Source organism: Pipra filicauda, unplaced genomic scaffold (genome assembly GCF_003945595.2).
Source record: "Pipra filicauda isolate LSUMZ 115617 unplaced genomic scaffold, ASM394559v2 scaffold20_size4479445_pilon, whole genome shotgun sequence".
Taxonomy (NCBI): Eukaryota; Metazoa; Chordata; class Aves; order Passeriformes; family Pipridae; genus Pipra; species Pipra filicauda.
Genome location: NW_024104321.1, coordinates 2,983,787 through 3,105,682, shown reverse-complemented (window position 1 = coordinate 3,105,682; position 121,896 = coordinate 2,983,787). Strand labels below are relative to the sequence as shown.

At 39.7% G+C, this 121,896-nt stretch overlaps 3 protein-coding genes across 6 annotated transcripts; all 3 read left to right on the top strand.

Annotated features, from left to right (window-relative positions):
- Positions 1–9,606: 9,606 nt before the first annotated feature.
- LOC113995953 (carbonic anhydrase 3-like) lies at positions 9,607–23,183 on the top strand. The gene is made up of 7 exons (XM_027736527.2): positions 9,607–9,730; positions 9,825–10,022; positions 13,363–13,481; positions 15,368–15,460; positions 17,314–17,379; positions 19,838–19,993; positions 20,941–23,183. Exons 1-7 carry the CDS (start codon positions 9,694–9,696, stop codon positions 21,058–21,060), a joined length of 789 nt encoding a protein of 262 aa, XP_027592328.1. The 5' UTR covers positions 9,607–9,693; the 3' UTR covers positions 21,061–23,183.
- A 14,667-nt stretch (positions 23,184–37,850) lies between these two features.
- LOC113995947 (carbonic anhydrase 3-like) lies at positions 37,851–53,428 on the top strand. Of its 3 annotated transcripts, XM_027736522.2 has the most exons (8): positions 37,851–38,086; positions 39,022–39,219; positions 40,222–40,429; positions 45,504–45,636; positions 46,456–46,548; positions 47,452–47,517; positions 48,382–48,537; positions 52,248–53,428. In XM_027736522.2, exons 1-8 carry the CDS (start codon positions 38,041–38,043, stop codon positions 52,365–52,367), a joined length of 1,020 nt encoding a protein of 339 aa, XP_027592323.1. In that variant the 5' UTR covers positions 37,851–38,040; the 3' UTR covers positions 52,368–53,428. The 3 variants fall into 3 exon arrangements, with proteins under 3 accessions (XP_027592323.1, XP_027592324.1, XP_027592322.2); XM_027736523.2 differs by lacking the exon at positions 40,222–40,429 and having other exon boundaries at positions 45,518–45,636; XM_027736521.2 differs by lacking the exon at positions 37,851–38,086 and having other exon boundaries at positions 39,117–39,219; positions 40,227–40,429.
- A 46,133-nt stretch (positions 53,429–99,561) lies between these two features.
- Positions 99,562–117,640, top strand: LOC113995931 (carbonic anhydrase 2). Of its 2 annotated transcripts, XM_027736497.2 has the most exons (7): positions 99,562–99,795; positions 100,313–100,510; positions 110,911–111,029; positions 112,401–112,493; positions 113,244–113,306; positions 114,344–114,499; positions 116,787–117,640. In XM_027736497.2, the coding sequence occupies exons 1-7, from the start codon at positions 99,762–99,764 to the stop codon at positions 116,904–116,906; spliced, it is 783 nt and encodes a 260-aa protein (XP_027592298.1). In that variant the 5' UTR covers positions 99,562–99,761; the 3' UTR covers positions 116,907–117,640. The 2 variants fall into 2 exon arrangements, with proteins under 2 accessions (XP_027592298.1, XP_027592300.1); XM_027736499.2 differs by lacking the exons at positions 99,562–99,795; positions 100,313–100,510 and adding an exon at positions 107,875–108,698.
- Positions 117,641–121,896: the final 4,256 nt, after the last annotated feature.

Sequence of the window (121,896 nt, the reverse complement as noted above, 5' to 3'; positions counted from 1 at the left end):
TACTAGATGATAAATATATCATATATCTGTGATCCATAAGGAGTTTTTTTCTCCACAGGGAAGATGTCTTGCCTTCATTGAGGCACTGGAGCTATAGTGGTGACTGCTGAAGGAGAAACATCAGTTTCTAATGCATCTTCTTTCTGAAAACCAGCAAAACTCTCGTAATACCAAATGATTCATGATCAGCATCGCTCCTGCAATTGGGTTCTGCATATAAGCATGACTGACTACTAAAACATAAACCTTTTGAGGAAAAACACCTTGCTACAAATATAAGCCTTTTATGGAAAAGCACATCCATAATGTCCGTTTTCCAGTATTTCAGGATGCTTAGTAACCAGTGTTATTAGTCTGTAGACTACCACTCAGAAAAGGAAAGTCAAATAATAATGCCAAAAGCAAAAGAGTGCTGTCAGAGTGGATAAATTCATCAGAGTTAATGAAGGTGTTGTCCTGCACATGATGAAACAAAGAGACTTAACGTAACCTTTTAAAAAAACATTTGGGATTAGAGCATTGCTACTCCATATGAGATAGCTTAAGGTCTCAGAAATCGTGTTTGGTAAGGATTACTTGACTTCATGGACTATACATCCAGTTATTGAAATGAAATTTTTTTATTTGCTTGTGGTTTGGGTAGATTATCTGTTATTTTACCATACAAAATAATTGTTGGGCTTTTTTTACAAGATTACAATTTATTATTTTATTATATTCAAAGATATTGTCAAACAAAGACCTTTAATAAACTCAGAGAAGTAGAAATGCAATGCATTCAGCATCTCTGAATTTATAGCTAAACAAATGCTACTGGTCCTTGAATACACAGATGAAAATTGTTGGCCTGTTGCCCAATTGTGTGTGTAAGACCTATAATTGAAACACTAGGTTCACTGCCTCTCTCAAAAAGGATATAGTGATGCAAGGTTAGAAAAATATTTTCCATGTCTAATGCCTTAAAATACTTTGCTATAATTTTTATAGAGAACCTTTGCAAAAAGCACGTGGTTAAATCTGGAGCACCTGCCAGAAGCACATGGAAGAAGACTAAATAGCTGAATAGTGAAACTAGCTTTACAAACACTGATGTTTAGAGACACAAACTCAGAAACACTAACATGAATTTCAGGTTGCTGTGGGTGCTCAATATGCTGTTCATTCCACCCAGTATGCTGCTTGCAGACTATAACTTTGCAAGAAAATAATGAATTGGTGATGCTCTGAGAGGATACCCAGTAGAGATCAGATTTACCCCTTTGGTAAAGGTGTTCCTGTAATTAGCATTTGTGTGTCTGTTTTGACAAACAACAGAGTTTGCAGCAAGCATACTATTCATCTTTAACAAAATCTTGTGAGGTGGAGAACGGGGTACTACTCTCCGCACAACTACAACAATGTGATCTCTGGCCAGGGAGTGACACCCACAGCTCCTCTGAGGACATCAGTGTTAAAGATAGGACTAGGTTTAATGGCTTCTCATTTTTTGTCATATCCCTTTCATTACACCTGGGCTGTCCTGGTAGAATTTGTTTTGTGACTAGATGAGAAATCTTGTCTGTGTCAATGTGGAATGTCCAAGAAACTGGTACATACTGATTGATTATATAAGCTACCAGTATGGATTTGCTTGAGACTTCTCATAGGCATTTACTGATCTATGATTCCTCATTATCATATATTTAATCCTCATTTCTCCATTTAAGCCCAGTATATCTCTAAAACTAATCCATAAGATCTTCTAAGGAATTAGGTCAGTTATATTTTGTATCCAAGTTGTGCAGTAGTGAACGGGTTCATTATTCATGTCCTCTGAGAGTGCATCTGTGTGAATCCTGATCACAAAGGTTTCATTGATCTTAACTCTGAACAAACCAAAAGCATTTCACAAGTCTAGAATGATTGGTTGACTATGCAGAGAGTTTCTTGACATTACTAGAATTGAGGGAAATGCATCAGCTTCACACCAACCAAATGTGAAGAATCAAAGGGAATTTTTGGTATTCTCAACCACTTTCCACAGTCAAAAATGTGTTGTCTTCCAATTACAGTGACTAGGATATGTGCCTGTGACGAGCTGGGGAGGACATACAATCACTGCTATTGGGAGGGCCAGAGTCTGTAGTTCCAGATGGTGCCTGTGGCTTCCAGCATGCTCAGGATTAGGGGTCCCAAGGTAGGATAATAAAAAGCACTGGGCTGTTCACTATTACAGATCTCTTTATGTGTTGATTATAAGCCGTGACCATTAATGTAGTAGCAGAAATAGCAAATACCAGAGGGCACCTCTCTGTGTCACTCCTTGATATGATGCTGCTATTGCTTCCATAAAAGCCTGAAGTGCAGCACCATGCAGAAGTAGGCACTGTATTCATTGCAAGCATGAAGCATAACTTCCTTATTTACCTCTAGCTTGTCATATCAAGACCCTTACTAATCTTGTTTGCAGACAAGTTAGGAAGATCTGGAGTGTTTGTATCAGAAAATATTCTGTCCTTGTCTAGGAAGAACAATTCCACAATGACGTAAAGGGTTTAATAATAAAAAACCCCTCAATTAAAATATCTAAAAGTTACCTATTATATGGATACCCTTTACTGCTTTTATAGAAAGCTCTGAAGCATCCTTAAGGTCAAGAGTAAAGAACTTAGTTCCGAAAGGGTCTGAGTATTTTGGCTCCATACTTCAAACATATTTCTGTACCTTAGCACTACTCTGGGTATGTAAGTTCACTGAAATGATTATGAGACTTGAATGACAGAGTTTGACTGGATCACATAAAATATGTCTAGCATCTATCATTATACCAACCATGAATCTTGGCATGCGTTTAGGAGGAAAAAAAAGAGTAGGGTTCTGGGTTTCTTTTCAAAATACATAATGTAAACATGCATTGAGCAACCAACATATTTGTAGAGAATGGAGAGTAATAACACAGAGAAAGTCAAAGAAATTTGAAAAAAGAGACTGAGGAACAGAAAGACACAGGAAGGTAGGAATGGGGAGAGACAAACTAGCGAAATCTTTTGTGCTGGACAAACCACTGTGCTGAATCATCCTGAACTGTCAGAGCAACAGCATTTCTGTTAGTTGTACTGGCAACTTTATAGTGCAGATGAGGTTTAGAATCCATAGCCCAAGCCTGTATGTGGTCATGCTAGAGAAAGCTGAACATAGCATAGGAGCTCATTGAGATGTATCAGTATAAATTCAGCTAAATGAGATTTAGAATGCACAGGATAGAATCTGAGGATTTTGTTCATAAGACTGCAATTTATTACTGACTGTAAAGTGAAGTGCTGCTCTATTACTGTATCATCAGATAGATTTTTAAAGATTGCATCTTAGAATCACTGCATATCTTTTTTTAGTCTACTTCTGTGGGATTTAAAAATGCTTTTGATAGACAGTAAATTTCTTAAACTCTTTTGAGAAGATCATTTACATTTCCATCCTATATAATTTCTAAGTTAGTGAAGGCTTTTTGTTATGGTTTTGTCCTCCCTTTCTTCTAGTAAGACCTGCTCTTCAATATGTGCATGGGATTCCTTATACTGACTCCCTTTTTATTACATACTACTTACACTTCAATGCACATATAAATGTCCATATTTCCACATGTCCAGTTACCTTTTTGTTATCTACAGATGATTCTTTCAAAGATGCTTTGTTGTCTCCGGGTGAAATCTTGACTCCATCGAAGAGAAGCGCAAATGTTGATAGAAATGGGATGCTATGTTCTGACCTTTCGAAGTGCACAAATGGTACAGATTCATAAGCACTGACTCTCTTGGGAACAACAGATCCCAAGGGATTTCTGGAAGATGTTTATGAGACAAAAACTGTTCTGCCTGCAGAGAGCATATTTCAAGGGCTGGAAACACATCCAATGATTTTGTCATAACATTCTCTTTCAGGGGGATGTATCTCACTGGAAAATATGCATGAAATATTTCCAATTTGCTGCATCATTAATTATGTGGTATATTTCATTGAGATGCTGTTTGTAAAACCCTTAGGAACTCCTCCAGCCATGTTAGCATTTCCATAGTCTGGTTAGGACTGTTCCCAGGTAGATGCTACTGCCAGAGTATCATGCAAGATGAAGGTCATACATAAAACTCTGCCTTGATATAGAAGAGTTGCCAATCTGCTAGAATTTCCAAATGGGCACGTACAGATCTTATAAAAGCAAACAGTACAGGTCAAATTCTCATACTTGGATTATTTCAAGTCAGACTGTGCCAGTGTATATAAAAGTAGACAGCCCAGCTCAGATTTGGATTTCAGTGTGAGTGCCGTACAAGCAAATCCCTATGGTAAAAAAGAGGAGAGTCATCTTCCTGCAGAGTTTATCAGTTTATTTTTTCAGCTCTGGAAGACATATCTGAAATAGGCAGGCTTGTTTTTTCGTTTGTTTGTTTTTTGTTTGGTTGGTTTTTTTGGTTTTGGGTTGGTTTGTTTGGTTTTTTATCAGATCTGTATGTGACAAATAATAAATTTATTTTTTTTAAATTCTTTTTTCTGCTACTGCTATTCCTTCAAGTCTATGCTCATTTTAATATATTGCCAGAAGGAAAATTGTTCATCTCTTAGCCTGGCTTATTATTTCCATGTTTGTTGTATTTCATTGACTGAATATTAAGTTCTGGAAACAGTAATGTATGTTCTGAGCCACAACAGGAGAATGATGGGATTTTGCAAGCAGGGTCCTAGAGTCCAAACTGCAGACTGCTGAGTTACATGCCTTCTGAAATGGAAAGATGCATTAAAAGTCTGTCTAATGTTCATCTAGATGTGCTACACAAATAAAGTGAATGTAGCTAAAAAACTCACTGTGTATAAAACAAAAAAATTGACCCAATATGCTTCTCATTTTCCTTTGGCACATCTCCCAACATGATCTGGCTGTCAGTGGGGGTTTCCATTCATTCCTACAATGTTTTCCATAGCATGGCATCTCGGCAAAGTGGAAGGCATATGACAATTTGGCTTTTTGGCTATGGCATGCCACCATGGCATTCCTCAATCAAAAGCACTGAGTGACATGCCTTTCTTGCACTGCCTGGCATGCAACGTGCAATATGTCAAAAAACACTGCTGCCCCTTCCATATTATGTATTATCAGATTCCTTTCTGTTGTATTGTGTTCTTCCACGAGCTATTAAATATAGTGGAAGACATTTTATATTTAGATTGGCCACAGGCACTGAGTAAATGCTTTTGCTCATTTAACAATGTGCCCAATGTGGGCACATTCCGCACTCCGGTAAAGCCCTTTGCATGCAATCACCCATGGGAAATATCCCTGATCATGGTGGAACCTGGAAAACTTAGCATCAAGCAGGGGGATTCTTGAATTACATCCTGCTGGCATATTTACCTCTATGTGTCCCCTCATAGTCAGCCATTCCCAGCTATCATGCTGGCTCCTGGACACAGCTGCTGAGATGAAGCAGCATTTTGATTGTTCTAGTTATGTCAAGGTATTGGCCAAGCTAGTCATAGCTGGCAGATCTCAAAGCCACTGCAAGTCACTTTTCCATGCATCATTCTTGTGTGTGTTTTGTGTGCTCTGGGTAAAGCCATGGATCTGAGCCATTTTCCAGTCTGCTTAGTCCTGCTTTCCATTCTCAAGAAATAAAGTCTCTATGATTTAAAGTAAGGTATTTTCTTAAGAGAGATCAGAATGATTATGCCTTTTGTTTGTTTAGCAGAACTAAATTCTGCATCTGAACTGTAAGTCCAAGAGAAGACAGTATTCCAGAGCTACTGCATGTTATTTACTACTGGTCCTCCTGTTTTGATCTTTCATTAAAGTGACAAATGTACAAAACCCTCTTTTGGATTAAGAGAATCTTATTGGTTAGGTATCCAACAGGACCACCATGTTTTATTTATTCTGATAAGCTTTTGAAATAAACTGTTGTCACCAGGTGCCCAGCTGTGATCCTGTGACTGGGTACCAGTTTCAGACAAGAGCAAGTCTCAACTGCTGTGTAGGTTAAAACCTCTCACTTTTGGTCTTATTTCATCCCACTGCATTTCTCTTCAGTTACATGGGTGGTTTAATTACCGCAGTGGAGAAGTAGTTTAGCACAGAGCTTGATGGTCTATATCTGCTGAGATTGGAGTATTCTGCTTTTTTGATATTATATTTTTACAGGTACAGCAGGGGTAGAAAGCTATGTGGTAGGCATCTTTCAAAATGGAAGGTCAGCTGCTTTCTTTAACGACATCACTTTCCGTGTTACATCACTTGCTTTTTACTGAAGTCCTTTCATTATAATTCCTGTATTATTTGATAATTCTAAAAGTCTGAGAGAAGCCAAGTTTCGTATTTATTCAGCCTGTACTTCACCTAGCAATCTCCAGTTGTTGCTCAGATCACTTCTGAACAACACTTCCTTCTAGCTTTAAGGACAAAATCAGAACACTGAATGGATGAACAGCATTCCTTTTGCAACTAATACTTTTCAGCTCCAGCCATTAATGATGCTGCTGAAATCTACCATTTGCTTTGGTCAGTTTAATGCCTGGATTTTCCTTTTACCTTTCTTTCCCTGATTTCTCAAACCTTATCTTCCTGATGAAACAGATGTCAACTTGCTGTGTCTTACAGTGCTACTGAGTATTACTGAATACAGATACAATCTTGAGCAAGCGTGAACTGATTAAAGCATAGAGTAAGGAAGGTTGAAGTGTATTCCCTGCTGTTTTGCAGTCTTCTCATGTACTCAGAGGTAAGCAAATTCAGCCAGGATTTTTTAAATTGTAGGACAACTTTTATGAAAGGCATCCTTAAAAATATTGTACCTCATTTCTCCACCTGAACAATGGATATAAACATAATTTCTTTTCAGAAGATATTGTGAAGATGCTTTCACTAGTGGCATACTGTGGTACTGTGGGTAAAAGTACTGCAGCTGGGCTCTCAGAAATCTTGAAATTTTTTATGAATGGTATAGCTTAATCTTGTTATGCTCTTGCCTTTGCTACTTCAGATGGCTGTTGGCTTTTAAAACTTGTCTAAGGCTTACAAAATAGAAACAAATCACTGTAATGAAGTTGTGGGTGCACTAGGTAACACTGCTCTTTTTCAACATTTAAAGCTGTGACCTTTTCTTAGTTATAACAGCACTTCCATGACAGAAGTATTTACTTCCTAGAGAAAGCAATGTTATACAAGTTAGATGATAATTAGTTTCTGAGCCAATATCAGAAGAAAAGGATAAATGTGAAAGTAAGTCCTAAGGGATGCAAAAAAAATGTTATTCTGATTATCTCATTGCAGACAAAGCTACTATACCTTTGATGAGGAAAGCAACAGGAAAAGAACACATTCAGTGAGACACTGTGACATGACTCAGTACCTAGGGTTGACTCCAAGTACCTACACCGTCAACCTGAGCATTTCTCGCTTACATGTAAGTCACTGCCTGGAAGCCATAATATGCACAAGCTGACAAAGTGCTGTTCCTCTGGGTGCAACAGGACCAGCTCCCTGGAAAGTTAAAATATAAAGACTTTTGCTGTTGGATGGGCCTCCCTATTTATATATTAGAGAAGATTGTATAAATTGTCACATAGAGCAATGAATTTAAATACTAGGGGAAGAATTGACTTTTTCTGTGTAACACAAATTATGTCCCTTACCTAAATGGCTCCAATAAACATTCCTTGTATATATGAAGCTGATTAAAGTCTCTCTCAGACTTCCATGAACAAGGCCACTAAAGCTGTCTGTTTATACAGACAGAAAATGAGCTGTTCCAATTAGAATTTCATGAGCTCACAAATGTTTCTCTCCAGACAGATGAGATAGAAACCAATTCAAAAGGATTAATATCTAAGCTTTCTGAATTAAAATTGCAACAGGTGTCAACTTTACATGCCTGCCCTTGCAACAAATATGACATTATCCAATTGATTGATGACAGAGTAAAAAAGTGTATTTTCTTTTGTCTCAGAGTTCTCTTTTGAAAATGAAAGATGTAATTTTTCATAACATTGTACCTAAATCATCTCCTAGTATTTTCTTAATAGAATTCTGCCAAAAGAAGATATGAGAAACTACTTATTTTGAAGGAAACTTTGTTAATGAACACATCTTTGTATCCTTAAAGATGACAAGAGGATGCTTCTAAAATACTGTGTAAGTTGCTGAGGTTTAGTGAGTTTCAGTTTGACATATCTTCTCTATGTAAACATACGATACACCTTGCTACATAAATTTTCTCAGATACAGATTCCTAAGTGACAGATCTTGTCCTACCTTTCTCTCAAAGGGATCAGGATGCCTACTTACAACTAAATTCAGAGCGAGAAGAATTTACTAAACAAGTTCAGTGAAATAATTTTAGTTATTCTAAACAAAGTCCCTCTTTATTAGCCTAGCTACATACATAAACGAGAAGAGGAACCTTCACCTTTACCTTCCAGGTGGCTTTGGGACATGAAATAAGACAAAACTAATCTTAGGCTCTGCATATTGCAGCTTCTCGGCCTTTTTTCTGTACTTCACTAATACAAAGGGTTTATAACCTCTCAAAACTGCATGTTTATTTCCATGCTGCATTCCAGTGCTGATGGGTACAAGGATTTAAACAAGTTCACTGCAACTATGTTGGAAATCTCCATGGTTTGTGATGCTTCTTGGCTGACTCCCAAATATTTATCTTGGAATGGTATTTAACTAGAGTTGCGTAGTTTGAGGTAGTATTTAGCTCAAGGTAGATACAGTGGCAGCAGTGTTAACGTGGACTGACAAAGCCAAGGGAGACCGCGGCAAAGCTGGCATTTGAGAAAAAAGCTCTGAGCATTCAACGTAGACGTGCAGACAAAGCCAACTAACACAACCATACTGATTGCTCACTCCCCATCATCTGAAAAACAAATGCCTTCCTGATCGAAATACCCACTGCTAAGTTGCCTAACATGAGAAATGGACTCGGTGTAAAGCTCCCTGCATGAAGGAGAACTGACTGGACAACACAAAAAACCCGGATTTGAGCCAATGGTCAGGAATGTCCTCCTTGAGGGCTGGTAGTCTACCTTTGCACAAAAGCATGGTTTTGCAGGCTATGATATATGTCTGCCTTTCAGACATAGGGCGTTTCGGAGCTATTGATGAGAGTATTTGTGAAATCCGGGAAGCGGGACTGCTGAAGTTTGCCCGCCCTGGGAGCTCGTCCAGACTCCCTGGTAGGCTTCTTGCCCGTGGCACTGCCCGCAGAGGGGAGAACTGCGTTCCCTGGTGCCGGCTCCCCGCTCTGGTACAGCCAGTGAGCGCTCCACGCTCTCAGCTCCCCATCGCCGCGGGGCTGCGGGGAGCGGCACCAGCACCTGCCCGCCCGCGCCGTCAGACCGTCTGTCCCCGGGCTGAGCCGTGCCTGAGGCAGCGGGATGAAGGGAGCCGCGGCGTCTCGCCGGCATCCCCCTGCCTTCTCTGGAGGGGAGTATACGCGTCTGCCCGCCCCCTCGGCTCCCACCACCCCGCACCGCCCCCAGCCCTGCCCGCCCCGCAGCCTCCCGCCGCCGCCCTCCCCTGCCCTCCCTCCGGGGAGGACGCGAAGCCCCGACGGTCTATAAAAAGCCCCCCGGGGCGGGAGGGAAGGAGGGAGGGAAGGAAGGGACCACCGCGCCAGCGGAGTCGCAGCGGAGGGAGCGGGACAGGGCGCGGGTAGCGGCACCATGGCCCAGTCTGTGTGGGGGTACGACAGCGACAATGGTGAGCGGGGCTCAGGGCCGTCGGGCGGGACGGGGCTGAGCCCGGCTGAGCCCGGCTGAGCCGGGGAGACGTCTCCTTTGCCTTTGTACCTCAGGACCCGAGCGCTGGCACGAAAACTACCCCCTTGCCAAGGGAGACAAGCAGTCGCCCATTGAGATCAACAGCAAGGACGTGCAGCACGACAGCTCTCTTCCCGCTTGGCACGCGAGTTACGATCCCGGGGCAGCGAAAACCATCCTGAACAACGGGCGCACCTGCCGCGTCGTCTTCGACGACACCTTTGATCGATCAGGTCAGTTTCTGGTTCGGTTTTCTGGCCTTGCTAGGAATCGAGGTTTGCAAAGCGCCGAGCATCAAAAAGCATCCCCTAGTATCCAGCTTGCGCAGGCCAGCAGAGAAAAGTCACTTGGGAATGTAAAAGGATGCTCCTGGGGTTTATTCTGGTGAATCTGTAGGTGGGACAGGGAGACTGTAGCTGCAGGGTCACCCCTGAAATACAGACTCAGCTGGAAGGTGGACTTCTCTCTATGTCATCTCCTTCAACAAAGACACCATATCCTCAGGTTTTGTGTAAGGGAAAAGAGTGGTGCCCAGAGAGATTTAGAATGCTCTGAGGCACCCTGTAAACAAAAAACTTGTACATATATTTCCACTGACCGTGATCTTGATTTCTTCTGTATGGGAATTCTTCAGGTACTCCATAGGCTAAAAAACCTATTAAAATATCATTTATGAAAACAGCATTTCATAGTTTCTTGAAAGCTATGGCATGGCATTGCTATAGAACTGAGAGCGAGCAGTCTCATATCTTTAAGCTAAATTTTTCAAACCTTGATTCCAGAACTATATCTGTGTAGCTCTGGATGCAGACACGCAACAACTGTCAAAATGAATAATAAATTGACAACATAATATAATGCAAAGACATCTCAAGAGCATGCAGTATTGACTGCAATCAAATTATCAAGCAATCTAACTAATGGAAAACAGTTACTTTCCTTTGTATTTTTCTCCTTCTGCTTTGATGGCATTTGTATTGGGATTTTGTTCTTAGTAAACTATATAATTAATGAAATACATCCATATTACATTGAAAGATCACTATCACTTGTGTTTATCTTGATGAGATCATTGTTTCCTTGGATTTCTTTATTTACCATTACAGCTACCTGCTATTTTTCCATATGTCTCAGATGGAATCTAAACTATTTAGGACCAGGACCATGTCTAAGTTGTGTATTTGTATGGTCCTTTAGTATTTATTACCACAATTTCTACACAGTGGTCTCAACATAAACTGCACTTTTATTATCATAGAATCACCAAATGGTCTGGGTTGAAAGATCATCAAGTTCCAACTACACCACCACCACTTTCCACTAGACAAGGTTGCTCAAAGCCCCATCTAACCTGACCATGAACACTGCCAGGCATGGGGCACCCACAACTTCTTCAACCAATCTATTCCAATGCCTCACCATCCTCACAGCAAAGAATTTCTTCCTAATATCCAATGTAATCATACTCTTTCAATTTGAAGATGTACCCCCTTGTCTTATCACTACCTGCCCTTGTAACAAGGCCCTTTTATAAACTGGAATGCTCTTCCACAAGCACTGCATAAAATTCATGCCATGACTGAAAGCATGAAAAGTAAATTGATAAAGAACTTTTTCATGTGGGGGTTCTACTCTGTCTTCTTTGCAGCTTCCTAAAGGCTGAAATGTTTAGACAGGCTGCTGAAGAAGATGTCTGCCCAAGGAACTGTGTTGGAGAAAGATTTGACAAGCAAAGTACAGCCCTTGGTGCAGCTCTTCCTCTAAATCATCTTCCCTCTGTTCCCTCCCTGCCTCTCCCCTTCCCATCATCTCTGTTGTTCTTTGAGCATCAAGTGTGTACATTCACTCCTGGCTGCCCTGACTTTCTGCAGGCTGCTGGACAGTAATTTAGGACTCAAACATTTCACAGGAACGTGTCTGATCAGAATAAAATACAATGTTTGACAGCTCTGAAAGACCACATGAGAAGGAATTTCATAGCCATTTTATTATCTTCATTTGTTGGCTTCTACAGTGGCAAGAGATAAGTAGTAGTCACAGATCTTATTTTAATTGGAAAAAAAAAATAGCTTAAAGATAGCCTTTATTTTCCAATTATATGGAAAATTTTGAATTTTAAAAAGATTTGTTTTCATGCTATAGAGATTTATGTCCTGTTATGAAGTGCTATTTTCAAGTGCTTCACAGTATTTGAGCTCTGGAAAGGGCCACCTTTAAGAAACGACTGCTAAATGAGTCTCCAACTCTGATACTGATTCAGCTTTTAAGTGTCGGTAAATCACATAAATTCAGCTCCTGAAAGTCCCTGCCTCCCATTGATTCCGGCTTGAAATGGCAAGCAAATACTTGTGAGGAGTTGAACCTTAGAGTCTATGCTTTATTTGTCTTATATTCAAAAGTGAAATAAGAATAACAGTGATTATACTAATATGAAATATTTCCCATTGAAGGCCTCTACAGAAGGTTTACTCAATAACATATTGACTTAGGATAATTTATTGATGTACGTACAAACTCAAAAAATAAGAGGAACTGCATGCCTAAAACTCAACAAGGCTTTTTTTCCATCCCTCCCCTTGATGGTTGTGACACCTACCAACTAAAAAGAGAAACTGCAAAGTTAAACCTCTTGCTCTGTGTAGGTATTCCAACACATATGATATCAAGAATTCATTTGAGACCATTGGGCAAAAGAGGATTTATTATTTCAATGTTAACTTTGAACTTCAAAGCTATTGGTAGAAGTTCAAACTTGAATGCTATTTAAACAAGGTCTTCTGGCACTGCAGTTGTGAACTACATTATCAGCTTTCTGTGTAAGGAAACACGACTCATTCCAACCTTAGGTAATGAATGAAAAATACATTTGAGAGCTTATCCTCTAAGCAGTCCCTGCTCAAAAGAATCTCCAGGCTGAAAGAGCAGGTGTGATTTTTTGAAAGTCAGAGTTGATGTCAACTGTCAGACTGATGCATGATCAGCATTATTTGGCTAAAGACAGCAGAAGTAACAGCTTCTTAATTTATTTCATTGGTGGCTTGAGAACAATTTAAACTTTATTTTCTTCCCTGACTTTCTAGAAATAGATGTCTTTTTTTTTTTTTTAATTTTTACTTTTTTTAGAAGCAGCAAACTATGCTGTAACCATTGTTTAGTTGTCTGAACTGTAAAAGGTATGCCAGTAATGGACTAGAGGTACTCTTCGAAGCATCTCTGGGTTAATTTAACAGCCCTAACCCCAATCTTTCTACGACAGACCCTTTCTTGACAAGAACCATCTGTGAAAATCTTCCTTCTCTCTCCACATCATAAACTATAGTGTGTCCACTTGCCAAGAGAAAAAGGGCTTGTTGGCCAGGTGGGGTTTGACTCACAGCAGTTTCCACAGTTTTCACATCAAACAGAACTCCTGAGTGATAACAGAATTTAGACCCAACCACGTGAACTGGTGAGTGTTGTGACCCCCCACTGCAATCTGCTGGATTTAAAGGAGGTGCTCCGGTGGGTCCCCGCTCAGAGACCGCGTGTGGCAGGGTTTTGTCGGCTGGTGCTGACGCAGATTGTCCCTTGCAGTGTTGAGAGGGGGCCCGCTCACCGGCGCCTACAGGCTGCGGCAGCTGCACTTGCACTGGGGTTCCTCTGATGACCACGGCTCTGAGCATGTTATAGATGGGGTGAAATATGCAGCAGAGGTAGGACTGATTTTTAATAGTAGTATTCAGTGTTAACTGGAATTTGACTGATTTTGCATCTGAGCAGATTAACCGTTCTCCCTTTTTCTAGTATTTAGCCATTAATTTTTCTCTGCCTGTGGAACTTGTGAATATTGGTTAGCATGCAGTGGGATAAGTTACATGGCAATAAATGTGTCTTTGCAAGTATATACTAACACAGACTTCTTTTCTTCAAGCAAGAGTTTTTATGGTATTTTAGAATGTTTTAAAAATATTTTTCATAAACCAATTGGTTACTTTCAAATAGGAAGATCTGTTTTCTGCTGCTGTTTTTTAGCTTTTAGCCATTTCTGGTATAGCTTGGGTTACCAAGTTAGTTTCAGAAAGCATTATGAGTTAATAGAAAAGCTTAGTAAAAGCACATTTGATAAACTGACATCCAAAATTAGATCCACCTCGAAACTGATTCAGAGTAGATTTTAGTTTCTGGACATCTCTGCTTTAAAATAACTGGGTTTATTTTCATGAACCCTGGAAAATAGATTTTTTGTTTCATTTTCGTTTTTTTTTTTAATGTAACCTACTGAAGGACTGTTGTCCAAATTTTCTAAAATTAATGCCTTTTTTAGGCCCTGAAGACTTCTTCCGGTCATAAATATAAGAAAATTTGCTATTGATGCTAGTGAATTACTAGCAAATGTTGCCTTCTTCATCTTATTTGAAAGTAGTCTCAAAATATCTATCTATGCCCACAAAAATCCTGCAGTAGTGTTTTCCTGCCTTACAACTATACCCTCAAGGTACAGAGCTTAGAGAGGCTTTGCCCACCAGTCACAGGACAAAACTGAGGCAGGTATTTTCGGGATCAGCATGCACAAACCTTGCAGAGATGACTGTGGGAGATGGCTTGGAAATTTTCTTCCTGTTCCTTAACCGCAGCCAAACCTTGCTAGTGCTCTACTTTCTGCGGCCAACTAAACAGAAGAATTCTGCTTCCTCAAACCATTTCTTGGTTAGCTCAAGCACAGACTTTTTATGTTACTTTTGTTAGTAGTACTTGTGTATTTATTGACAGGAGAAGAAAGTCTGGAATGTATGAAATTTTCCTACATTGCAACCAAAGATATATAGTTGCTCCAACTTTATCCTTAGCAATAAAATCCTTATCCTCAAGAGAAAAGAAACAGAGAACAATACATTAATTATATTCAGGGCAAACTACTTTGTTGTCAATTTAAATGAACTTTAAGAAAAAGACTTTTTTCCTGTATAACACTGAGTTGCAGATGCTACTTAGTCTGAGATTCCATACCGCTGCTTGCAGCATTTGTAGCTATATGCATGAGCTACAGATTTTCTGGACAGAGATGTAAAAATTTGAACTATATCCTGAAAATACATTATTGTTGAAAGTAGACATGAGAAATGTCATATTACTATCCCCACTCCTGTCCAGTACAATGTGCCAAGAGTCATAAGAGACACAAAACAATAATGCATGCACTACGTACAACCCAGTGTAAATCCTTGAGCTGATATCTGCATAACCAGAAGATCTAAAAATGTACTTGAGATGAAGTGCATGTCAGTAGGTGTTTTATGCACCGAATGTGTTCATGTCATGTGCTTGGGTTAAACTACTTATAGTTGCATTGTCTGATTACTGCGTAGGAAACTTCATTTTCTTTCTCATGCTTCAATTCAATGCGAAGCAATGTTTTATAGAAAGTGTGAGCATATAGAAGCATGGAAACAGCAGTTAGAAATATTTACATAGAGGTTTCGTTTTCATGTCCATTCTTTTACTTACTGTGTACTGGACACTTTTCTTTATTGAACTTAAAGTGAAGATTGTGCTGCTGGCAATTTCTTGTACTTATAACTGAAATTTTATTGATTTTTAGTTACATATGGTGCACTGGAATCCAAAACATGGTAATTTTGCTGGAGCTTTGAAACAACCTGATGGTGTGGCTGTTGTGGGCATTTTTCTGAAAGTAAGTGGCAAATATTCAGTCTTTATAATTTCTGTGTTTTTCATCCTCCTCTAGTACCAGGGGAAAATGTTCCCATTGTTTTATCACGCACTGCATCGTTTTGCAGGAAAACATTCAAAGCAGTTGACTTCAGTACTTCTGGACTTGGGCACTCCAGATTCCATGCACTAACCCATTCAGACTTCTGACACCATTTGTGATACCAGTGGCATGATGGGTATTGAACAAGAGATCCATAACTTCAAGCCTGGGACATTTGCTAACTTTGTCCCTGATAGCTGAGCAGCCCTTTACTGTGCTGTGCATTGAGTGGGGAGGACACTGCACCGTATAAGTGTTTCCTCTTGCCTGTTGTCTGCTAGTAGGTGTTGCACCTGCCTCTCAGCAAGGTTATGTTGACTGATTCCCTTCCCTGGTCTCTGGTTGATTCCCACATAAGCTGGGAATCAAAAGGAGTTCAATGAACCTACTCCAAAAAGAAGTAATTCATGGTAAAAGAATTTCACTGAACATTCTAACCTTGAAATACAGCAGCTCCGTAACAAAATAATTTTGTACCAGTATTTCCTAATTGATTTTTTTAAAAACTTAACAGAAAGAAAGCAATCCTAGTATCAAATCTGTACATGGTCTAGGACATTGAGAAACACTAACAGGCACACAGCCTAATAGCGATAAATTATGCAAACTTCAGATATGTGGCTGTCCTTTTACCTGCAGGTGGGCATATCAGCTTGAACACACCATCAGAGAATAGGTTTCCTCTTATTGTTTTATCACCTGTAAGTGGCATTTGCGCAAGCAATAGCAAGTGGATGTAATTAATTTTGCCACAGTGCCCCTGGACAGACTAGATACAATGTCATTTTAATTCTGTATACTGTGAGCCAGCCTGACCTTTTCTCTTGTGGTTAGTTTAAACTGAAGGTCAGCACCTGTCCAGATTCTCCCCTATGATTACATCCTTGGATTATTCTTACTTGGTCATTTCTTTTGGTCTATTTTAGACTAAAGCACTGTCTTGTAAAACACAGATTACAAAGCATTACACTGTGTTCTTAATAATCATATTAAGGTCAGATAAAAGGTCTAGAAAAGTGGTATCACTATATCTTCTCTGGCCTTCTTTCCCTCTTTCCTTCTTGCTCTTTGGTAAAGGAGCCACTGTTTTTCACTGAGTTTGTCATGTTCTATTACTGGTGTTTGGAATACTGCTAAAACAGGATTGAATTATCTCCTGAAGAGTTGAATTTCATCTCTTTTGAAAAAAAATGGCAATTACAGCACATCTTAGGCATACTGTCTTTACTCTTCTGGGATGCAGAGCCATGTCAAAGCTTTTGGAAGTGCTAAATATCAGGAACACAAGTAATAAAGTGACCCCACAGCTTGAGGATATCGAGACATGAATCTCATCATATGTCTTATGTCAAAGTCTGATCTGACTGCATATGTGCTGCAGAACATTTGAAGTATCTGCAGGAACTCCAGCTCTTCAGACCATCAACACTTTGCTGAGTGCTCATATGTCTCACAGAGGTTGTGGGTTGCTTTCAAAGAAGAGCCAAGGGCAAGGCCCTGGAGAGTGTAGATCACACTGTCTGAGTGTGTAGTTCATTCCTCAGGCAGTCGGTGATGCCTTGTAGAGTCCTTCCGCACACGTTCCAATTGCAAAGCCAGTTACTGCAATCTGCTATTTTGGATGCTCTTTTAACACATGTCATTTTCTGTCAGTCTCTACTGGATGCTCTGAGAGTGCTGCTGCCTAATGTGACAGATGGGATATGCTGAAATTCTTTCAAATACTGTGGAACATGATGAAAAAGATACAGTACTTGTGCTTTGCCTTACAGGTTGGAAAAACTCCCAAACCAGAGATGAAGAGAATTCTTGAAGAAATTGATAACATTAAGACTAAGGTATCAAAAGAATTTTGGTGATATAATGTAGCTGAAAAGCAGCAGAAGTAGAAATCAGAAGTTCAGATTCATTTTTTGGCATCATCTTGGTGCCTAAGAGTAGCACTAGAGGTGATACATTGGAATGTAGGGCAGGATACTTTCTTTTACTTATTTAAACAGATAACTCCTCACTTCTGCAAGTATTCTTGTTGTAGAGGATTTTTTTATCAATCCTTGCATACACCACTGATAGTCTTATTGGTACTGCTCTGTAAAAATAGGCTAGTGTGCAAATAGCAAGAAGAAATGAAAAGGTTTTTGAATCTGAGGACAGCAGTGGCCAAAACATATGCATATAAAGGAGTCAGAAACTTAGTTAGCCTGAAATGAGAAGAAACTCATAGGAATGATGGGTGAGGCTCCCAGTCTATGTAGAGGAGATTAAAAATGTTATTAGTTTTAAGATGGAACTGTGTTTATTTATAAAAGGGATTACATGGTGCACCAGTCCTCTCTTCCTATGATACTAACACAAATGGCATTGCAAACATATTCTAAATTATTTTCTAGTTTAATTAATGATCTAAGGCTCACAGCCCTTACCAATTGCATAGATACCACTGCAGAAGGGAGTTATTTGCAGAGAATTGAGATATTGCATCTACTGGTATTTAGCATTATTGTTGAATATAAACATAATCTCTGGGTATACTTTAGCAATTCTACTTCATGATAAACTTTATACTTCTAATGATGCTGAAAATCCCTTTTTGTATTTGACCTTGAATATATCACCAAAACACCAGGGCTAAATTTTACAAATCTATAAGCATTTTCTTGCAAATTTAGCAGAATTTTTTGCATTTGATTTATGTATGTGTGTACTGTCATTGACCTAAGTAAGAAATCTGTTCTCTCCTAACTAAGAGTCATAATAATTTTATTTTTTCAACCTTTTCTTAGTTTTCAAATGCAATTCTGTTCTTTCTTTTGAGGGAACTGAAGGTTATTTTTTTTTCACTCTACCTATTGCTCCCCTACTGTGTCAATGGTATCTGTCTTGATACAGATTTGGCTTTCTCTCATAATCTCTACAGCATTTTTTGGCCGTTTGCATGCAGAAGAGCTTTGCCAATTAAAAAATTGATCAATCATCCTATGAAACTCCGTGTCATACAATGATGACAAGATGGCAGTGATATCCACTCCACTGCATTCTATCTGAGACTATCTAACTGGAGATTTTATAACTTCTAGCAGAAAAAAAAATAGAAGTCTGATTTCCTACATACAGATATTCTCTGTAGTGGTTCTGGAAAAAGCAACAGCTGAGGAAAACCAGAGCAATATAGGTGCATATGAAAATGACAGCTTGTATTTTCTCTCTTATTTTATTTTCTTTCCTGTCATCACATACACTTTACCAAGATTACTTATTTTTCACGAAACAGTAATGGATGACATCACTGGTGCATTTATTGCACATGCAATTTCAATTGCTCTGATGCATTACAGGCAGAGGAGTTTTTGGACACTCTTTTTATTGAAAAATCACAATTTCTTTCGTGAAGTTATCTTCAAACTCATATTGAACTTACAGAACAATTTTTCCTGGAAGATATACTTGAAGACTTGATGTTATTCTTTCTACTCTGTTTGTGCAAGGATGTATGGCCTACCATTGCACTTTTTCTCTGTTCCAGTCTGGAGCAGATTCTCCATGTTAGGAGAAGGATATAGGAATAAGAGATTTCACTTTCCAGAACTGCATCCTAAATACCAGTAGAGAAGTGAACTGGATTTCCTTGGTTAATTTTTATTGTCCAGAGGGAACAAGGAAGACTCATCACAGTCCTCCTTTCCAAAGTGGAGATGCTATCCTATTCAGTGGCAAACTTCTCAGGAAATGTTGTTTGGTGTCTGCTGTTCTCCCTTGTCTGATTGTAGTCACCTTTAGTCGTAAGTTATTTACGACACAGTACTCTTACAGGAAATATTTAAATTTTTTTACATTAAACGGAAAAGTCCCAACAAAAAGGTTGAGAGTGTCACCATAACAATGTAATTAGAGTACAGTCTTGGGAGGAGACTGTCCTTCAGACAGAACACTGTAACGAATCTGGGATAAATGCCTGGCCACTATTCTGTTGGATAAAATGGGGTACCTGCAGTGCCACAGCCTTTAACTTTTATCCCAACTGACCAAAAATAAAACACAATTTTGATAGTTCCAGAATAGAAAAATGTAAAAGTGAATATCTTTGGTCCCACACAATTCAGGTTGTAATTTCTTTTAATTTATTTATGTAATCACAATGTCAGTTATTATTAATTGCCAGGAAAATGCTTGAGAAAGAGGGGATTGATTTCTTGCATGAATCTTGGTATTTAATTACTCCCTTTATAACAGCATAGATACTGATGTCTTTTAAGATGCATATCCCTGGATTTACTGCAGAATTTTTTTTCCTCTAAGGGGAAAGAGGCTCCTTTTCAGCATTTTGATCCTTCAATTCTTTTCCCCAAATCTCGGGACTACTGGACCTACCACGGTTCATTCACTACACCCCCCTGTGAGGAGTGTATCACTTGGATTCTCCTGAGGGAGCCAATTGAAGTCAGCTCAGATCAGGTAAACTCTACCTAGTTCTGCTACTCTTTTACCAGTTCTCAGCAGTGTCTCAGTATGTCAGATTTGTGAGCTCTTGTGTAACCTTACCCTTTTTGATAGGGAAAGCTTTAGCTGAGGACTGTGAGAAATTGCCTGCAGATTGGATGGTTTAAATGGACTGTAAAACTGACCTTGAGAATCAGGCCCTCTTGCTAGACACCTCCTGGAATAGCTTCAGCAGGAGTGTTCGTGGGATCCTGAAAACATGCTAAGGTGGAAGAGCCCCCGAGCCACAAAATTCAGTCATCACAGTGTCCTCAGTTCATTCTGTGTATTTCACCATTAAGTGGCAAGTGAGACTAACATTTCACTGGTTTCTCAGTTTAGGGAATTGCTGGTGCAGATCTTGACTTCCTAAAAGCTTTCAGTGAGAAGGATCAAATTACTTACAACCTGCGAACCTGAATGTTAACAAAAAGTAATGCACTAATTGTATTCGTATAGCTCAAATGTGCATTTACACAGAGAAAAAAAAAAAAAGAAAAAAAAGAGAACCAGTCTGGATAAGGTGACCTTTTTAGTGCTTCAGCAATTCGAATCAGGGTATATCCTTTTTACTGATTTCACTGTTTTCAGAATGGATTTATGGATGAAAGGTTAACAATTAACAAAGCAACACTGAATTTAAGAACAACAGCTAAGTGATGAATTCATGATTGAATTTAATAATCCAGTTGGCATACGCTTCTCTGCCTTACAGAACAAAATACAAACTTCTGCACCAGCTTTTTCCATCAGACTACCTTGCATAAATGTAGATGTGCATCCTCCTTCATATACAGCCAATTGTCATTGCCGTTGTGTGCCTGTCATTATATAAGAAAATTCCTTCTCCATCTCAGAGTTTGTTCTAGGCATTAAGAACCACAGTGCTTCCACATGGACACTTTAGTTTTTCTTCTTTGCAGATGGCAAAGCTCCGTAGCCTTTCCAAGAATGGTGAGAACGAACCCGTGAACCCACTTGTTGATAACTGGCGCCCACCTCAGCCTGTGAAGGGCAGAATAGTGAGAGCCTCATTCAAGTGAAGTCTCAAGTCTCGCTCTGCTGAACCTGAGTGAGAAAATCCCTGCATCACAAAGTATAGTTAGTTTTTGCTGTCTACTGCTTTTCCTCTGGATCCAGGTCTGTGTTTCTCAGCTTGAAATTCTGAGTGGCAAACTGAATCTGATTTTGAAAACAGAAAAAATACTGTATGCAAATACTAAGCTTAATAAGGAATTGTGAGATATACATGATTCTTGATCACAAAGCCTCAGTATTTATGATAGTGTCACTTCTCTGCCAAGTGGTCTTGGAAGAAAAATGGGCTCAGTTTCAATATGTAAAAGTCATTTCAAAGAAAATATAGTAAAGGTAGAAAAATGAACCAATAGCTCAGGAAAGCAGGAGATGGACAGGAGGCAAAACGTCTATTCCTACAGAGTCTCTAGTGATCTTCCTCAGATATCCCACCAACAGTGTTGACAACCAAAGAATTAACAACCCTTTAACATGCCAGATTTTCCCTTCCCTCTCTTGTTCATAGTTTGTTATCCAACATTGGATTAGTATTCTGGGGATATAATCAGGCATACTCAATTTCTGTGTGTGAAGAAAAAAAGATATCTTGCTGTTATTTCAGCATTTACTGTCTTTGCCATGTCCTGCTGCTGCCATTGTTGATCTTTTCTTCTTTCACTGCTGCTGCTACTTCTCCCATCCAGTGTAGAATACTGCTGGTATCATGTCACCTTGTATATAGTACAGCAGCTTTAGTATTGCTGAGTGGGAACTGCCTTTTTTCTCCTGCTCTATGTTACCTATGTCACCTCGCAGAATGATGAATTTTTAGTTTTGATGCTCTGCCTGCTTTTTATTTTTGACATCTTAGCCTGCATAGCAATGGTTTCAACTGTGAGGGATTTTGTTTCATACGGAAAGTATCTTTGTGAATGATTCATATGTGTCACTTGTCATTCCCACTACTGAAAAATCCAGGTTAAGTCACCTAAGGGTTTTTTGATTGTGACTCTGTGTAGTTGGAGACTATAAGTGGACTCTGTTTGGCCCTGTTCCTTTCTGGGGAGACACATCAGCTTGCACATATGATCCAAGCAAGGAATCACTGGCACACAGAAACTTTCCAATCAATTAACTTCCCCTGTTCTTCATCATACAAACTTTATCATTTCAGTGTAACACAAGTACCATCTAGGTTGAATCCACATGTGAGTAAAGATCTGCTACATTATATTCACCATCAGGGTGATTGTTCCATATTGCACATACAGGAGGTTGGGTGGTCAAAGATATTGAGTAAATCGTCCTACAAAGGAAGCTTCTGAGTTCTCTGTGTTCCTCTAACTCATCAGTAGGTAACAGTGGGCATTCTTCTAGATGTTGCCACAAACATGTTCACAGCAATATTTATAAGGGGTATGTAAAAGTCTAAAAAAAAGCAGGGTTACAAATGGCTCCTTAACTGTTTCATTTTCCACCTTTACTAGAAAAATGTTGCCCAACAGGGAAGTTATGAATGGGAAGCACTGAAGAAATTCTGCCATTGTCAACAGCACAATTCAGTGAGAATTCAGAAATGAAACTGAGGGCAGAGTTTAATCCTTTGTATTCATTTAGAAATGGTCTAAGAATTGTTGAAGTTCCACTGAAAGTAAATATTTCAGTTTATTAGGAGTGTATTTTGCTTAGTATAAAGCAGTTTCTTTTTAAAAACTAAGTTCCTGTCAGCAGAAGCTACAGTATTGATTGAATCTTGTTTACAAATGTTTTGGCATTGGTTTAATCTTACCGCAAGATCAGCTTTTCATATTATGAGTGTAGCATTTCCAAAAGTATTGATTTTAAGAGTCCCTTAGATTTTCTTTCCGCTCTTGAATCTGTACATCATCTCAACACACAAAAATGTTACTACAGAAAGCTCATAAGCAACATTTTTTTCTACTGTACTATGTCTTACATATAAAATTTCTGCTCGTATCCACATGCAGTTGATCTTGGTGATAAGAAAATTTTAACACAAATTACTGAGACAAGAGTTTGAGTCTTTCTACCTGAAAGACATTGACTGTGATGTTTAAATCTCTTGTTATTGGGGCAATAAAACAAGATTAGTTGCCTGCACTTGACATAACTGCTTTTATGTCTTCAAAGAACCAATAAATTGACTTAAATGAAAAATTGCTTGCTGGTTTTATTTCTAATGCTACATGATGACTGAAAGTAGTGAGAACTTACTAGAAAACATTTGTATCCTTTCTTTGATACATATACATAGGGGAATAGACACTCTAGTAATTTTTAACTGTTGGAGTTTAATATCTCAATCCTGGTTTCTGTGTATCCAGTCAAACAGATCCTCAAAAATATCAGGATTATACAGTATCACTTATTCTCTGTTTTCAGGTACAAAAAAAAGTGTTTATTTCTTGCCTGCACACAAACATTCTCTTACATCTTACCAAAGTTCATGCATTCATATTTGACCCTGAATATCACTCATTTGGATATGAATTTTGTTTTCTTGCAAGAAACACGTGGATGGGTTAGCTGAAATTTTACATAATTCTGATATTTCCTGATTAGTTTATACTTTTCAAGCACACAAACTTGTGAAAGAATAATTGCCTGCAAATCAGATATTGAGTGCACTTTTCTTTGCACGTTTCTGAAAAGTAGAATAGGCAGAAGTTTATCAACTATTGAAACAGTAGTTTTGGTTCCAACACTAAACACATGGAAAGCTTTTTTATTAACTGAAACAGTTGTCACCATCTTTCAGTCAGGTATAAATTTATAACCGAAATGTGAATTCCTGCTATGACCCTCAGTATACAACCCATATGGCTTTGCATTTCTACCACTAAATGAAAAGAATATATATCTTTTTTACTATATCTCAAAGAAAGACACTTCTGAATCTCCTTGCTGGTGTTCATCTGTTGAGTAATCAGAGTTGAAGAATGTTCATACTGTCAGTGAGTTGAACAAAGTAAGACAATATCTATTTCTTCCTGAGGCATTTTTTCCCATTCCTCATCAAAGGGAGTAGCTGTACAGCGTGTGTTCCACCTCATCTATCTGCTTTTCATCTCAATGAATTCTGGCATTTATCATTGTCAATACTGGAGTACATAGAATGTATTCAAGAATAATTTCCAAACCCAAGAATTGATTAGAACATTTTATAACATTGCCCTGTCCCCCAAAAGGTAATGTACAACCAATGATGAATTAGAGATCAAATTGGACTCACCTTTTCTTTAAGAACATATTTTTAAAAGTATCTTCTTTTCAGTTAGGGCTGCTGTACATATTGATTTTCAGAAATGTGCAATGAAATGAAATTAACCAGTTCAGGGTTACTTGTGAGGGAGAGACAGAAAACCTGTAAAGTTTTGTGTTCATTAAAACATAGAAACAGATTTGAACACACATGGAGAACTTGTGGCATTACCAGGAAAATAAACACCAACAGAGTATTATTATTAAAGAAAAATTAACTTTCTATGTTTGGACTGGATTGCAAAATACTTGCAAGAATGACCATGCACTTCAATGAGCAAAACACTTATGTTGAGAACTCTATTTAACAAGATCTCCCTAGAGATAGCATTCTGTCTCTCTAGGAGAAAATCCAACAGGAAGGTTGGAAGTGATGACGCCATTGGGTATGCAGAAGAAGTGGTTCAGTCACAACTGGATCATACTTGGACTTCGCACAAGCAGGAGCAATTGCACAGAATGTTATCTCTATGGGAATTCTAAAAGTAAGTCTCAGTAATTGTGCCACTAATTCTCTAAGCCAGAGGTTTACATTAACTCATGCCTTTGCTGTTCTGTCATGCCATCAGTAAGCAGAATATGTAGTAGGTGTTAGGAAAAAATATGCCTTTGGTGAATTTTAGTAGCACACTGTCACTCTTTTACTGTTACTAATATCTTGGAGAAGATCTGTCAGAAAACTGTTGAAGAACTCTCAACTCCTTCCTGGAGCTAGAAGAGCTTCCTTGCTGTGCTAGACCAGCGAGACCACGGGCCAGTTCTCTCAGACCTTTATGGTGGAGATAATAAAGCTTTACTAGATTAAGATTATTAATTCTTCCGATTCCTCCCAGTAATTTTTTTTTTTTTACTGACATTTCCACTATTCATCCTACCTTTATCCCATAGACAACACAAACATCTTTGCTGAAAACTAAAGTGAAGGATGCTGCTTCCTTCTTGGCCTGTAATGGTCATTTTCCAGAGCCCACATGGTGGAGCCAGTTTCTCAGCAGTCATATTCCTGACACCAGTTTCTGCTCACAGGAGGCCTGAGCTGCCACACTGTGCAGATTCCTCTTGCCCTGAACGAGTAACTAAGCACTGAAACAAATGCAGTTTATCCAAGTTATTCTTAAACTATAAGATTTGATGTTTAAATAAATATTGATAGTAACAGACTGGTATTCATTTCTATCTAAAAACCTTTTATATTTTTCTGCATGTCTATTCATGCAAATTGTAGGTATATAAGTGCTTCTAGAGGCTGAGAAAAGTCCAGCTAATTCCATTCCCAAATTCAAAAGAATCCTATCACAAGGTAAGAGGAGTTACAGATGAAAATCTGCCACTGGTATATACTGAATTAGTTGCTGATTTGAGTAATTATGAGACTAAGACTGCAGGACACGTTACCCTGCATACTAGCAATATCCCACCTGAATAGCAATTTCAGTCTACATAGCCCTTTTCTCTCTGCATATGTCTCAATCATCCTCCATGGTTATGATAATTTCTACACTGAATCAAAAAACGAAGACATTTCCATTAAAGTTTGCTTCTTTCAGAGAACAGTGATTTTTCTTTTCTTAACCCTGCAAGCTGCCAGCCATTAAGCCTTAATTTAAGAGCTCCCGCAGTGTTGTGTATTGTCTGTGTAATAAATCTCTGTTGGAGAAAGAGTTTAATCACGAAATATTTGTTCCTGTCAAACATCATTGAGCAACAAATGGCAACAGTGTCAGCAGCCTATCTAAATTTACAGCTAAACAAATGCTACTGACCCTTGAATAAACAGATGAAAGTTGATTTGTTGCCCAACAGTGTGTAAGACCTATAATTGAAACACTGATTTCATAGCCTCTGTTGGGAAAGGTAGGGGATGAAAGTTTAGAAACAACACTTTCCGTGCCTAATGTCTTAGTTTAGCACTTTGTTATAACTTCCACCACTGAAAAATTCTGCAAAGGCATAGAGTCAGTGTAATCTAAATACAGTTGAGGGTATTTGCTCTGCCTTTAAAGTAGTAATTGTGTCAGGATGTAAGGTATCTTCCAGGTATCTTTCCCAAAATGCCAAGGTGGTGGAAAGGATTCAAAAGGGTTTATTTCAGAGGCAAAGACATTAAAACTTACAAACTTCATGGCGCTACAAGACAGCACCAGGTCTCAGATGAAAGGCAAACCTCCTGTACGCTCCCGGGCTTTATCATCACTGGGCCCCCCCCGACTCTCCCTGGGCTGCGGCAGTCCTGTAGCATTTCTGTAAGCGTTCTCTCTCTCCTCTCACATATCAGAGAGGCTGAGAACTTTCCTTCATATGCAGTGGGGGAGAGAAAGAGTTACCTTTTAGAAAGGCAGAAAGTCTTCCTAAGCAAAAACTCTGGCTCCTCATAACAAAATCTTCCAGATAAAAAAGGTATTCTATCCTCACAGGATTTACATTAAAGACAATATGGTATAGTATTAATTAACATCTTGGGCCCTGTGGTCTTCAATACTTTCACAAATGACTTGGATGCAGGACTGGAAGGGCTACTAAGCAAGTTTGCAGATGATACAAAACTCGGAGGAGCTGTTGACTCCCTTGAAGGAGGGAGGCCCTGCAGAGAGACCTTGACAAATTAGAGGCCTGGGCAATCACCACTCGTGTGAAGTCAACAAGGGGAAGTGACAGATTCTGCACCTGGAATGGGGCAACCCTGGATGTACGTACAGACTGGGGAATGAGATGCTGGAAAACAATGCTGTGGAAAAGGGTTGAATATGATTAGCAGTGCCCTGGAAGCAAGGAGAGCCAATCGTGTCCTGGGGGGCATCAGGCAAAGCATCACCAGCCAGTCAAGGGAGGAGATGGTCCCGCTCTGCTCTGCAGTGGTCTGGCCTCACCATGAATATTGTGTGCAGCTTTGGTCACTGCAATATAAGAAAGATACTAAGCCATTAGAAAGTGTCCAAAGGAAGCCAATGAAGATGGTGAAGGGCCTTGAGGGGAAGCCATATGAGGAGCAGCTGAGGTCACTGGTCTGTTCAGCCTGGAGAAGAGGAGACTGAGGGGAGACCTCATTGCAGTCTACAACTTCCTGGTGAGGGGAAGAGGAGAGGTAGACACTGATCTCTTCTCTGTGGTGACCAGTAGCAGGACCTGAGGGAAGGGCCTGAAGTTGTGTTAGGGGAGGTTTAGTTTGGATATCAGGAAAGGGTTCTTCAACCAGAGTGTGCCTGGGCACTGGAGCAGGCTTCCCAGGGAAGTGGTAACAGTACCAAGCCTGAAGGAGTTCAAGAAGCATTTGGACAACGCTCTCAGACACATGATGTGACTCTGGTGGATGGTCCTGTGCAGGGCTAAGAGTTGGACTCAATGATCCTTGTGAGTCTCTTCCAACTTGTCATATTCTGTGATTCTGTGATTCTGGGAACAGTGAAAATAATTGTGTTCTTATATAGATGCCCATCATCAGACTATATCAATGCCACTGTAAGAAGTCCCGTAAAATATTTTGAACATTCCCAACCAGAGTCCCTATATGTTCTTCCCATAGCCTTAAAAATCAAAATTCATGTTTGCTGTGTATCCAGGTATCTCCTCCTTGTCTTAGAGGTGATGGGGAGTAAAGGTCTAATGCAGAGAATCTTGCCTGGCAGTCCTCTACAAAAGCAACATCTTGCTGGACTCTGATTGTGACCTTTTACCCAGGGATATGATCTGAGTTACAGTGAGGTTTGCTTTCTGTTTTATACTGCAATCAATTTGATCTTTTAATGGTTAACATTTAATAATATAAAACAAAAGTGTATTAAATACAGTCAAAGTAAGCATTGCCATTCAGTATTCATTTTTGGAAACCTGACAAAATCTGTTGCTTATGCTACTTTGCTGAGCTTGGCTGTCCTAGTTACTCTCTGTCATCGATGGTGGAAGCACAGTGTTCCCATATTACAGGATCTGACTGAAGGGTTTGCCATTTTTATATCAGATTCTGGTATTTGCTTGCTCTAAATGCTGAACAAAAAGCAACACTAGATTAGAGCTCTCTATTTTCTCCCCCCCACACACTCAATTGAAATGTCTTAAATCAGGAAATGAAGTCCCATAATTCAGAAAGGATCTGCCTGGAACATCTTTACAATAGCATCTGTGCAACACTATGTGCAGAACCATAAAACTTCAAGTTAAACAGTGGATCCATTATTTGTGTTTGTATCTTCATATCACAGGATGTAAGGTCCAGTTCCAGATGCACCTGTTCAAGTGAATGGCCTCTTCACTTGGCAATATTTACTGCAACTGAGCTGTTGAATAAAAGACATGCTCTAAAATTTGTTGACTGGATAGACTTCATGGATGTAGGTGCACATATTTTCATGTCAGCAAGGGAACTCATGGAGTAGATTAATTCCATTTATGCATGCATAGGGAATAATTTGTGACCAGAAAAATAAGCATCATAGCAACGCATGGTTATAACCAATCAGAAGAAGACAAGCTGTTGAATATCTCTTTTCCCTACCTTCTGACTCACTGTCTAGTCTGTCTGACGCACAAAAAATGTCAAGCTTCCCTAGTTGGAACTGGTGGAGGGAATTTGTGAGAACATTCACATCTTAAAGTAAGATGTGGAGTTTTGCTGAACAGCCCAGATGGAGGCAGTATTACCTGCATAAAGCTTTCCAGTCTGTGCCTTGTCACTGGGAATCTCTGTATAATCCATCTATCTTGTTAGTGCTTGCTGGAATTTACAATATAGTTGTATTTTTTCCATCACTGTATGGACACTTAATTAAAGCATGCAAATAACTTATTTACACTTTGTTTGAAAAACACTCCTGGTTGCATCTGGGGAAGGAAATGGCACAGTGTTCACAATAACAGAAGCTAAATCCAATTCCATATACATAATTACACTGGACACAGCCCAGAAACCCCTCTTGATCATGTTTCCAAAATAATCTATGGCTCAGTGTTATGTATCCACAGCATTAGGTCTTGCTGTTGACATGGTTCCTCCTCATGCTTCTCCATCTATATGTACCTGATGACAGAGTTGCCTAATTTCCCGGAGTTCTTTATGAGGTCCCTGCACTAGGCAGCCACCTGGTTGACCCATCTCATGAGCAGCAGGTAGACTTTTGCAGATGAGATCCTTCTACAGAAATGCATATTTCTGGTTTATCTTGCATTACTTTCTCCACTGTACCAACGGTACAAGCTGTTATCCTGAACCTAATATGGCTCCCTGTCCATCTAATAATATACTCCTTGATCACGTTTCAGTTGTATAACCTAAACTGCTGTATATGCAGTGAAGTAAATCTGTTGGCTCTGACAATTAAACACGGGTGATGAATGCGTGTGTTTGCATGCTGAAGCAACTCTTTTCCAGGGCTTTGAAAAGAATTGAAAGGTAGCAGGCAAAACAACGCAGTTGACAGAAATGCCTGGATGGCATTTAGAAAGTATCCAAATGAGCTCACAATTATGTGTTGTAGCTGCACTGCATTGCAAAGTGGGTAGATGGGAACACATGCTGAAATATGGCAAGTGTTTAACCCACATTCCAGTCAAGAGTGCCAACATATTTTTAACATTCACCTAGATATGTTTACTTGGGTTTTTGTTTTTTTAATTTATCAACACATAAAAATCTTTACCTAAAAATGTGACAAAATTACTGATACTAACAAAATTTGCATTTTTTCTTGTTTCAGTAGAGACTTTTGTCCATGTGGACTTATAAATAATGTAAGTGGTGGAGCAGAGTATGCCATAGCAGCTCCGGGCTTTTATAGATGAGTAGCAAGAAAAATAGAGTAAATCCTGGCAGAACAATATTTTATAGAACTATCTGCTCTTAGTCTGTAAGTATCAGCTTCTTGACAAGAGAAACTGTGGAAAAAGTGGAGATGGTGACATAATAGCAACATAATTTAACTCACTGTGTCATTTTTCTTATTTTGCAGACAAAGATCTGGTTGTTGATAGGTTTCCATTCATGCCTACCATGTTTTCCATAGCCTGGCACGAATTTCAGTGAAGTGGAAGGCATATGACAAACTGGCTTTTTGGCTGACATGTCACACCAACTATGGCATGCTCAATGAAAAGCACTGTGTGAATGTCTTTTGCACACTGCCAGGCATGCTATGCACAGTCAGCTGCAAAACAACACAGTGCTTTCTGCAGCTTCTTTTTAGTTGTATTATTTTCCACAAATTCCTTATTAAAATAGAAGGTATATTATATTAATATTTGCACTAAGTACAAAACGATCATTCCAAAACAGTTCTGTAATATGGTGCAATGGCACTCTGGCACTGTAGTGAAACAGAGTTAAAGCAGGCACATCTTAGCCTGTTCTACTGACTGAACAAATCCAGAGCACTCTGCTTCTCCTTGACTGTGATGCTCCAGACCACTAACTGTCTTGGTGGCCCCTCACTGCACTTGTAATGCTTATTCAATGTTTTTCTTGCAGTACCAGGTTCAAAACTGGACTCCAGAAGCACTTGCATGAGTGTTGAAGATGGAAATTAGCACTCCTGTCACCCTGCTGGCTATGCTCTTTTTAGTGCAGCTCAGTGTGCACCACTGGGTGCACCACTGACTCATGCTCCATTTGTTGTCCACTAGGATCTCCATGTCCTTTTGTGCAAAGCTGCCTGCAGACCAGTCAGTCCCAGCCATCCTGGTGCATGGGGTTGTTCCTCCCAAAGTGCAGGACTTTGCACTGTATTTGTTGAACTGCTTCATGGTCCTGTCAGTCCATTTCTTCAGCCTGTCTGGGCTCATCTGGATAGCAGCTCGTGATTTCATCCTTGAACTTGCTGAAGGTATATTTTGTGCCACTGTTCAGGTCATTAAAGTTCTGCTAGGAATAAGACAAATGAAATTTCACTTCAGAACAATAATGGATACTCTAGTGGACCAAATCTCGTTTGTAGTATCTGAATAAATTTAATCTAAATTATCATTATCTTTTTGACTTGTCTCTTTCTTTTTGATCATAGATATACAAAATTTCAAGGATGGGGATGCTGTGTATACTGGAAGATTGTACCAATGCCTCACTGCTTTTTTGTGGACATATTTATTGACCTTGCCATTGGTTCTTGTTGCTTCTTCACTCAGAGACATTGTAAGACTTTTTCTCCTTTCTGTTTTATGGACTCCTGGCAGCCAGTCTATCTTCTATCATGCAAATAATTCTTGTGCCACAAATCTTTTCCCATCTTTTTCTTCTGTGCTGTTTCTTCCCATTCAGACCCCTTTCTTTTTTCTGCCTGCTCCAGGAATTTATATCAGTCTCAGTAATCCCTTTACCATGCTCAGCTCCCATTCTCCTTACAGCAAAATTTCCATATGTCCCTTGTCTAAGCCATTCTCCTTGTGAAATAACAGAGGTTCATATCCCTCTTCTTCCCTTCATTTATTTCTTCTTCCTATTCAGCCAATAAACCATTCAGTGATTTATCAGTAAATATGTCTAACTGGGAAGTTAATAGGGAAGACATTCAGTTTATAACTGGGCAGAACAATACTAACTGGTGTGGCCAACTGGATGTTTATTTGATCTGCCGAAAACTGTAGAGGTATTTAAGCTACTGGAGTGCTACGGTGCTGCCCATTCCATTGTTATCACATTACTTCCAAGCAGACAAATGTCATCGAAATGATGTCATAACACTTAGCCAACTGACTTCTGTGATGCTGATCCCAACACATTTTTGAAATATGTTGCAGTTCTGAGGCTGGATCTTTCTAGGTTAGTTTTGGGCAATCTTATCTATATCAAGCAGCATCTACAAAAATGCCTCCCATTTGTCAGCACAACATTTCCCTCTGTACTGGTTGTCTTTTATTCTATTGTATATGCACATTTTTCAGATTTACTGAATAACTTCCCTACTGTAGCACTGCAGCTGACCACTAGTTCAGTAGCAGCTAACAATACTGGGATTTTATCCCCTTTGGGTGCTTTTCATGTACAGATACAAGACTAAGATGTCACTTTCTGATTGCATCCTTTTGAAAAGTGGTGTTTCATTCACTCCCTTAAAAGACTGTGTCAGTATCAGAAGCAGTATTTTTTATTAGTTTTGAATAGAAAATATTAAATTCTTAAGGTATCATTTTAATCTATATTTTATCATGAATACACCACTATTATGAGTCATAATAGTTCAGGCTCAGCTCCTGAGAGCAGTGCTTTTCCATTGCATAGTTCTCCCTTGTAAAAACAATGTAGGATGAGGAGGAAGAGGCAAAGAGAAAAGGAAAAAAACCCTATTGTCTGGGAAAAAAATGAATTAGTGACACAGTTTGTATCAGTGCCTGTGGGAATAAGCCAAAGCTGGGGCTGAGGCATGCTATTTAAATGGCAGTATGTGACGAAAAATAAGTCTGATCTGACTAGCAATTGCTATTTATCTGCCTCATAATGGAAGAAGGAATTTTGCTGTTTTAATAGTGGACTTAATCACTATGTTTCTTTCTTCACTTAGTTGTAAAAAAAACAAACATTCTAGAAACAAGATTCTTTGGATGAGAATCCTGTAATACCTAATGCAGCAGCAGCCAATTCTTCCTAGACCTCACAACAGAAACTACAGAAGTACCATAGAACTTTCCTAAACTTTACTCTTTTGTTATGAAATAAGGTGGCTGGCAATTGCATTCTATATAATTATGGTTACACATTAAAAGTCTTGTCACTGGCTCTAAAATTTGACCCTCTGTGTGGCTGGCTACTGCCAGAGCTTCACAGCTTCTTTCTCATTTTTTCAGCAAAACATCAGTATGTGGAATTTCTGTAGCTAGAAACGAATCATAGATGCTGAGATTTCAGAGAAATACACTAATAACTTGAAAGAATAAATTTAACTTTATATTTTTAAGCAAAGCAAAATTTATACATTCTGATTTGATGAGTTTTGGAAATGCACATGTCTAAATCCAGGAATGATGGCACAATTACACACAGAGAAATGTAGTCATTCTTAGACTGATGAACGTATCAATCTGATTTGAATGAACAGTTTTTTATCAAAGCATATTTGTCCATGCCTTCTACCTTAATTGAGAAGGAGATTCAAAACATTCCTCCATTCCTGCTGACAAAGCCCTAGTTTTAATAGTGATTACTATTATGTGGAAAAATATCTATCTGAAGTGTAAAGTCCAAGCATATGCAACTGCCCAGCATAAATCTCTTGGTCAACTATGTGCCTTTTCCTTTTTGAATGAAAATTATTCTTGTACTTGTTCAAAATCAGACTACATGCTCTTGGGTTAATGATCTTTTGTCTTACACATCTGTTAGGAGAAATGAATAATCATGAGGGATAGAAACAACATAGAAAGGTGATAGTTTGCTAATCAGTCAAGGACCTTGCACTAATTCCTGGTCCCTTGAGCAAAGCCTAAATAAAGTCACTTGGAGGTAATCGCTATGTCAGGATTGCTAGAAATAGCAACCTCCTCCACTCTCTGGAAGTGAGTTATGAAACATGAGCAAACACAACCTCTTATCTATTTCTGGAAGTCATTTTTGTATCTTTGTCCCCATCACCACCAGTAGCATCAAGGTTTTGGCTCATGGATCATCACAATTGCAGGTCTACCCTCCCACTGTGTTCCTCAGAGTTTTAGTTTACTGATACAGGTGATGCTTTTGTTGGGTATTTCTCCATGATGTAAGGAATATCAATTCCTTCTGCATTTTCTGTCCTAGAATTTTACCTCTCACTAGTTATACTGCAGAACTATATAAGTTCTGAAATACTTCTGTCCTCCTAAAAAGGTAGGTGAGGTGCAGGATCTGGACCATAATTCTTAAAGTGTTCAGATTCTTCTTACATCTAAACCATTTTATGGAATATTTAAAGGCATATGAACCATAAAAGTCTTATGATAGACATGCTACAGCAAACATGGTCAGAGAAAGAGTGAGAGCTGCAGCATTTTAGACAGGGAAATGGGACTGCTATTTAAGTTTATGAAGAGTGTGGGTTTGTCTTCCAGACCATCCTTATGTGTGTTTGGATCTCTAAGATTGAGAACTTTATAAGATCACTTAATGCAAAAGATTAAGAATATATGGTATGTATGAGATTTAGAAAATTATCCTGGTAAATATAATCACCTGTTTAACATTTGACTAGTCCTTTTCACTTCAGACTTACAGTTTAAGGTTGATGCAAATATAAACATTTATGCTTTTATGAAGTGATGAAGTCAAATTCTTACTTTTCTAAGCCTCAGTGCCAGAGCACACATGAGCAGATTGCTCCACTCTTGAACAGAGACCTACATTTCAGCATATATGCCATCTGGGCAATACTTACAAGTAACACTGTAATGGTTATCTAACTAGCAAGTTTATAGGATTCTGTGTGTTGAATTTGCCTGTTTATTATTCCATGGATAGCTGCTGTCTGGTGAATTTTAACCTCATTTCTTGAATGCTTTTCATCTCTGAACTCAATTATTTTCTTTAAATCAATTTTAAATTAGAGACAAAGCCTGTCTTATATTTTTATTTTGATAAATCTGACTTTACCATTATCAGCAGTAGATTTATTAGTTACAACACAGACACAGGACCAAATTGTGACCTGTGGTTTCCTCTGAAATAAATTTCTGTATCTCATCAAGAAATTAGGACACCAAAACTTGTTGGAAGTCAAGGTTCTAGTGATTTTGGTGTATGTAATGAATCATAAAGAATCCTGGAATCCTATTTCTGTCTCATTTTTCTGCTTTGTAATTATGAGCTACTCCCAGTGCTCCTGACTAACTACCTGCTTCCCTTCTCTTTTCAGATCCCCTGTACTTTAGACCTAATTCAATTTCAGCTGTTGTCTTCTATGCCATCTGCATATTTTCTTAAAACGTTTCTCTTGTACATGAAACTTAAACCACATTCAGTAATGAAAAGCCCAGCAAAGGCTTCTAAAGGCTTTCTTTTACTGGAGGAGGAGACCAGTGTTTTTAAGGGATTCTACACAGGGCTTTTTAAGAATGAAGCGATTGAGTGTTTCATCTGGAGAGAGGTGTTGATGGACACAGTATATTCAGGCTTGAGGAAAGGAGGGAAATACAGAGGGAAGAGTAAAGCACACTGTCAGAAAAAGGAAGATGACCAAAATGGAAGAAGTCAGAAAGAAGCCTACAGTCTCATTTGGTACTCTTAATGACCCACAGAAAAAGGGCCCAGTGAAAGCAGATATAAAAAGGACATATTTTTTTCCCTCAGAAGGAACTTGTTTGAATTAAAGGTTTTAAGTTAGAGTGCCTAAGGTTATAACTTCTTCTTAGATTGCTTCTTCCTTTCTTTCACAGCCCCTTTTAGGTTATCTAAATGCCAAGGAGCTCTGAACAAACATTAACTCTGGAAAATTGCTATGTGCCTGAGGCTCAGGACAGAAATTTCAGTATTTACTGAGTCTTCCTACACAGGCAGTAAAGTACAACCTCAAATTTGTCCACTTAAGTAGGTATAAAAGATACAGTGCTTTATCTATTACCTGCTCTGGATCTGGAGATTTGGCTGTGAGTCATGGCAACGAGAAGATGTCAGAAAATGGAAATGAAAACTGAGGAAGAGGTGGGAAATAGTATGTGCTCTGTTTGGATTAAATACATAGCTCCTGTGTACCTTGTTCATGTCTCCACTTTTAATATGGCAAAGTCACTGGAATACCTTGGGTGGTTCCAAACCTTCATCTGTTATCTTGCCTCAAATTGTTCATGGCACAGGTATAGTAATTGTTCCTTGGTTAACACTGTTCTTTAGCTTCAATAACTCTTATCATTTGTTGGTGTTTACCTCTCTGATGATGTGTGTATACAGACACCTGTCACTTCCCATCTTACCATGTGTTCACTATGCAAAGCACACTAAGCTTTTATAGTCTCCTCTTATAAAAGAGGCTCTTTAATTCCCTTGTCTCCCCTGCACCTGTTCCAATTCATCCTAATTCAGCTTTATGAGGCCAACAGAGTTGTCTCAGAGGAGGTCATACCATGATCACTCCAGCTCCAGCAACATGTCCTCAGTTTGTTCCTGGATTTTTTTGTGAGCAGTTCCTGCCTGGTGATGCTTACTGACATGTTATCACCAACAAACCCCACTCTTCCTTCTTCTCTTTCACTTCTTCATATGACAAAAAATGTATCAGCCAGGAAAATGATTCAAGACCACCGTGCTGCACTTTCTAGTACTAAATTTCACCCACTGTAGCTTATACAATGTTCAGGGATGCTGAACTTTTCTGCATAATAACTCCACACTTTCAACCTGTGCTATTTGCATTTTTCTTTATCCAACTGTAATTTTGTCCTCACTTCACTACTAGCAAATAAAATAATCTCACTTCTTCTTATTCAGAAAGTCTACTAAAATTTAAATCACAATAATTCACCCTTCAGTCCAGTGTCTTGTCTTCTGCTTAGTCAGTCCCTCATCCATTTTACACCACTGGTGCTAATCTCTGTCTTCTCTACTCGCCTGGTAATTCCCTGTGTGTCAGAATAACAAATATTTTTAGAAGTCATTTGATTTCCGTGCGTCACATAAGGAACTAAGGAACACATGCACACTAACAAGTATGTTTACAATTTTAAGTGCAATCTGATGCATAACACCGTGCTAAATGAAAAGAGAATTAGAGCTGAAGCAAAACAAACAAATCCTACGCTTAATTTGATAATAAAGATTTTATCTGGAGCTGACAGGAACTGGATCTTCAGCTAGTTTAATGATTTCCAGTTTCCCAGAATCCTTGCAGTAGAGGAAGCAGCGCCTTTTTAAAGGCTGGGGCAATTAATGCCACGGAATTTTTGCAGGGAAGCTGTTTATGAAGGCAACGGGAGACTGCACAGCAGGGAGCAGTGCTGGAACCCATGTGTATATATGGGAATTTCATAGGGAAGGGTGTGAACCTGTGATAGCCGTTTGCACGCAGAAGCTGTTGGACTCATCCCTTCACCCCACATGTAGTGGGAAACACAGAATACGCCTAGTTGGAAGGGACCCACAAGGATCATCAAATCCAAACCTTAGCCCTGCATAGGACCATCCCCAAGAGTCACACCAGGTGCCTGAGGGTATCATCCAAATGCTTCTTGAACTCTGTCAGGCTTCGTGCTGTGACCACTTCCCTATGGAGCCTGTTCCAGTACCACGTCCCCAACACAATCTCCTGTGGAGGGACCCAGCCTTTCCGAACCTGACAAGGTCTTAGGGCAAATAGGCTTTATACAAACAGCCATAAAAAGCCCGGGCAGCCTTCCTGTGACCTGCGCATTTAATTTCAGCAGCCAGCCAGGCTAAGCTTCCTGGTTTATGTGCATGTCTGTATGCGCACATATCTTACTAGAACTTGAAAACTATTCCTATACGGCCTGTGCGTAGTGCTGGACACTCATGCTTTTCTATATTCCCATTTCCTCGGCGCCGCAGCAGGCGGTGTCAGCCCCTTTCCCCGCACCGGGCATTCCCAGCACTGTCCCGAGCCGCCGGGACACCTGAGGAGCCGGGCCGGGCTGGGGGCGGCGGGCGGGCGGTGCGAGGCCCCGCGGCTCTCCCCGCCCCCGGGCAGCGGGGTCCTGCCGGCTCTGCCGGCCCGCCGGCGGCGGGGAAGGGCATGGAGTTGGCGGGAGTCTATAAAAAGCCGCCGTGAGACGAGGCCGCCGTCCTGCCGGAGCCGCCGGGAGAGGCGGGGGCGCGGCGCCGCCCCGGCACCATGATCAACCCCAGCTACTACCCGTGGGGCTACGACAGCGACAACGGTGAGCGGGGGGCCCGCCCGGCCCGGCCCCGCCGCGGGTCGGGGAGCACAACCCAGGAAAAACGGGGGCTCCGCGTCCCGAGGGAGCATGACGGGAGAATACGGGCTCCAGGCGGGCCCGGGGCTGTGCAGGTGGCGTGGCCGTGGCCGGCTGGTTGTCGCTCGCAGGTGTGGAAGAGGCGATGCTGGTGGCAGGAGAGGTCATTGGCAGGAGAGGTCGCTGGCAGGGTGTTTCTAAGTTAAATAAAGTCAGTTTTCCTACTGTTAATGTAACTTAAAATTTGACATAGCAAATGTCAAATTTAAGCTAGCCTTAAATTGGGAGTGCAGTACAGCCACGGTCCCTCCTGCCTGCAGAGGTTGGGGACAGGCGTGGCCTCTTGTTCCTGCGCTTTGCTACAGGAACTAACAGCTGAACCTCGGACAGGCATAGTCCACATGAATTTACTGGTGAAACCATAATGATAATTAAATCCATGTTTCAAATTCCTGGCTTGTTCAGGGATTGGTGGTCTTTTCTCACTCCAGATGAATACACGGTACCACATTTGAATAATTTTGTGTATACCCCATCAAATTTCTAGCCACTGCTGGACTCGGAGTATATACACCTCTAGTTTCCTTCCTTGGTGTGTTGTCAGTCTCCTAATAATCAGTCTCCTAATAAGTCTTGAGGTTGCTATGAGAGTTTTAGGTTCAGTTGAATGACTTGCAGTATCCGGTATTCCAGCTAGAATAATTAGATTGCATTTTGTACAGTCAAACTCTTGACAGGGCATGAATAATAATAACCAGGCAATTAGTAACCTACTTATTAATGCACTGAATTGATGTTCTGTACCAAAGCAAAGCCAAGCTTGCGTTTGTTGTTACAAAAGTATAATTTATACCTAGTTGGAAAAGGTTTTCATGATATTTCTCTGTACTTTTTTCTAGGACCAGATCAGTGGCACAAAAATTACCCAACTGCAAAAGGACGTCATCAGTCACCAATTGAAATCAATAATAAAGAGGTGCATTATGATAGTTCCCTACTGCCATGGTTTGCTAGTTATGATCCTGGTGCAGCTAAGACCATCCTCAATAATGGGAAGACCTGCAGAGTTGTGTTTGATGATTCATTTGATAGATCAGGTCAGTTTTGTTTGCATCTCTGACTGTCATTATATATCAGTGATATTTCTCAATTTGTATGGAAGAGCCTGCTCTGAATGCTCAGGCTGTCAGAAGGTCTCTGTGTACTGCCTATGTGTGATGTGCACGTTTCTGTGACTCCAGTGCCCTGCACTGCTGCTGGGAAAGGCCTGGGACTACTTTTAAAGTCTATAGGTAAAATCCTAGGGAATGTAGAGAGCTGCAAAGAAACATGGTGCAGGATGAATTACAGTGTAAGGTAAAGTTTTCTGAGCTTGCAAAAAGCCATTGCAGTTGTGTTGCTTTCCAGGAGCTAGGAGTCCAGGCTTTATGTGTGAGAGCTGAATTCCATTTAAGCTGTTTGAGATGCCCAACAGAACATCTTAAGTTACAATATTTAAAAACTCTATTCATGTAATTTCTGATCAATGAAGTAATGAACCAGATGTTGCCACGAAGTCATGGTATTTAATCTGTTAAAACTCTTCGGCATTCATGAGATTTTGTCTTAATGAAGATTATAGGGCAGAGAAATTTCAGTGTTTCAGGTCTAATGTTCAAAATCTTTTATCCACTTGTATCTATGACAACATACAGTGTACAGACTTATTTCTTAACTACATTAAAAGTTCCACTTTCTATTACAATATAACTAGGATTGACAGCCATAATTACTAGGAGGAATTTTACTAATAGATTGTTTCATGTTAAGTATATGTGGACATGAATTTAATTTAATGGATTTTAACTAATGACTTGGGTTTCATGAAAACTGAGGATCAAAATGTATGTAAACTAGTTAATATACTACCAAAAGTCACAAATTACTATACAGTCAAGAGATTGATTACTTTTCTAGCAAAGTGGGAATTTTTAATGTTATTTAAAGAAAAATATTATTCATATCAGATAAAATGATACGTAAAGAGATGTAGCTGTGGCATAGAAGAAGACCTCCATGACTATTACTTACCATTTTTTACCATCTGTTGTATTTGTTAGAACAGCATCAGATATATCATCTTCTGCATAAATGCCAAAGGATTTTGAAAGGGAGGGAGTATCCAGGCGCAACAATCTACAGCATGGATGCAACACTCACCAGAAAGAGCAGAAAGTTTTGCCATGTTCTGAATATTTTTTCAGATGAACTGCTCAGTAACTGTTGTGTTTTGATCTCAGAAGTAAAAAGTGACTCACTGCAAAAAAAGTAGGTGTATTTCTCAACTCTTTGAAGTCAAGAAACATCCAGTGTTTGCTGTTACGTCTCCTTTGTTATACCATTGCCTTTGGAGACTGTGGGTGGTGTTCCTTCTCTAATATAATGCTAATTGCAGGACAAATTCCACTGTGCATACTCCTACTGACTTGAGCATGTTTTAAGCTTTTTAGGATATGTACAGTGGCTTATTTTTTATGTAAAAGAACCGCCAGCTGCATAATACATACATACGCAATAGCAATCATAGAGGAATAAAACTTTTATTCCTTTGGAACAAAACTTTTATTCCTTTGGAACAAAGACATTCGTTCTGAGTATGTCTATATATGTATCTACCACTTTGTCTATCTGAATTATGTCTGAGTTAACCAGAAAACTAAGGGCTTCGTTTATTTTTTCAGTTAGAGTGATCATGTTTACATCAGCACTTCTATTTAGATTTCCATTATTGTAGATAAAATAGATTGCTGAAAAAATTACAAGGGTCAAAATTAATAAAATTAATTACCTTGGATGTCTCCAAGTTTTACATCCATTGTGTCTTTTCTGCCAAGAACACTTGGAATATTCACAATTGGAACAGTTCCTTAAATTGTTAGAGAGAGTGCCATCCAATGTAATTCAGGTATTAGGTTAAATAAGGCCTTATTACTGTTATCTTTGGAGTTAGTCTAGTGGAAGGAATTTGAGAATTTATTTCCAGCTATTTATAAAGCCCGTTTAAGAATCTGCTATACAATTGAAGGCCTAGCTTGACAGATAGTTGCTTTAGGAGTGGTGTCACGCCTCTGCTGCCTGCCTGTACAAGTTAATGGATTGTTGTGGGCTCAGTTTCCTGTCTTACCAGACCTACGTAGAAGAAGGGCCTTATACACTGTAAAATCATTGCAGGTGGAGGCTGGAGTCTCAAAAGCCAGGAAGCTGAAATCAAACCTCCTACGTGGCTGGGCCCGGTAAAACACATACCAGAACTTGGGTACTTTGGCATCCTACCACTGGTATGTTTTTTTGGCCTGAATGGCAACTCAGATACTTTTTTAGATCCAACAGTGACCTAGTTTTGGTTTGAATTAGGGCTGCAATCTTATTTCCACTAGCAGAGTCCATTTTTTTCTAAAATTCCCAAAGTATTCATGTCAGAGAAGTGTCCTGAGAGAATCTACCTCGTGGGACCACTGTCATGGTGCTGAGTGAGATATATAGCTTGTAACTACCTTACAATTAATTACTCTTCGGCTTTCCTTGTAATGCCTTCGTTAGGTGGTTATATCATGGTGTTTGATCATTTGAGAAACAGTAAAGATACATAATTCTGGTAATGGAACCCAGACAGAGCAACTGGGGAGGGCTATACTAAGGCTATATCAAATGGATGCCTTTCTTTACCTTCTCAATTTGTTGTTTTTGTTGGCATTTTTTATGGAAGTTTATCGACCAGCAAATTTCCAAAACTGGAAAAGATATGTTACAAGGTAGGTGAGAGTGGGAGGCAGGCTGACAGACTTCTGTCTGACACTTCTCTTTCCCAGTCTTTCCCTGTAAGAGTAAATAGTTCAAATAGAAACAAAAGTAATTCTTCTGCATACCTATTCAGTGCTTGCTTAAAAAAAAAATCAGTGAGAACTGAAATTTCAGTTCCAAAAGCTTTTAGGAAGTACCCTTTATCCTGCAGTTAGCCAGACTGTTTCAGTACAGAAATCCTCTTATGAGCAGAGGCTTTTTTTAGACATTTAAAATATGGCACTGACCTGAAAAAGCTGTGGTTTCTGTACTGCACTGTTAGATTCTGTTATAAAGCAGCATAACAAAGGTAATGTGTCTTTTCAATTGTCATACAGTAATACATTACTAATTTAATTTCACTGTGGTTTACCAGTTCATTTTATGGATTTGGCAGGATGCAAGATCATAACTCTTGTAAGAACAGTTACTTCTTGTCATGTTTATAAATACAACTCATGAGTGTTTTGTTCTCCTTGCATTTTTCCACCTGACTTTCACAGTATGCCTTCATAGCAAACAGGGAAGGCATTTCTGTAGGCCGAAATTTGCCAGTTTTATAGTGAGAGGACACTTGACAATTGACATGAGCACAGATTAACAACCAGACCCGTACAGAAGCTGCTCAGCAAGTGGATGCACTTATTTCAAACCCCTCTTGTCACATTTCTATTGTCAATGACACTGAGCTAGCTAAGGTAAAGTGACTGAGTGGCCATTTCCACTTGAACTGCACCACACCTTAATTTTGCTGTCTGTACACAGAGTGAGAGACAAGGTTTTTATTGCCTTAGTTACATCCTTCTGTGCAACACTTGCCTAGTGATTACACTGAGAGTGAAAAAAACCCATTTTTTTATTAGCCAGTTCTGTCTCATGCTGCTCAGCTTGAGGTAGATCAAATAAAAGGTGAACTTTTTTCTGGAATAGATGTTCATGTGTGTGTTCATGTAGGATTGCTCTGTGATAGACCATTCTTCTATGTGGATGGGGCGGGGAACAGAATTTGAGCAAAACTGACATGACATTTCTATGTCTGGTATCGGATGCTGATGGAGGGTGATGTGGAGACTCATATAGTCGGTACTGAGCAATGGGATGAGAGTTTGCAACAATAAGGCATCAAAAGGAGTGAATACTTTTCTACGTTGTCTTCCTGGGCTGGTTTGTATATTCCTGCACCTGGCCCATGTTACTTTACTGACAGCAAGTTTAAGGGAGTTACATTTTGGTAACTCTGCTGTGACCATCCTGTTAGTTCCTGTACAGCAGAACAACAAACAGAAATGCCACGTTTCCAATATTCAGAAGTAAGTCCAGCCATTCAGCTAGCCATATGAAAAGGATTACACAGTATTTCAGAAGACTTAAGAAAGAGAAGAGCTGGCTGCCTGTGTATCAGCCTATATTGAGTCTGCAAGCTCCTTTTTTCAAGCTTTTGCTTTTTATTTCATACAGTGGCATAGGTAGAAGCTCAGAGTGAGTCATGGGGCCTTCTGGAAAAGCATCCTGTTGTAAGTGTTTTGTGATAGGAAAACAGCTATTACAGCCTTAAAACTGTGAGTCTCAGATATTTAAGGTGAACATTTCCTGTGTAATAATTGTTAGAATAATTCCCTCTTACATATAAATATCATATATTAATACTACTGAAAAACAACGTGAAGATACCACCGCTTCTTTTATAAACTTTTATTTCATATTCTTTGTCTGTTATATGGTTGTGTATTTATTTGTGTGGTATTAAAAACAAAAGCCCAGGAGGATAAAAATACCTTTAGGATTTAGGCTCCAAGACATGTTTAAAAAAATAAAGATTTCTTTTACTAATTTTGAGCTATGTAGACATAGTTTGAGATTTTTTTATATTTTAGATATCGGAGAACTTGATTCTTGTAATTGCTGTGTTTACTTTTCTTTTTTTTAAAATGTAGTGGAATTTCATTTATGTGCATTGTCATTTCATATATTTATATGTTTAATACTACACACTTGCAATTAAAAGAAAGGAAACACCTTTTTGTCCTTCTGGAGATGTCGGTTGCATCATTCTGTCTGCTGAAATTGTGCTAGGTAAAAATTACTGTCTATTTATAGATGAGTGAAGCTGGAATGTGTTGGCACGAGGTGATGCAGAGCTTCACCTAACGCCCAATCGAAAATGTCTGCTGATGGCCCATCAGTGGAAATAATGACATGTTTTTACCTTAAAGAGGATTATTTGGTTTTACAGATCTATTCTAATGGAGAATTGATGGTCTTGTCAGCTACTGCTGTTACCGTGTCTGCATCGGCCACAGTTCTGAATGTCTGTGGGAAGAAGTAAAAGGAATTTGTTGAGAATAACAGCTTGCTGTGCTCTTAGTACTTTATTTCTTGACATGATAATGGATTTAATTCCTTTTCAGATTGAAGGATATTTTTCTCTGGCATATAAAGACCTGTTCTTGAGTACTGCTGAGTGCTTTATAGGAATGCTGTGACGTCCATCCTCAAAAAAAGTGATTGAGAATTGAATATCTTTTAGTTTTTGATGTATGTAAAGAATTTCTTCCATTTTTATTGATCCTTTCAAATACACCACCTTCATTTACAATATTATTTAAAAATGGTAAGATTATTTGGAATAGTGGGTATCATTCGTCACTGAATTCATCACAGGCTGAACTTTTCTTTAGGACAATAAACTGCATTCTCAGTGATTGCTTCTCTGGCTCATTTACTGTTTTCTTTCTCTTCTATAGCCAGAGGGAGTAGCCATTATAGCAGAAGCAGCATCAGTAATTTCATAGCTTTTTAAAGAAATAATTTGTAGCCTGCAGTAAGATACACAATTTTGTAGTGTTTTGTGGGAATTTGTTTATCATCTAGCACTTCAGTAGTTGATCTCAATTTGTGTGCTTTTGTATGGGTAGATACTAGACTGAATTCAAGGAGAGATTAAGACGTCTAAATTTAGGTGTCTTATTTTGGGATTTTAAAAGTTGGTGGGTTATATCTCTAAACTGCCATTCTAGTCAACAGAGTTGGAGTTACCTTTAATCAATGGAGTCCAGAGAGCAAGTCAGGTCACCATCTGTTTGATGTCTACCTTAAGGCAAGCAGAATTGCTCTGGAGACTTGACTATTCTGATTACTTCAGTTACCCAAACACAGGCATCTTGAAATATCTTTGATAACCTAATCTACTTCACCATGCCTCCAGATACTGCTTTAGAAATGTACAGTTCTTCTACAGATCCCAGATCACATCTTTCAGTCCTGTCCAGGTCTTTCTGGAATATCCCAGAAAGTACTAGATGCTCATTTATGCAGCTGAATTAAACCAATGATCTCTAATGACTATAATGGAAGCCTAGACACAAAAAATTTTCATCTGCCTGTAAGTGCATATAGCTGAAGATGGTTGCCTGAACTGCTGCTAAAATCAGTGCAGATTTTCAAGCGGCACTCAGTTCTGTCAGCATCTGTAGATGCATCTGTACAGTAAATATGTACAGTAAATATCTTTAAAATTTCATTTAAAAGAATTGGAAGATACTTGAGTCTGATGCTGTTGCAGATTATCCATTGCAGTGCTGAGAGGTGGGCCACTTCCAGGAGTCTTCAGGCTACGTCAGCTGCACTTCCACTGGGGCTCGTCTGATGACCATGGCTCTGAGCATGTTGTGAATGGAGTGAGGTATGCAGGAGAGGTAAGACTCACCACTTTTTACTTTAAAACAGGGTGTAAAGTAAAATTTGTCATTATTGTTCAAGTGAGACAAAATTTGCCATTTGTCTGCTTTTCAGGTAGTTCTTTCTATTTATTTATCTGCACCATTTTATTCTTACTCCCATCAATTCTTATAAATTTGAATTAGGCTGAAGTAACTCCCACAGCATAAGAAAAATACTGTGTGAAACAAAAGTTTCCATGTTCTCAAAACAATATGATTTGAAACACTATACAGCAAGACTGAATTATTCAACAGGGCAAACTTACTAAAACAGTATTCTGAAAGTATAGTATTATAGCAGAAGTATAAACTTGCAGTAGCAGCAAGGAAGAAGAATGTTACTTTGATTCTCTGCCACTGTAGGATTGTAAGTGAAGATGAGAATTGTGGACTAACAATGTACAGAGTTTACATTCACATGGATTCTTTGCTGGAATTGGCTATAATTTGAATGGAAATGAATCACATATCAGTAGATGACATCTGAACTATGTGTTTTACCTGCTTACATTAGCATCTTATTCAGTTTTAAGATGAGATTTCAGTTATAGTTTTTCAATTTCTGTATTAAGTTTATAGTTTATTTTAAAGCAAATAGTAGTAGAAATGGTAATATATGACGGATATTACTAATATATGACTTGCTGTCCCTTTTTTCTTTTTCCATTTTTGGAATGCCTAATCATATTCTTTATTGCCTCAAACTTACTCATTTATATGATGAACTGTAAATTCAGCTTCTGATGGCTTGCTGTTCAATAATGCTGTTCAATACATGTTTTTCTTTGTTTCAAGCTACACATGTTACACTGGAATCCCAAATACAGTAATTACCTTGATGCTAGGAGAAGAACTGATGGGGTAGCTGTTTTGGCCATATTTTTGCAAGTAAGTAGAAACATGTAACCCTTCATTGTTACTGCTACTGTAGAGTTTTCTATTCTTAGAGAGTTAGAAAAAGCAAAAACCTCTAAATATATATTCTAGCTATTCTACCACACTGAAGGACTTGACTTTTGATAATGTATCCTCTTCAAGTTATAGAGCATGAGTCATGTTATCTCAAAGGGCACCCAATAGTACACACACTTGTCCCTGTAGCTATTGTGTGACTGTGTGGCTGGTGGAATGGGGACATGTGTCAGAAGTGGCCCTTTGCCCAACAGCAGTCAGCTGTCTTCTGTGCTAATCGTGGACAGATTTCAAGGACAGATACCTCTTCTAGGCTTTTCATGAACTATCTCTCAAACAAAACTCTCTCACAGACAATACATGTAACTCATCCTTTTTTTAAATCCCTTTGGGAGCATGCAGCCTTAGCCTAAATATTGGCCATTCCTCTCTCTTGTTTAATTAATATTCATTAGGGATAGAAAGCCAGATGTCTTTTTTGAGATCAACAATTGCAAACAATAGATCTGACCATGAAATCTGTTTTTAAACTAGAATAAAACTTTTTTCCAAATTCTGTACTTGAGTCCAAAGAGCTGTTTATCTTTGTTAGGCTAAAATTTAATGTCAACAGGAATAACTATATTGTGAAATTACCTGTTATGCTCTATTTCTGTACTGATAAAATGTCTCCCTTTGTATCATAGTATTTGTTGGGGTACAGGCAAAGGGTACAAAGAGAAGACATTAGCTTAATTAGCTGGTGTGGGCAATGGGTCGGATTAATGTATTGTAACTTTGTGGTTGATGTATGTTTAGATGCACATGTAGAAATACAGGAGAAATAAGAAAGCTGATTAAGAAGAACTCTTTGCTTAGTTCATACTTTCTTTTTAACAGGTAGGGGAAACTCCTAAACCAGAGATGAAGAGAATTCTTGAAGAAATAAATGCTATCAAAACAAAGGTAATGATGTTGGGCTTTTCATTATAGGAAGATTGCTGCAAAATCTCAAGACAAAAAAAAAAAAAAAAATCGAGATGCCTGAGTTTCTGGCTTTCAAATTCTGCTCTGCAACATTGCCAGAATATATTTGTAAATAAAACCATGGACAACCATTCCTTAACATGAAGAGTCCTTTCTTCCATTTACATATGAGCCTTCTCTGGCTTTAGTGGTCCTTTTAAATTTGGGAAAATGAGACATTTCGCTAAACTTCACTCACCTAAAAACTAGGCATGGAGTCTTATTCCCTCAGTGGTCAGTGGCAAATAAAAGGCACCTTAGGAAATTGGTCCGTTCAGTCTTAATATAGGCTGCCTAATGGTCCTCTGGAAATGTCACTGACTAGACATTTGTGTCTCAGATAACATTATGTGATAAATCTCATATTTCATAGGCTGTCATGTTCATTAACAGCACAAATATTATAAAAGTAGTACCTGTCCCACTTCGTTTTGTGGTGACCTAATCCAATATTCAATAGATAGGCAGAATTTCCATAAGAAAGGAGACCAGAAGGAAGAGTATTTCTGCACAGAAGTGAGTGAAACACAGTGGTACTGGACGCCGCTTCACATGAGTTAGCTCAGGTACAACAAGTAGCATCACGGAGTTTTACGTTGTGTCCTGCTTATCTGGGCCCATCTGTGACGGTTGTTCAGTCCACTTATCTTCACACTGCATCATTATGTCTTGTGTAGATCTGTGCTTAGTTTCCTTAGTTCGTACCTTTGAAGTATCTGTTTCTTAAAATAGAGCAAATAGACTAGATCTGTTGATGAGCTTTCTGTTTGGTTTTGTTGTGTTGTTTTGTTTTTTTTTTTAAAGGGGAAAGAAGCTCCTTTTCCAAACTTTGATCCTTCAATTCTTTTCCCGAAATCTCATGACTACTGGACATACCATGGGTCTTTCACTACTCCACCTTGTGAAGAGTGTGTCACCTGGATTATTCTTAGAGAGCCTATCATAGTCAGTTCAGACCAGGTAAACTTCAAATTGATAATATTTTACTCACTTTTTACTTATATGTCACAACCTGATCTTATTCCTTTGACAAGGAAAATGCTCATTGGGTTTGTGAAAAATTACATGATTAAAAGGACACTGAAATACTAGCCCACATCAGACACCATGGAAGGTCAAGTCCACAGACATCAGAAGGCTTTTTTAATCAGTAAAAACATAACACAGTGGAGATGGTAAGAGATTACAGCAGTTTGGAGTGTGACTGACAGCAAGCTCTAGTTACTATAGATGAGATTTCTTGCCTCCATGGGCAAGACCACTCCTGCAACATCAACTAAAAAAAAGAGTAGTTCTCTCTTTGGTTCTGTAATGGTTTGAGAGCCTTGTATTCTTACAGCATTAACTCTTGCTAGTAGGAAAGGATGCAGCTGGATATGGCTCATACCTTGTATTTTACATAGAGCTCAAAACACTGCATTACACCAAGAGCTCCAGCCATTAACTCGTATTCCTCTGCAACCATTTAAATCAGAACATTGACACATTTAGCTAAAGCCTATTTTAGGTTTGCACCAAAAACTTTGATTATGCAGGTTTTTTCAAACGTTTATATTGTCTCAAACTTCCTCCTGTAAAGTCTTCATTGCTGACCATGATGAATGTTTGAGGGGAATAACTGGATAAATTCTGTAATAAAGTCCCTTGAAAAAGTGACCATCTGCAATTAAATGCATTAGGGCAGTCAGGTACCCTAATTACATTGCACACTAAATGAAGCAGGAGTCCAGTGATCTTACATAATGCAGCTGAGCATTTACAACTTTTTGAATATTCTACTTTGCAAATGTGTCTCTTAAAGCATGCTGCTTTCAAAACCATTGTCTGTCAGAATACAAAAGTAATGGGATTGGTGATTCTGTCTGCCCCATATTCTAGATGGCATCACGTAACCAAGTAAGTTATTGAATCAGGTGCTTGACACCTGTGTTTCTGGAAGGCATACGAGCTAAATTTTCACAAATTAGAGCAGCATCAGACAACTATAATTTATTGTTAATGTGAAAAACTTCTTTGGTCATCTGCTGTAAAGAAGTATTTCTTGCTAATCCTCATTTCCCCTCAATCCCATTTGTAGGAATTTGAATGCCCTCATTTCAGCCTATGATTCTACTCATACCACACGAGTCGGTTTTCTCATCTGAGGTTACTCCTCTAGCCAGCAGACTACAGTGATACGATAGCACAAATTCCAAGACTCCAGGATAGTAAGCACATGAGTATTAATCAAGGGAATGACATATTATGTAGATATAGGTAAACACATAACTTTTCATTTGAGGTTCTCAAGGTGATAATGTGTTTCAGTGCATTGATTGATGTGTATGTATCACCAAAAATAATTTCCATTTTCTAGTACTTTGTATTTATGTGGATCTTTCTTTTAAATAATACAACTCAGGTATGATGAGAAGAGAGGCAAGAGAGGAAATATGGTAATGTATTCATATAACCTACAGCTTAATTTTTTAGTTTATTGAATTAATCTGCATCCTGTTTCCTTGCCCATCCAAAAATTAAAATATGGGGGCAGTTTTGAAGTAGGTACTTGTGTGAAAACTACAAATATGGTCTGACTGGTTTCCACAAAATGAATCTGCTTTGATGTTTATATTACAGAAGGTCAACTCCAGATTTTGCTGGGAAAAGTGTAGTCCTTACTGAGCATCTCTGATTTAAAATCCATTTTTAAAGGAATAACTAATCACATCATTGATCCAGCTTCATGAAAAGACTTTTTGAACACTGCTGTGTTTGGGTCATGGTCTTTTTTTCTGCTGTTCTAAAGTGAGTGAGTTTTGGGAAACATACAGACTGTTCTTTAACTAGCCCTCCTGTAGAAAAAATGAAGCATTTAAGGTAAAGGTGAAATTATTACATACAGACAGGACACTGGCTCTTATCCTGAGGTAACTGCTTTTCAGGCAGAGTTGGCAGTGTGTGTGAATTACTGTATACAAATACAATAGAAAGCCTTCGCTTACTCCAGAGGTCCTGCAGTCTAAACAGCGTATTCATAAGAGGATTGTGTTGCCAATTATTTCTAATCCTAGGAAATGTACTACCATGGCAGCCTCATTAATAGTGATTATTTTAAGTGCGTGTGCATTTGCAGTGGATTGCTTGGATGCTTTTGCAGCCAGATGGTAACTGTATATTAGCCACAAGGGTAAGTGCAGTGGCTGTGAATCAGTACTCTGCAGAAAAAGTCAATTCACCAGAAATCCCTGTGAGATGTAGAGTGGGTGGCCTAGCTGCTCAAATTACTTTTAATGAAAGAATAGGAATTTAACTGTGGAATAAGTCTGTCCAATTGCAGACTTAATTTTTTCATCTTTATGTAGTTGTAACCTGAATACATATTTTTTTACTGAGTAGAGCAGATCTTCCACAAATAATAATAAACTTCAGCACCCTTCTCCAATAGTGCTTTGTCAGTATTAAGAAAACTGATGAACTATTTTCATCTCTTACTCTTCTCATACAAATTATTTTTCATCTGAAATCTGAAATTTAATTTCAGATTAATAATCCATCTGAGGCATATTATACTGGTTATAAATGTGACGTCATCATTTTCAGGCAGACTGAGATAGCTGGCTTTTCTGAACTGTGTAGTGAAGAACAATGTTGAGATGCCTGAGCTAGCTCAGTCCATAAACTGGAACTAGTATAATCACAGTGAACCCAGGTTTTACAACCCAAACCAAACTTCTGCTTCTATTTGACTTGAAGTCTGTACTGGAAAAGGTAGATACATCAGCATATTGAAGCTCCTTGTGAACAAAGGTGATGCTTGCTGTGCATGGGGCTACATTTTCAAGTTTACACATGGAAAATGTGTGCATGCCTTTTGTGGTAAGTGGTTTAAACAGGGAAGTGTCAAGTGTCTGAGTCAGAGCTGATGTGCTTTGGGTCTAATGTTGTGCAGAGTAGGGACGACAAATGAACATAATGTCTCTGTAAGTGGGCATATGTGTTGTGCCCTCTGAAAATCAGAAAGGAGTAGAGGAAGAGCATTATACAGTTTTGAAGAGTATGGGCAGAACTCCTATTATGGCATCCCTCAAAAAAACCCATACCTTGGTTAAAAATAAATGGCCAGGGAGAGTCAAGCTGCAGACCTTGTTTACAAACAATTTGAAACCTTGACCCAGTCATTATCCAGATTTATATTGCTGTTGTTAATAATGAACTTTGTGTCACTGCAGCAGAATATATCCTCTGCTACAGACCTACCATGAAAATGAACAACTGGTTTATAATTTAGCCTTAACACCTTGCAATTCTAGAGGCACTAAGGCAGAGTTAGAGTAGGAGAGGTTTATTAGAGCACGTTCTGCTCTATTTGCATTTTCTGAGTACTTGCCATAGTTTCTGTGGCTTTACACAGTCCTGTAGACAGTACATAAATGACACTACTTTTCACAATCCTGTTCAGATAGGACCCATTTTGCCATCTCGACTATTTCTAAGAAGATCACTGTGAGGAAAAGAGCATGAGTATAGTTCTTGTGGTGGGGGGGAGGTGAAGGACATCTTCACAACTTTGAAGGAGATTTTCTCCACAGCTTCTGGGGCTGGACCAGCTTCCTTGGTTTAATTGATGGGCTGTGGATTTGATCCCAAAGGATTCCCATCAGGACATTTCAATTTTCGCTCTTCTGCAGATGGCAAAGCTCCGCAGCCTATCCAAGAATGCCGAGAATGAACCTGATCACCCCTTGGTTGATAACTGGCGCCCGACTCAGCCTCGGTATTTCAGGATGGTGAGCGCATCATTCCTCTAGGACCTGGCTCATGTTGGGTGGCTCCGAGTGAGGCGACCTCTAGAACTAAGAGATGTTTTTGTTTTGTGTCCTTTGTTGCATTTAGACAGAACTCTAGATGTACATCTGGAGGCTGAAACTTGAATTGTGAAATGTGAATTTCACTTTCAGAGGATAACATTTATTTAGGCAAATCCTGTTGTTAAAATGGAAGTAGAGAATCTGTTTGGTTCTTCATAACTGCTTTAACATTAGCTTTTGTTAATAGTAAAAAGGAGGAAAGAAGATTCTACTAACAATTACAAAACCGTTTCCTATTGCCCACATGTCCCTTGATGCTTGCCTTATTGCGTACCAAAGAGGTTGCAGTTAAGAGAATTGTTTTCACCATTAAAAACTTATTTTTCAATAGTTGTTTTCAGCATTATCCATATCCAGCTCTCAGCTGCACCAGTTAATGTACAAGGCATTCTTGGCAATAAGTGAAAGCACTCTTGGTATTTGATACTTACATAAAATATGAAAGGATAGGAAATTGTATTATAATAATTCATAAAGAACTAAGCTTTTAATTTCTTACAGCAATGGACAGGTGAAACAGAAGTCTGTTCTGAAAACTGTATTCACTGAGTTATATGTAGTTAAAACAATGGAAAGGGGAAAGAGCTGTTTCGGTTTGTGTCACAACTGGTTGCCTCTATCAAAAGACTAATTTTCCATTTTAATGTTGTAGCAGTCAAAGTGACATGAATTTTGTGAAGTTGGTCCTCATATCTTGAATATATATTTTCTTCATGTATGCAACTGGCTTTTCTGTGTAAAAAGGGTGTTAAAATAAGAAGAGTCCTTAATCTTTTTTGTGGTTTTTTTTTGAGACAGAGTCTCACTTCACGGTTGTCAGTGAAATTTGTGCATAAATATCTGAAACCACATTTTGGCTCCTGATCAAACTGCAGTTGACCCGGGTGTTCTCTTCTCTTGTTTTGGCATAAACAACAATGAAACAGGATTGTAAGCCTATACCTGAAATAACACTATTTCTGCATTAAAAAAATCTAACAATAATAAAGATGTTTACTTAAGGTTTTTTTTGTTCTGTGGTTTTTTACTATTTAGAAACACATAAAAAGAACAGAATTTTAAAGAAAGACTTATCAATGTCCTCTGTAATATACCTTTATGGAAACTGATGATGGATAGCATCTTTTTTAGATGTTTGTTTGAACTACAGGAGTGCTGACTTCACATGACTGCAAGCAAGGAAATAGCATCTTAAATAGCTATTCACTGATACATCCATATGTATTCTTTTAGTGAGATCACCTCTATTCTGACAGTGGCTTTTCTGCAACATCATATGAATCAACTTCACAAGTTGATTGCACAGTGGAAAAGTTCAGTCTGTATCTAAAACCATTAAGGCGAATGGTAATTTATATTGAGCTCTGAAAATACAAAGCAGATACTGCTCTGGCAGTGGCTGGACTTGGCTGCCATGTTCTAGAGCAGGAGGATGTTGCTGAGCTTAGTGATGGGACATGGGTTATATTCCTCATCTACAGGTTCCCCTCTGTGAAGGTTTCTGGACTATGTCCTCACTTTGCTTTCTTCTTTCAAATAGGTAGTGTTTTGGCTTGAAAATTTCATTTAGTTATTGTTAGTGTTTCCCAACTAATTTCCCAGTGGCTTGCATTGTGCTGTTCATGTTTGCACTTTTTCATTTGTAGCCTTGTTGGGAAATGATTCAGATGAGTTAACATCTGTTTACATTGCATGTACATATTGCTGACCTGTCTTACATATTTATAATTCCACTTACTCGGATGGATGGCTTACACTAATAAAGCCTATGCAGGTCCCTATGTTTGAAAATATGTCTCTTAAGTACATAATTAAATTTAACTTCTTCCCAGCTGGTTTGTTCCAGGATATTTCAAAGCATAGCTTTGTGTTTGAGCACCAGTACCCAACATGGTGTTAGCTGTAGGGTTAAGGACATGCTGCTGGATTGTGCTTTGTACTTCAGAGGAAGGTTTAAATCTTAAAGATTTCTTTTGCTCATAAACTTCTAAGTAAATATCCAAAACATCATCAGGAAATATTCTCTATCTGGTAACTGATATTATTCTGAACACAAATGCAAGTCACAGAACACCACTGACGATGTAGGACAGGGTTCTGATAGAACCAGTTCTTCCTGCTTTAGGTGAAAATGGCAATTTCCTGATGTGTGAAAATATGAGAAAAAATACTATAAACACTTTTCTAGTTGTTTTTTTTACAGTCAATTCTGCAGTATATATCTATTTGCTTATATGTTGCTTCATTAGCAAAAGGAAAAGGAACCCAAAAATTGATTTTCCAAAATGCATAGTTTGCTGTGAATTACAAGGTAAGTTATTTTATAAGGTGCTTTATTAAACTGAGTTGCATATCTTAGAGCTTAGAGCAGGGGTTTTTTTCTTTCAATTTATGGTATTGCAAATCTGGAACATTAAATCTCAGGGATTTTTAACAATATGGTGGTTTCCCAGTCATGCTTTGCAAAGGAGCTGTCTGGGTGTTGTAAATGAAGCTGCCTCCAGAGCCATGCTTATTAACTTGCAAACTTAAAAGTAAAGGTAATCACTGTAAAGAAAGTGTCATTGGACTCTTTCATGCAGTTAATTTCATATAATCTGTATTTATAATTAGTAAAAGGTAGACTAAGTTAGGCCCGGGACAGTTGTGGATAGGAGGAAGTGTATGAAAATGGGGTTTAGCAGTTGTTTTACAGACCTCCTTCCAATGTTAAAGGACTGTCAGAAGTAAGCATGACAGATCAAGGAAACAATGGTTCAACAGACATTGGGGGAAAAATGGAAAGAGTAGGAGTGGAAGGAAAATAAAAACCAAAAAAATGAGGGGGGAGACATTTCAGGGGCACTGTGAATTGTGTTGTAAGCCGAACATAGGAGGAGATTAGGGAGAGTTTTGAAGGCAGCAGAGAGAAATGAGGGGTGCTGTGAATCAGTGTTTAGAATGTGCTCGAGTCTGATACAATTTTCTGTTCTCTCTGGCTGTGTTCGTTGTTATTCTGCAGAGGTTCGCTTTTAACTTGCAGCTTTCCCCAAATGCAAGAAAAATTCATCACTGGTATGACTGAATTCAGGTCACTGCAGACACTGTAGTAATAACATCCCACACATCTCACTTTTACCTGCACATTTCCACAGTGTGGTGTAGCTCTGTGCCCAGCAAGGGCAGATCTGGATTCTGAACTACCTGTTAAAAAGGGAAGACATCAAACTTTCATCTGGGTGGGGTAGAAAACAATGAGTTACTACTGTATTTGACTTTCATACCATATATGCCTGACTATACTTGGTGACATCAGTGCTAATTAGGAGCAGCCCCTCTGAACATAAGATATGCAGCCACACTGCATGGCTTGTTGGCAGCCTCTTCTCCAAGTTACTTTTCATCTGCTGCATATGTCAAAAATAAATTACTTGGCCATGTTCTGTGGTGCTGTGAGTCTTCCTGAAATTTGAACCATTTTAAAGGGATGGCCGTACCTGCATCCGTGTCACTGGCAGTCTTGAGCATGAGTACAAAGGAGCTGTGAAATGAAATGGCAGCAGAGATATGATTATGCTCTTCAACAGTCTTTAGATAAGATCTCCCCTTCTAAACTTTGTCAGACAAAAGGATATCCATGGTAAACATGGAGGAAGTCGATTTTCTCATGTTACTCAGTGGGAACCTCTTTTCTAGCCCCAGCATCCTATTGATCAGAGAAACTATCCTTAGGGTTACCCCCCCCATCTGCAGCTGGGCAGGAAATGATCAACCTGAGGACTCCCTGAAGCAGGCAAGAGAATGTATATAGATATCAATCTAAAATTTTATATAAAAATAGACATGGGTTCTAGTGCGGAAGAAGAGTCAAAATCATTCAGGTTGTGGATATTTTTTAAAGAATTTATACTCATCTAATCTTATTTAGATCAAGATGACAAATCTGTTTTATTCTATATCCTAATTTATGCCTTGGAGATTTCATTAGAGTCATCTTTACAAAACTGGACACGTCTTTATACCCCTTCTTTTATGATAAATAAGATGGTATTTTGCAAACTATATGCATGGCTGTTAAGACCGTGGGAAGAATTCTGAACTATTTTGCTCAAGTTTCAGATTTAATAGAAAAAATAAAAAAGTTCAAATTTCACCTCATGGTGAAGGCATCTTAAAAATTTAAACAAATATGGTAATGTCTGAAACAATACTGCAAAAGATGACTTGCTTATTTTGTGTTATTCTGTAAAAGAATAAAGGGAGGTTTTCTATTGCATTGTTTCATCAAAAACACAGTCTTTATGGATAGAATCAGGCTACCATGCATTTTCCTGTAATAAAGCACCATGTGGAGAATATTTGGGATCACAAGAGATGATTAGCACAGACCCTGTGGCAGCAGTGACAGCTCACTGGAGCTGAACTCCAGTCTGTCAGCTGGGGAAAGCCCTCTCTCCAGAAGGACACACAGTGAATCCCTAACCGTGGTCATCAGGGGATGCACCTCTAACAGAACATGATGAAGTTTGGCTTGTTTTGTCCCTTGCCTCAAAGCCTTTTCCCCCCTGAACAGATCTAGGCCTCAGTGTTTTTGTAGCTTACTGTCTGTCTGTATATATATATATGCATATATGTATGTATGTATATATATATGTATGTATATCAATATATACTCAAAACATATGTGCTATGTAAATACACAGTCTGTTACTGTTGTGTTTTTTTTAATGTGGGATAGCATTTTGACTGAAACTAGAACTGATTTCAGACTCATAGGGGAAAAAGCATCCTTCTAGAGAGAAGTTAGTTTTGCTTTTACCAAACCTGTCTCTGGTTGGCTGCCTGCCACATCTGGCTGTCTTCCAGATTAAAGCAGCTGAGGAAATAGCTCCCTTTCCCCCCCTTTTCCAAGAAAAAAAGAAACACCTCAGCTTGGAGCAAGTTTGATTCTTTCTGAGATCACTGGGGCCATTAATGACCTTTTCTTGCTTGAAAATTCTTGAAAACATAAATGGACCCTTGCTGATCAGAGACTAGAGATGGCACTTTGTTTCCTAGTTTCAGCTAACCAGTCAAGAGAGAGAAGTCTCTGACAGACCATGAAACTCACAGCAAGTTTTATGTGTTTAATGTGACAAAAAAGACACAGGATTCAAAGAGGTGGTGACACAATCCAAAGGACAGAACAAGAAAATGATCTTTGCAAACAGCAGAAAGGTTGTGTTTGATGGTGTTGGAGGAAAGGACACTGCAGCAGTGAGGGTGTGAGACACTGAGAGCCTCAGCTAATTTTTATCTGGTTGGAAAAACAGGCTCTGCACCCAGCATCTTGACAGAAGGAACTGGAAAGATTGACATGTTGTTTGGATGAGGCCTAGATCATAGGCTCAAATTATTACTTGTAACTGGTATTATAAAAGACCATTTTTCCTATAGTGTCCTTAAAATTAATAATCAGAAATCTGGTAACAGCCCAAGATTTTTATTTGGGCAGAAGACATATCTCTGTGAAGATTATCCATCTGAATGGATATTTAGAGATAATGTTGAATTTCCATATATGAGAGATGTGCAAGGGAGAAGGAGAGGGAAAAAGATGAGAGTTTCAAAAAGCCCTTACAGAAGCTACAGGAGATAAAGAGCACCTTCCAAGGAACAAATTATAGGAAATCACTTACTGGGGATGAATAAACACAAGTTAAATTCTGTGGTTTTCTGTGTTGGGCTATTTTTTATTTATTTATTTGGCAGTTTTGCAATGAAAAAGACACATCAGTCTGTTTCTTCATCTGAACAGCTCATTTGGGAACTTCATATGTTTTTTACTTCAAAAATCTATAACCATATATTTTCTGAGTATCCAACAGTACTTGCCAATGACATGTCCAAGAAATGCTAGATAGGAAATAAAGAAAATGTGTTCAATATAAATTTGAAAAATAGCCACGATATTTGTAGAAAACCTTTTAGAACTGCATATATCCCTTTTACACTCACTGTAGCTACAGAATGAAAAAATCTAATTCTTAAAAATTCTTAGTTTAGCCATGTTGCCCAGAAATTATTAGAGACCTTTAACTAATTTTTCTTCTTTTTGGATGTCCAAAATTATCCAGTTACGTATATCCAGTATACAATTCTCCAAAATAATAAAAAATTTATTATCTTATATATTAACTGTCTTTTCCAATAGTAATTCACGGCACATTATGTGTGTCTGATGGCTGTATATGCTGTTGATTTGTGCTTATTAATTCCTAATAATCTTTTTACCACCAGAGAATGGCATTTTGGAACTATGGTCTTCTGTGTATACTTGGATAAACAGGCAAATATTTAATGATACCTTCCCTGAGGATCAAGGGAGATTTTATTTTCTAATACCTAGCCTGCATGTCCTACCATTTATTCAGAACATATCAGTTTGACCAAACTTTTGATCTGGATATGGGAGAGATGAGAACCACATTCAAGGCCGGGTTGGATAGGGCTCTGAGCAACCTGGTCTAGTAAAGAATTTCTTCCTAATATCTAATCTAAACCTACTCTCTTTCAGTTTAAAATAGTCTGTCTCACATGAGAAACCCCATTACCTTCAGTGGGACTAATGGCATTCAAATACAGTGATAAGGGAAGGTGCTGTGTCCCAGTAATACTTAAAATAATGTGTATGTTTTCATCTGTATTAGAACAAATCTGTATATTTGTATATTGCATTAGAATATTACCTGACCTTTAGAGATAAACAGATTGGATGAGGCAGTACAACATTATGTTGTTACATTTGAAGAGATACACAGAGAAGCACCATCCAGATCAGCATAAGGCTTTGAGAGATCAGCCCGCTAAGCACCTGAGAAGGATGCTATGTGTTTGCTCAAGACAACCCTTGAAACACTTCTGAATTCTGAATTGCTCCTCTTTAAGCTAATTTCAGGCAGGAATATTCACAGAAGTAGAGTATATGAGCAGCTCTCAACACTGACTAAACAATTTCCTTTTCAAAGTTATAGAAATGGTGTAGATTGTTATCCTACATATGGATGACTACTTTGTGATGCAGAAAAGCACAAAAGCTATTTCAAGCACCTGACACTTACAGCCTCTTTGTTATCTGGCATGTGCGGAGAGGAGGTGAAAATCTCCAAATAAAATGTCTTCAAAGACAAGATATCACATTAGCCATAAATCAGCTAATTTTTCAAGTCACTTGTATGTGTAATACTTTGACGTAAATCTGGAAGCCAAAAAAAAAAACTGACTTCTCAAATTCTGTTTTATGTTAAATCATCAACATCTTAATAAAAATTATGCAGATACAGTTTATGGGAAGTAAAATGCCATATTTAATATTTACTTGGTTGTGACAATTGAAAAAATGCTGGGATTTAATTTTAAAAATGAAAGCAGAAAAGGAATATAACAATTTCCAATATTTTCTAAACAGCAATACTGCTGCTTAAAAATGTTTGCTTCTTTGCTCCATTACATTCCAGAACCTCCCTTCTGACTTGATCGTTTTTTGGGGGTTTTTTTCAATTGTAGCTTCTCTTCTAGCAGTTCCAACCTGCCCTTTGATTAGATTTTATTATTCTCTCAAACTATATCTTATCACACCTTCAAACCGCACTTCTTGGGGTGTTACCAATTGGCATTACTGTACAGGATCATGTTCTTAGACATCATCTTCCATTCAAGGTAGAATTGTTACTATTCTTTTATTTCTTGTTCCATTGCTTTCTTCTGTATCCCCATGTAAATGACATCTAGGAGGGACATTCAAAATCATGAGTTCATTTAGCCAATTATTTCTTCTTTCCCATTCAAATGCTGAGAAAGACATAGAAATACTGTTAGTTGAGAAAGGGCTAATTTCCTTATTGACTGATGTGCCTGGACCTGAAATACTGGGAGGTGAGTTGGTTGAAAGTTCATAAACCTTTCAACAGTGGTCCAGTTCCTGATTGAAATGCTCTGACTTTTGCTATCATGTTTCTTCTGGAATGTTCCTTATTAGATAACTTGCTGCTTTAAATCCTTGATGAATTTAATGAAACAAGTGAAGTGCTTCAAGTAACTGAACTTTCTATTTAAATTGACTAGTTTGGTTCATTCAGCTAATGGTAACTCCTGCAGTAAGTTGACATGCATGATGATATTCCTAATAGACTTCATTAAAAGTGGGTAAAGTAAGTTGCAGTTCAAAAGTAACTTATAATAAGCTTCAGAAAGAGTAACTGAAGAGATACATGCACAGGTGCTCCAGAAGAAATATTATAGGCACCTGTATATACAGTTTAAAGTGTAATGCCTTTATTTTGTCCATTTAATGATAAAGGCAAAACCAGAGACAAACAAGCTGATAAACACTCTGTCAGTGCTGTCCCATGGTGACCAACCAACCCTTACACACTTACTTACTGCTTTGGTACTGATTGGCTTTTTGTACATCTCAGCTGAAAGATAACACTGCTGGGCTATTCATAGGTAATTCATTTTACAGTGAATCCAGGTAAAATCCACTACACACAAATACAGAAACTTCTGTGACTTCTGAGAATTGTCAGTGGGAATGACTGCTCTCTCCTGTCTTTGAAACAAATGACAGCACAGAAAACCCAAAAAAAGTTGTAGCCCTTCCCCAGAGGGAGCATACATGGGTCTCCTCCCACCTTCTCAACTGCTCCATGGAGCCTGCAGGAAACAAAAACTTTGATTACTCTATCAAATTTGGCCAATAGATTAAAACATGGAAGGGCGAACTACCAGACACATGCACATATGGATATGCACAAGAACATTTTGTTTTGGTGAGCAAAACTACTTGTCAGGCTTTAAAAATCAAAATGGCCTTTATAAAGAACAGAAAAATATGAGCCTGTCCATATGAAATTTCATGATCACAAAAATGGTTCTTATAAAGTGATACACTATTTCTGTAGGCTAAAATTTATGAATTCAAACTGTAATAATATACCTTCTGTAGATATGAGCTGAAGACAAAGAATGGGATAATGTATTTAATTGATGGCATATAATAAAGAATGAGTTTGTTTTGGTTAGTGATTCTTGTTTGAAACTGGTAAATTCCTGTTCTTTGTTATTGAGATTTTAAAATCACTCTGATTTCTCCACTGCCTGGTTCTCTCGTAAGGAAATAAAAATAATGATATTCTTTAGAAGAGACCCTGTAATAGATAGATCTTTCTAGATCAGTGTTGCAGGAGATGACACTTTCCAATCTATTTTTTTTCATAATAAAAAATATTAAAATTAGGACGAATTCTTGGCTAAAGCACATACTTCAATATGAAAGAGAATGTGTGATTAAAATGATTAATTTCTTGTGAAGGTCACCTATTTTTTACTTTTTCATAAAAAATTTTCTATTATTTGCATCTGCATAAGACCATTAAGAAAGAGGAATGAATATCAGTAGCCATACTCTCCCCTATTACAAGCACTTACAGGCTGCTATTTGACCCTCCACTCTGGCAGACCAGCTCTTTTATAGCTTTTTACTCATGACATTGGTGTGGGAGGTTTCTGAGGCCAGAGCCCAATGTGTCTGAGCAGCTGTTCTGCTAGGGATCACTGATGATCTTTGTGTGAAAAAAGGTGATTTACTAGAAGATTAAGTGTATATTTGCCCTACATACAAGTCACATAACTGACATATATCCCTGTGTTTATTCTGGCAGACCTATGAAGAGATACAGATGGGTTTCACCTCAGATACTTCAGTGTCTCCCCAGGGTCTTGCTCTGTTTAGCCAGGCCAGGATAGGTTTCCCACAGTGTCTTTACAGAGTGTAACACAGCCCTCAGAGTAATACTGATATTAGTTCTTGCATTATAAAATTATTCAGTCAATGAGTGAAGCTCAATAGCTCAAGCCACTAAGGTACTTCATGGCCTTTGGCAGATTCTTCTTTTCATCTTGAAGCTGGAATGCAAAAACATGTCCTAGGAGAGTCATGCCAATGCTTGGCCCAAGGAATGACTTATGGTAAGCAGTCACTGAGCATAATGAACACAGCATCTCTGTGATGAGGAACACATCACATGGGACATGGGTCTCCTCATATCCTTGTGGAAATCCCAACTGTCCTGCTAAGGTAGTTGAGGATCCTTTTTTTCCCTCTCTCTCTGGACCCCTGAATACTTCAATTTTTTCTTCAGGAACTCAGCAGCTTCAATTCTTGGAGGACAAAGAATCTCTAAGACCTAGTTATTAGCATAATAACCTTGGCTGGCAAAAATCTTATGTCTGAACTCCCTTTGGCTGGACAGCTGCAAGGGCTCATGTATGCATTATCCCAGCAATCCTTTTTAAAGAACAGTGGCAAAAACTGCTTTGGAGAAGATTTTGTTCTGCACTTTGTATTAGTTTTGCTGAAAAGAAAATGCTTATCATTTGGCTTCTTCTTGGGTCTAGCAAGAAATATGGCAAAATTCTGAGCCTAGGGTATGTTTATTAATTTGTACACTGCCGAAACTTTAGTTTGCCAGGGTACCTGTCATTCCAGATATGAAGACCTTTCTATGTTCTCTGCAGAATTATTTTTATTTAAATTTGGTACTTGTGCAGCTATATGTAGCTAAGATTAGTTTAGTGTTTTGATATAAACAAATAGATGAGAAGAAAATTTATCTTTGATCTGATCACAAATAATCTCTCCTCACATACTAGAATAGCAATTGCTTTTTTTCAAGGTATTACAAGCTTTTAGTTAATGGATTTTATGTACTATATGTCTAGATTAGGTGTGCATTTATAATTGTTTGCATCATGAATAAAGATATTAGCACTCAATTGCTTGGTGGACTATAACCCCTGTGTCCTGAGCATAGTCCCACTGAAAGTCTTTAAGCAGAAAAGCTACTTCAGGGTTTCTAGGAGTGTTCTCCTCCTCCACTCTCCAGTGGTGATATCTGAATGTGCAAAGAATTTCAAGCATATCCACCCTGTGGTCACTTGTTGAAAATGGTTTCTCTGGACAATACTCTCAGGAACGTGGTGTGACTCTTGGGGGTGGTCCTGTGCAGGGCTAAGAGTTGGACACCATGATCCTCGTCAGTCCCTTCCAACTCAGCACATTCTGTGATTCTTTCTGTGAAGTTAGAATCATGCCCCATGGTTTAGCTGTAACCCCTAAGGGGACAGTTCTCAGAGAAACAGTGGACAGTTTCACCTGTAGAAATACTGGGATTTCGCTCTTCTGTTCTTACTCTCTTCAGGGGCGCACTACATTGAGTGGTTTTCCACAGCAAGTTGGGAGTGTGGATTCACTTTCTTGTTACCAGCTATGCTAGAACTGTCTCAGATCTGACATATTACAGCCTTCTGCATTCAGAAAGGTAGGGAGGACACAAGAATTGGAGTACTATTCTGAAAATTGTTAATTTTATGTTTGCATATAAATTCTATGTGTCTCTTAACAGATGTTGTACTGAAGAATACCAGATACACTCCATCTGATAGAAAATGTGGATACTGGCACATTATAGAAATAGATTAGAATTTGTGATAATTTCTTAAGTTTAGAAAAGGTTATTCTTCTATTAGTCTCAGTAACAACCATGGTCTTAAGTCTGTTTTGACAAATCAGTTGGTGCTAAGGATAGTGAAAGAGTTATAGCCTTGCTTGCACTCCTAGCCTTGAAGTTTCATCCCAGGTCTTTGCATTCCTCATTTTCTATTTTGTTCCTTTCAGCTATTCCAGTGTGACTCTGTATTCCCTTCAGACTACAACTGAAGGTCAGCATCTGTCAAACTTTGCCTTGGGAGAGTCACCAATCTGCTGGAATTTCACAGTGAGACTGGAGCTGATAAATAAGTTTAGGTCAAACTTTTATTCCTGGATTACTCCAAGCAGGCTGTGCCAGAGCACATTTGTTCAGAAAGCTCAGATCAGATTTTCATTCTTGACTGGAACCTTGAGTTTCAGCAAGCACACCATTCAAGTGAGTTCATATGAAAGCATGGCAATAATCACCTAAGGAAAGAGAGTATGCACTGTGCACAAGCCCTGCATGCTTTTGTTCTAAAGGAAGCAATTACAAATGAAGTGCAACACTGTTTTTATAGAAAGGTTGGGGGTCACTGATCCCCAGGAGAGACAATGAGATTGAATAAATATTTAACTATAATTTGGGGGGGGTTGTTTATCTGGTACTGACATGTACAGTGATTTATGTAGTGCATGGCATAACAAACCCCAGACATAAATTTTCTTCTCAGACACTTATCAAGATAGCAATGAGAGATCACGTTATTGCTAGCAGAATTCCCACATTGGTATGGCAACATTCATCATCTCAGTTCATGTGGGTCACATGAATTGCAAATAAAAACCTTAATACACACATATATAAACATGAACATGCATATTGGAGCACATAGGTATTCTCATTGAAATTCTCAATTTTTTAAAGATAAGTCTGTACTATTTTATAATAATTGTTTTTACTTATTTAAAGTCACAGATATAAAGCAACCTATTGAACAACAGCTACATCTGCCTTCCTTTCTAATTTATAGATCCTGAATCCTGTGATAGAAGAAGAGATGGAGGGAAGCAGGGAGATGCAAACTCAGATAATTATAACGTAAGCTACAGGACTGAATTCCCTTGGATGATCATCAGGGACCTGGTGTAGCTGTATCAGAAAATGAAGTAGGAAAAATAAAGGAAAAAAGTTTTCATTTTCCTGTTACATTCAAAACTCCTAAGGAAAAGACAGCAGAGAAGTAGAGCAGGTTCAGCTCTCTGAGCTGGCTGGAAGGACAGTCATGCAGATGAGATCCAATGTCCCTTTCCTGCACACAGACAGAGGGAACCACTGGGCTTACCTAGGATGGGGCAGCTAGCTTGAGTTGGTTATTAATTATTCACATCTATTTCTGCAGAGGACCCCTGGTGGTCTAGTGGTTAGGATGCAGCGCTCTCACCGCTGCGGCCCGGGTTCGATTCCCGGTCAGGGAACTCCTCTGGGCAGATGTAGCTCGTCAGCCCTGTAAGGCCATCCATCTGAGAGAAGGTCACTCTAAACAAACCTGCGTCCTGAGGACCTCACTGCCACCGTCCGAGCTCGCTCGGCCCCGGCAGTTGAACCTCAGGATTAAAGGGTGGGCTCAGTTCAGTACACACTGTGTCTCACCTAAAAAATCCACTGCACAGGCTGGAAGGGTAATGACCTTTCCCAAATCTTCGTTCGCGAAGACTGGCCATGACACTACGTGACACTACCTGACTACCTATTTCTGCAACAGGTGGGCCTGTCAGAGGTCTCCAACACTGAAAGGAGGCAACTTTCATGTGTGTTTATGCCATCTCTCATTTCTCTGACAGAAAACCATTGTATTTCAAAACAGAAAATTCCATCGGCTGCATGGGAAACTAAATGGTAGCTAATGTCACTGCTGTTTCTCTTGTCCATGATCAGGAAGGGAATTGACATTCAAAATGTACTGTTGCAGACCGAGAGAGATCCAGATAGGCTGTTTCTCTCTGAATCCTTGACACTAAAACTTAGTAGTGGCAGAAGAAAAGCAGTTGGTCCTGCCATGAGTATCATGTGAGTAGCCCACTGGGACTCATATTTTCCCATGGGTATGTGACCAGGCAGATCCCTGGAGTGACTCCCATTGACTTCAGGAAACTCTGGATGAAGCCTGAGGGCTGTGCACAAGTTCCCTGATGATCACAGTTTTCCACAGAGCTCAGTGTAGCTCCAGTACTCCCACAGATCGGCAGGTGGGTTCACAGTGTGCAGCTGGCTCCTGCAAACCCCCATACTGAGGCTGGCACTCTCCTGCAGGAAGGCATGGGACTCCCAAATAGTGTCTGGAGGAGACAAGCAGGCTGCTGCCAGACAACATAAAGCTGCCTAAAGAATGGCACTGGAAAAGCTTAGACATTGCACTTCGAATAGTCTGTTCCCCAGTGGAATACAGATCTCACTTTGTGACAGCATGCCTAATTTAGTGACTCACGTGTAGCAACTGCTCGTTAATTTGTCCAAATATTTTCCATCTTCTTCACTCCCAGTTTCTCCAGCTCCTTTCACTTGCACACATCTGCCCAGACACATTGCTGCAGAGCCAGGCATGAGGCTGCTGTGAGCTGGAGAGTCTGGTAGTGAGGAGAAGGCGCCCACGACCATGTGGAAGAGTGGGACAGCCTCTCCCCCACCCCAGGAAAGCAGGACTGTCTGGCACAGAGGGACAAGATGCCAGGAGGAGGCAACACATAGGAGCTACCTGGGATGTCAGCAGTGTGCTGGGAAATCAGGAAAAAAACCCTCAGGTTGCGAGGATAGTAATACCTCAATAAATCTGTTTTTTAAAAGAAAAGAAAAAGCCCTAAACAAATCATTAACATACTACAGAACTAGAGAAAGACTCCATAGGAGTAATTTCAGCTCAGAAAGAAACCAGTAACTCTAGTGGAGATCAACTGGGAAAAATGCCTTATGCAAACATGATGAAGAGGAGACCTGACATTTCTGGGGTTTCGGTAAACCTACTTAGTGCCTGACATTTGAAACACACAAAACTTCAGAGATTTCAGATAAAACAGCAAGATTTTCCTCTTTTGCACATAGGTGGATCTGAGGCCAGTGTGGGTTACCCCAAAGCGGTAGAACTGCTCAGCTGCTATGGCCAGTGGGCACGTGCCCCATGGTGCCCTTTATCATTCCATCTCAGTCTTGTGTGAATGAAATCTGCTGGCAGGAGCAGCAAGGCATGGACACCTCACCTTTCCTGACCTCTGCCAAAAAAGGTTAGGTCCACATCATGCCCCTGGTATCCCAGGAGTCACAGCTCAGTAGGAAATCAAGACAATAAAAATAAATTGGCATGTACAGCGATAAGAGTCAGAAAGCACTGATGGAAGGAAGGAATAAGCACGATCCTTTTGCCCTTTCAATTTTGATTGCTGATCCCTGAAAGCTCCTTTTCTCTCTGTCTTCTCTTTTTTTTTCCCTGGTGTCCTTTCACTCCCTTCTTCAAAGATCTGTTTTATCTTTCTGGTTCTCTGGTTTTCATCTTTCTGAAAAGAGCCTGCAGACCTTTCAGCAGTATTATTAGATACGTAAAGCCATGGTAAACTTCAATTAATCCTTATTTTAATCAAAGCTAGTTCATTTTACTCTCTTTCTGCTGATAAGCTATTCAGTTCAAGACACATGAGGGAGCCTGCCATGGTTTCTGCGGTGACCAGAGGCAAAGCTACAGGGACCTAAAAGGAAAATGTAGAAGTTAACAGGTGGCAAAGGCCTCTCTGCAGTAGTACACTTCTGCTTGCCAGATTCCTACATTAGCTCTTAAAAGCAGATCACTTGGATTGGGTTGCATTATGGTCATTTTGCACAGTCCCCTATCCCAGAATAGACTTCATGAAGCTTTGATACAGTGGGATCTCAGCTCAATGTTTCTGAGGTGGACAGCTACAAACAGGACAGCTCGAATGGAACCATGGCACAAAGTGCAAAGGAAAACCTCCATCAGCCTTACTCTGAACTTCTGCAGAGCTGCAGACTGATAACCTTGCTTGGTCAGCAAGAATGAAGTCCATCCTTAACATACACAATTGTAGAGGAACGTCTCTGAAGAGGGCCGACTGTTTCTCACCCGTGTTAGTAACATGACACTCATTTCCCAGTTCACACTTTTCTGTTTTATTTCTGTTCTGGAGGCACAAGTTCGAACTATTCAGTACCATCACTGTAAATGCTCAGTTTCTGCCTCACTGCCTGTAACATCAGCCACGACCGGACACTCATTCCCCTCCTTCTGAAGGGGCCTCGCTTCAGAAATATGACCAGACTTTTTGAAAAAGAGTCAACATGTCCTGTCTGGTGTGTGGAGGGAGTCCGGCTCGCAGTCATGAGTGTTTCCGTGACGGTGCCTGCCCAGCCCTGCTGCCCTCGCTCGCTGCCCCCGGTTCCCGCAGCCTGTCCTGCCCTCTAGTGCCGGCCGTGTCGGCTGCCTGTGCCTCCCTGTCCCGCTGAACCACACTGGCCGTGGCTCTGGGCAGGGACAAGATGCTGGAAAACTCAGGAGCCCCGCAGCAGAGCCCAGGGCACACTGCCAGCTGCTATAGACTCTCACCTCCGTGTCTGGGGACGGTGAGTTCCTGGATGCAGAAAACGTAGATTTGGGAGGCTGGCTGGAGGAGCATGGCTTAGGGATGGGTTTAGGCTTGAAAGAGGGACAAAGGGTAGAGCTGCCATCGAAGCGGGGGTGGAAAGGGGCTGTCGATGGAAGAGGGAGGCTACAACTCCAGAGTTAACGTTTCCCCTAACCCTAACCTTAGACATTTGCCACAGCTGAGCTTTGACCCAGACAGCTGCAGATGGCCCTCCTGAAGGATGGTGTAAACTGCGGCACAGGTTGCCCAAGAAGGCTGCGTAGTTCTCTATCCTTGAAGACATTCAAAAACCTGAGTAGATGTGGTACTGGACAACATGCACTGACTGGTCCTGCTTGAGCAATGGGATCGGACTACATGATCTGAAGAAATCCCATCCAACCTAAATGTTTCTGTTATTGCTATTTTTTTGCCTAATTTACCAACATCTAATAAAGTAATTTCTATAATTCCATTTGCTTGAAAAATCCTATCAGCAGCATTTGTATGTGTGTCAGTGCCTTTGACTTGGTGTGCGTGCATGTATGTCTTTGAGACACTTTTAGCCTTAGATTAATGAAGTCTGAGGAAGCTTTTCAGGTCTGTTTGTTTGTTGTGTTTTGGGTTTTTTCCCTCTTTTTAAAAATTTATTTATTTATTTATTTCACAGTTTTCTCTTGATGTACTAAGAACAGAACTAAGATAAAGAATTTTAGTCCAGAAACTCAACATTTTGGCTTTGGCAACTAGAATAATTTATTTGGGTAGGAGGGTTTTGTTCTTTTTTGTTGTTGTTTGTTTGGGTTTTTTTGGTGGTTTTTTTGTTTTGTTTTTTTTTTTTTTTTTTTTTTTTTGCTTGAGTTTTTTTTTGTTTTCCGGGTTTGGTTTTGGTTTGCTTTGGAGTTTTTTTGTTTGTTCATTTTTTTTTTATTTTATTTTTTAGTTGTTTGCTGTTGTGGTTGTTGGGTTTTTTAAATTCTGGGCATAATTTAAAAGGAGGTTCATCACTGACAGTTCTTGGGACCAAACTGTGACTTCAGTATCTTCCTCATGGGCTACAGTTGAAAGCTTTGTAGAAGAAGGTAACTCTTCAGCCTTATCTCTCTATGCTGAGGCAGGGGCAGCACCTTTCAGATAGATGTGATCAATCATTCTTTTTTCCTCAAAAAAACCCCAAAAAAACCCCAACCAAACAAAACCCCAGAACAGACAGATACAACCTGTAGGCCAGGCTATTTGGATGTCATAGAATAGATATTATATTTTTACCTTTTTCCCCCTCATATGTCAGAAATTGGGCACACCTGGGGATACGATGACAGATATGCTGAATCACCAGTGTTTTGGTAAGACACATACAATTTCCAATGTTGTCTCCTGAGCAGATCAGTTTGAACTATTTGGAATCTGTATGTGATGTTAATAACCTGAGAAAAAAATCATTATAAAGCTATAAAACTATACAACAACTTGACTTTATAATAATTTTACTAGAATAATAAGTTTATAATAAGGAATTTTGGTGGTTTACAGCAAAGAAAAGCATTAGTCTTAAAAATAGGTTACGAAGTGCCCAGTAAACCTTTATTGCTTCTGTCTGAAAACAACAGGTGCTCATCAGGAGTGAGTAAACACATATGCAAAATGACTAACCACATAAATAATTTCTAGCATTATTTGCACTTCTTATCAACAGTAAAATTTATATCTAACTAGTCCTTTCTATCGTTTGCTTTCATGTGATCAGTGATAGAAAATTACCCCATTATCACAAGGTCATGTGTTCATTTCAATGACAAAGTGTATTATGGCCATTTGTTCGTGTTTTGGTTACTTATGATGACAATGCAGCCAGGCCATACTGAACGAAGGGAACAAGAATTGGATTTGGTAGCTCCTTTGACTTTTCTAGTTACTTTATCTTTACCATCTAATTTTTATAATAACTTTTTTGTGAGACAAAGTGCCCCCTAGGTGTTCATAATTACAACTGGATTGTGGTGAGACATTAATTTCTAGAAATTATTGTACCTAATTATCTTTTTTAACTCTGCAGCTTCTTTTTTTTATTGTAAAGGACCAGCACAAAGACAACTTTTTACATGTTGAATAATCAGGATGCTTAATTCAAATTGTGAGTTATCATTTCAGTCTGCAGAACGGGTGTCTGGTGGAAATTTTAATGCTTTCTTGTAAGGACAGACATGGTTTTTCAAGTCTACACCTGACATCCTTCTACCACTGCCAAACATTCAGTACAGAAAACCACAAAGGAATCCTGTCTTTGTTGTTTCACCTTAGTTAATCCTTTTGGAAACATTATTTTCTGCTACCTCAAGTGCTTCTTCCAGATGCTCAGAAAACAACTTGCATTGTCCTTTCATGCTGGTGTGATCTCATTAGCTTCTGAAGCAACTAATTCTGAAAACCATTTCTGGGCACATTAGGGACAAGAAAATAATCAGGGGTAGTCAGCACGGCCTCCCCAAGAGGAAGTCTTGCCTGGCCAACTTTATAAAGTTCTACAATGATATGAGTGACGTGGTATATGAGGAAAGTGCAGCAGATACTGTCTACCTGGACTTCAGGGAGGCCTTTGTCAATATCTCCCATAAGATCCTCATAGAAAAGCTGTTGGTATACAGGCTGGGTGAGCAGACACTGACGTGGACAGAAAACTGGCTGAATGGCCAGGTCCAGAGGGTGGTCTTCAGAAGCATGGAGCCTAGTTGGAAGCCAGTAACTAGTGGTGTATCCTGGGAGTCAGTACTGCATTCAGTCCTGTTTAACAGCTTCATTAATGATCTGGATGATGGGGCAGAGTGTACCAACAGCAAGTTTGCTGATGACACAAAACTCGGAGGAGTGACTGAAACACCATCCAGAGGGACCTTGACAAGATGGAGAAATGGGCCAACAGGAATGTCATGAGGTTCAACAGGGAGAACTATAAAGTCCTGCACCTGGGGCGGAACAACCCTGTGCACCACTATATGATGGCCACTGTAAGGAAAGGGTTAATGACATTTGCAGCACATGCCTTAAACAAGTGCTGTGTGTGAAACTTGTTGCAGAAAACATGAGGGGTTCTTATGCACAAGCTGCAAAAGGAACAAACTTTCAGTTCTGGCCTTCCCTAGGAAGAAATAAAACTGATGCTTTTCATCACAGCATTCCATTGTGACCCCCAGAGTAAACCCCGACATGAGGACTAATTTAAGACCTCCCCTCTCAAGCTAATGAGGGACTGTATAAGGTAACTTGGGGACTGAACTGGATGGGACCCCACCAGCAAGAAGCCCAGGGCACTGAAGGACCAGTGGGATGCTGCTGGATCCACAGTGGTGGCTATCTTCCGCTTGCACTGTCTCTGTCCTTCTCCTTCTTTCTCACTCTGTTTCACTCTCTACCTATACAATACAAATGGTTGTATTGTTTAACTGGCATTTGGTCTCTTTTGCACTTTAATTTGGGCAGAAGATTTTAACATTAAATCATAACAGCAATTCATCTGAAAATACCTAAAAATACATGCAGGACAGTGTATTTGATGGTCTTCCATGATGTACATTTACAAATGGATGTCAATTTACAAGACTAAATTGCTGTATGCCATTTACCTAAATTAAATCAACAACATCGAACTGAAAACAAGGAGCAATTATTTTCAAGTTCTTTCAGGCCCTTCATTAATCCTTGACCAAGACTAATGGTGAGTAAAAGTAGCCCAGAGATCCTGGAGACACTCATTCTGCGTAGAGTGCAGGAGCTGCCACGAGTCATATGACACTCCTCTCCATGGCAGTTCATAGGAGATTTCTTCACAGGATTTCTTCTTTTACTGCCCTGTGGAAGGCAAAGACTGTGCTCCTTAGCTGGACATTAAACTCAGAAAAATGCATACTCTTTGACACACTTCATAAGTATTTTCTTCTGAAAATTAGAGAGCAAAGTTTTCTTAAAATGTGACATTTCACACTAAGAGTGTGATATCAGTGAGCTGGTAATTCACTGACCATAGCCAAAAATGTTTCTCCACAATTGTTTGTATGCTGATTGCTGCTGCAAAGATTATTTTTTCTATTAGTTTAACCACCTCTAGTACATCTAGAGGTGGTTATCTATCCTATTCAATATAAGAGGGTGCAAATTATAAGAGGGTATCAACTATAAGCAACTATCCTGCACATTTAAGACCCATTACAACTGTCTCCTGTGCTGCTTCTAATCTATCATTCACCATTTCGTACTGGCTAAATGTCTGACCCAATGGTCCAATTCTAATCACATCTACCTGAAAATTCATAATTTGTGGTAGAACAATTATTGGTCCCAGAAATCAGGACAAAAATAAAATGTGAGATCAGCCTTGCTGACGTCCTAGAGAATATGAATCTGCAAGAGAACATCCTTGCAATACACATGCTTTAATGACTCAGTTAGAGCTCACATCTCTGAAACCAAAGATACAGTTGGCAGACTCAGATGCTGTCCTTCCACCCAAAACCAAGACGTAAGTTAACAAAATAGGAGAAGAAAAAACCAATGTTCCCACATGAGAAAGGTTAAGGCAGCTACCTAGCAAACCCTTCACTTGAGTAGTGAGCGGAGACAAAAGATTTATTCTACTACAGTGTAACATATATATCCATGATATATAGCTAAATGGTGATTTGATCTGCCCTTTGAGCAGCTATAAACAGAGCTGCCAGCTTATTTCACTATTATGAGAAACCTTAAAATTCCCTACCTGGTGTGATGGTAGCATTCTGCATTTCTCTCTTAGGACTCTTGCTATACTTTTCTCAAGCCTCATTTTAAATGCAGTCCATGTGTGTTTTACCCTCTTGCAGCTACATTTCACAGAATCACAGAATATGCCAAGTTGGAAGGCACCAACAAGGATCATCAGTTCCAACTCTTAGCCCTGCACAGGACCATCCCCCAGAGTCACACGATGTGTCTGAGAGTATTGTCCAAATGTTTCTCGAACTCTGTCAGCCTTGGTGCTGTGACCACTTCCCTGGGGAACCTGTTCCAGTGCCCAACCACCCTCAGGGTGAAGAACCTTTTTCTAACATCCAGCCTAAACCTCCCCTGACACAACTTCAGGCTATTCCCTCAGATCCTGTCACTGGTCACCACAGTGTCTGCCCCTCCTCGTCCCCTCACCAGGAAGTTGTAGACTGCAATGAGGTCTCCCTTTAATCTGCTTTTCTCCAGGTTGAACAGACCAAGTGACCTCAGCTGCTCCTCATATGGCTTTCCCTCAAGGCCTTTCATCATCCTCACTGCCCTCCTTTGGACACTCTCTAACAGCTTAATATCTTCCTTATATTGCAATGCCTAAAACTGCCCCAATATTCATGGTGAGACCGCCCCAGTGCAGAGCAGAGCAGGACAATCCCCTCCCTCAACCGGCTGGAGATGCTTTGCCTGATGCCCCTCAGGACACGGTTGGCCCTCCTGGCTGCCAGGGCACTGCTGACTCATATTCAGCTTGACATCAACCAGGACCCCCAGGTCCCTTTCTGCAGCACTGTTTTCCAGCATCTCATTCCCCAGTCTGTACAAACATCCAGCATTGCTCTGCCCCAGGTGCAGAAGTCAGAGCTTCCCCTTGTTGAACTTCATATGGTTAGTGATTTTCCAGTCCTCTAATTTGTCAAGGTCTTTCTGTGGGGCCTCCCTGCCTTCGCAGGAGTCAACGGCTTCTTCCAGTTTTGTGTCATCTGCAAACTTGCTTAGTATCCCTTCCAGTCCTGCACCCAAGTAATTTACGAAGGTGTTAAAAAACACGGGGCCTAAGATGGAGCCCTGCAGAACCCCACTAGTGACAGGTCGCCAGTCTGATGTTACCCCATTAACTATTACCCTTCTCTTCATCCATGGGTGCCTGCGTCTGCCATCACCACCGGTGCCACATACAGAGATGGAATTGCAACAGCCAGCCTGAAGGTTCTGTTACTACGTTGCACTGACAGACCAGCTTGTTGGATCTCAAAAATACAATATCAGCAGAGAAGGAGCTGATGAGATTATGTAGCAGGCCGTGGACAGCAGGAGTTGGGAGAAGCTCCTTGCTCTGAGGACATTCCATCGTAAGACCTATTAATATTTAGCTATGTTGGCTGGCCTGTCTCCTCCAGCAAGATACGGAAAGCCTTTGTGATGATGTTATCAGACCATGTAGAAACCCCTTTGTCCTTTTCCCCCCATGTGGTCCTGGCTAAGGGAAAATATTAATCACTTGTATAACTGTAGCAGAAAATTGTGTAATCCTCTAGTTAGCATGATCCATCCCCTAGTTAGCATAACCCATCCTCCTCATTAACATGTCCTGCCCCCAAGACCCTTATATTGTGAGACACGTGTTCAATAAAGTATTCCAGTTTATACCCCACACCTAGGATCACTTAGTTTTTGACTGCCCACTCCAGCTGGTGTAAAGACATTATTCCCAGAGGACCTGTTGCACAGACTTGAAAATCTGCCCCAGTGTCTCTCCCTACAATACGGAGGGCATTGTTTTATTCTCTAAGACAAAGTCCCGAGCACTTAAAATCTTATTAGAATGTCTGCTATTAAAAATCAGCCAGAGTCTGGCATTAGTCTTTTGAGGGTAAGGGCCATATATTTTACTTCATGTGTCTGCAGAACCTAAGTACCAGCTACAGATGGGTAATGCCTCATGAATGAAGTTGTTGCCACCATACACATGAGTTTATGAATTACAGATAATTATCTCTGAAATAATGAAACTTCAAACTAATGTGACAGTGCCAGATAAATTTATTAAATATCTATCAAAGTGGTCATTTTCCTCTCCGTATCAGGCCAAATGTTCTTCTGAACACTGAACAGCTCTGGCCAGCTACCAGACGAATGCTCTGTTTCTCTTTCAAACCTACCGAAATGATAATACTGAAAAAAGAGCACTACCTGAATTCCAGCTGAGATCTAAAATATGTGCAGAAAATTGGTCCAGTGAGTCAGCACTTATCTATTGTATTCCAAATTAATTTCATACTAAAATGAATATACTCAGGTGGGCATAGTAACAGATGTTGGTATTTTTGTCCCTGAGGGAACAGTGACTCAGTAATGACCCTTCTTTCATCTGAGCCACAGATGAATCTGTAGCTGATGCTATGCAACATAGATAGATGAGTCAGAAATAAGGCTCTGAACAGATCTGTATTTTGCAGCCAGAAACTTCTGAGACCACACCAGCATGCAAGGACAAGTTTCCAAATATCAAATAACTTCAGTACCAAAAATAAGAAATAGAGAAATACCTCCCAGGCATCTCTGCATTCAAACGAGTTGGTCAATACTAATATTTAAGTACAGCTGTATAAAAGCTTATGTTAACTTTACCCTAAGACTTCAGTTCACATTGTATTTGCAGTCAAGTGATAGCATCCATTTTTCACAAAAAATGAGCAGGCATATTTGTATGGCACACTAATGTGAGCAAAACCACCAACCTCAGCTTAGTTGTACAGTACCCATTAATTATCATGAGACATGAGAAGTTTTATACATGATTGTACAAAACCACAGAGAGTATCTTTTAACTGAAAGAAATGGAAGCTCACATTTCCACTGTATTAGACAGAGTATTTAAATTTAAGCACTTACTTAGGTGAAATTTCAGTGGACAAGAATTATCTGAATAAGAGAAACAATTGCCAGAAGGTGAATTTAACAAAATGTCAACAATTTTATTACCTCTATAGTGGTTGTAGAGAGAGGGAGTGCCCCTTAGGATTAATCTAAAATGTTATGCTTCAAACACTTGGATTTTGGTAGTTAGGAGAGTTAACCTCATTTGACAGCAACTGGATGGCTGGATTCCTGTTCTCCTCCTTCACTTATCATTGACTGCAATGCTTTCAGTGCAACCTTCCAGCCAATCCCTTATCCACTGAGTGGTCCATCATCAAATCCATGTCTTTCAAGACAAGGATGTTGTGTGAGACTGTCAAATGCCTTGCCCAAGTTCAGGTATATGATATCAGTTGCTCTTCCCTTATCCACTGATGCTGTAATCCCACTGTACAAGGTTACCAAATTTGTCAGGTCTCATTTGCCCTTAATGAAGCCATGTTGGCTGTCACCAGTCACCTCCTTATTTTCTATGTGCCTTAGCATAGTTTCCAGGAGGATTTCCTCCAGGATCTTGCCAGGCACAGAGGTAAGATTGACCAGCCTGCAGTTCCCTGGGTCTCCTTTTCTTCCCTTTTTAAAAATGGGGGTTATGTTTCCACTTTTCCAGTCTATGGCAACTTCACTGGACTTCTGCAAGTTTTCTACTACGATAGATAGTGGCTTAGCCACTTCCTTTGCCAGTTCCCTCAGGACCTCCAGATGCATCTCATCAGATCCCACAGACTTGTGCACCTTTAGGTTCCTTAGATGGTCTCGAACTATATCTACTCCTGCAGCAGATGGTTCTTCATTATCCCAGTCCCAGCCTTTGCCTTCTGCACCTTGGGTGTTGTGGCTTCAGCAGTTGCCAGCGTAAGATCAAAGCTAAAAAGCCATTGAGAACCTCAGCCTATCCTGAGTAAGCAAGTCTCCCACTTCCTCCTGGAGAGGGCCCACATTTTTTCCTAGTCTTCCTTTTATCGCTGATGTACCTACAGAGGCTTTTCGTGTTGCCCTTGACATCCCTGGCCAGGCTTAATTCTGTCAAGGTTTCAGCATTCCTGACCTAATCCCTGGCTGCTCGGACAATTTCTCTGTATTGTTTGCCCATGCAAGCCACCTACTGTTTTTGCCCAACTTTCTCTTTGTCAGGATGCATTGCTCCTAAGATTGGAAGAGGTGATTCTTGAATATCAACCATCTTTCTTGGGCCCCTCTTTCTCCCAGGGCTTTATCAAGCAGATCACTGAAGAGGCCACGGTCTGCTCCCCTGCCCACAGTAGTAAGTTTGCTGTATGACCTGCCCTAAGGGTCTCAAACTCCACCATTTCATGGCCACTGCAGTCCAGGTTGCCCTTGAGCTTCACACTCCCCACCGGCCTCTCCTTGCTGGTGAGAACAATTCCAGAGATCCATCCTGATGACTTAAATCTTCACAGGCACACTTGTATAGTCTCCCAGGAGGGAAGCTCTAGGCACTGACATAGGCTTCGCTTCTAATTGACGACCAAAATCCCTGTTAAGTAGCTATCTCTATCTTGTACTAATATATTTTCCTCATTAAGACCTGGAAGTGTTGGAAGGGGTATAACCTTTCTAATTTTTAGCTGTTTTAATTAAATCTTTTAATTACTTCTTTTAATTAATCGTAAGATGTAGTAGGCCTTAAATTACTCTTAGCCAGCTTTTAGCAAAAAGCTGTCATAAACTACTTTTGTGAGAACATAGCTTGGGAAAAGTATTAAAACGTTAAGTTTTGCTAAACTAACCTTGGGTGTTTCAACGACATGCTTCAATGAATAAAGCCTGGGAAAGAAAGATATATTTTTTAGTTGGACATATGGAAAGACATTTTGCAAAAAACAGAAAATAAAGAAAAAGATGAACAAAGGCTTAGCATTTATGTTGGGAAAAAGATATTAAAAAGACTAAAGATAAGGACTAACTATTATAGAAAATGAGAAATTAATAACAAATAGAAGATAGTATACTAACTGAAGAAACAGAATTATGTAATTTAGAACCAATGAACATTAATGTCTTTGTTTTCTAAAATGTATAAATGGGTTAAAAAAATATTATTGATGTCTGTGTGGGGACTGGGATTCTGTCAGTCTTTCACACACCCCTCTGGCCAGTAATGTAATGCCTCGCTTTCTAACACTACAAAGACTGTGTTAGAAAGTTTTATTTATCCAAACACTTATGGAGTATTTGGCAACAGAGGGAGCCAGTAAATATTGACTCTACATTTATGGTGTGTACTTATTTGAAATCAAGGACACAGCAAATTTCGAACCGGGAAACCCTCAATCCAGAGAGCAGAGAGCAGCCTAGTCTGGAAGTCAGCCCCTCTCCTGATGTCACCCTGCTAGAGGAGCTCATGCTGCAAAATGTGTCAGTGACAAGGACAAAGTTGAGGATCAGCTGCAGGTGCCTTGTCTCAGACCCAGCTGCTGGATCTTCCAGCTGCATTAGCACAGGGCTCCAGCATTGGCACCACAGGTTTAACTGCCCAGAAAGACTCACTTGAGAATTGCATTTACCTAGGGGGTTTTTGTGCTCCCAGAACCTCAAAGAAAAGGAAAAATAGCCTCATATCTCATTACTAATCACCCACAGGACTGACACAGGCTTCTAAATCCACACCACGTGGGGAAAGTCACAGACACAGGAAAAAGTGTCATGGAGGACAGCATTCCTGCAAAGGTTATAGCTTCTCTCCTTTTAGAGGAGCCCACATGCTGCCCTTCTTGCTGCTGTTCCCCATGCTGAGGATGCTGAGATGCATCCTGTTCTTCAGACAGAACGCTTGCCACATCTGCAGTCAGATCATGGATGGATATCTAGTTTGCTTTCCTGGGGCAACCATAGCAATCTTCCTTGGGAGGAGCATTTTACCAGGGCAAAGCCTTGCAAACAGTGGCCCAGTGTTGCGTTAAGAAGGCCTCACTCCTAGACTTAAGAGTCCCAGCCCACAGAAACCAGCAGTCACTGCTGTGACATGCTGAGTAGTATTGAAAGCTGGCTGAGAGCACCTGGAAAGCTATGCAGCACAGCCACTGGCTTCCAGGTGCCCATGGCAGTCATGGGTGACGTGTGTAAGCAACTTCTACTTTATTAACATTATGTTCCATTGTGGTGGCAATAAGGGTGGCAACAAGTTGCCTTCGGCCAATCTCCTCCTCATCAAGTAGTTTCTCTCCACTGCTCTCCATACGTATCTTGTCTGGTGCCTTTTGTCTTTTTTTCTGTCTGCTGGAGAGCAAGGCAGTCCAGGATGGCTCAGTGCAAACTGATCAAACCAGACAGCTCAGTGCCTGTGGTGTTTTGCAGACAGAGGGACCTAAATCCTGGAAGCATCATAGTCTTGGCCAGCTCAATGGCTCTGCCTAAGAAAGTGTTTGTGGCCTGTAAACCTGGATTGGTAGCAAGAGACAGTGAGGGATTATGCTGCTCAGGTTTTGGAAAGGACTACACTGTAGCAACAAAGGGGCTCTCTGTTGAGCCCTACTGCACATCAAAGGGGCCCTGAAAATCTCTGCAAATTTACACTTTGAGGTTATTACACATGGTTAACAGGGACCAAGCAATACTGTAGTCGCTGCTGTACTCATTGGGGCAGACACTTTCCCATTTCCACACAGTAGAAGTCACTCTCTCCCTATCTTTTTTCCACTGGGGATAATTATTTTTTAACTGAGTGTATCCATGGGGAAGAGTTTCAGAAGAAGAAAATAAGAGAAACCTGTCTCCTGATTGTCTAAACTGCTAATGAGGCTTCTTTACTGAGAGGAGGGCAAGCCAAGTTCAGGTTCCAGTTCTGACCCACTCAGAAGAATAATTTTCTTCTTCAGAACTATTCCTTTACTCAAAACCAATGTATATGCTATTTGATTAAGTGTAAAACCCATGTTACAAATAATCTTCCAAGTCTGATCTCCCCTCCCCCTGTCTTCTGCAAAAAAAGAGCATATAGGTATGTGGAACATCAAGAACAGTATTAAGCCAAATGGAATTAAAAACTGTTCATTTGATTCTTGTCAGAAAAAAATATAAATAAGCAATCGTTCATTGTATTTTGGCAGTTTTTCTTTTATTCTAGTATTTTACCATGTAATATGGATGAGCTGACACTACCTCCCCCATATATTGGGATTTGGTGTTTCAGAGATAGTTATCTGTCATTCATATATTTAGCTGTGTGTATGGTGGCAACACCTTCAATCATGAGGCATTACTCAGCTGTAGTTGGTGTGTAGGTACTGCAAACATATGAAATAAATATATGGTCCTTGCCTTCAAAGGACTTACTACCTGGCCCTGACTGATTTTTAACAGCAGACATTCTGGCAAGGTTTTAAGTGCTCAGGACTTTGCCTTAGAGAATAAAACAATTCCCTCCCTGTTTTAGGGATGTGTAGAAGAGTTGCTTGTAGCTGATGAAACTGAAGAGGGTAGATAAAAGTAGGGGTGTACTAGAGGTGGTTAAACTAAAAAACATGAATGTCTGCAGCAGCATTCAACATACAAACAATTGTGGAGAAACATTTTTGGCTATGGTCAGTGAATTACCAGCTCACTGACATCACACTCTTAGTGTGAAATGTCACATTTTAAGAAAACTTTGCTCTCTAATTTTCAGAAGAAAATACTTATGAAGTGTGTCAAAGAGTATGCATTTTTCTGAGTTTAATGTCCAGCTAAGGAGCACAGTCTTTGCCTTCCACAGGGCAGTAAAAGAAGAAATCCTCCCTATGAACTGCCATGGAGAGGAGCGTCATATGGCTCGTGGCAGCTCCTGCACTCTACGCAGAATGAGTGTCTCCAGGATCTCTGGGCTACTTTTAATCACAAAATTTCATTGATTTTGAAAATGCCATTAGTCTTGGTCAAGGATTAATGAAGGGCCTGAAAGAACTTGAAAATAATTGCTCTTTGTTTTCAAGTCTATGTTGTTGGTTTGACTTAGGTAAATGATTCATGGTAATTTAGTCTCATAAATTTGCATCTGTTTATAAATATGCATTATGGAAGACCTAAACCACACTGTCCTGTGTTTTCATACATGGCTTTGGTAGGAATTCTTCACCGGAGTGTAACCTCTACCATTAGATACTGAAATCTGCATTTGCATCGTGTGGCTGTTTCTTGTGGTGAAATTGTGTGTGTTGCTCTGAGCCTTGTACTAACCTAACTGCTCTTTAAGAGCACATTTGCCTGGGTTGTCTGTGAACCTCCAGCACTGCCAGGAGTATCTACCACACTGCAGCGTCAAAGGGCTGGATTTATACCCGAAATTCCTCTTCTCACCTTGATCTTCTCCTGCGTAACAAGTGACAGGATGACAGGAAATAGACTTATATTGTGCTAGGACCAGTTCAGATTAGATATTAGGAAAAATTTCTTCACCCGCAAGGGTTGTCAAGCACTGGAGCAGGCTGCCCAGGGAAGTGCTAGAGTCACTATCCCTGGAAGTGTTCAAAAAACATGTGGATATGGCACTTGAGGACATGGTTTAGTGGGCAACACAGTGCTACCAGGTTGACAGTTGGACCTGGTGATCTTGGTCTTTTCCAACCTTAGTGGTTCTATGATTCAATCTGCAATCTCTTTCTGAACGAGATCACAAAATCACAGAAATTGTTAGGGTTGGAAGGGACCTCTGGAGATCACCTAGTCTTACCCTCCTGTCCAGGTAGGTTTTGAATGTGTCCAGAGAGGGAGACTCCAAAACTTGGGAGCCTGTTCCAGTGCTCTGCCACTCTCAGGATAAAGAAGATAGAGTGGAGTCTCTTGGACCTAACCAATGGAGTGAATTTGAAGGGGCATTATTCCGGTGAGTGTGGGCACATGGATTGGGTGGAAGACCCTGGTCTTTCTCCAGTGAAGTGTCACCTCTCTCTGGAACGGTGGCTTGTCCCACACAGGCAGATAGGACAGCTTTGAGCTGTCCTCTGAGTCGTGAAATTGTTCATGACAATTCTCTACTTGTTTTATGTGCTGACGATTTAGTTTCTGAAGAACAGGCCCCGCTATTACTAATGTGGGCATCGGTGAGAAGCAGAATTTGCTACAGACTGAGCCCACAGCAGAGTCACTCACGAATGGGAGAACAAGATGAAATCGGGGGACGTTTCCTGCCGCGTCCCATTTCTGTGCTGGCGCTGCAATGCTCACTTCCAGTGCCTGAACCGGAGCCAAGACGAGCCCGGGCCGTCAGAGCCGCCACGGCCCCCGCCGCGTCCCGCCGGGCAGCGCCGCGCTCCGCCCGCCGAGCGGCAGCAGCGGCCCAGCGGCCTCGGCGGCTTCGCCCTTCGCCTCGGCTGGACTGGACTTGACTGGACTGGGCTCGGCTGGGCTGGACTGGGCTCGGCTGGGCTGGACTGGGCTCGGCTGGGCTGCTCTGGGCTGCGCTGCGCTCTCCTCGCCGCCTGCTGCGGCGGCTCTTGCGGCCGGCGCCGCCTTCCTCCCCGCGCACGGGCAGCCTTAAGTTAGGAGTTCCAGGGAACCCCGATACCAGCCCGTCGGGCTGCGCTCCCGGCTGTCTGCGAACAGCACCGGCCACCTGCTGTGACAGCGTGGTTTATCCACAGGGAGAAGCGAATGCGAGAATGGGCAGTGGCAGGTCGGTGTCCCGCTCTGTCAGCCCCCGTTACGGGTCACGGGTTACCCGGTGCGAGCTGCGCCACCTCAGCTGCGGCACTGAACGAGGGTAAGCCTGGCCTCTGATGAAGCGCAGGCTCTGCCCGCTCCCTCCGTCCCAGCCTGAGATGCGGGGAGCAGCCTGGGATATGGGGAGCAGCCTGGGAAGCCCTGGTCATACTGGGCTGAGCATCCCGGGAAGCCCTGGTCATACTGGGCTGAGCATCCCCCATGGCCCAGTCGAGAGTATGGGCTAAGATGTGGGGCTTGGGGAGATATAATCAGGTTGTGAGCTGAAAGCAGGGAGCAGATTAATGGGGATTTGAACTCGCTACAGAGGGAATTGGAGGGGAGGTGTACAGGCTTTGGCAATGTGTTTATGTTTGGTATAACCTTTCCTCCCTGGCTTATACACATCAGATTTAATAGCACAAATGTAGACCTTTGCCTTCACCTTTGAGAAGAATTTCTTATCACTATAGAGGTGTCGTCACTGTTACAGCTCCATGCAGTTACAAGACCCACTGCAGTAGAGATGGACATAAACCATGTTTATATGCACATCTGAACGACAGTAGAAACGCAGGCAGGCACAGGCAAATGAGGCTTAGATTGTGCAGTCTTCTTGGGTCATCCCTATTGTGCATTTCCCTGTAGCCCTTCAGATGCTCTCTCCTCATTGGTATGCTGTGTGCTAAGCACACTGTGTCCAAGTAGTTAAATTTCCATGATGAACCAGAAACAAACCTTATAAATCCTGTCAGAGGCAGAAGAAAGACTCGGTGTTAGATGGCAGGGTTTAAAATGTAAAGCCTGAATCAGATGAAGAGCTCTTTTCTGCTACAGGTTGAAGGGCCAAAAAGTCACAGACTTGTAGTGGTTCTGAAACTTACACTGTAGGTTCAGCAGGGTCAGGCTTCCAGATCAGGTATAGCATATTCTGCTGTGTTTCAGGGAGTAAACAAGAGACAGTTTTATCTGTCACACTTATTTAAATAATTTCATTTGAGAAAGGAAAAAGGAATCAAGATGAATCCTCAAATAATGGATGAACTATTTCTATTAGATAAGTCATATTTTCTATAATTTCAGGAATAATTCTGAGTCAACATCTCCTTTGCACAATATAGATTGATGTAAAATTTATCTAAACTGAGTAGTGTCCCCAGTAAAGCTGTAGGAAGCATCTTCCTCCAGTTGCTCCCTGGCAGATCCCAGCAGTGGTGGCAGGTGATTACAGAAGTTGGGATGTTGGCAAAGGCACAGGAGGAATGTTCCATGCTGCCTTCAATTGCCAGGTCTCTCAAGGGTGGGCAGGAACAAAAACAGAGAGACAGGCTGCACCTAGGGCTGGCCAAGTTGCTGCTTTCAGCTATCATCAGGAGCAAACATTACCATGCCATAAAACTTAGAGTTGGAGCTCTTTCTAGAACTTTAATTTGCATTTAATTCCAATTTTTATATAGTATGATTTCTTCTGTATGACTTTTTACCCTATACAATGCCTTCCCTACCTCCCCTAAATCTGTGATTTTGTGCCTCAGTGAGCTTATTATTACTGTTTCTCCTTTCTTTGTTTATCAATATAGAAAGTATGCTAGTTATTTTTGGATTACCTGATTTGATCTGTTCTTCTGAGAGTGCACCCAAGATAGCCTGTACTAATTAATACTTCTTAAAGTCACCACAAGGTGAAGTCTGTGAGTGACTGAATGCAAAGGCATGTACATTTTTATTGACAGTGGTCATCTGCTGCATTATTTTATCTCTGTGTTGCTTAGTTTCCAAGTTATGTAGGAAGTCTAGAAAATGGAGCTGATGTAAGTGTGACTAGGTATGTCTTGAATTCTCTTACGCACTTTGCAATAAAGATGCAGAAGGATATATAGGTTCATATTCCAAGGCACTGATGTTTCCTTGAATTTTCATGAAACTCTTATCCTTAACTATCAGTATTTATTTCCTTGTAAGCTTAAAACTATACAAGAAAACAAAAGTTATTAAGCAAATAAATAGAGCAAGAGTAGCCAGCAAAATAATACAAATACAGCAGTACATAGTGAAATAATTAACCCTAAGTTCATGAAACTGAGGTTGAACAAAGGCTTGCAGGCAGCCTGCCTAGTAGCAGTTATATAATAGCAATAATTTGTTGCCCGTCTGCAGAGCCCTTCTTTTTTTTTTACCCCCAATAAAATGTTTAGCACACCTTGTACAGCGCGGCAGGGGCTTAAGCACATGAACTCATTGTTTCACTGTTTGTACCTCCCTTCCCCAAATGCCTGGGATTTCTGGTTCCCCAGCAACCTCAGGGCCGTCCAAATCTGCACTTTGCAATATGCAGTAATGTCTGTATGGTCTGGAGTGGTTTTAGGGCTGAAAAGTCATGGTGCTTCAACTTGAAAAAAAGAGCAAGGAGTGAAACCTGCAGACTGCAGTACCCACATTTCATAAGAGTGGGTCACAGAGAGCATTTCAGCCATGGTGATTTATTAGTTTGGAACCACTTTATTGACTCTTGCTTCTACTCATCCTGTTTTCGTGGACATTTCCTGTGCAACCCGAGACTGTGAACTGTGAAAATTGACTGAAAACTGACACATTTAACAGACCTACATGTCATGGTCTGAAGTTTTTCTGCACCGTCTCACACCAGTTTTAGAAAATTATTGCATTCACCGAATAGGGCTTATTCATGTAAAATTGCAACATTGCTTTTATAATGCAGTGGTAGTATAATGCAGGAGGGGCATGGCTGCTGAAATTTTTTTCACCTTCTGGTAGGACAGCATGTAGGATGGGGGGGAATCAGCAGGATTAGTAAAGGAAAAGTGGTATGGTAAGGTATTTGCCTCATAGTTAAAACTAAGTGTTCCATATGGGAAACAATAGCCCTCATGAGAATAGCCATTAAATATACTGTCATCCCTTTGGCATAAAACTTTTTGTACAGAAATACAGACAACTTTTGTGAAAGCAGGAAACTTAATTAACACTACAGCTTATGGAGCTTTCATAATCTTGTGGTTCTTCCTCTCCCACATCATCTCTAATTTCATTCCTCCCCTCTGAAAATTTTAAGATGTCCCTTTTGAAGCAGAATGTTGGAAAAAACTCATTAAGCATATTGTTCCTGATTAGATGCATAATGATCTCACGTGATTGTAGGCTGCTGTTCAGAAACATCATCTTCTTGAAATCAGACTTTCCAGAGAATGATAGTGATAGAGCTTTATCTTCCATACTTTGGATAAGACCTTACCAAAAAGTTGTAGAAGGGCACACGGTGTGTGTAAGAGACAAACATTTCAGTGACGTCCTTAGCCTCACACTGATGCATGTTGATCTGCTAATGTCATTGATAGAGCAACCTGAAGAGACTCAACTGCACCTGCTGTTGCAAGACCATGACATAGTGATGCTTGGAGCTTCTGCGAATGTCATTCTTCCAGGGCCATTCTTTCCATCTACCTATGAGAAATCTAGTATGTGTCCACCGTCAATGAGTTTCAGGTTGCGAGTCTTCCTTGATTTGAGAGGACAAGAATTAATATTAATGATGAAAATCTTTGAGGAAAAAATGAAGATTAACCAGCAGTATGGTATGTGTATACACTTTTCAGAAAACAGAGGAGTGCCAGGGGAAATGAATAGCCAGTTTGTACAAAGCCTGGAAGACACAGAAATATCAACAGTCTGCCTGATCCTGGTTACTTTTCTGTCTGTTACCCTTAACCTGAGAAATTAGGGGGGGGGGGGGGAAGCAGGCTTTAGTTTTCTAATTCAGTTATATTCTCATAAGATTACTTTGATTCGGATTTTATTATCCCATAAGGTATGTCTGCTAACTCATGATGCTATCACTGCAGACATGTAAGGGCTTTGAAATCTTAGCTGTGGGATTGGAATATAGATGTAATTAACAGGAAAAGTGCTTGCAGTGTAGACAAGTCTTTTATTGGAAGAGTTTAGATGTCCTCCCAGAAGATTCAAAAGCTGCATGTGCACCACGGAAAATGTAAGGGAGAAATGAGGTGGAAATGGCACATTTAGTCTGAACAGAGCTCTTTAAGAAACAGCCAGCAAGACCAAGCCAGGAAAAACCAAGCTAAGATGCTTGAAAAATAAGGCATGAACTGATTTTATCAGATATTCATCAAATCACAGTGAAAACAGAGCAAGATGTATTGCTGAATATTTGCAGAAAAAAAAGAGAGAGAAAAGGCCTGAATGGTTTCCATGAATTAGCCACAGAAGTAGAGTCAAAGTGGGAAAGGAAAGAGAGGCATTCGTAAGGGAGATAGATAACAGTGTAGTGGAGAATTTGGAGAAAGGAAAATGTCCAAAAATGGCCCTTCTAGATGGTAGAATGAAGATAAGAAACATCAGGAGCTCAAAAAGATTGAATCAAGAGTGGGCCAAGACAGAGACTGAGATGCTTAGAAGAAATGTGGATATTTTGGGGGGAATATAGTGTTTACTGGAGTAACCATAATTTATAAATAGAAGAAACTTGGATTGAAGAACAATACTCATAGAAAACATGACATACCAGCATTTAGTTCACGAATCCTGGAAACTAAAGTAGCAGCCAGTTAAGAGAAAAGGTAAATAATATTATAATGTTTGTCTATGTTATTACCTTAATCATCCTGACTTCCATGTTAAAAATACTTCAGCTAAAAACCCTGCTCACCTCCTGTATAACTGTTAACATAAAATAGATGTCACAGATCAATACCACATCCACAAGCTTTTCTATGCCCTTGTAATCAAACAAAACATTTAGTTTGTTTCAGAGCCAAATCCCATGCAGTCAATTTTATTTAGGGTTTTATTAACACTAAAAGATACCCTGTTGTCTCTTATCTGTCTTCTCAAGGAAAAATAATTCCTTTAATTAAGTCATTGCTGTCATGTGCTGCTGCCATTATATAGACTCTTCTTGGTGTGTAATGATGAATAAATACAACATAGCAATTAAGTAGGTTTGATGCTGGCATGGATATATTAATATGCAAGCTGTAGAACAGGTAGAGCCGATAGACTTTGATAATACAAATTCCTTTACTGAGTTCTGTCTCAGTTCTGGCCAAACATAAGACCGGCAGGTAAGTTAGGGTCACTTTTCCTACATCTGCCAAGGAAGAGGACACAAATTGTTATGAAATGCCTACACTCAAGCCATTGAATAACATCTGCTTTTCAAGTCTGTCATCATTCAGTGCCTAGAATTTTAACAAAGATCAAGATATGCTTATCCCATATATGTAATTATGAGCTATCCACACGCATTACCTTATTCTTGTGTAAGGTCAAGTCAGACAAGGGAAGTGGGAGGGATTTAAGGGTGACACTGGTGGTTGTTCACCTGGAAAGGAGATGGGTGATTTTTTTCAGAGTAGATTCAGTTTGGTTATCAGTTAGAGAAGTTTATTGGCAAAAAATATACAGATAATGCATAAAAATATATTCAAGTAGAAAGTTCAGAGGTAGTTTTAAAACATCTTGTATATAAAACTGTTTAAACTTCGAAATGTCACTGTATATTTTTGCCCTTAATACAGTATAGAGTGAGTTTTCATCATGTAATAGACATGGATTTTGAACTTAGCACTATATCAATTCTTTGGTAAGAACAGCTGCAGATTCTTCTACAAGTAATGATAAAGACAGTTTACTACTAGTGTGAACCTCAGGCTGCCACTGGAATATTATTGTAACCAGACATATTGAACCATAGAATTGAAAAAATAGTAATTTGCTAGTGAAGCACTGTTACCAGAGTGTCTTTCAGTTTAGTTGTAGCTTCTTGAGTCTGGAAGAGTTTTGCTCCATGGTGGATCATGAATAACCTTTTCCCCAGAACCCTTATTGTGGGGAAATGTCAGACTTGTAAAGAATGATCATGAGGCAAAGAGGGTGAGTTAACAAGGTCAGGGAGTGTACAAATGACTGTGCTGGTTTATATGCAATACATGCCCTGTATTGCACAACTTGCAGTGGTGTTCAAAGCTCTTCCATTTGCACCTGTTTTTTCTGCCAATGCTATTGATCAGTCCTTTGTCTTGTTTGCTCTCCAGTCCAGCAAGCTGTTCCTGCTCTGAGGGACTTTGCTTCATCCTATTCCCCATTATTCTGCACAGCAAATAATTGATATGAATTAATGTTAACTGCACCTAGTCTAGTGTGTCTTTCAGCATAGAGATGGCTGTAACTTGACATGTAAGTTTTTTGTAACTTGCAAGTAATTCAAGCACAGCTCCCACACTAGAGGGTTCTGCCATTTGCCTGACAGTGAGTCTGTGCTATCACAGATCTCATGAGTAGCCCCCACCTGTGGGAAGAAGTGAGCTGGTACAAGCTGATGAATCCCACTAGTCACATCAGCACTTGGTGTTCAGGCAGCAAGCACAGCCTGGCCCTGATCACAGTGAAAACCTGCTTGTCATATGTGAACTATCCCCAGAGTTCTTTCTTCCCTCAGCTTTTCAAAGGTCTGGTACATGTCTCATGACCAGTCAAATGAAGCTTTGAGTTGTGGCTCACCAATTCCTGGAGCTCGTTCTTATCAGTTGCAGATCTTCTTTTCACATTCTTACTTTCCTTATCAAGAGCTGCTTAGTCCTTCAAGCCTCAAACTGTGTTATGTGTTCTGCCTGTCATGGTGGCATGGTGCCTGTCAGTGATGTCTTTATGACAATGCAGTCAATATGCAGCTTGTTATATCACCTTACAAATTAGCCCATGTTGCTTGTGAGAAGTTACCTTCTCTTAAATAGCCAGGTTTTGTACTTGTCTGGCAGAGAGGTAGGTACAATAGCTTTGTACAGCTTTAGCCTAGCAGAGAGCTTGATCCTATGTCAACCATATAGTCCCTGTGAAAGTTTGGCAGAAATGATTGTTCTTTCCTTTTTCAGGAAATCACCTCTGTGTCCCTAATGACATTGTCATTCAAATTGCTTGTAAAATCAAGAGTTACACTCTTTTCCAGAACTTTCTGATAAACAGTCTTGCTGATTTTTTCAAAGGTGTTCAGGAAGTAAATCATTAGCATCAACAGTTCCTATTAATCCCTCTACAAAGGTGTATAAAAAAAACCCCAAACTTTTGCAGACTGAATTGAGTCTGAGAACTTATTTTGGAGATTATAGAGCGTCATGCATCATGTCCTAAGCAGGACAAGCTGGATGTGCTTCAAGATGCATCCTTTTTTAATGTTCCTTATAACAACAAAGTGCTTGAGAAGGCTTGACTGACCTTTATTCTACCTTGCATCTCATCATGGAGTTATTTCAAAATTAATAGCTGCTCTTGGATAGGAGAGACTTTCCAGGAATCTTCAGAGTCTGGGTTTCTGATTACATCAGAGGTTTAATAAGCTCATGGAAGTGACGTAAAATGTCGTAAGTTTTACTTCTTCCTTTTCCTGTCTTTATATGGTGATAAATGCTATGGAAATTTTTCCATTGTTTGCCTGAAAACTGCTTTTTGCTTTCTTAAAGTAAGTATTGGCAGCATATGAATACAGTAACACTGGTGCTCTACCACAGAGGTCTTTCATATGATACAGCTTGATCTGGATTCATTGACAAATGGCCTTTAATCCAGCCTGCCAGCAGGTATGTCTGACCAAGATAACACAGTCGAAGTGGTGCCTATTTCCTTTTTAAACAGAAGCTGACTGGCCGTATTACTGCTGGCAAATCGGCTTGGATGTTTCCACTTCATACTGTCAAACCACCCCTGCGCCAAATGACAAGCCTCATCTGAGCTATTTCTTCAAATAAAGCATAGCCTATGTGACTTTGCAAGTCAACCTCACTAGCTATTTTTATTCAGTACAGCAGCTATGCCAGTTGCCCTTCAGTGTTACTTTGCATTCTGGAAGGAGGTTTCATAATTTTCTCCTCTGTGCATAGAAATTTCAGATGGTAGCTGTAACCGACTGCCATAATGTTTGGTTTTGACCACAGCTAAAAAGGATTCAGCACACACAGCATGTGATAGTATGTTTCAGAAAACATACTATTTTTAATTCTTTCCCATTGCAGAAGTTTGGCCAGTAGTCCTAATTCCCAATTCAAAGTTCTGTGTGAAAGCACAGAGCAGTGCTCTTGTCTTTTTATTAATTTATTTTTTACAGCACCCCTGTATTCTAGGCTAGCTGTACACAGCTTTATGCTTCTTTTACTACTCTTCTGCCTGCATCCCTTTCTACAGGATTTCTTCCCAGCACTGGCAACTGCAACACATCACTGCCACTGAAAGACTTACACAGCACCATCATGGATCTTTTTCTGGGTCAGTACATCACTGTGCTAAGTGTCTCCACTGCTGTGAACTTATTATATAGGGGTTTTCAACATTTTTGTAACCAACAATTTGCATGGTAAAATTAAACATTCAAAAAATGTCAGCTGCGCATTCTGACAAAGCCACATACATAGTTTAACTGGTCAGCCAAGTCTGTTTCCCAGGGAATTGCTAACAGACAAAATCATGACTACCAAAGTCATGTTCCTGGTAATGGAATGAAATGTAGAAATTGGGTTTTGTAAGCAACTGTTTCTCCTCTGAACTCTCCAATGAGTCTAAATTCAGTCTGAGTTCCATTCTGTGAAGGATATTCATGTCAAAACAAGTGGTGGCAAAGAGTTTATATCCTGCTGCCAATCCGATATAGAAAGACACTTAGAATTTAACTGCAAACATAATTTCTGTAATATTTTGATGTAAAATAGGTGGTAGCTGCTGATCATTATTTGCAGTTGTTATCTGTAATAGCAGACAATTTGGTACACAATGTACAGTTATTTGTACATTTTGAAAGAGTTTTTACAATGAGCTGCATAATCAAACCAGTTTTGTGTAGTATATCAATCCTGGGAGAATACTACTCCAACCAGAATCCTTAAGAAGGCTGGCTAATGCTAGTGCTTACTGAATAGAAATTTTCAGAACTGCATGCAAGAAACACCATGAAAAATGATAAAATATGAAAATACTAGTTACATTACTGATCTTTGCTTTCTGAATTGAACAGTGGATTTTGCGAGATATGTCATAAATCAGAATATGATAAGTTAGAAATATTCAGGTAACATTAGAATTTTCAGTTTTGATTAGTTTAGATAATCCAAATTCAGAACATCTACTCTGTATTCATTCTCGTAGAAGATAAAGTCAGAATCAGAATCACAGAATATTCTGAGTTGGAAGAGGCCCGCAAGGATCATCACATCCCATGCATTCCACCTACAAGTAGGGCCTTCCTCTGGCTCTAAACAAGGGATAAATTTTTCTGCTTCTTCCGAAAAAGAAGCAGAAAATGTATGGCTTGGAGAGATATGAAAAACAAAGGGAACTTTGTAGAGCATTTTACAATCCCTGACCTTGTAGAGTGTCTGAAACTCTGATGAGCTTCTAACAAGAATATTTTCATCCTTTTTAATGGGTACTAACTCATATACTCGAAGTAAATGTCTTAAAATGCTAAAAACTTAAAAAGCCATGAACAATTATTTTTTTCTATGTTTTCCTATGCTGTTTGAAAATATTTCAACTCCACTGCTTGTTTCTGGAGATAATTACCATTTTCCTCTAATAGCAGCAGGCACCCAACTTCATTTTACCTACAACCATCTTTTCCAAATAAAAGCTACAGCAAAGCTAACTTCTGTCACTGGTGTGTTTTAATAGTTTGTAGGGAGTATTGCAGGTATTGACACTAATACCTGCAGTTAGTCTGGCTGTTTGCAAGTAGCTCCACAGTGATTTTCATCCTAAGCAAGTAGAAGAGAGATCCCATGAAATGCACATCACTGGTCTCTAGCGTGGAAAAGCATGTAGAAGATTTTCCCAGAAAGGAATAGAGTGGAGTGCAGACAATATCTATTCCAACACAAAGCCTTAAACGTGGCTGGTTTAACCAGTGATGTTATCCACTCACAGGGGCTGAATTTTTCAATGACATCCTGCCCGCTGTTAGAGAAATGACTGAAAACTGGTTCAGCCAGCTCTGAACTGCTTTTCCTTTTCACACCATCTCAGGCCTTAATCTGCAAAGGACATTCTGGGGTCAAGCTCTGGGATGAGTAGGAGATGAAGTATTATCCCCAGTTTAAATTGTTTGAGATACCATATCTGAAACAGTTATCCTGGTACTTTGTGTCAAGGGGTGAGGAAGCCATCAGCAGCCCCATGGGTCAACATTCAGAAAACTGATGTGGAAGCACCTTTTCTTTACTTTCTCGATCTGTGCTAGTTTAGCTAGTCCCACAAGCCTGGTTTCACAGTTTGCTTTGATTGCACATACCAGTGAAAAGGTTGAAACTGATTTAAACTTTGTGAGATGGATAGCAGCTGTTGTACTAAGCTATTTAAACCCAACAATTTGGGCTTAAACCTTGGCTGAGTAAATACAAAGCCTTAACCATACATAGTAGCCGTAATGAGCTTTCCTTTTTCAATTTCAGTGGATAGAATTTATTTTTAAATCAACAATATTTTACTGCCAGATTTTTCAATACCAGATTTTTCAATACCAAATTTTTCATTGCCAGATACTGAAGTATCTTACCAAAAAAAGAACTAAAAATAAAGCAGGTGAGTTTATTTACATTTTTCATGAGTAAGGCATTGTTTATCATGCTGCGATGCAGTGCAGCTCTCTCCTCCCTAAAACAAAGTTTAAAAAAGCCCAACATTGGAATCATGTAACAGTCTGAAAAATTATATCTTTGTGTATGTGTGTGTATGTCTCATATGTCTCTGGAATAAAAGAAAGGAAGATGAAGTGGATGAGAGTAAATGTAAAGAAAACCAGCCTACAATAGTATGTGCACTTCCTGTTGGTTTCTGCAGCTTTTAAAGTCGAAAGTGGTACAAACATATAAGAATGGGAAAAGTTCCAAAGCATTCTTTCTGAAGTCACGAGGTTGTTTCCTTATCACTGAGTAAGGCATCTAATGCTGACAAGAGTAGGATAATAATGTTAATTTTTTACCCAGGTAGAAAAGAATGAGTGACAGATTCACACAGCTGCTAAGATTGCCCAATTCAATTTGCAATTTTTCATTAGAACCAGAGGCCTTGGGTGTAGGCTTTGGATCAAATGTGAGGGTTGGTATCAATCCTTCTTCTTTACACTCATTGATGGCAAAAATCACAGATTCACTTGAAGGGCTTTTGGACAAATCTAGGTGAAAGTCTGTTGCTATTAATACGGTTTGATCTGCAATTTCCTGCTTATTTGGATGTGAAACTTTAGCAAGAGAAACTAACAAAATCAGTATTTGTGACATGACAGTTGGCAGCTTTGCATGGTGCAGCCACTGGTGTTCAGCCACCATCTATCTCCATGCAAACACAAGCCATTTCTGAAAGCTAGGACTTTCCATCTTAACCCTCTTCCTGCAGGCAACTTAGAGTACTCCTGTGGAAATTCTCCTTGGTCACTGCTCTGCACACAGCTGTCACAGTCCCTCAGAGTACCCAGCATTGTTTTTCCCAACCTATGAGCATTTTTATGACACTTTATAAGTGGAGTAGAAAGCTCTTTCAAAGGATAAAAGAGGAGCTTCTCACCATTCTTTCTCACCCTGAGAAACAACATTCCTGTGTTTTAAGTAAGAGCTTTGTATAGGATCTCATGTAAGGTAAATCTTAGAATGCCCATTACAGAGGTATCTAGTTGAATACTATTTTCAGTGCCTTCACTTTTACACATTTAGCAAACAAAAGCAGAGTATGCCATGGTGTCTCACAACCAAGATAGAATACCTCACGGTGTGCTGTGGATTTTTGTTTGTTTTTAATATGAAATAAAAGTAAGAAGCCACAGAAGTTCAAATTTCATCTCTTCCTAAATTTTACATTTTTACCTGCAATGAAAATGAAAGCAATATGGTTGTTGTTTGGTTTTGGTGGGTTTTTTAAATGCAGGTGATTTAACTAATCTATATTTAGTGGGGCAGATGGCATTATAAACTCATCAGAGAACCCAATGGAATTACTCACATATATACAATTACTCACATATATGAACATTTGTATGGTAATAGTTGACACCAAAGTAAATACTACACTTTCTCACAAAATCTACTTTCCATTATTTCTTTCAGTTGTACTTAAGAGGTGAGATCTTTTTTCCATAGCTATCTCTTAGCATTTATTCTTACATACTCCTCTTTTTTTGTTTCCATCTGTCTCATCTGCAGTTCAGTTTCAAAAACTGATTGACCACCTTTTCTTTTGTTTTGGAAAGAAACAAAAGTTTGCTTGGGAACTTTCTGTTCTGTCTTTTGAGAATTCCCTTCACACTCACGCAGCATTCACTATAGTATTCCTAAACGTGGAATATTTGTTAAGCCCATCTATGAGTATGTGCTACATCAACTATTTTTGACTACAGGAAAGTCTTTCATTTTCATCAGGACTGACACTCAGTGTACCAGTACAATAAAAATGTTTTATGTTCTAACCAAATGTAACTTTTTGTTCCAGAACTGAGGATCTCAGAAGCAAGAACCTTTTGGCTGCTGGTAAAATTTTAAAGGAGGAATCTCTAACTTGCTGACCTTGGTGGGCAGGAATTCTGGAGTTACCATTTGGGTTGTCTCCTCTGTCTTCCAAATGGTGCTTGCTCTTGTCAGAGGAATAGTAAGTTATGTGCCTCATGACCAGCACATACTCTTATGTGCATGCTGGTATTAGATTTCCAGTGTGACTGTAAGTCTGGTAAAAGACTGCAAATTTACCACATGGCTCAATGCCAATTGCAGAAGTCACAGGAAGGTAGTTTTCAAGACTAATGGGGTGTACTTGCAAAAAGGTACACAGGTGAGAGAAGTCAGGATGATGACCATGGACATGTGTGAAGAGGAAGGCGCACTAGCACATAAACAGAAAAATGGCATCGGGAGCTGTAAAGACCAGACAAGTAAAGGCCAGGTTGTGAAACAGTTCAAAACATCATGGAATACAGGTGGTGAATGAATACATTAGCCTGTATATGTGAATGTATACATTAGGCATGCATACAAAGATTTCCCTTAAGTTACGGGACTAAACTAAAACACCCTTGTTGATGTTAAGTTTTACACTGCACAGGGCTTTATCACGTGGATGTAATTCCATTGATTCATGACAAATAGCTTTTGTCTGGAAGCTAGGTTTATCTGTGTAGTCAAGCTTGTTCAGTTTTAGAATAGAGATTACTTAAATATGGTATATTTCAAAGTGTATCAAAACGTGAATGTCATAGAGCTGGTATCAGCAATGGCCAGAAGTCAGCAGAGAAGCAGACTGCATTGACATGTCACAAAGCTTGCCTTGCTGGTACTTGTATTAGTCTCTCCTTAGAAATTACTAGTAAGACATCTTTTTTGTAATAGAAGGAAGGGCTATAACTTGACATCACTGAAGGGCCAACAATTATTTTTATTTTCATAACTGCGTTTAACTTTCACAGAATAGCTAGAATGAATCAGAATAATGCAGGGTTCTTCTGGATCTTGCTCAGCACTGAACAGTAACACGGACAAGGATGTCAAAAAATGACAGCAAACAGATTTTCAGAGTTGAAAACCTATCATGAGAAGGTGGATTTATAACGTGACCATTGTATGCGCTTCTGCTGAAACTGTCTAGCAGGTTAAAGTATATTTGATGTGTCATCACTCCTGCATCCAAAATACTACCCGAAGCTGGTAATTTACTAAGGGGAAAAAGACCGATATGGAACAATCTGTGCCATTTTTCCATCTGTACTGACATTTTCTGTCCTTTACAACTAATAATAATGTTCATAAAAATGTATTTCAGGAAACTTCGTAAAACATACACAAGCAGGATGTGCCCTTCCTGTGCACAGGGTGAACAAATGTGCTGTGACACCTAAAGTTTCAAAGCAGGATTCAAATGAGGCCTAAGTGATGTATGTGCTTTGCACTATCCTTTGCCCAGGAATGAAACATAAATAGCATGAAAGTATCTGAGTGAGTAAACAGTTTGCACTTAATGAAGGCTACTGTTATTGCTTCTATTTGTATTTACTAATATGACTCAAAAGAACCATCAAATCTAGAAATACCAATTTGTTTACTACATTCAGATGTGACATGATGTTAAGAAATTGAGGACAGATGAAGAATGGTATCTGGTTTTATTAGTTTCTAAAAACCTTCACAGTATGTGGTACTAGTAGTGACAGGAAAGGGAGACAAGATTACACTGGCATCTTTTCTACCCAAAATATTAATGTCAGAGTCACGAGTAATCAAATGGCTACAGTAATTATCTAATCTGTTCCCTGTGTTTGTATTGCTTGAAATGTATTTATAATGCTTCTGTCGCCACAGGATTTGTGAACATTTGCTTGAGGAACTGCTCCTATATGTTCTGTATGTGCAAGTAGGCCTTACTGGTATTCATCATTCCACCAACTTCAGCAGAACCATGGCACAGAGGAACAGGTTCATGGATCATAGTTTGGATTTAGGCGAGATGCCTGAGCTACTGCAGGTACCAAGCTCATGTGTATTGTATCTTTTGCTGTTGCTAACACGCCTTGCAGCTTCACCATATTATTGCCATATTATTGACTGTACTGTTTCTAGTATCCAACTTCCTCTCAGGGCTAGCTTATGGCTTTGAGGCATTCCATTCTGCCATAAAAACACAGTCGCAGATTATGAGTCTGGTGTAGGCAGGAAACAGAAAAGAAGGAGGCTGGAATCAACAAGCTCAAGTCAACGCCAGGCTCTCGACAGCAGTCCCTTGGCATGGGCTCAAGCCTGCAAGCACTGCTGAATAATCAAGAAAAACAGGTATTTGATTTTAAGAACAATGGGCCTTCTAATGTGGATGTACGTCTGTATGTGCTTAGCATGTCCCACATACTTACTGACAAAAATAACGTAATAAAATGAAGATTCATATGATTAAAATCCCAGTCCCTCAGTGCTGCTGGTAACTGACTTCATTTCCCTGCTAAGAACCCAATGTAGATCTTTTAGGAACTCTACCATGCCAAACACTGTGTTGTGTTTAATCCTGTACTTTTCCTATATGTAGTGCTCCCTTTGACGTCAGTGGAAACTTGACATGTGAGAATGCAGAGGAATCAGGCTGAATGGATTTTTTTAATAGTAAAATTGAATGGAAGAAAGCCCTCTGAAATGTACTGAAATCTTATTCCTTTCTATAACATAAAGGGATACTTTCTGCTTTGCTCTTCAAGGATTCTTAACTATATGGATTTGTATATGTGTGCGTTTATGAGACTGTTGACATACTGAACAGCGCAACTGCCAGATTTAGAAGTGATTGATGGAAAATATCTATAATGAGCAAACAAGGAATTCCTAATAAATGTATAATGTGCATTTCCCTTTGCTCATCACATACACCACAGCCCCCTCTAAATAATTTCTGTGTATTCAGTTTTGCCACCACCTTTCCATTTTGTGGTTGCTAAACCATCTTGAGTAGAAGCACGCAAACATAAGGACACACACTGCGTTAATCAGTAACAAGCTTTAAATATTTTCTGCGTACACTCGAAGGGGTCTGAGAAATGCCTTTAATTTTTGTAAGCAATTTCCCAGCTGGTTCCTTTTGCTATTAGCAACAGTACCCACATTGTACAAATAGACTTTTCTCTCTTCTCTTAACAAATACAAACAAATGACACACATTTTACAATGCTCAATGTAAATGATGGAGTCATTCTGGTGTTGTTGTTCTAGCTTTACAATGACCTCACTGAAAACAGAATTTAGGCCCCTGCGCTTGAATCCCAACAGAACAAAATTAAAACCGGATTTGAATAAACCATCTTAATAAGAAAATGGGATAAAGTTACGTCATTCTCATACCGAAAATTGCTCGGAGCAAGAGGGCAAAGAAAAGCCTTCAGAGGGGACCATCTGTAGCCCCCCCCCGTGTCGGCGCTGCCCTGAGGGCCAGCCCGGCCCCACCGCAGCGCGGCCGAGGGAGGCCGGCACGGCACGGAACTGAGCCGCCGTGAGAGGGCTGCCAAGGTCCCGTCCCTCCTGTCCTGCGGTAAAACACCGGAGCGTTGCGCAATATAAAAACATCTAAAATATGCATTGCTCAATTTTATCCTCGCAGATCCATCCTCGGGAGCGGCAACTGAGCCGCTCTCAGAGTAAGTGGGTATTTCCTAAACCGTAAGAAATAAGCGTAAGCCCGGGTCGACCTGCAGCTTCTCCAGAGGCGATCAGGAAAAACGCAGTACTGAGCAATAAGCGCTGACGTCCCAGTTCTCCCGAAGCTCAACCACAGCTCCTCTCCGCCAACTCCGCTAATCCCCGCCTCCAAACCCCCGTTAATTCCCTCCAAAACCTAGCACCCATGACAAACCCGGGCGGCTGCGGGCGCCCTCCCGCACCACTCCTTCCCGGCCGGAGTGTCTTCCCTGCCTTCCCTGGGCTCCCAGCAGGGAGCAGCACCCGCCCGCCCGGCAGAGCCGCGCCGTGCCCCGCCGCACGCACGTACACGCGCGCACAGACCCGCACACCCGCCCCGCACCGGCCCCCGGCACCTCCCCAAGGTCACGGCGCCCACGGCGCCCACAGCGCCTCGCGCAGCAACCGCAGGTGCGCGATGCGTGGGAAGCAACACGGGGATGGAAGGCGAAGGCAGACCCAGACCGCACCGCCGACTGCCGGAGGCGCTGTTGACCCAACCCGCAGCGGCTCCGCTGCCGATCGCGGATTATAAGGGACCGCTCTCTCCGCCCCCAGCGGAGTCTCCCTCCGCCCCCACCCTCACTCCCCACCCCTCCTCCGGCCGCAGAGAAGGGCATGGAGTTGGCGGGAGCCTATAAAAGCCCCTGAGAGAGCGCTGGGGCCACGGAGCTGTGATAGCCTCCACGGGCAGAGCCGAACACCATGTCCCACCACTGGGGATACGGCAGCCACGACGGTGAGTGCCCGGCGCTGCGGGACACCTGTCACTTGTCAAGGGACACCTGCCGGCAGGTTCCCGGGAGTCGCGCCCGGGACGTGCCCGCTGTCGCCCGGCCGAGCCCTTGCCCGGAGCCGGAATGAGCTCGGTGGCGCGTTTTTCTCGTAACCTTGAAATGCACCTGCGCCCGAGCAGCCCGCCCGGCAGCGCCGTGTGCCGGCGCATCTTCTGCGTTCCCGCTGTCATTCCTTTACTTCCGAAAGGGAAGGGTGGGCGCAGCTCCACAGGACGGGGTGGCCCCCGGGACTTCCCGGTACAACCCCCGCCTCAGCCGCCAAGGCTGAGGGTCTACCTCAGTCCCGGGGTGGGATATCCCCTCGCCTTTGCTGCCAGCACCGCCAAGCCTTCATAATTGGTGCGCTGTTGGAGACTGATACTGGTGTTCGAACATCCCGGTTTCTAGAGTGAGTGTTATTGCTTATACCGTCCGAGTTTTATGTCTTTTCCCACTGAGCTGCTTTCCGCTGTCTTGCAGGACCTGCTCACTGGCATGAGCACTTCCCCATCGCCAATGGAGAGCGCCAGTCCCCCATTGACATCAACAGCAAGTCCGCCAAGTACGACTCCTCTCTGAAGCCTCTCAGCTTCAGTTATGATGCCAGCACGGCAAGAAACATCGTCAACAACGGGCACTCCTTCAACGTTGAGTATGATGATTCTTCCGACAAATCAGGTGAGACCTCACCTTCGGGTGCAGGAGGGGACATGGCAGAAATTGCTACCAACGCTCCTACTAAAAGGAGCTCCTGCCCTACTGAGGCTATAGGGTTTTTTTAAAGAGAAAAAATACCAAAGTCGGCTTCTGTAAGGTGTGGATTTAGCATCATCTCACACTCCTCTAGGCAAGGAGAAAACTGAGCTCCTGTTAGAAGAAAATTAACCCTATCTGGGCAGATTTGAGCTGCCCTACTCGGGAGAAGTGAATTGCTTTATTTTTGTATAAATCAGGAGGATTTGGATAAGGACTCAGCTGTGGAGAGAAAAAAATTAAAAAGTATTTGACAAGAGCAATTTTAGGCATAGCTCATTGTAAGCTACCGATCAGATGGTTAACGGAAGAGGCAAAATACATCATAGGAAGAAATTTGCCTTAGAATAGTAAAGGCTTACAGTTAACAACTTGAAGTGGAAATAGCTTAGAAATAGTTCTTCGGTTATCAAAATATTATTTCATATTTCTGAAGCCAGCGTGCTCCCAGGTTAATACAGAAACAGAGGAATGATTAGAAAATACCTCTTTATTCTTTTGCAATTTAAAAAAGGCTTACACTGACATTTCTCGGTGGCTTTCTAGGTAAAGATAATGTATCCGATACATTCTTACAAAGTTTGCTAGCAGGCAGTCGTTTCACAGGGTCTTGCTGTTCATTGTGCTGTATGGTGATATTAAGCACTGAATTCTGCAAACCTTTAGTAATCCTTACTGAAAGGAATGGCCTTATTGACGGAAAGGCAGAATCCAAGATGCTGTTGCAACAAAGGTTTTGTAGGTTGTCTTTAATTGTAGTTTTTCATTTGGTTGAATTCGCAGAAATCGTCACTCTGCAATAAATGTCCCTTTATTTTCAATTTAGATAAAAAAAACAATCCCGTTGTAAGTCACTGACTTCTCTAGACACTGTCTGATTTAACTTGCTTGAGCAAGTGTCCTGTTTTTCATAAGTGTTTCGTTGGCAATATCATCTAGGGAATGGTGCTGAAACCAAATGATCCGTGCCTAGTAAAAATATGAGGATTTTGCAGGTAATGTAAAATAACAGTATAACAGACATTCAGCATTGCACTAAGAGTTTGACTTTGTATTTCAATTACAGCCTTTATGCTTAACAATATTAAGTGGTCAGATATAAGTGTTCACAGTTGTATAAATACACATAGGTCCATGTATAACTTACACAGAGCACCAACATTAATATTTGCATGGTCTAAAAAAGAGAAGAAGGTGGTATTCTGACCTCTTTGTGTGTATTTTTGTGAAGCACTGCAGAGCTAAAGGAACTGAATTCATGTTCATTTTAACAGTATTATAGGAAATAAGGTAAAGGACCTAGAGGACAGAAAGGGGGATTCTGGTTTTACCAGACACATGCAAATTCTGCTCCCACTGCCATCCTGCTCTCACTGAGCTCAAAAGAAACAGGTTCAGGTTTCCACAGTATAAAAAACTATTACGTGTTCACTTTGCATGTGCCTAAGTGTGAAAAGAACTGTGAAAATTAGGTTGTGAGGAAAAAATGGCAGATACATAAAATGATTTAAAGAAATGTCTGTAGGAAGAATGCTTTTTATGAGAAGTCGGTGCAGAACCAGAACATCTGTGACAGAGATCCTCTGACAGATACGCAGTGACACAGCTTTCAGAGTGGGAGGATAGGAGATGCAAGTAGAAATATTCTCAGTAGCTCTATTAGTGTATCAGAAAATGAGTATTCTTTAGAAACAAAACCCAACTAAACAGATCTCTAAGAAGACAGGTAGAGGTGGATCATTCAGTATCACACTTACTATTGAAAATTACAGTGCACAGAACCTACCTGGCAGCACACTTAATTGGCTTCATTTGTATGCGGTTAACTAGGTAACCTACTTTCCTTACGCAAAATAGAGCTGTCTTTGACTTGTCTCTGCTTGATCTGAATTTGAGACTCTAATGCATGTACCCAGTTCTTGGTTAGACATCACACGACAGTCACAGGGAGAAACTAAGTGAGATTATGTGTGAGTGCTGGTATATTTTACCGAAGACAATGGAATAAAATCCTGTAGATACTTCCCACAGGCTGTATTGCTTGCTTCTATGAGCTGTGCCATATGTGGTAATGAATTAACTGTGGTAGTAGGAGCAAAATGAAGTAATAACATAATTGCTTGTGAATAATGACTAACTGCATGCAAAGTAGATCCATTTCATTAAGAATCTTCAGGCTTATAATCAATGACACTGAAGCAAACTGAACAGCAGTTCTATGTCTTAATGCCTGATCACTCCTGCTTTTCAGATAATGCAAAATGAGTTCTTGCAATAAAAAATACAGGTAGTAATAGCATAGTAAAAATAGGTAAGTCCAAATGCATGTTTAGATAAAACTCTGAAAGTAGTTGTTACTTATTTCTTTGATGCAGAAAACATGCGAATAATGTTGATCATAAGTAAGAACAAGTAGATATCAGAATTTTGATATTTCCCGTTCAGAATGTATGTTTGTTACGTTACATGTGTGCATCAGGAATATGTAATATAAAGCTTCTGCTCATATCTGTGAAAAAGAAAAATCTAAAAGAAAAATTAGGGTTTCTTAAAATATGTCATCTATATTACTTTGAGTAAGAAAGTCAAAGTTTAACTTTTTAAACAAAAATCTATGTGCAATTTATGCAATTAATATATCTTAACAGAAGAAAATGTTTTCTTCTCTGTACTTAGAAGATTTCTATTAGTAGATGGAGATTTATAGACATAACTCTTGATTCAGGTTGTGTTTATGTCTATGGCCTATACAATTTTCCCTTGCAATTGGACTTGTCTATCTCATATTGGCCTTTTTAGCCACCAGCGCACTTGTAACAAATGTGGGTAGAGCCCTTCCAAAATCTTCGTTCGCAAAGCCCAGCCATGAATGATGATACAATTTTCTCTTACAATGAAGTTTTAACAGAGAAATTATGTTAATCTTTTGTGATAGCTTTAGAACCTTCGTTTTACTTTCTTGTTATTTTTTTTAGATATGGTTAGACGTTACTAACTATGCTTAGAGAAACCCTCTTCCCAAGCAATTACTTCCAAATCTTCAATTTCAGTTCTTGTAGTACAGCCTTTCAGTTTCTTGGGTTGTATGACAGCTGTTACATTCCAGAATATACTTCTAAAGGCTCAGTCAATTCCCAGAGTGAAACACTTTCATATTGCGGAGTTGCTGATTGGTAGAAATTGCCTATGGAAAGGAAGTTTCACAAGCCAGCATTGCCATGTTCATGAACATTTTTTTGTTTGAGAAATTCCATTATTTTCTCTTAGATTAAAAGGATATCTTCTGTCTTCTTTCCTGGCAGTCTTTCAGAATGCTTTCTTGGTTTTGTATGCAGAAAGTGAATGGTCAGCTTCCTCTTCTAATTGTTGCTTAGTCACTCTTCTCCTTCAGTTCTTGCAGTTGCTTTCTTATTAGATATCATGTCCCCTGTCTTTTAATAGTAGTAAAAGTTCAAATATTAGTAGGCATTCCTCTTTAAAATTTCTTAAACTTTGAAAGCAGAAGTGTATTATGATAAAAGCGTCTCTTTAAATTCAGGTTCATCCACTCTTGTGTCCTGGGACCAGACCTTCCGCGTATGAGTGAAGCAAATGGTGCTTATAGCTGTTAAAATAAGGTGCATTATTACAATTTAGGAATGTTATAGCAAAGGAGTGTATCATTAAGGGTACTTCTTTTATCATATTAGACATTTCATATTATAGTCTGCTGTAAGGACTTGTGTGTTGTTTCACTCACTGTAAAAGACAGAAGTAAACAGCAACTTCTTAGAGCTGTAAAACCACAGGATGTGACTTTGCTCAAAAAAGCCTCAAGAGCCTGAAAGATTTTGTAATGTACATGAAATATATTCTTTGTGTAAGTTTTCACAGGAAACCTTTTGGAACTTATCTAAAAACCTGAAATTCGAATGAAAAAATGTTCACAGCAGTAGACTATGTATTCTGTATTTTCTGATAATCTGTTTGAGCTTACAAAAGGAAGACGTCGATCAGTCCTTAGTTTATTCTATATCAAGAATGTTAAAATGTCATGTTTTAGTTGTAGAACCTGACAGAAGTGAATTGCAACTGTGGTGTTAAGCTTTAGCTAAATGTACTGCTAATTTATGCTTGTGGACAACTCTCTTAATTGTTTCCTTCTCCCTCCTTGCTACTGAGCTAGAGAGAATATTGGAATTCAAGCCAGTCCCAAGTAAATCTGAATTTTTTCAAACATAAAATCATAGTAGAACTTAAAAATTATGAGAAGACTTGAGGAAATGGAAATAGTTTTCACCTTGATATTAGCACCCCATGGGAGTCTTTCAGTAGTTGTAATCCAATATATTACCTGATTCTTTCTGTAATTGTAAATATTAATGAGTATACTTCAGCTGTCTTATGAGTCACTGTAAACAAACCATTCTATTTTGTTACAATGGTAATTCAAAAACCAGCGCAACCAAACTGCTTGGTTGGCGGTGAGTTTGAAAGTTGTGCCACTGCTCCTTTTGTATGCTTCCACATCAGCTGGTAAATGGAGGAAGAAACATACAGGTTTGCTGTCTTTAAGGCACCACTCTTCATCCAAGTCACTGCTACTGGTCTATTTTTAGGCTTCCCAGATCCAAAGTTACATTAGCTATGCCAGAATAATATTGCATGTCATCAGTATAGGGTCATGGATTGAAGGTCCATAGTGCAGTATAGCCTAAGCAATGTGTTGATCCCTTGGAATCAGAAATCAGAGAACTGATTGCTTATACCTTTAGGGGACTGTATTCAGCGCACCTGCTTATGTCACAAGTAATGTTGTGCACAACTTGACTAGAAAGTCGGAGGTCTCAAGGGTGTGAAATCATTAAGTCATTTTTCCTGTGAGCTGAGATCAACAGAAGCTGCAACGCCTATGTAAACAAGTGACTTGAATAGCTCTAGTGCTTCCAGGAACTGGAAGGCGAGATGAGAGGGCTTGAGATCAGTCCTGCATGTTTCAGGTCTTTATTTCTTTACAGAGCCCAAAAGTGCCCTTCACTTAAATTGGCTTTTTGTTTCAGTTTGGTTTGGTTTGTTGTTTTGTTTTGTTTTGTTTTTTTTTTGTTAACATATGACTTCTGAGCAGAAACTTGACATAGACTGCGCATTTAAGAATCGTGGCAACTTCCTTCTGTTTTTCCAAAAGCCTCCTCTAGAGGCGCTTTTAGTGCAAAACCAGAAGAAACTAGGCAGCTGTTATCAGCTAGGGCCATTTGGAAAAACTTATTTTTTAAGATGTAATGAAGCTGTGTGCCAGATGTCACGATTACCACTCTTCCCAACTGATAATTTGTTTATTTACTTATAGGCATGAGGGCTTGCCGCATACTTATAGGCAATGCTCACACCTTAAGTTTGTTTGTCCTTCATTAGATCTCAACATTTTATGGACACTGTATCCAATACAGAATTTTCAGTACAGTAAGCAGTCACTGAGATTAGTATTTAGCTATTAGAAATTAAACCAACTGTTACTTGGTGCTTATAGCTACAAGAGAATTTCAGTACTTCTAACTTGGTTCTTAAAGTTGTTGTCAGCCTGTACGGTGTGAGATGTGAGGGCTCCTCAGAGGCTCAGTACAGTATCATATGATTCTCAGAGAATCTCCACTTAAGAGACTACATGAGAAATAAGCTGCCCTGGTCCCAGGGAGCTGAAGGAATGTTAAGAACCTAAATGATTTTGTCTTTAAGCAGGTCAGAGTCTTTCTGGCTGCAGCCCAGTCTGGATGAAATAGTTCAGCTGAGGTGAATTGAAACCACTGACCTGCTGCAGATACACACATATTCAGACCTGCTGCGTTTTGGCAATTGTTTCATTCTGGTCTATCTCTGTGGAACATCCTTGTTGACTTATCAGGCTAAACTTCTAGCAAGGTCAAAGTAGGGGTTTTTTTTCCTAATGATGAAACCAATTTTTTTTTTCTCATGGTGAAACCCATTAGAGATGTTTTCTGCAAGCATGAACCCTACAGTCAGATACTTGAATTGCACTTCTTGCTTGTCATGATAGAACATCCTAGGAGGAATGTCTGAAAGAGATAACATACAGAAGGAAACATCTTACAAAGTGTGACTGTGTACTCCACATTTCACAGAAGTGACAGCTCACCCTAACTGAACTCTTCAGTCTGTCAGATGAGGAAGCCCATTCTTGCATAAGAACACAAGGCTAATCCCTGAGCGTCCTCATAAGAGCCTTTTTTATGTCATTAATAGTGCATGGTGCACAAGTAATGCTTCATCTGCTTTGCCTCTTCAAGTGCTATTTTCTATTTTACAGATTTCTTTTGTATGCACAAAAGCTTACAAAATATTAGCATTAATATATACACTATGCATATGTTTACATACACATATACCTACAGTGTCATATGTACATGCACATCTACTATAGGCTGATACAAATTATTGATTTTCTTTGTGCTAAAGCAATGTATGTAAGAAGGCTGTCCTCAGAGGTAAATGCTTGAAATGTCTTGCTGTTAAGTTTTTGTTTGATGACTTCTCAATTAGAATTAATATCCTGATTTTGGAGCTTTGGACAGCTACTGTGCTCTAGTTGGACCCATTATTTCAGCTACTGGAAGGAGCTTTGCTGTTAGTGATTTTTCATTTGAAGAACACTTTCTTATTCTGCATTTTCTCAGAGTAATGAACTTCATAGTAGTATCTTTTCTTGCCACACTAATTTGTATGACAGGAAGGAATTAATTCTAGCTCATGAAACAATCTTGTAGTTCAGCCATTTTCATTATTTCATCGGCATATGTATTGCCTTGATGAGATTTATTAGTCTTCTGCACTGTGTGGAGGGAACATCCCATAGGAGTTAACTAAATAAGAGTAATTCCACAGTATTTCTGCAAAAATTCACAGATATGGATGTTAGCATTTTCTGAAAAAAGGTATGAAGTGATCCACAGTATTTTTTTCAAGGCTGTTCTGTTTTACATGGGAAAGGTAGCTGCCCACTGACTGGCCTTTAAAGTAGAACAGTGAAGTTTTGTGGCCTCAGTAAACAGCTGTATGAGGTGCACCAAAATGGCCTTTGATTTCTGTGTGTTTTCAGATATCCCCAGAAAGCATAATGGAGTCAAATCAACTTCACTTTCTGTATCCAAGTAATCCCACAGTCAAAATAAGTCCCATCAATGGAACAGTTCCATTCCAAATTAGTGCTGCTAATACTTGCGTATTTAGACCATCTTATGAGATCATTTAATAACAGTGCAATGTAATTACTAGATGTTACTAGTCTAACTTTTCCCGTAAAGGGTAGAAGGTAGAATGATATCAGAAAAGTTACCATTTCTTAATTTAAGCGAAGTAGTTCCAAATTTGTCCCACTGTGACATTTAAAATAGCTGTCAATTAGTAAAAAAAACAAAAAGGTGCTCTCAAGCTGTTACCTCTTGGGCTGTTGCACATCTTTGGAGACTAGGTTGTGACAAACTGTGTTGAGTAGATTGAATCTATGAGAAAAGAATGTATTTTCAGCTCAGCTTGTGCTGTCTCCAGACAGCATTGCATCTGAAGCTGTACTATGGAACAAAAAGGAGCACAGCTACACATGTATTTCAGAATGGTTTTTGCTAGTATTAATTTCAAAAGGAAGGGAGCTAATGATAAAATGCTCAGATATGGATCAGAACTTCCCCATCATTTTTAAAAAGGAGATGGAAGGGTTGGACTTATCTTCTCAATGTGGCCTGACTTGATATTCTTGTCACATTGGACAAAGACAGGGAGGTTCCTGGTGTGAATGTTGTTCTGATTCTTGATGAACTTTTACTTTACAAAAGCTGGTAGCATTTATTCATGGTTTAAAAAGCTTGTGCTGGAAGAAAAAAAAGCTCTGACATTTCTGCTTTGTCTTTTAAGTTTAATTTTAAATTCTACTTCTTTGGAAAAGCTGAGAAGTATTAAAAATAAAATAACTGCTTAATGTAGGCTAGAATAAGAAGGGCTATTCTGTAATTAAGCCTGCTGAATTTGTATTCATTTACACTAATCTAATTATTACTTTCTTTGAATGCTCTGCTGTGAGTCAAAATAAGCTAGAGCTGGATTTGAGAACCACAGAATGAGAAAAGTAAGCAAAAACTATGAAGAGATTTCTTTTTTTTGCATCTTTTGAGTTTTATGAGACTATAGCAAACTTTGTGTAGACAAATTACACTGCAAATGAATTCGAGAATATTGCATGGTTCTGCTTTTCAGCATGCTTTCCATTGATTAATAATGGCAGATTAACCTGTGCTGCGCTAGTGCTTTCTGAGGTTGAGGAGTCGTGGAACCTCAGTCCATTCGTACCTTCAAGGAGCAGCAAGACCATGAACTAAAGAACCTGAAACTGAAACATTGTAACTCTGTGGCATCACTTTTAAATGAAGCAAGATATTGTATGGATTAAATGATTTTGCATCTGTAAAGATATAGCAACCAATTTCTTCATTTCCCAAAGGAACTAATACACATTCACAGTCACTGTTCTGAAAAAAATACTCTGATTTGTGGTCCTGTATTTAAAACAGTTATGCTTCTTGGCAACTAGCAGATGCAGAAATGTAAAAGTAGAATAAGATATGTTTCTATTTAATTACTTTAACTAACCATTCTTCTTTGGATCACATAGCTTGGCAAGGGGTAGGGCAAGTCCCAGTCTGTCGACTGTTCAGTGCTGGCTACGGTATTGGAAATTACAAAGGCTGCAGTAGAACATGTATTCACATTTTTCAAATAGAAGTACATGTTAGGAGACTTCTAAATATATTCACCAAAGGAACACCAGGCAAATGCTAAATTTGTCCACTGAACCCAAATTTTGCATGTGTAGGGCACACAGTTGGAAATGATTGTATTTTTTAAAAATCTTGTATTTCATTTTCATGTATTCTGGTTTATTAGTGAAATCCTTCTGACCTCATTGCCATATATCCATGGCTGTTGTTGTCCATGCTTGCCTATAATCAGAATTATTCAAACCTGAACATACAGTGACCTTTTCCTATCAGCATTTGGTGTATGTTTTCACAAATGCACGTATTGTGGTAGTGTCTAGACTAACTGCAGACTGAGAGGAAAAGCATCTTTACTCCACAGAACCATTTTGTGGCACATACACAGAGCACATTTATGTGTAATATCTGATGTCAACACTCTTCTGTCACTTTATTACATATATATTTATGTATTACATATATTTATGTATATAGAGAGATGAATTGGTCTCTTAAAATACCTAACAGCTCAAATTACATTTAAAAATATTTTTTTGTTTTTAAATATTAATTAAATCTTAAAGATTAATTGTGAATTTGAATTTGAGATGCTTAGAAAAAAAGGAGAGAAAACCCCAGCCAAACCACAAACCAGCGTAAAACCTTGCTCTGGTGACTTAGATAAATAGCTCTATTTAATAGAACTATTTGTTATTGTTCTGTGCTTTATGCTGCACTGAAGCAGACATTGTCTGTGCCTTGAGCATTTTGCAGTAGTAGGGCTTGATCCTGCATGTCATAATGGTGATTGGTCTCAGTGTAAGTGGAAGGGTAAAACTAACAAGCAGAATAAGGGAGCTCAGGGGACCTCACTCCTGTATAATTGAAAGCATGGCTGGGCACTCCACTTACAGCAGTCCCATAGCATGAGTAATGCCAGATAATGGAGACCATAAATAAACAACTCATAATTTAAAAAATCTTCTTGTACTGGCATTGCCATTTTCACCACAATGGGAGGGACAAGAGATTTGAGTTTACATCTCTGCAATGCCTTGCCCTGTGCCTAGCACTTTACCTTACTGCAGCCCATGGCTAACAGGTGTTTAGGTTTAATTTGGAACCAAAAGCATTTTACCCAATCCCATCTGCCACAGGATTTGCAGGATTAAGGCCTAAATGGATGAAGTGTCTAAAATGAAAGGTCAGAGTACAATAGTATATGAAAGATGATTTGGTCTTCAATTGTACTTCCGTAGAGAATAACTTACAAAGCCTCTTACAAAGGCCTTTTTTTATCTGCTTGGTGACAGAAAAGTTACATCTTCCCTCATCACTTGTAATATTAGCATGCCTGTTAAATTGCTGATGAGATGCTCACTGTAAAGTCACTTACGTTTTTATGCATTTATTACTGATTTTGGTGTATTGTAGTAATGTACCATTGAAGATGATCTGGAGTAGCATGGCAGCATGCAATGAACTGTAAATCACATGGAAGACTTGAAATGGCTGTTTGAGTTTGAAGTGAGACTCAATAGCAAAGGTTATGAGAGTTGCTAATAGAGGCTCTTTGTTTTGCAGTGCTGCAGGGAGGAGCGCTGGATGGAGTCTACAGGCTGGTACAGTTTCACATTCACTGGGGATCCTGTGAAGGCCAAGGGTCTGAGCACACTGTGGATGGTGTGAAGTATGATGCAGAGGTAGGACATGCTTTGCCTTCTTCAGTCATTTGTGTATAATGAGTATTTATGTTTTTTAAGTATTCCACCACAGTAGCAACTCTTGTACAGATCTTCATAGGAGGAGGTTACCATAGAAGATTTGGTACAATGCCACCTTAGAACCTGCTCCTTGCAAGAGCAGAAATCAGAATTGGAGGACTTGTAATATTTCTTTTCTCAGCTACATCATGTCAAAGGGAAGCAGAAAAACCTGCATTAATTACCACTGGTTTTTTCCCTGCTTTCTCAGTGTCTCTTGGAAATGATGAAGGAATAGAATTGCAGCACCTCTGTGCACACACATCCCCTTTTCCTGGGTTCGATTTTTAACATCGGAGGCATTTGTATAAGCAACAGAATAATTTTGGGGCAGATAGGGTAGGCAGCAAAGTGAGATCTTGCAGGCACTCTAATACCCCTGAGACTTCAGATGTTCCTTGGACCACTTAAGACTCTGTATTACAGTCTGACTACAGAAACTGAGTGACTTTAGTGCCTTGCATCCCACCTTTCCTTGTCCCGTGTTTAGAAATCTACCTCTGGATGCTGCAACAGACTTCTAAAATGTATTCATAAATACACATTTACTGAACATACCTGTGATTTGCATTGACAGATAAAAGAAATGGCCCCACAAATTCATTGGCTCTCTGCTTTTTCATGAAGTAGAAGTAGCTTTTGTCTTATCTGAGAAACTTGCCATTGGCTTACGTCTTCACAGTACCATAATTACTTGCTGAACTTGACTTGCAGATGTGGGGAAACAGCCAGATGAACTTAAATTAGAAATAACTTAGAAATTAAAGAGAAAGCAACATCCTGAATTATGTGACCTGGAGATTCAAAGTCTTTCCAGAAAACGACAGGACTGGTTTTTGGATTGCTTTTTTTTTTATTATTTCTTAAATTGCTGGTCAGATCTATAGTTAATGTGTCTTCTCTGCTTCTTCTGACACTGACAAAAATGTATTTAAGTGTTGATAAGAACTCTAGTGTATATATAACACTAAAATACTGGATCAAAATCCTGCAGGCTGTATGTGGGAAAAACTCATGCTGAAGATAACAGGAGTTTTGCTAGAAAACAGAATGATACAGCCACAGCTTGCATTTAAAACTGTGGGAATAAGAGTGAGAAGCAAAATAAAATGCATTACAGAAATCTCTTTGCATAAATGAAACTTTAAAGTAGATGAATGATTCAACAAATTCTTAACTGTACACAAAAGTTTTTAAATTTCAGCAATAAAACTCCCATCTACTCTTAATAAATTACTTTCTGGCATCCTAATTTGTGAAGTATTCTGGATGGAATATCATCTTCAATGCACTTTGTTTTCTTACTCCTAGCTCCATATTGTACACTGGAATGTAAAATATGGTAAATTTGCTGAAGCTGTGAAGCATCCTGATGGTTTGGCTGTGGTGGGAGTCTTTATGAAGGTTAGTTAAACTTCTGTATCATTTGTCCAGCGTGTTCATTGTGTTGCAGAGGGGACCTAAGAGCCTAAAATATAGAATAAGGCAGCATTGTACTATACTGCTTAAACCCTTAGCAAGGTAGGTAGTACTCCAAATTCTCATCTTCCTTTACCTATAACAATTGTACACTAGCTATGGAGTTTGACTGCCATCCCTCACTGTGGCAGCCCTGTAGCAGCATAATGCTTTAACAGGACATTCACACTGCCATAACTCTTACCAGTGAAAGGTGATGTGCATAACTGACAAAGCTGTGTGTATGAATCTGCAGTAGGACAGCCTAAATAACATCTGTTTTCCTTTTCTTGTTATTGTTAAATGTCCAGAGTGTTTTGTTTCAGTTGAATTGTCTTCACAGCTAGTTGGAGAAGGTGTCTGTGCCCCAGGGATATGTAGTACTCAGTCCTGGCCTAACTGAGGGTGACTGTTTTATTAGGAGGGTGATTTATTTGAAAAAAGAACAGCCTAAATCTAAAAATAAATCCTCATACTGTAAACGAAAATAGCTTTATTCTGTCCAGTGTCCTTGGCTGACTCATCTGTGCTGACTGTCAACTGGCATGATTTTACAGAGACAGTCCCAGTCACTTATGCTGTAGTACTCCTGTTCTGTAATGAAACGGTGCTGGGAAAATGTTTTCTTGTAACAGAAAGCTAAAGGTTTCATGAGAGTGCATGGCGATTTTTCTTTTCATATGATTTGTGTCACAGGTGGGAAATGCCAAGCCTGAAATACAGAAAGTTGTGGATGCTCTGAACTCCATTCAAACCAAGGTAATATCTGCTGTCTCTGACTAACACCAGTCACAACTGTGCTGTGTTTTCTTCTTCAGAAAGCAGATTTTTTTACTTCTCCCAAACTGCTGCATGTGCTAAAGTAAAACAGACCTTCCGGCCATCAGCACTGGTGCTGCCGTAATCCTAAATGCAAAACAGATTTGAATGAAACTGTGGTAGAGAGCAGGGAGTATTAGAAACAGTGATCATTTCCTATCTCTGTGACTACATTTCTCTGTCTTTTAACTGCATCTAAACCTATGGTGTAGGATTTGTCTTCCTGATCTAATCTGCTCTTCTAGGTGCACTTTCTAGTCAGTGGTGACAGATGGAAAAAGTACTTCCCCTCATCTCTACATCTGTGGGATAAATTTCCTTCTTCCAAGAGGGCATGCTTCTTATGGCTATTTCTAGAGAGTCCAGATAAACAGTTTTTTCAGGTTATATAACTGTTAGGAAAAAAAAAAAGCCTTCCTGTATTTAAATGTCATATGCAGTGTGTGTGTGATACCTTAATAAAGTGAGTAATGAGAAACTTTAAGTACTTGCTGAGTAACTAGATACCTTCATAATGGGTAAAGGCCTGTGCCAATGAGAAATGTGGACAGAAAGGTAAAAAATGAGACTACACTGTCATCTTTGTCATCAGGCTCACTTTGAGGTAATTGGATGTTGCTGTTTATCTTAATAGACTTTCCAACAGGTCTCCCAGCTTCTATATTTCCAGTGCAGTCACTATAAATGGCATCTAAAATCTCACTGTTCTTCAAGCAAGGTCAAATGTTATCTCTAGGAGCAAGGAATGTAATGCAACATTTGAAATAAGAAACAATCTCTTGAAAACATAAAAAAAATACATTGCTGAGACTATTTAGTCCCAAATGTACTGTATTTGGTACTCAGTGCTTCATACCAAACTACATTTCTGTCTTCTGCCAAACATGGAGCTTCCAGAGGAGACTTCACTACTGCAAGCTCAGTGTGTGTATGTGGTCTCTCCCCTGACATCAGCCCGTCTGCTTACTTTATTGTAGGGAAAGCAAGCTTCCTTCACAAATTTTGACCCCACTGGACTCCTTCCTGCATGCAGAGACTACTGGACATACCCTGGCTCACTGACCACTCCACCTCTGCTTGAATGTGTGATCTGGCATGTGCTGAAGGAGCCCATCACTGTCAGCCCTGAGCAGGTAGGTGTCCAGTGGGTGGTGCCAGTATATGTGTTCTGGAATTACACTGATTGCATCAGCCCAGCCCACCAGGTGGTCAGTGTTACTGCAGAGCTATGCAGAGTATTAGCTAGCATCCCGTATCAAAAATACCTGTCTGAAGTGGTTATCCTCTTCTGACAGGACTCTGCTTCTGTGTGTGGAAGTTGAGTTTGCTGTAAAATGTAAGGCTGTCCTCTATTTGGACACAGTCCAGGGAAAACAAGAGGTGTTTTAAAAATTTCATCAGGCTTTCCAACTATATGGTTAAAGCTGTCATGTGGTAAAAATCTGGAAAATTGAGGCATGCATGAAAGGACCATTTGCACATGCAGAGTTAGTCTAGCATGTATTGTGATCATCAACTCACTGCACATGCACACACCACCTATCTGGGTATACCTGTGCTGAAAATAGCAGATTTGCACCTGGAGAGCATATATCCTGCCTCCAAAGTCTCACATTATAAATCTGTAGTTGGTCTGCTGATTTTCCAGCATTTTCAGGACACAGAGCTCTTTTTACAAGTTCTATTTGGCACAGAACAGACCTTGAAATCCTACGCAGAATTGTGACAATCCTAACAAAACTCAGTTGTTTGGAAGAGGCAAAACTTGCAGATTCCAGAAGTCTGCTGCCTAAGAAAATACTCTGTTGACCAGCTTGAGAAGGGTAGTCTTCCTAGCAGGAAGAAGCTTGTGTGGATTAAATCACTCTTGTCCCTAGCTTTCTGCACCATCCGTTAATGAAGCTACGTATAGCCAAGATTCCATTCTTGAGTTCAGATCTGTGTGCTTGGGAGATATAAATAGAATCTAGAGCCTATAAATATAAACTAGCCCTGAAGGGCTTTAGTTCAACCTTCCAACTCTTAAATCTCTCTCATCAATGGCAGACATGCTAACAATCTACACATAATTCTAGTGGATTTGTTTAGCTGATGTGGAAAAAAAAGTGTAACCAAGCTGTTGTGAGACTCAACGTAATAAAAGATAGAATACCTGGCGAGGAAGAACTATTGGAAATAATAGCAATAATTGCCATTAATAATCTTCAAGGGAGCATTAAAGTTTGCACTGTTTTTTCTAAACTGCTATTGATAATCCAAGGTTTGCAAATACAGTTTTATTATAGGGCAGAAGCACATTCACTAAAATAGAGTTGTTTTTCCTATTACACCTACTTTAACCACCTACAAGTGGTAAAAGACACCACTTGTTTCTCCCACACACCCCCCTTCCTATTACTATCAACATTTCAATGATGGGTTTGAGATCAAAACACTGTGTGTGTGGTAGCTTGCCTTTTCATTCCAAAACTGATCAAACCAGAAGCCATATATCAGAGTGCTGAGACAGGGTTTAAGTTGAGTAGGTTTTACAAAGATGGATAAAAGCTAGGTGTAACAGCAGGGTGCAGCAAACCTGTTATCACCTGTTGTAGTGACGTGGCAGTTCCTGGCAGAGGTTGAACTCTGAACCCTGTTTACGGTAAAGTCCAGGGGAGGCCGGTCACTGCTGAGGGCCTTACTCCTTGAGTGAGGGAAAGCCTGGTCTGCACCCTGACTTGTAGGAAATCCTGCGTCCCACCTGCCACCTACATTTTTTTTGTCAGTAGTTCCACCTGTCTGTGTGAGATCACATTTGGGGTGGGTTATTATTTTGGCACAACCTTTTAAAAGTTTTGGGGATGCTCATTTAGACACAAAGGCGTTTTTATTACATCAGACTGTGGAAACACCAATTGTACTTTAGGAACAAGGACTACAAATTTACAGTATGCTCCTATTGATGTGGAATGGTCTTCCCTCTCACAGTATTTGAAAATCAGGATAACTTCAATAAATTCAGTAGCTTTATTTTGACTCAATGGTAAGCTATCTTTTAATTATTATTATTTCAACTGGATCTAAAAAAAATACAGAAAGATACAAAACTGTACAACTTGCAGATGATTCTGAAAGGATTCAATGTAGTTCTGGTCAAGGACAAACAACATTTTGTCCACGGAGTTCAGAAAATGTGTGCCTATGTTCTTGTTTCCTGTGCTTTCAGTTGTTCTTGCTTTGATATTTTGTGGACAGGAGAGCCTGTGTCAGGAACAAGAAATGGTGTAGATCAATGCAGACACATAGGTGCTGACACCATCTCTAGACTATTAGTGCTGGCAAAACCAAGTTGGAGCTCTGGTTCAGGCCCAAGGTGTATAATTTCAAATAGTCCTGCTGAAGTGAAGGATACATTTAGGATATTTGTGTGTTTTTCCACAGATGTGCAAACTCCGTGGCCTTTGCTTCAATGCTGAGAATGAGCCCGTGTGCCATATGGTGGACAACTGGCGCCCATGTCAGCCTTTGAAGAGCAGAGAAGTCAGAGCTTCCTTCCAGTAACCTCAGTGCTGAGAGCATTAAAAGTTGCTGTGTTTGTGAGGGTGCCCTTTTGCTAAGCCCAAATCAGACCTTTGCCATGTGTGCCCTGGCAACATCTTGTCTCCGAGATCCATTTTTTCTTTTGCTCTGCGTCTGAAATGCCAGCTAATGAAATGTGAAAGGCTCTTGGCCAAATGGGAGAGGGTTCTTAAGGTGTGGGGTTGGGGGAGGCAGGGGGTGGGTGCTGTGTGCATTTTGATGACTATTACTGTGACTGACACTTTGGTATAACAGTATGTTGGCTGCTTGGGAGAGGATATGATAGCAAAATAAGCCATTTTAAGAAACCTCATCCACTGGTGTGATAGTACACGTAACTAACAATAACTTGAAGCTTTTTGAGAAGCACAGGAATACAGAATCTATCTATGACTTAGGAAAAAAAAGTATTTTGAGAAAGTAAAGCAAAATGAATATTTAGGATTAGACTTCTTAGATTTTAAGAAACTGACATGTAAATATTTTTGAGACTGTTTTGCATTTTTACCCATGTTATCGACAACCTTGGTTATATCTTAATAGTAGTGTTGGATTTTTTTAATTAAAAATGTTCTAAATTAAGTATTATCTTTAAAAGTTGTTATTACCATAGAAATAATACAAAATATCTTTTCATTGAAATAATATATGTTCTAATTTAAAAAGGAAAATAATGTTGTATTTTAGATAACTTCTCTAATAAATCTATACTTCTATTTTTGCTTCCATGCTGTTATTTTAATACCGGAAAGGAGTCACTAATCTGTTAACATTGTTGCATATTAAACATAATTACTAAACATACAGTATGTTGGGAATTGGTTTCAGTGACACCAAAGGTGAATGCAAAACTATATGGATATAGTAGGAAATTTCCTCTAAGTAGATATCTTATCTATGATAGCAGAAGGAAGTGTTAATTTTGAGCAATCACTACGGATTATCATCAAAGTTGACCATATAATGAAAGATCCTCTCACAAGACTTTTGAACAAAATTATGCTGAAGAACAGTCTCATTAGATTCTGGTCCTAGTTTTTAAAGCAATTTATGATGAGTTTTCTGCCCCATCAGGAATCACTTTGCAATTTATAAGATATCAGTTGGGGAGGCTAGGTTCTGAAGCACTTGGATCTTGAAATATGTGAGATGGGAATGAAGCCTTCTCAGAATGCATATAAGTATCTTTAGAAAACTGTCAAACCTCACTCTTTGAAAAGCTTTCACATTTAAAATGTCCACCATGTGATTTGTTCTAAGTTCAATTTTTTTTTTTATTGGAGCTGCAAAGGTCTCTCGCTCCAACAACTGTGCTGACTAATTGAAGTTCTTCATGTTGCATGGTTTGAATACTTTCTGACTCTAAGCATCACCTGCAGGCCTAAGTGCTATGTATTCTGCCTAAATAATTACACCTCTAAAATGGGAGTTATAGATCCAATACATTGTGGCTTAAAGCTGCTGAAGCAAGCTAAGAGGAAATAAATACCTTACAAAATCACAGGATGGCTGATGTTGAATGGGGTCTCTGAGGATCATGCTTCTGCTCAAGCAGGACCAGCTAGAGCATGTTGCCCGGGACCATGCCCAAATGGCATTTGAACATCTCCAAGGATGATTAAAAAAATTACTCTTAAAATTAATAAAATATCAGAGAGCCAGATATTAAAATTTTAAAGCCATAACTTGACTATGATATTCTGACTACTAGGTAATAAGACTTTCTGAGAAATAGTAATCTCATTGTTTCCTGTACAGCATAAATAGTATCAAGGCTGGTAGGTGACAGAGAATGTAAACTAATGCCTAGGGTAAAAATCTGGAAATGCCTCTGAAATTCTAGCTACTGCTGCAATAAAGAAACTTCATATCTTGTGCTCCAGCCCACTTTAAGGTTGCTCCATAAATAGTAGTTAACAGCAAAGGCAACCAACATCAGCCATATATTTATCTTTTTTCCATGAGGCTGTTTACCTGGAATGTTGCCAGTGCCATATGTTTGCCTTTGCTGAGTATGAAGTACTTCTGTATTCAGCCAAACAATGCAAACTCTCTTTCCTAAGTCACATACATGGTGTACAGGAAGAGCCTGTGGTATGTCTTACCTGTGTGTTCTACCAGGCAGCACTGTTCTTCATTCTTCTCTTCTTTTTTTTTTCTGTTAAGTGAACCAATTTGCAGAACTGCCTCTCAAAATCCTCACAAAAAAACCCTCTCCAGCACAAAATGATACATGGACTTACAAATTCACATTTTGTAGTTAGACTCTAATGACACAGATACCCTTTTCAAGGGAGATATGTATTAATTCCAACCCAGAAATAAAGAAAGCAGTTTCCCTGGCATTCATGATTCATTTCCTGAATAGTAAGTTCAATTAAGATAATGGTGAATCCAGTTCTTCTTTCTGACCTTTATTATTCTTCACTATTTGCCCATATGAAGAGTTTATACTGGGTCTTGCAGTTGTTCCACAACAGACTTAAAACAACACCCATTCTAACATCACACTCAGACCTGTTTTAACTGGCAAACTGTTTATGAATTCATAATGAAAAACAAGAAACCACTTTGGTCATGGAACCAACGTTCCACTACGTGTCATTGTGTTATTGTCAAGTAGGCAGCTCTGATTGAAGGGAAATTCATGTAGAAGAAGAAAAAAGAAGGGTAGTGTGTTAATTTGAAGTTATCCTAAGATAAGTTCTTTGATGGGGGAAAGAGAAGCACATTCAGTTGCAAACTGTTCATTTTGCACAGTTTGTGATCTTGTCTGGCACTTGTCTGCCAACTCCATGTGTTATAACATTTTATGATTTTTCCAGTGCTATTTCTAAGGCTTGGATGTGTCCTAGATTGACATGGGCGGGTAGACTGTGATTAGAGATGTTCCATGGAAGATAAGATAATAATGGCCTGCATGGAGCCAGCAATATTTATAGAAGTCCAGATAGTTTATAGAAGAGTATCACTCACTAAATGACAGCTTTAGGATTTTCTGACTCTTCAAAGAAAAACCATGCAAGAAACAGCTGTGTCAAATCCAGTATAATAGAAACAAACAGTGATGAAAGTGCAAGCAGTGGCTTTACTGAAAAATTCCCATGGACCCTCTAACATCAGCCACTTCCTCTTCCAAACCACAGCATCCCACACAGTCAAGTAGCACCTGGTGACAGTTGCTTACACTGACAGTTTGGTATATTTTAAGTCTGTTTGGGAACTGGATGCTTCACTGCTGTCCCTTCCTCTTTCTGTATGATTGTAAAGGACTGTGTTGCCTTGATGCCATCAATGGTTCACTCAGGCCATGAGACTTCCCAGCCATCAACTTCCTAAAGGCACAAGCACAAAACTTTTCAGGGATCTCTGACTAATTTTAGACCACAAGTTTTGCTTTTGTTTTTTATCCAAACCACAAAACAAAGCCATTTGGGGTACATCCCCAACCCAGTGTGGATTACAGTGTAGTGATTCCTCAAATTTTCATGTTCATCCAACATGGAGCTCTTCAGGATGCTCACTTTGTTCAGAGCTCAAAGCAGCACAGCTATGTTGCCTGAGCTGATGGACCAAGATGCTCAGCAGGGCTCAGTGCTAACAGGGTGTAGCTGTATTGCTCCTAATACCAGAATAGTCCATTTTGTCCAGTGGGAATGTCAGTGCACTCTGTCATATTAAGCAGTAAAAAGATATCCTCAGGACATTTGGAATAAGGCAATGTGTAAGCCTTGTCTTCATAATCTGGTGTGGTATGAGCCAGTAACTGCTCCTTCAAACTCATACCCTGAAACAGCAAAGAAATGCATTGACACCATAAGCGATAAATAAGTAACTAGAGCAAACAAATGGATATTAACTACATATTTTTCCTGAGAGGTAGGTTTTAATGAGTCTTGTAACATCTCTCAGTGTTCAAAGACCTGGCAAATTTGCTGCAAAGTACTGGTCATCTTCTGTCTAGGAAGCCCCAAGATTAGACAAGGGAAAAGACTGTGTGTGCCACGTAGGTACCCGGGACCGGTGATGACACAGAAATCTTCCCCTGTCTGTAGCTCTGTACAAAGTGTCTCTCAGAAGCACAACAGACACGCCAGGGCTGACAGATGTCACAGAAGGCAGAGCCAGGCTCTCTCTCATGGGCACTGATCTACTAACCCCAAGGCTAAAGGGTCCAAAGGGTAAGGACCCTCACTTGAGTGAAGTGGGGGGACTCCACTTGGAGGGTTCATCAGTGTAAGAACTGGAGCCCAAGACCAGTGAAGGATCCTCTTTGCTCATCCAGTGCCACCCCACCTACAGAGGAAAAAGCAGGCTGGTGTAATGATTCACTGCTCCACAGCTGGACCTCCAGAAGGAGTCCAGTGCACCTAAGCAGGGAAGCACTGTGGAAGCAGACTGCCCTTTCCAAAGTACATGAGGAAGGATAGCCAATGATCCTGGTTTTCCAAAACTATGTAGTAGCAGAATACTTTCTTGGAGTTACTCAAAGATCAGGGAAGAACTTCCTCTTTCCTTTGCTTAAATTCCTCTTCAACCAGCTGACTTGAACTTGATTCAAGAGGAACATGAGCCTATTTAATTGGATGGCATTACATCAGTGATGCAGGATATTGTAATTTGGATGGTAGATATCTTCACCATTAGCTGGATTTCTTTCAAAAAGTCACTATAAGTAGTCCAATTGCATTATTCTTGAATGACAGTCTTAAATGTATTCCTTGAGTTAAAATCAATACCTAGATGCCTGTAGATACTTGAACTGCACGTGTTTTTGTTGTTTTAGTGATTAATAATCATGCTCCAAGAAGGAAGATAAAAATAATAAAGATAATAAGAGCATTTTGCAGGAAAAAAAAAAGAGAAAAACAAGGCTTGAAAAAATACCATCCTCACTCAGAATCTGTTCTTGGGAGACATTTAAAAGGACAGCATTTTGCAGATTAGCTTAAAAGAGGGTGGTAAACACAAT

Bases quoted from the DNA above. Each gene is read 5' to 3' on its own strand.
- LOC113995953 (XM_027736527.2), top strand. From the start codon at position 9,694: ATGGCCCAGTCTGTGTGGGGGTACGACAGCGACAATG. The intron at 9,731-9,824 runs GTGAGCGGGGCT...TTTGTACCTCAG, and splicing joins GGGGTACGACAGCGACAATG to GACCCGAGCGCTGGCACGAA. The intron at 13,482-15,367 runs GTAGGACTGATT...ATTGATTTTTAG, and splicing joins GGGTGAAATATGCAGCAGAG to TTACATATGGTGCACTGGAA.
- LOC113995947 (XM_027736522.2), top strand. From the start codon at position 38,041: ATGATCAACCCCAGCTACTACCCGTGGGGCTACGACAGCGACAACG. The intron at 46,549-47,451 runs GTAAGTAGAAAC...TCTTTTTAACAG, and splicing joins TTTTGGCCATATTTTTGCAA to GTAGGGGAAACTCCTAAACC. The intron at 47,518-48,381 runs GTAATGATGTTG...TTTTTTTTAAAG, and splicing joins TAAATGCTATCAAAACAAAG to GGGAAAGAAGCTCCTTTTCC.
- LOC113995931 (XM_027736497.2), top strand. From the start codon at position 99,762: ATGTCCCACCACTGGGGATACGGCAGCCACGACG. The intron at 99,796-100,312 runs GTGAGTGCCCGG...GCTGTCTTGCAG, and splicing joins GGGATACGGCAGCCACGACG to GACCTGCTCACTGGCATGAG. The intron at 112,494-113,243 runs GTTAGTTAAACT...TTTGTGTCACAG, and splicing joins TGGTGGGAGTCTTTATGAAG to GTGGGAAATGCCAAGCCTGA.